Raw genomic sequence first — 120083 nt, 5'->3', positions numbered from 1 at the left:
GCACAGAGCACAGCAGTCAGTGTAACACTTTACAATGCCAGCAACTTGAGTTCAATTGCTGGCACTGTCTGTATGGAATTTGTACGTTCTCTCCATGATCGCGTGGACTTCCTCAGGGTGCTTGGGTTTCCTCCCACAGTCCAGAGACATGCAGATTAGTAGGTTAATTGGTCACGTGCATGTAATTGGGCAGCGGAGGCCGGTTGGATAATGGAGTTGCACTCCAAAGCCCCGAGCTGTAATAGTGTCACACTAGCTGGTGCACTGCCGTGCGGTATCTCTGCATTAAATAATGTAAAATTGTCTAAAGCCGTAGAGTATAGGTACACGGTCAGTAGAAATAGAGAATCTGAGCAAATTACAACCCAGAGGGTGGTGAAGACAGACACCTTCATGATGCTTAATGGTGAACAGTTGAATCCCGCGCTGGTCACTGGGATAGTATAGATAGGTCACCTAGTTGTGATGGGCTGAAGGGCCATTTCTATGCTGGACTGGTATATTGGTTTGTTGTTGTATGTACTGGGGTGCAGTGAGAAGCTTTGATTTGCACGCCATCCATACAGATAATTCCATCACATCAGCGTAGCCGAGTGGTTAGATTAACACTTTACCACACTAGGACTGCAGTCTGTAAGGAGTTTTGCGTTCTCCCCGTGTAATGGACGGTTCCTCTGGGTGCTGCGGTTTTCTCTCACAGTCCGAGGACGTGCGGTATGTAGGGTAATTGGGCACATGGCAGCGCGGGCTACCGTGATGTATCTCTAAATAAGAGTTGTGAGAGTGGGGACCATAGCCTTTGGAGTCCTCAACATTGACTCTAGACCCATGATGGTTCACAGGAACATGGTAAATGTGGGCAAGGAAAGCTCCTGCTCTCCCTCAATTGGTGGGTCTGTGCCTCTCCTGAACTAGCAGACAGTGGCACACATCAAAGTTGCTGGTGAACGCAACAGGCCAGGCAGCATCTCTAGGAAGAGGTACAGTCGACGTTTCAGGCCGAGATCCGTGGGAATAAACGGGACCTTTTCAGAATGGCAGGCAGTGACTAAAGTGGGGTACCGCAAGGCTCAGTGCTGGGACCCCAGTTGTTTACAATATATATTAATGACTTGGATGAGGGAATTAAATGCAGCATTTCCAAGTTTGCGGATGACACGAAGCTGGGTGGCAGTGTTAGCAGTGAGGAGGATGCTAAGAGGATGCAGGGTGACTTGGATAGGTTGGGTGAGTGGGCAAATTCATGGCAGATGCAATTTAATGTGGATAAATGTGAAGTTATCCACTTTGGTGGCAAAAATAGGAAAACAGATTATTATCTGAATGGTGGCCGATTAGGAAAAGGGGAGGTGCAACGAGACCCGGGTGTCATTATACACCAGTCATTGAAAGTGGGCATGCAGGTACAGCAGGCGGTGAAAAAGGCGAACGGTATGCTGGCATTTATAGCGAGAGGATTCGATTACAGGAGCAGGGAGGTACTACTGCAGTTGTACAAGGCCTTGGTGAGACCACACCTGGAGTATTGTGTGCAGTTTTGGTCCCCTAATCTGAGGAAAGACATCCTTGCCATAGAGGGAGTACAAAGAAGGTTCACCAGATTGATTCCTGGGATGGCAGGACTTTCATATGAAGAAAGACTGGATGAACTGGGCTTGTACTCGTTGGAATTTAGAAGATTGAGGGGGGATCTGATTGAAATGTATAAGATCCTAAAGGGATTGGACAGGCTAGATGCAGGAAGATTGTTCCCGATGTTGGGGAAGTCCAGAACGAGGGGCCACAGTTTGAGGATAGAGGGGAAGCCTTTTAGGACCGAGATTAGGAAAAACTTCTTCACACAGAGAGTGGTGAATCTGTGGAATTCTCTGCCACAGAAAACAGTTGAGGCCAGTTCATTGGCTATTTTTAAGAGGGAGTTAGATATGGCCCTTGTGGCTACGGGGATCAGGGGGTATGGAGGGAAGGCTGGTGCAGGGTTCTGAGTTGGATGATCAGCCATGATCATAATAAATGGCGGTGCAGGCTCGAAGGGCCGAATGGCCTACTCCTGCACCTATTTTCTACGTTTTCTATGTTTCTATGTTCACCAGCAACTTTGGTGTGTGTTGCTTGAATTTCCAGCATCTGCAGAATTCCTGTTGTTAGCAGAGAGGAGCAATGATACCGGCTGTACTGTGGGACCTCCAGCGTCCATGAAGATCAGTGAACGCCTGAATTGGCTGAGCACGGAATGACAGAGTGCGGGCTGGAGGAGGAGGGGTTAGGGATGGGAGAGAAAGTAATGAGGAGGGTGCGAGGTGGGAAGGGGGGGTTAAAAGAATGGGGGAGTCACTGAACTGGCCATTGTACCGTGATGAAGGAGATGCGGAAAGTTTTCCCAGGGGTTCCCTCTGAATCGCAAGGAGCCGGGAATCTGCGATAAGAGCGCATGCGCAGTTACTGAGATTCCAAGCACACGTTCAGGCGCCTGCGCAGAGGCTGACCAAGTAGCCCAGTTCCGAATCTCGACGCAGGCGTACTGGGGCCGCCATCCAGAGAGCGAGCGTGAGGCCTCGGGCCTGAGGGAGAGGGTCCGAACGGAGAGGACAGGGCCGGGCCGGGCCGGCAGGTTAGTGCGGGGCGGGGTGAGGGGGAGAGGGGCCGGGAGGTTAATGCGGGGTGGGGGGGAGAGGGGCCGGGAGGTTAATGCGGGGTGAGGGGGAGAGGGGCCGGGAGGTTAATGCGGGGTGAGGGGGAGAGGGGCCGGGAGGTTAATGCGGGGTGAGGGGGGGAGGGGCCGGGAGGTTAATGCGGGGCGGGGTGAGGGGGGAGAGGGGCCGGGAGGTTAATGCTGGGTGAGGGGGGAGAGGGGCCGGGAGGTTAATGCGGGGTGAGGGGGAGAGGGGCCGGGAGGTTAATGCGGGGTGAGGGGGGAGAGGGGCCGGGAGGTTAATGCGGGGTGAGGGGAAGAGGGGCCGGGAGGTTAATGCGGGGTGAGGGGGAGAGGGGCCGGGAGGTTAATGCGGGGTGAGGGGGAGAGGGGCCGGGAGGTTAATGTGGGGTGAGGGGGGAGAGGGGCCGGGAGGTTAATGCGGGGTGAGGGGGAGAGGGGCCGGGAGGTTAATGCGGGGTGAGGGGGGAGAGGGGCCGGGAGGTTAATGCGGGGTGAGGGGGAGAGGGGCCGGGAGGTTAATGTGGGGTGAGGGGGGAGAGGGGCCGGGAGGTTAATGCGCGGTGAGGGGGAGAGGGGCCGGGAGGTTAATGCGGGGTGAGGGGGGAGAGGGGCCGGGAGGTTAATGCGGGGTGAGGGGGAGAGGGGCCGGGAGGTTAATGCGGGGTGCGGGGGAGAGGGGCCGGGAGGTTAATGCGGGGTGCGGGGGAGAGGGGCCGGGAGGTTAATGCGGGGTGAGGGGGAGAGGGGCCGGGAGGTTAATGCGGGGTGAGGGGGAGAGGGGCCGGGAGATTAATGCGGGGTGAGGGGGAGAGGGGCCGGGAGGTTAATGCGGGGTGAGGGGGAGAGGGGCCGGGAGGTTAATGCGGGGTGAGGGGGGGAGGGGCCGGGAGGTTAATGCGCGGTGAGGGGGAGAGGGGCCGGGAGGTTAATGCGGGGTGAGGGGGAGAGGGGCCGGGGTGAGGGGGGAGGGGGGAGGTTAATGCGGGGTGAGGGGGAGAGGGGCCGGGAGGTTAATGCGGGGCGGGGTGAGGGGGGAGAGGGGCCGGGAGGTTAATGCGGGTGAGGGGAGAGGGGCCGGGAGGTTAATGCGGGGTGAGGGGAGAGGGGCCGGGAGGTTAATGCGGGGTGAGGGGGAGAGGGGCCGGGAGGTTAATGCTGGGTGAGGGGGAGAGGGGCCGGGAGGTTAATGCGGGGTGAGGGGGAGAGGGGCCGGGAGGTTAATGCGGGGTGAGGGGGAGAGGGGCCGGGAGGTTAATGCGGGGTGAGGGGGAGAGGGGCCGGGAGGTTAATGCGGGGTGAGGGGGAGAGGGGCCGGGAGGTTAATGCGGGGTGAGGGGGGAGAGGGGCCGGGAGGTTAATGCGGGGTGAGGGGGAGAGGGGCCGGGAGGTTAATGCGGGGTGAGGGGGGAGAGGGGCCGGGAGGTTAATGCGGGGTGAGGGGGAGAGGGGCCGGGAGGTTAATGCGGGGTGAGGGGGAGAGGGGCGGAGGTTAATGCGGGGTGAGGGGGGAGGGGCCGGGAGGTTAATGCGGGGCGGGGTGAGGGGGAGAGGGGCCGGGAGGTTAATGCGGGGTGAGGGGAGAGGGGCCGGGAGGTTAATGCGGGGTGAGGGGGAGAGGGGCCGGGAGGTTAATGCGGGGTGAGGGGGAGAGGGGCCGGGAGATTAATGCGGGGTGAGGGGGAGAGGGGCCGGGAGGTTAATGCGGGGTGAGGGGGGAGAGGGGCCGGGAGGTTAATGCGGGGTGAGGGGGAGAGGGGCCGGGAGGTTAATGCGGGGTGAGGGGGAGAGGGGCCGGGAGGTTAATGCGGGGTGAGGGGGAGAGGGGCCGGGAGATTAATGCGGGGTGAGGGGGAGAGGGGCCGGGAGGTTAATGCGGGGTGAGGGGGGAGGGGCCGGGAGGTTAATGCGCGGTGAGGGGGAGAGGGGCCGGGAGGTTAATGCGGGGTGAGGGGGAGAGGGGCCGGGAGGTTAATGCGGGGTGAGGGGGGGAGGGGCCGCGAGGTTAATGCGGGGCGGGGTGAGGGGGGAGAGGGGCCGGGAGGTTAATGCTGGGTGAGGGGAAGAGGGGCCGGGAGGTTAATGCGGGGTGAGGGGGGAGAGGGGCCGGGAGGTTAATGCGGGGTGAGGGGGAGAGGGGCCGGGAGGTTAATGCTGGGTGAGGGGAAGAGGGGCCGGGAGGTTAATGCGGGGTGAGGGGGGAGAGGGGCCGGGAGGTTAATGCGGGGTGAGTGGGAGAGGGGCCGGGAGGTTAATGCGGGGTGAGGGGGAGAGGGGCCGGGAGGTTAATGCGGGGTGAGGGGGAGAGGGGCCGGGAGGTTAATGCGGGGTGAGGGGGAGAGGGGCCGGGAGATTAATGCGGGGTGAGGGGGAGAGGGGCCGGGAGGGTAATGCGGGGTGAGGGGGCGAGGGGCCGGGAGGTTAATGCGCGGTGAGGGGGAGAGGGGCCGGGAGGTTAATGCGGGGTGAGGGGGAGAGGGGCCGGGAGGTTAATGCGGGGTGAGGGGGGGAGGGGCCGCGAGGTTAATGCGGGGCGGGGTGAGGGGGGAGAGGGGCTGGGAGGTTAATGCTGGGTGAGGGGAAGAGGGGCCGGGAGGTTAATGCGGGGTGAGGGGGGAGAGGGGCCGGGAGGTTAATGCGGGGTGAGGGGAAGAGGGGCCGGGAGGTTAATGCGGGGTGAGGGGGAGAGGGGCCGGGAGGTTAATGCGGGGTGAGGGGGGAGAGGGGCCGGGAGGTTAATGCGGGGTGAGGGGGAGAGGGGCCGGGAGGTTAATGCGGGGTGAGGGGGGGAGGGGCCGGGAGATTAATGCGTGGTAAGGGGGAGAGGGGCCGGGAGGTTAATGCGGGGTGGGGGGGAGAGGGGCCGGGAGGTTAATGCGGGGTGAGGGGGAGAGGGGCAGGGAGGTTAATGTGGGGTGAGGGGGGAGAGGGGCCGGGAGGTTAATGCGGGGTGAGGGGGAGAGGGGCCGGGAGGTTAATGCGGGGTGAGGGGGAGAGGGGCCGGGAGGTTAATGCGAGGTGCGGGGGAGAGGGGCCGGGAGGTTAATGCGGGGTGAGGGGGGAGAGGGGCCGGGAGGTTAATGCGGGGTGAGGGGGGAGAGGGGCCGGGAGGTTAATGCGGGGTGAGGGGGGAGAGGGGCCGGGAGGTTAATGCGGGGTGAGGGGGAGAGGGGCCGGGAGGTTAATGCGGGGTGAGGGGGGAGAGGGGCCGGGAGGTTAATGCGGGGTGAGGGGGAGAGGGGCCGGGAGGTTAATGCGGGGTGCGGGGGAGAGGGGCCGGGAGGTTAATGCGGGGTGCGGGGGAGAGGGGCCGGGAGGTTAATGCGGGGTGAGGGGGAGAGGGGCCGGGAGGTTAATGCGGGGTGAGGGGGAGAGGGGCCGGGAGATTAATGCGGGGTGAGGGGGAGAGGGGCCGGGAGGTTAATGCGGGGTGAGGGGGGAGAGGGGCCGGGAGGTTAATGCGGGGTGAGGGGAAGAGGGGCCGGGAGATTAATGCGGGGTGAGGGGGAGAGGGGCCGGGAGGTTAATGCGGGGTGAGGGGGGAGAGGGGCCGGGAGGTTAATGCGGGGTGAGGGGAAGAGGGGCCGGGAGGTTAATGCGGGGTGAGGGGGAGAGGGGCCGGGAGGTTAATGCGGGGTGAGGGGGAGAGGGGCCGGGAGATTAATGCGGGGTGAGGGGGAGAGGGGCCGGGAGGTTAATGCGGGGTGAGGGGGAGAGGGGCCGGGAGATTAATGCGGGGTGAGGGGGAGAGGGGCCGGGAGGTTAATGCGGGGTGAGGGGGGGAGGGGCCGGGAGGTTAATGCGCGGTGAGGGGGAGAGGGGCTGGGAGGTTAATGCGGGGTGAGGGGGAGAGGGGCCGGGAGGTTAATGCGGGGTGAGGGGGGGAGGGGCCGCGAGGTTAATGCGGGGCGGGTGAGGGGGAGAGGGGCCGGGAGGTTAATGCTGGGTGAGGGGGAGAGGGGCCGGGAGGTTAATGCGGGGTGAGGGGGAGAGGGGCCGGGAGGTTAATGCGGGGTGAGGGGGAGAGGGGCCGGGAGGTTAATGCGGGGTGAGGGGGAGAGGGGCCGGGAGGTTAATGCTGGGTGAGGGGAAGAGGGGCCGGGAGGTTAATACGGGGCGGGGTGAGGGGAGAGGGGCCGGGAGGTTAATGCGGGGTGAGGGGGAGAGGGGCCGGGAGGTTAATGCGGGGTGAGGGGGAGAGGGGCTGGGACGTTAATGCGGGGTGAGGGGGAGAGGGGCCGGGAGGTTAATGCGGGGTGAGGGGGGGAGGGGCCGGGAGGTTAGTGAGGGGGGGAGGGGCCGGGAGGTTAATGCAGGGCGGGGAGAGGGGCTGGGAGGTTAATGCGGGATGAGGAGGAGAGAGACCAGGAAGTTATTGTGGGGTGCGGTGAGGGAGGAGAGGGTAAAGGGAGAGATGTTGCTGGGGTGGGGGGGTGAAGGTGTAGGGTTAGGGGGTGGAGAGAGTAGAGGCGGGGATCGGGCTGGGGAGATGGAATGGAGAGGGTCAAAGGGGGCGGAGGGAGTGGTAGGGTAGGGAACTAATCGTTCCTATCAACTCTCCTCTGCCCCTGCCAGCCGCAACAGTGATTTGCACAGGGAAATAGCAAAAGCAGTTCTGCCCCTCAGCCTGTCCCACCTTTCAATGACTGATCTATGGTGCCTTCAACCCTCCTCTGCCAGTTCCTGCTGATCCTCTGGCCCTTGATCCTTCAAACATTCCTCTATCCCCACCTGAATGCTGTTTTGATTTACCATGGAGAACATGCTGACTGGTTGCATCATAGTCTGGTGGCACTGCACAGGATCAGAAAAAGCTCCAGAAAGTCGTAAGCTTAGCCAGTTCCATCATGGGCACTTGCCTTGCAAGTACTGGGGATGTCTTCAAAAGGTGATGCCTCAGAAAGCTGGCATCTATCATTCGGGACCCCCATCACCCAGGACATGCCCTCTTCTCATTGCTGCCATCAGACAGGAGGTACAGGAGCCTGAAGACACACACTCAATGATTCAGGAACATCTTCCCCTCTGCCATCTGATTTCTGAATGGACAATGAACCCATGAACACTACCCCACTATTTTTTCCCTTGTTTTTGCACTGCTTATTTTTTTTACAAGTATTTATTGTAATTTATGGTTTTTATTATGTATCGCAATGTACTGCTGCCACAAAACAACGAATTTCATGACATATGCCAGTGATAGTAAACCTGATTCAGATTCTGAAATTTTATCCAGTGATCTAAAACAAAATTTATATAAAAGGTCTAGGGTGCCTAAGACTTTTGCATAGTGCTATGTTTATTACCTGACTACTTGGGCTGCACACTACATGCATTTTGAATTTTATTATTAACTTGTGGCAATATTTATGGTTTGTAGGTGCATTGGGGTCCGGAGGGATGTTTTATTTGGTTGTAGATATGTACAGTCAGATAACAATAAACTTGAACTTTATTTAGTTTTTTAATTATTGTTATTTATTCTTTTTGTGCCACATCAGATCCAGAGTAACACATATTTAATTTTCCTTTATACTTGTGACATTAAGCAGTCTTGAATCTATTTCCACTTTAAGATATATCTGGTGATCCAGTCTCTACCACCCTCTGTTAAAAGGTCAGGGATGGCTCTGGCTCCTGTTCCGATTTCCATGTTTGTCCGTGTGCCGATTGTCCGTACGGTTCTGGAGTGATTCAGGTACCTGTTCTGAATGATCCACTGGCTCTGTCTGCCTCCCCCTCCCCCACCTGCAGGATGACTTCCTTTGGTTGGAAGAGGAAGGTTGGCGAGAAGGTGTCGAAGGCGGCCTCCCAGGTCTTTGAGGAGGCCGCGGAGGATGGTGGATTGGTGGACGCCGACGTGGATTGGTTGCACGCTGCAAAGCGTCGGCGGGAGACGCTGTTGGAGGACTGTGCTGTGAAGAGCAAGAGACTGAAGGATGAGGGGGTCTTTCTGTCGGAGAACGGCAGGTGAGCTGGGCACTGCTTTGCGATCTGGGTTTGGGCGGGATGCTGTCCGAGAGTATGGAGGAGTCCTGATTGGTGAGGGTGTCCTGACTGGATGGCTTACATAGAGCGGATGTGGAGAGGATGTTTTCTGTAGTGGGGGACTTTAAGACCAGAGGGTGCAGCCTCAGATTAGAAGGATGTCCCTCTTAGAAAGTCAAAAGTTCAAAGCAAATTTTATTATCAGAGTACATGTATGTCACCATGTACAGCTCTGAGATTCATTTTGCTGCGGGCATACTCAGCAAATGTATAGAATAGTAACTGTAACAGGGTCAATGAAAGATCAACAAGAGTGGAGAAGACGATGAACTGTGCAAATGTAAATAGTTAAAAAAAAACGAGGTCATAAAATATCAAGAGTCCTTAAAGTGAGATCATTGGTCATGAGAGCATCTCAATGGATGGGCAAGTGAGTGTAGTTAACCCCTTTGTTCAAGAGCGGAGCTGGGGAGGAATTTCTTTCACCAGAGGCTGGTAAATCCATAGAGGTCAAGTCATTGGGTGTATTTAAAGTGGAGGTTGATAGACTCTTGATTAGTCGATGGCAAAGGCAGGATGAGAGTGGGGTTGAGAGGGGTAATAAGTAAGGCGTGGTGGGGAAGACTTAATGGGCTGAATGGCCTAATTCCGTTCCTTTGTCTTGTGGTCTTATTGAAGAGGTCATGGTCCATAGGGCACGGAAACAGGTGCAAGTGGTCTGTACTGATCAAGATATACCATCCAAACTAGTCTCCTTCTGTTGGCCTGGTAGCAGAGTGGTTAGCATAACACCAGCATCCCAGGTTCAGTCCCTGTGGCTATCTGTAAGGAATTTCCACATTGTCCCTGTGAGTTTCCTGTGAGCACCGTTTATGGTTAGTGGGTCGTGGACATGCTGTGCTGGTGATGGAAGCATGGTAACACTTAAGGGCTACCCCGAGCACATCCTCAGACTACGTTGGTCATTGCCACTCATCCTCAGGGGCTTTGCTTTCCTTCCCAGGCGTATGGGTTAATTGGCCACATGAATGGAATTAGGCTGTGCGGCTCATTGGGCCAGAGGGGCTGTATCTCTAACCGTTTAGCGCGGACCATGATCTTCTGCCCAACGAGCCACACCACTCAGCAACTCGCCTATCACAGAACAATTTACAATGACCAATTGTCCTACCAATCAGTACGTCTTTGGACTGTGGTAGGAACCTGGAGGAAACCGACATGCTCACGGGAAAGTGTGCAAACGTTTGAATTGAGCTGTAATAGCATAACACTAGCCGCTGCACTACCGTGTGGTATCTCTATATAAAATAATGTAAAATTGTCTAAAGCCATAGGGTAAAGGTACACGGTCAGGAGAAATGGAGGATCTGAGCAACATTACCACCCAGAGGGTGGTGGGGACAGACACCTTCATGATGAATGGTGGATAGTTGAATCCCGTGCTGGTCACTGGGATAGTATAGATGGGTCACATAGTTGTGATGGGCTGAAGGGCTATTTCTGTGCTGGATTGGTACATTGGTTTGTTGTATGTACTGAGGTACAGTGAGAAGTTTTGATTTGCACGCCATCCATACAGATAATTTCATCACATCAGCATAGCTGAGTGGTGAAATTAACACTTTACTGCAGGGGTTCCCAACCTTTTTTGCACTGCATACTGGCTGACCGGGGGTGGGGGGGGGGGAGTAGGGTTGCCAACGGACACGAGTAGCAGTCAAGTATGTGGTGTTTACCCCGAGGAAAGACTACCATGACCATGAAGCCTTGTGCAGGCACCAGTGCGCATGTGTAACTTGCGCTTGCATATATGTGCCGATATTTTTCTACAAATCGTTTTTGGCGATTCTGTTGGGGGAGGGGGGGGTTGTTAATTACGACCGGAACATCGGTGATAAGTGGATAATACACTCAATTTCCTTTCTAAAAGGGTTTATCTAAAGAATTTAATATTAAAACACACAGCGCATATTTTCCTCGCATGAATATAGCGATAAGCCAATTATCAGGGGAGGACAGGGGAGCTTGAAGCAAGTGTGGAACGAACTTCCAGTAGAAGTGGTAGAGGCAGGTTCGATATTATCATTTAAAGAAAAATTGGATAGGTATATGGACAGGAAAGGAATGGAGGGTTATGGGCTGAGTGCAGGTCGGTGGGACGAGGTGAGAGTAGCGTTCGGCACGGACCAGAAGGGCAGAGATGGCCTGTTTCCGTACTGTAATTGTTATATGGTTATATAGGTCACTTATAAGTCAATAGCATCACAACATTTTAAGTAACGTTTGGATATTAAACACAGCACATATTTTCCCCGTATGAACATATAAAACCATTGCAACACACCAATATCGCTGAATCAGTGGGAGCCCTGGGCTTGTTTCCCTGCAACGAGACGGTCCCATTGAGGGGAGATGGGAGACAGCGATACTCGAAGGGGTTCCTTATGTCCAGTTTATTCCGCAGTTTAGTTTTCGTTGCATTCATTGCAGAGATATGTTGGAAATGGAAGCAACGTTTTCAGTGCTTTCATGGCTATCTCAGGATATTCAACCTTGACATGGATCCAGAATGCCGGCAGAGTTGTTATGTCAAACATACTTTCCCGCCGTCATTTGCAAGCTCGAGGAGTTGATCTTCTTCCCGCGCTGACATGGATGACGCGTGCGTAATGACCTCGCGTGCATTCAAGCTCAACAGTGGGTGTGACAGGGAATGAGGAAAGGTGCAGCTGACTCATATCGCCAAATCATATCGTTTCCTCGCGGCCCGGTAGCACATGCTTTGCGGCCTGGTGGTTGGGGGTAGGACTGGGGTTCAATTCGCATCACGGTGTATAAGGAGTTTATCAGTTCCCTCTGTGGAACATGTGGGTTTCCTCCTACATTGCAAAGGTTAATTGGTGTAATTGGGTGGGAAAGGGCTGTTACTGTGCTGTATCTGTAAATTAAAATTAAATCAGTGCACTGAGGTAGTACAAGGGGAATCCATAACAGAATGCAGAATAAAGTGTTATAGTTACAAAGAAAGTGCAGTGCAGGTGGACAATAAAGCATAATGGTATGTGAGGTGAGAAGTCTATTTTATTAGGGGACTGTTCAATAGACATAACACGGGATTGAAGCTGTCTTTGGACCTGGTGGTCCGTGTTTTCAGGCTTTTGATAGGAGAAGGGAGAAGAGAGAATGTCCGGGGTGGGTGTGTTCTTTGATTATGCTGGCTGCTTTACCAAGGCAGTGACAAGTGTAGACAGCATGAAGGGGAGGCTGGTTTCTGTGATATGCTGAGCTGTGTCCACAACTCTGTAGTTTCTTGTGGAGGAGCTACCATACCAAGCAGTGAACATGTCAGTAGTGGGCATGCTGTGTTGGGGCCGGAAGCATGGCAGCAGCTGCAGGCTGTTCCACAGCACGTCGTTGGACTGTGTTGGTTGTTGATGCCTATGGTGCATTTCACTGTGTTTCGATTTACATGTGGCAAATAGACTTCTAACCAAAACCAGGATGAGGTAGGCTATCACTCCCATCCTAGCTGTTCTGCACTGGCTTCCTATAAGCTTTTAGAATTGATTTTAAAGTTCTCTTACTTGTTTTTAAAGCTTTTAATGGTCTGGAACCAGAATACATCACAGAATCACTTTTGTTTTATAATCCTGCTCGAGCTCTCGGGTCTTTTGAGGGAGATGGTTTCAATTTAAGAGACCGACGGAAGAAGACTTTTGAGGTCAAGCAGGATCGTAAAAGAGATTGGCAGGTCAGCAGGTCAATACCTAAAATCATTAGGGCTGCAGACTCAGCTGACACTTTGAAATTCTAGCTCAGAACCTATTTAACTGTACTTTTAACTAACATCTTTTTATTTATTATTTTATTTATTGCTATATTTATACTCTATTCTTGGTTGGTGCAACTGTAACGAAACCCAATTTCCCTCGGGATCAATAAAGTATGTCTATCTATCTACCTATCTACCTATTTTTGTCTTTTCAAAATCACTTTATTGCCAGTCTGTGAAACATACTAGAATTGATTGTGGTTCAGCGCTAAGCATAAAACACAAGACAATACCATAACAGACAACACAAAAGCAACCAACAATTTACAGAACGATAGAGCAATCAATATCTAGCAGAACAGCCACAACTGCAAATGTCAATAATCAAATTTAAACTAATTGTGAACATATGAACAGACTCAGTAATTATCAAGAGGACAAGGAGAGCAGGAAAGGCCATGTAACGGATGTTCTGCAGGGACAGTTAAGGTATTACACCTGAGTGACTTTTGTTTTAGTTGTCTGGGTAGCTACAGGAAAAGCTTCGGAGTCCTTCGGATGTGTAGTCCTGATGCTGATGAACTTGTAGCATCTCCCTGATACCAATTTGGTGAACAGGTGACTGCTAGGGTTGGGGGAGTCGGCAGTAATTTTTTTCAGCTCTTTCTTTACTCTGGCGGTGAACAGGTCTTTTAATGTCAGTCACTGACAGCCAATGGTCTTCTCCGCTGAGTGGACCACTCAATGCAACCTGGACTTGGAGAGGGAGGAGGCAACGGGAAACCATACGGTGATAGAGGTGGTCACAACACTCAATGATGGCTGAGTAAAAATTCATCAGGATATGCCCTGAGATGTGAAGTTTCCTCAGCTGGCATAGGAAGAATAATCTCTGCTGGGCTTCCCTAGTGATGAGCGTAACGTGCTTGTCTCACTTATTTACATTGGTAGTGGTAGACTGACTCAACCACAGACACAGTCTGACCAGTAATTTCTAATGGCCTGGCAGATAGAGGCTTGTTGGCAGAAGTCAATCCTCATTTCTACTTTCCTGATGGTATTAAGCTGCAAGTTGTTACAGGCACACCATGCTGCAAGGCGGTCTACCTCTCTTTGAAGGCGTGTCTCATTATTATTAGAGAGGAGACCAACTGCAGTTGATCATCTGTGAACTTTAGGATTTTAATGGATTTGTCTGTGGGTACAGTCATTTGCATAAAGTGAGAACAGGAGGGGTGAAAGAACACAGCCCTGGGGAGAGCCAGTACTTATAGACATTAGACTGGACAAGTAGGAGCCCAGCCTTACATTCTGCTTCCTTCCTGTCAGAAAGTTCGTAATCCACTGAAAGATACTGCAGGGTAGAGCTAGCTGGGTTACCTTGCTGTGGAGCAACTCTGGAACAGTAATATTGAAGGTGGAGCTAAAATCCACAAACAAAATCCTTACGTAAGTGTTGGGGGAGTCCAAATGTTGGAAAAAATGTACTGTAGACACATCCTCAACTGAGCAATTTGCTCTACAAGCAGACTAGTGGGTCAAGAAGAGGATCAGTAATGGACTTGAGGTAGGCCAACATCAGATGTTCAAAGATTTTCATAACTACTGAAGTCAAGAGTGACAGCCTATAATCATTGGCCAGTGAACTTGTCTTTCTTGGGAGCCGGAACGATGGTAGCAATTTTAAAGCAGATCAGAATCCTACAGAATTAGAGGGTGGTGTTAAATATCTCAGTGAAAACAGCTGCCTAGGAGTACAGGTGAGACACCATCAGGACCTGCAGCTTCGGGTGGGATGGAAGGGGGTGGGGGGGGAGGCTGAAGAAGGTGCATGGGCTGGAGTGAAGGGGGGGAATGGTGACATTGGAGTGGTTGTGAAAGAGAGGTTTGTTTGTGGGGCTCAGCACATCAGGATCCAAGGAATTGAGAAGCAGTAGATTTTGATTGCCCTCATCAGACTGGCAATAAAACTGATTGAGCTGATTGGCCAAGGTAGAGGAAGAGGAGATTTGCGAGCACTTCTGTTTGAAGTTGAATTCCAGACAGCACTGCTATTGTCTCTCTCTAGCCAATCCTCGTAAGTGGCTTTTTTCGACTTTCAGAACTTAAATAAACTGGCGTGTTGCAGAGCTATATTCCACTCTGCTTCCAGACCTGTAGCGAAGACCGTTTATAGATCTGAGAGTCGTCAACTCCTTGGTGAACCGTGGCTTGTCATTGTTGTACCTCAGTGATCTTTTCAGGAAGACACACTTTTATTTATTTCCTCCATTATTGATGCTGCTCTCAGCTGCATATCCTCCATTTCCCATATATCCATGCTCAGCCCATTTTCCTGTTGCCTAAACAATGACGGAGTTCCTTTTGTCCTTGTCTACTACCCTATCAGCCTCCGATCAAACACGTTACCCTGCTCAACTTCTGCCATCTTCAAAGGGATGCTACCACTAAGCATATCCTTTATCTCCCTCTTACCACCCCCACCTGTTTTCCGCAGGGATTTCTCTCTCCGCGATTCCCTTGTCCATTCGTCCCTCCCCACTAATCTCCCTCTTGGCACTTAATCTTGCAAGCAGCCTAAGTGCTACATCTGCCCATGACCACCTCCCTCACCTCCATTTAGGGCCCCAACCTGTCCTTCCAGTTGAGGCAACACTTCATCGGCAAATCTGCTGGGGTCGCCTGTTGTGTCCTATGCTTCTGATGTGGCCTGGTCTCATTGGTGAGACTCATTGCCTCTGCACCATCCGTCAAAAGCAGAACTTCCCAGGGGCCAAATGTACTAATTCTGATTCCCGTTCCTGTTCCAACGTGTCAGTCCATGGACTCATCTTGGCACAAGAAGAGGCCACCCTCAGGGTAGAGGAGTCTAAGTTACCTTAGTCTGGGTAACTTCCAACCTGATGGCATGAATATCGATTCCTCCTTCTGGCAGATATTGTATCAAAAGTGCGCTATAAGTAAGTTATTATTCTCATTGTCTCTGCTGCTCTGTGCAATGCATTCTGTCATATAGGGGTGTTCCAGCAGAGGGAGTGTGTGCTCCATGAAGCAGAAAGCACCCAGAGGAAGGGCAGTGAATGAAGAGTGCTCCACATGTCTCTCTGTGGATATCCTTCCCTTCAGCTCAAGTTTGTCCCAGCTGTCTGTGCAGCAACAAATACTTGAAATTTTGCCATATGCTTTGGAACATGGAACATAGAACAGTACAGCACAGGGACAGGCCCTTCAATGTTGTGCTGAACCAATTACATCTTAATCAAATAGCCAACTAAACTCTTCTGCCTACACAATTTCCATATCCTTCTATTTTCCACATCTAAACATCTCTTAGAAGTCTCTAATGTGTCTGCCTCTACCACCATTCCAGGCACTCACCACTCCTGTGTAAAAACAAAAGAAGACATTTCCCCCTTTGCATATCCACAGGACTGTAAGATACAGGAGACCATTCAACCCATTGAGTCTGTTTGTCATTCCATCATGGCTGATTTATTATCTCTCTTAACCTCATTCATCTGCATTTTCCTCGTCACCTTTGATGTCCTGACCAATCAAGAACGTATCAACCTCTACTTTAAATATATTCAGTGACTTGGCCTCCACAGCCATCTGTGCAATGAATTCCGCAGATTCACCTCCCTCTGACTGAAGAAATTCCTCCTCATCTGCAAGGGTTCCCTACCTGGCGTCCACAGAACCCCCTTGGTCCATGGCATAAGGACCAAGGGGTCCATAAGGGTCCATGGCATAAGGAAGGTTTGGAGCCCCTGCTCTAGAGGACTCGCACAATACAGATAAGATCCTTGCCACACACTATCTAGGCCTTTTAATATTCAATAGGTTTTAATGAGGTTCTCATCCCCCGCCCCCCACCCATCATTCTTCTAAACTCCAGGAAATACAGTCCAGAGCCAACAAATGCTCATTGTCTGTTAACCCTCAGCATCACATCCCTGCTCTTGTATCCTAGCCCTCTTAAAATGAATGCTAACATTGCATCAGCTTCCTTACCACCGACTCAACCTGCAGGTTAACCTTTAGGGAATCCTACACAAGGACACACAAGTCTCTTTGCACCTCAGGTTTTTGAATTTTCTCCTCAAATAATCTACACTTTTATTCCTTCTCCTGAAGCACATGACCATACACTTCCCTACAGTATATTTTATCTGCCACTTCTTTGCTCATTCTCCCATCCAAGTCGTTTTGCAGACTTCCTGCTTCCTCAACATTATCGGCCCCTCCACCTAAATTTGTATTGTCTGCAAGCTGGGACACAAAGCCATCAGTTCCATTATCCAGATCATTGACATGCAATGTAAATAGAAGCGGTCCCAATAGCGACCCTTGCAGAACACCACTAGTTACCGGAAGCCAAGAAACGGCTCCATTCATTCCCACTCTTTGCTTCCTGCCAGTCAGCCAATATTCTATCCAAGCTAGAAGATCTTTGAACTTCTGCCCTCTGGTAATGCTGCTGGGGTGATGGTGGGTGCAGATACGATAGAGGTCTTTAAAAGGCTCAAGAATGGAGTGATACGGACGTTGTGAAGGCAGAAGAAATTCGTTCAGTTACACGTTTAATTTCTAGTTTCATTCGCCACTGCATCAGAATCAGGTTTATTATCACTGACCTGTATTGTGAAATCTGTCGATTTGTGGCAGTGTAGTGTAATACCTAAATATTATCATAATTGACAAAAATATACAAATAATAGAGAGGTGGAGCAGAGAGGGAGCATTCATGGCAGAAGGCAAGAAGCTCTTCCTAAAATGTTGAATGTGTGTCTGTAGGCTTCTGTGCCAGCACCATGATGGTAGCAATGAGAAGAGTGGGTGGCATTGCCTTTTTTTATGATTTGAATTTTTATTGTTATTTATTCTTATTTTACAAAGCAGGACAGCATATCATAGAGCAGATACAGTACAGCATATTTACACAGCCATCCTATGACAGGAAAACAAAACTTAGAAACAGAAAGAAGTTCTAATTTAAGTTTAAATTAACATACAACCAAAATTGATCCCACATGTCTTGCACTTTTCTCTCACTGTTAATTCTTCCCAACATGTGTTCATATGATGAAATCTTAATCATTTCCTCAGTCCATTCCTTCACAGTGGGACATATGGATTTTTTCCAGTTTTGCAATATAATTCTTGCAACTGTGATGAGACCAACCTTTAAAATAGTAAATTTGTCATTGTTTACATTAGGTATCATTGTCCTATCACCCAAGAGACAAGCTTCGCCTTTTGAAGATGTCAGTGGTGGGGAAGGTTTTACCCATGATGGAGCTGACTGAGTTTACACTCCTATGCAGCTTTTTGCAATCCTGTACATTAGCTCCACCCTACCAGACGGTGATGCAACCAGGCAGTATGCTCTACACGGTACATCTGTAGTAATTTGTGAGAGTCTTTGGTGACCTGCCAAATCTCAAAATGCAAATGAAGTGGACCCACTGGTGTGCCTTTTTCATGACTGTATCAGTCTGTGGGCCCAGGATAGATCTATAGAGATACAATTGTTCAGGAATTTGGAACTGCTCACCCTTTCCACTGCTGATCCCTTGATGTGGTTTGGTGTGTGTTCCCTGAACTTACCCTTCCTAAAGTTCACAATCAATTCCTTGCTCTTAGTCATAGTCATACTTTATTGATCCCGGGGGAAATTTGGTTTTTGTTACAGTTGCACCATAAATAATAAATAGTAATAGAATCATAAATAGTTAAATAGTAATATGTAAATTATGCCAGTAATTTATGAAATAAGTCTAGGACCAGCCTATTGGCTCAGGGTGTCTGACCCTCCAAGGGAGGAGTTGTAAAGTTTGATGGCCACAGGCAGGAATGACTTCCTATGACGCTCTGTGTTGCATCTCGGTGGAATGAGTCTCTGGCTGAATGTACTCCTGTGCCCACCCAGTACATTATGTAGTGGATGGGAGACATTGTCCAAGATGGCATGCAACTTAGACAGCATCCTCTTTTCAGACACCACCGTGAGAGAGTCCAGTTCCATCCCCACAACATCACTGGCCTTACGAATGAGTTTGTTGATTCTGTTGGTGTCTGCTACCCTCAGCCTGCTGCCCCAGCACACAACAGCAAACATGATAGCACTGGCCACCACAGACTCGTAGAACATCCTCAGCATCGTCCGGCAGATGTTAAAGGACCTCACTCTCCTCAGGAAATAGAGACGGCTCTGACCCTTCTTGTAGACAGCCTCAGTGTTCTTTGACCAGTCCAGTTTATTGTCAATTTGTATCCCTAGGTATTTGTAATCCTCCACCATGTCCACACTGACCCCCTGGATGGAAACGGGGGTCACCGGTACCTTAGCTCTCCTCAGGTCTACCACCAGCTCCTTAGTCTTTTTCACATTATTGACATTGAGTGCAAGGTTGTTGTTGTGCCACCACTCAGCTGATCCTGTACACCTGGTCACCATCTGAGATTCTGTCACAAAAATGGTGTCATTGATGAACTTATAGATCCAGGTTCCAGGTACATTTATCATCAAGGTATGTCTGCATTTTACAACTCCTGAGATTCATCTTCTCCAGGCAGCCATGAAACAAAGAAAACCATGGAAGCCATTCAAAGAAAACATCAACCCCATTCCATGCACAAAAAAAACCAAATCACACAAATCTCAATAACAATATCAACCCCCCCCCCAACAAAAAAAAACAGTTGAAACATCCTGGTTTCCTGGGCTGCACAAGTCTCTGGATGACAACCTCCGGTCCTGCCAACCTTGTGAAATTGAGGTGCGCTCCCACCCCAAACCCCAGTTTGTGTGGATGCTGTATAGATTTGCTACCCTGTTACAAATTAGTGCCATGAAATAACAGACAGTATACTGCATACGATTAAAAGATTACCTTTACAATTCTTAATTTGACTAAAGGGTTAGTAAAGAAAAGAACAAAAAAGAGAAAAGAGCACATTTTAACGAAACAGTCTAATGTTCACAAGTCGGAGGCTCACGGTTTCTCCAAGTCACCGATCCTCAATTGATCTCACCGAGGGCTTTGTTGAATGACGGTCCTGCTCCAGGGCGAATCCTACGTCCACTTTTCTCCGACATTCTCCCTCTTCATTTCCCCTTGAACAAAAGCCCCAAGTCCAACCATAGAGAAACTTCCCCTAAATTTGGCCATCCTAATTGGATGCCACACATTTCTCCTCCTCTCTTATCTTAAACAATAACCCAAACATAAGCTGAAAACAAGCTGCTGTTACAGAGCTGCCAAAATGAGATGCAGTAAAAATATGAACCAGGGCATTACACAATAGATCGTGCAAACAACAAAACGAACACCAATCCCACCGCCCCCGCACAAAAAAAACAAATCGCACAAATGCCAATAAGAATGTCAACCCCCCCATGCAAAAAAAAACAAATTGCACAAATGTCAACCAAAAAAATGGACGATAACATAGAATATAAAAACAAAACTGAAAGAGTTCAATTTGAACTACAGTCTGATTATTAGTTGCAGAACTTTGGTAACATCTTTCAGCATTGAGGGAGAGAGACCATTTGAATGCAGAGGCCTCCTCTCGCAGCAGTGAGTGGGAGATTGTTACATAGAAACACCACCTCCACAGTAGCGAGCGAGGGGTTGGTATTTGGAGCTGAACTCGCCTGCCCTCCACATTTGCCTAGATGTTTCACTCTTCCTCGACACTCTAATCAGTGAGAAATGGAGGGGGACCAAGGGCTCATGCCCTGCCTCTGAGCTTCTTCGCCTCATGGCCGTTTGCCTTCTGAAAACAAATAAATCAAAGATAGCATGGAACAGAGATTATAGAAAGAACAGGCAGGAGATGAGGCTTAATCAAAGCCAGTGGCGTGAGTTACTGGGCAATAGAGGCGTGGTGCAGATAAAGCAGAAAGCAACAAATACTGGACTGAAAGTCTTATATTTGAATACATGCAGCATAAGAAATAAAATGGACGATCTTGAAATTCAGCTACAGATTGGCAAGTATGATGTTGTGGCCATCTCTGAAACTTGGCTGAAGGATGGTTGCCATTGGGAGCTGAACATCCAAGGATATATGGTGTATCGGAAAGATAGGTTAGTAGGCAGAGGGGATGGTGTGGCGCTGTGTATAAGAAATAATATTAAATCATTGAAAAGAGATGACATAGGATTGGAAGGTATAGAATCTCTATGGGTTGAGTTAAGAAATGGCAAGGCTAAAAGAACCCTAATGGCAGTTGTATATAAGCCTCCAAATAGTGGCTGGAATGTGGAGTACAAATTACAGCAGGAGATAGAAAAGGCATGTCAGAAAGGCAATGTCATGATAATCGTTGGGGATTTTAACATGAAAGTGGTTTGGGAAAGCTAGGTCAGTACTGGACCTTGAGAGAGAATTTGTAGAATGTCTAAGGGATGGCTTTTTAGAACAGCTTGTTGTTGAGCCCACTAGGGGATTGGGTGCTGTGCAATTATCCAGAGGTGATGAGCGAGCTTGAGGTTAAGGAACCCTTAGGGAACAGTGATCACAATATGATTGTTTAAAACCCAATGTGTCGGTGTTTCAGTGGAATAAAGGAAATTACAATGGCATGAGAGGGGAACTGGCCAAAGTTGACTGGAAAGGGACATTTGTAGGAAGGACAGCGGAGCAGCAATGGCTGGAGTTTCTGTGGAAAATGAGGGAAGTGCAAGACAGATATATTCCAAATAAGAAGAAATTTTCAAAAGGAAGAAGGACACTTCTGTGGCTGACAAATGAAGTCAGAGCCAAAGTAAAAGCAAAAGAGAGGGTATACAAGGAAGCCAGAGCTAGTGGGAAGATAGAGGACTGGGAGCTTTTAAAAGCACTAAAAAAACTAAGAAGGTCATTCGGAAGGAAAAGATGAATTATCGGAAGCTGGCAACTAATATCACAGAAGATACTAAAAGCTTTTTAAGTATATAAAGGGTAAAAGAGAGTCGAGGGTAGATATAGGACCAATACAAAATGATGCTGGAGATATTGTAATGAGAGACGCAGAGGTGACAGAGGAACTGAATGCGTATTTTGCATCATTCTTCACAGTGGAAAACGTCTGCAGTATACCGGGCATTCAGGAGTATCAGGGAAGTGAAGTTTGTGTAGTGAAAATTAGGACTGAGAAGGTGTTCAGGAAGCTTAATGGTCTGAGGGTGGATAAATCTCCTGTACCTGATGGAATGCACCCTCGGGTTCTGAAGGAAGTAACTGGAGAGATTGTGGAGGCATTAATGATCTTTGAAGAATCGATAGATTATGACATTGTACCAGATGACAGGAAAATTGCAAATGTTACTCCACTATTTAAGAAGGGTGGGAGGCAGCAGAAAGGAAACTATAGACCTGTTAGCCTGACATCAGTGGTTGGGAAGTTGTTGGAATCGATTGTTAGGGATGAGGTTATGGAGTACTTGGAGGCACATGACAAGATAGGGCAAAGCCAGCTTGGTTTCCTGATAGGAAAATCGTGCCTGACTAACCTACTGCAACCCTTTGAGGAAATTACAAGCAGGGTAGACAAAGGAGATGCAGTAGACGCAGTGCACTTGGATTTTCAGAAGATGCCGCTGCTTAGCAAGATAAAAGCCCATGGAATTACAGGGAAGTTACTAGCATGGGTAGAGAATTAGCTGATCAGCAGAAAACAGAGACAGGAATTCTGCAGATGCTGGAAATTCAAGCAACACACATCAAAGTTGCTGGTGAACGCTTTGATGTGTGTTGAGTGGGAATAAAAGGATCCTATTCTGGCTGGCTGCCGGTTACCAGTGGAGTTCCACAGGGGTCAGTGTTGGGACCGCTGCTTTTTACGATGTATGTCAATGATTTGGACTATGGCATTAATGGTTTTGTGGCTAAATTTGCTGATGATACAAAGGTAGGTGAAGGAACTGGTAGTGTTGAGGAAACAGAGAGCCTGCAGAGAGACTTGGATAATTTAGGGGAATGGGCAAAGAAGTGGCAAAGAAATACAATGTTGGGAAGTGTACGGTCATGCACTTTGGTGGAAGAAATAAACAGGCAGACAATTATTTAGACAGGGAGAGAATTCAAAGTTCTGAGATGCAAAGGGACTTGGGTAGTCCTTGTGCAAGGTTAACCTCCAGTTTGTCGGTTGTGAAGAAGGCGAATGCAATGTTGGCATTCATTTCCAGAGATATAGAATATAAGAGCAAGGATGTGATGTTGAGGCTCTATAAGGCACTCTTGAGACCACACTTGATGTATTGTGTGTAGTTTTGGGCTCCTTATTTTAGAAAGGATATGCTGACATTGGAGAGGGTTCAGAGAAGATTCACGAGAATGATTCCAGGAATGAAAGGGTTACCGTATGAGGAACGTCTGGCAGCTCTTGGGCTGTATTCCCTGGAGTTCAGGAGAATGAGGGGGGATATCATAGAAACATTCCGAATGTTAAAAGGCCTGAAGAGATTAGATATGGCAAAGTTATTTCCCATGGTAGGGATTTCTAGGATGAGAGGGCACGACTTCAGGATTGAAGGACGTCTTTTTAGAATACGATGTGGAGAAATTACTTTAGCCAGAGGGTGGTAAATCTGTGGAATTTGTTGCCGTGAGCAACTGCGGAGGCCAAGTCATTGGGTATATTGAAGGCAACGATAGATAGGTTCTTGATTAGCCAGGGCATCAAAGGGTACAGGGAGAAGGCAGGGGAGTGGGGATGACTGGAAGAATTGGATCTGCCCATGATTGAATGGCGGGCTGAATGGCCTAACTTCTACTCCTATTTCTTATGGTCTTATGGAATCTTCTTTGGAGACAGCTAAGCGCCAGATCACTCAATCGATCTTCAAACGGTAGATCACAGTACCAGAAACACACTTAAAATAAAAAGATGGAGCAGAAGTGAAATAAATAGTCTTGAGGATTATCTGAAAGATATCCTCCGGGGTAGTGTTTGCTGGCACCACCTTGACCAGAAGATGGTGTTTGAACTGTGCCTAGCCACACAGTCGTGAGTTTGTTTTATGAATTGTGATGCTAGGAGATCGAAGGGCCAAGGTGGGCACTTCCTGTGGGAGTAGGTTAATAAGTAGTATTGGTGTTCGTTTACTATGATGAATATTCTTGTAATGGATGTATAATATTAGTATTAGAGAAGGCCGTGGATAATCACAGTCATGTGTCCTGCTGCGTAATCTCTGCCCCCTCCTGTTGTAATGGCTCACAATGTGGAATAATTAAAAATTCAAAAGTGTAAACTAAAGTTTATTACCAAAGTACATCTATCTTGGAGGTGTTTGCAGGGAAATAAAGATGTGCAAGAGAATTTATGAAAAACTATACATGAGCAAAAACACAAAACAAGACACGTGCTATTGAAAAATAATACTGAGTTGTAAAGAGACCTTGAAAGTGAGTCTGCAGGCTGTAGAATCAGTTCAGAGTAGTGGTGAGTGAAGTTACCCACATCAGTTCAAGAGCCTGATGGTTGAGGGATAATAGCTTCTCCTGAACCTGAGGCTCCTGTATCTCTCTTCTGATGGCAGCAATGGGAGGGCTGCATGTCCTGGGTGGTGAGGGTCTTTGATGACAGATGCTGTTCTCTTGTGGCAGCGCTCCTTGTAGATGCACTCAATGATGGGGAGGGCTTTGCCCGTGCTGGACTAGAATATACCCATCACTTTCTGTAGGCTTTTCTATTCCTGGGGCAATGGCCATTAGCAGCAGCTCACCAGAGTCCTCTTTCCTGGGTCGAAGGTTGATTGGCCCTGTAGTTTCCACTCACACTGCACAACTTCATACGTCTTTTAAGCCAAGATCCTCCCTCTCCCAGGCATGAAGTCTTTGGAGCTTGTGTGGTCATTTCTGAAACTGGGTGTTTTACATGATGGGGTGACTAGCCCAACGCCCAACTTGCCTTGTTTTCGCAGCTGGGCTCGAGGCCATCCGCGGCGCAGTTAGCTGGTGCAGATTAGGGAGCATCAGAGTGAAGCAGTATCATTTGTCATCAGAATTCCTTGTGTTTTATAATATTTATGTTAAGTATCTTTATAGAACATTCAGCAAAACGACTAAACTTGTTACTCAGACCCCTGACCCGGGAACTGCTCAAAGTGTAAACTGTCCACATTCTCCGCGTTGTTTACTGGAGGAACTGTGAAAGCTCTGGCCGCAGCTAGTTTAGTGGATTATCTGAAAGGCTGCGTACTATAAATTAAAGCCTGATGACTCATCTTATCTTGCTATCATCTCTGCATCCAGTTCCTTGAGGTTGTCATGACTGAGGGGTGGGGGGGGGGATAATCTCCCACTACCTATTAAATGCTCCCAGTGGCATGCGTCTCAAATAGCTTCTAACAAGTCCAACTCCTGATCTTCTTGCGTGGCTTGGCTACTAATCCATGCTGAACCATATCTACTGGCAGGAGAAGGGGCAAAGGTGGGCTAATGGCACCTTAAAATTGTTGCTTTGGGTAGTTGGGGCTGATCAGCCATGATAGGCAGCTCACCTAGAAGAAGGAAAACTCTGATCTCAAACCTCTGCTGCCTTGTGGCTATATCACTAATGGGGAAAGTTTTGGGAGTAAACCCTGCAAGAGAGAGAGAATGAAAGAATTGTATTTAGCTTAGTCACGGTCAGATATTAATTGCCAGTTTTAGTTTCAGGCAATTAAATTCTTCCTCTGTCAACAAGACAAAGAAGATGGTTATCAACTTCAGGAGAAACCTCTGTTTACATTGCTGGCACTGTGGTGGGAACTGCGAACACTTTCTAACTCCTGGGAGAGGGCATCTGGCACGATCTCTAATGGTCCCAGAGCCTATTCTACACAATCAGGAGAGCTCACCAATACCTCTACTTTCTGAAGAGGCTGGAGGGAGCTGGACTGTGCACATCTATAGGTGCGTCATTCTACAGATGCGCAGTAGAGAGCATCTTAACAAGGTGCATCACTGCTTGGTATGGAAACTGCACTGTAGTGGACAGGTAGGCTCTACGAACAGTAGTCAAAACTGCCCATCGTATCACTGGCACCAGCCTACCTGCCAGCAGGGATATATCCCAGCCATCCTGTTCATAGAGCGTTTGTCCCATTCCCATCAAAGAGGAGGCTATGTAGCATCCATGCTGGGCCGCCAGACTGGAAAGTAGTTACTTTCCCCAAGCGGTAAGGCTGATCAGCACTTCCACTCACTAACTCCACCACTACCTTATCATTACTTGTCAGTCACCTTGTGTACAGACATTCCTGTGCCTAGCATCACTTTATGGACACACAATTAATCTATTTACATAAGCTATCTCATGTATTTATAGTGTGTTTTTTATTATTTGCTCTATAGCTTAATGTGGTTTTTTTTGCTGCATTAGATCTGGAGTAACAATTATTTCGTCCCGTTTACACTCTTGTTTTGACCACGTGTACATGGAAATACACAGTGCAATGTGTTGTTTTTGCACCAACAACCAACACAATTTGAGGATGTTCTGAGGACAGCCCACAGGAGTCGCCATGCTTCCAGCGCCATCATAGCAGCTTACTAGCCCCAACCTGTATGTCTTTGGAATGTGGAAGGAAACGAACACCCAGAGGAAGCTTACTTGGATATGGGGAGAACATACCAACTCCTTACAGGCAGTGCCGGGAGATGAATCGAGGTCACTGCCCCTCTGTGCTACTGTGCTGCCCAGAAGAACTCTGCAGTCTGGCATGGGACCCCTGCCCTAGACTGGATGCTGAGGAGAGTGAAATCCATGTGGATTTCAGTTGTACAAAACCTCTGTGAGATTCCAAAGTGGATCAGTTGGATGGGGCTGGATCTACAGGACTGGACGTCAATCCTGAACAAGCTCTGGCCTTGCCCTGGTCCCTGACCAGACTACATTAGGTAATGGGATGACTAGAGACTCTGATGGAGGGAACATTGAGTCCCTTTTTTTGGGAAAGGGAAAGGTTTCCCACATTCATACGATTGACTAATAGCAACATCTGTTTTAGGATTGTGTGGTTTGGCCCAATAATGAATATTGTGTTTAGAAATAATAGACTGGTTCTAATAGGTTTAAGTTTATTGTATTATTTAATTTGATCTTTGACATCTGTAAACAAGACCAACATGGAATCATCTCACCAGAGCTACAAGATAAGAGTCAGTCTATTTGACATAGGAGCAGAATTTGGCCACTTGGTCCATTGAGTCTGCTGCACCATTCCATCGTGACTGATTTATTATCTCCCTCAACCCCATTCTCCTACCTTCTCCCCATAAACTTTGATGCCCTAGTTAATCAAGAACTTAACAACATCCCCTTTAAATGTACCTGATGACTTGGCCTCCAAAGCCATTCATGGCAATGAATTTCACAGATTCACCACCCTTTTGCTAAAGAAATTCTTTCTCATCTCCATTTTAATTTTGTGCATTGTGTACAGTTTTGGTCTCCGAATTATAGGAAAGATGTCAACAAAATAGAGTACAGAGAAGATTTACTAGAATATTACCTGGGTTTCATCACCTAAGTTACAGAGAAAGGTTGAACAAGTTGAGTCTTTATTCTTTGGAACGTAGAAGGTTGATAGAGGTATTTAAAATTATGAGGGGGATAGATAGAGTTGAGGTGGATAGGCTTTTTCCATTGAGAGTGGGGGAGATTCAAACAAGAGGACATGAGTTGAGAATTAAAGGGCAAAAGTTTAGGGGTAACATGAGGGGGAACTTCTTTACTCAGAGAGTGGTAGCTGTGTGGAATGAGCTTCCAGCAGAAGTGGTTGAGGCAGGTTCTATGTTGTAGTTTAAAGTTAAATTGGATAGCCATATGGACAGGAAAGGAATGGAGGTAAACACAAAATAATCTGCAGATGCTGGCAACACACTGGAGGAACTCAGCAGGTCGGGCAGCATCTGTGGAAAAGATTGGTTGACGTCTCGGGCCGGAACCCTTCGTCAGGACTGTAGAGGGCAGGAGCAGAGGCCCTATAAAGAAGGTGGGGGGAGGGTGGGAAGGAGAAGGCTGGTAGGTTCCAAGTGAAAAACCAGTAAGGGGAAAGATAAAGGGGTAGGTAGGAAGCAGGGAGGTGATAGGCAGGAAAGGTGAAGAAGGATAGGGGAAAACACAATGGGTAGTAGGAGGAGGCGGAACCATGAGGGAGGTGATAGGCAGCTGGGGGAGGGGGCAGAGTGACATAGGGATAGGGGAAGAGAGGGGGAGGGAATTACCGGAAGTTGGAGAATTCTGTGTTCGTACCAAGGGGCTGGAGACTACCTAGACGGTATATGAGGTGTTGCTCCTCCGACCTGAGTTTAGCCTCATCATGGCAGTAGAGGAGGCCATGTATGGACATATCTGAATGGGAGTGGGAAGCAGAGTTGAAGTGGGTGGCTAAAGTGATTAGCCACTCCTAGAGTGGCTGCCCAATCTAGGAGACATCTTCTCTACGTCCACTCTATCTAGGGCTCTCCCATCATTCTTCTAAACTGCAGTGAATACTGGCCCAGGGTCATCTGTAATCTTTAAGAGGTGCTCTGTGATGGCTTCTTGCCCTTTGTGGGTACAGGATTGGGTGTGGTGGCCAAGGATGTTTTCAGTTCCCTTGTCCGGTTTACAGACTGTTGTGTCCCTCTGGTCCTCTGGGAGCTTGCCATGCCCTCAGTGACAGGTCATTCGGATGTGGTCCGCCTGGCCCTGCAGCCTTTGGCTCAAGTAACACACTCAAAGTGCTGGGGGCTCTTGGCAGGTCAGGCAGCATCTGTGATGAGGAATAAACAGGTGACATTTCAGGCCATAACCCTTCATCAGGACCGGAAATGAAGGGGGAAGAAGCCAGAATAAGAAGGGAAGGTGTACTACAGGGCAGTGACATGTTTGTCCAAAGTTCAAAGTAAGCTTATTATCAAAGTACATGAAGGACACTATATACAAAATCAAAATTCCTTTTCTGTGGGCATACTCAATAAATTCAAAATAGAATAACAACCATAATAGAATCATCAAAAGACCACACCAACTTGGGCGTTTGACCAGTGTGCAAAACAAGCAAACCCGAAAAAAAGGAATAATAATAAATAAGCAATAGACATTGGGAACATGAGATGAAGAGTCCTTGAAACTGAGTCCATAGGTTGTGGGAACATTTCAGTGATGGGGAAAGTGAATCTGAGTGATCAAGAGCCTAATAGTTGAGGGTAATTGCATTTGACAAGGCTCCACACGGTAGGCTTATTCAGAAAGTCAGAAGGCATGGGATCCAGGGAAGTTTGGCCAGGTGGATTCAGAATTGGCTTGCCTGCAGAAGGCAGAATGTCGTGGTGGAGGGAGTACATTCAGATTGGAGGGTTGTGACTAGTGGTGTCCCACAAGGATCTGTTCTGGGACCTCTACTTTTCGTGATTTCTGTTAACGACCTGGATGTAGGGGTAGAAGGATGGGTTGGCAAGTTTGCAGATGACACAAAGGTTGGTGGTGTTGCAGATAGTGTAGAGGATTGTCAAAGATTGCAGAGAGACATTGATAGGATGCAGAAATGGGCTGAGAAGTGGCAGATGGAGTTCAACCTGGAGAAGTGTGAGGTGGTACACTTTGGAAGGACAAACTCCAAGGCAGAGTACAAAGTAAATGGCAGGATACTTGGTAGTGTGGAGGAGCAGAGGGATCTCGGGGTACATGTCCACAGATCCCTGAAAGTTGCCTCACAGGTGGATAGGGTAGTTAAGAAAGCTTATGGGGTGTTAGCTTTCATAAGTTGAGGGATAGAGTTTAAGAGTCGCGATGTAATGATGCAGCTCTATAAAACTCTGGTTAGGCCACATTTGGAGTATTGTGTCCAGTTCTGGTCACCTCACTATAGGAAGGATGTGGAAGCATTGGAAAGGGTACAGAGGAGAGTTACCAGGATGCTGCCTGGTTTAGAGAGTATGCATTAGGATCAGAGATTAAGGGAGCTAGGTCTTTACTCTTTGGAGAGAAGGAGGATGAGAAGAGACATGATAGAGGTATACAAGAGAGGAATAGATAGAGTGGACAGCCAGCGCCTCTTTCCCAGGGCACCACTGCTCAATACAAGAGAACGTGGCTTTAAGGTAAGGGGTGGGAAGTTCAAGGGGGATATTAGAGGAAGGTTTTTTACTCAGAGAGTGGTTGGTGCGTGGAATGCACTGCCTGAGTCCGTGGTGAAGGCAGATACACTCGTGAAGTTTAAGAGACTACTAGACAGGTATATGGAGGAATTTAAGGTGGGGGCTTATATGGGAGGCAGGGTTTGAGGGTCAGCACAACATTGTGAGCCGAAGGGCCTGTACTGTGCTGTACTATTCTATGTTCTATGTATGTAATAAGTTCCTGAACCTGGTGGCGTGGGCCCTGAGACTCCTGTGCCTTCTTCCTGATGGCAGCAGCAGAGAGAAGAGAGCATGTCTGGGTTGTGGGGTCTTTGATGATGGATGCTGCTTTTCTGTGACAGCATGTTTGTGTTTAGTGTGCTCATTATCTCTTCTGCTTTTTATACCTCTCCACGGATGCTACCTGACCTGCTGAGTTCCTCCATCATTTTGAGTCTGTTGTTCTGGAATTCCAGCATCAGCAGAATCCCTTGTGTTTGTGATTTAGCCCTTGGCTCAAGATAGTGGCGTGGAGCGAATCTGTTACAGTTGCTGTTCCTGCGTGCAGTTAAGCAGACTCTGTGCTGAAGTGAGAGTGGGTACTGGTGGGAACCTTGGACGTCTCAAAGCAATATACTGGTAACTAGTACTTCAGATACTCCTGTGGTGTCTACCCAGTGGCCACTTTATTAGATACCCCCTGCACCTAATAAACTGACCACTGAGTGTATGTTCATGGTCTTCTGCTGCTGTAGCCCATCCACTTCAAGGTTCATGTGCATTCAGAGAAGCTCTTCTGCATACCACTTGGTTATCTGAGTTACTGTTGCCTTTTACCAGTCTAGCCATTCTCCTCTGAGCTCCCCCATTACCGCTCACTGGATGGTTTTGTTGGGTTTTTTTTGCACGGTTCTCTGTAAACCACCTCGTTTCGCACAAATAATCATTCCAAAGTCACTTAGATCACATTTCTTCCCCCTTTTATGTTCGGTCTCATCAAGAACTGAACCTCCTGACCTTATCTGCCTGGTCTTACGCACTGAGTTGCTGCCACGTGATTGGCTGAATAGATATTTGCAGAGTCAGGTAAAAGATGATGCAAAATTACTACAAATTATAAAGAATAAACAGTGCAAAGCGACAAAGAAGCCATTAAGCTGGAGATGCCAGGACTCAAACAACTGAGTTACAGAGAGTGGTTGTGCAGATTGGGACTTACTTTGGAAAGTAAACCAAAGAAGGGTGGCCTCAGAGAGTTCTATAAAAGTAATGAGAGGCACAGATAGAATGAATGAACACAGACTTGTTCCCAGGGTTGGGAATCAAGAACTAGAGGGCACAGGTTTAGGGTGAGAGGGGAGAGATTGAATAGGAACGTTATTACGCGGATGATAGTGAATATTTTTGTAATTGGTTTATTATTGTCACATGTACCAAGGTACAGTGAAAAGCTTGACTTGCATATTGTTCATACAGAATTTACTACACCATGTATTCAGCAGGCCTCCAAGAAGACCTCAACCTTGTAGTGGGGTTTGGAGGCTCACGTGCCACAATGACCCAGAGAGCTATGTTGGCTGGAGTTGGGATCTTGTGCGTTGGCTCTTGGTAGGGTCACCCATGCCAAACAGTCAAAAGGTAAAGGTTAGACTAAGAGTGATCCACTAGTCCTCCAGGTTTGTGGGTTCAGCTCAGGGCCAACAACCCTGACGGGTCAAAAAACAATTGTTATAGAAACAGTAATGAAGAATCCTTCTATACAGACAGAGATGGAGGGCCTTCATGGCTGCCCTAAATGCAGTGGTGTAACGGGTAGTGAGTATTCAGCTAAAACAGATGAAACAATAACAATTCAGAATAAAGTGTAAAAGCTACCAAAAAATGCAGTGCAGGTAAATGGTAATGTAAAAGATTGTAATGAGGTAGATTGTGAAGCCAAGTTCATCTTACCATACAAAATGTCTGTTCAACATCACCACAGCAGTGGAAACTGCGGGCAGTCTCAGACTCCTTCGATTGCACATCTCGCTCAATATCTTGTGCTGTCAGAACATCAGGACAGCTCACCAACGCCTCTACTTTCTGAGGAAGCTTGGGAGAGCTGCACTATGCACATCTGTACTCGCGCCATTCTACAGATGTGCATCAGAGAGCATCCTTACAATTTGCATTACTGCATGGTATGAAAACTGCACTGCAGCGGACAAGTGCCCAACATATCACCGGCACCATCAAGGACATGTATACAGAAAGGTGCTGGAAAATGCCCTTGGCATCATGAAGGATCCCACCCTTTCTGCTCATGGACTGTTTTATCCCACTCCCATCAAGGTGAAGGCTACACAGCATCAGCACCAGGACCACCAGGCTCAAACAGTTACTTTCTCCAAGCAGTACGGCTGACCCACCATTACTTCATCACTTCCCGTCAGTCATTGTATGTACAGACATTCCTGTGCCTAGTGTCACTCTATGGACATACTATCAGTTTGTGTAGATAAATTTAGAGATACAGCCCTTCGAGCAGTGCCACTAGTAACCCCCAATTTAACCCTAGCTTAAGCACAGGACAGTTTACGATGACTGGTCTGGTACATCTTTGGACTGTCGGAGGAAACCCATGCATTCCATGTATAAACTGCTTATAGAGGATGCTGGGGTTGAACTCTGTACTGAGTAGAAATAATGTTGTGCTAACTGCTACGCCAGCATGGTGCCCCAAATGTACAGTATTTATATTTATTGTGTTAGAGTCATAAAAAATTACAACACAGAAATAGTCCCTTTGACCCATCGAGACTGTGCCCAACCAGATGTTCTCCATCTTACTTTTTGTGTGCTGCATTGCGTCTGAAGTAACAATTATTTAATTCTCCTTTACCCCGTGTACTGGAAATGACATCAAACAATCTTAAATGTTGTTAACAGTCAGATAACTGTCCTTGAGCCTGGCGGTATGCGCTTTCAAGCTATTGTTTGTTCTGCCTGATGGGAGAGGGGAAGAGAGTGAATGTGTGGAGTGGGTGAGAGTCTTCTCACTGCCTTGGCAAAGCAGCCACCATAACTGTAGACAGAGTCTAGGGGGTTGGGGGCTGGTTTCTGTGATGTGCTCAGCTTTGCAGTTTCTTGTGGTCATGAACCCAGAGCATTCAAACAGGATCCAAGCAACACACAAGGCCGTAGAGCTCGTTGACTTTATTAACTTTGCCTCCAACTTTCACCCTGCCCTCAAGTTTACCTGGTCCATTTCCGACACCTCACTGGAACAAGTGCTACACATGCCCTTACACTTCCTCCGTTACCACCATTCAGGGCCCCAGACGATCCTTCCAGGTGAGGCGACACTTCACCTGTGAGTCGGCTGGGGTGATATACTGTGTCCGGTGCTCCCGATGTGGCCTTCAATATATTGGCGAGACCGACGCAGACTGGGACACAGCTTTGCTGAACACCTACACTCTCTCCGCCAGAGAAAGCAGGATCTCCCAGTGGCCACACATTTTAATTCCACATCCCATTCCCATTCTGACATGTCTATCCACAGCCTCCTCTACTGTAAAGATGAAGCCACACTCAGGTTGGAGGAACAACACCTTCTATTCCGTCTGGGTAGCCTCCAACCTGATGGCATGAACATTGACTTCTCTAACTTCCGTTAATGCCCCACCTCCCCCTCGTACCCCAACCGTTATTTATTTTTATACACACATTCTTTCTCTCACTCTCCTTTTTCTCCCTCTGTCCCTCTGACTATACCCCTTTTGCCCATCCTCTGGGTTTCACCTCCCCCCTTGTCTTTCTCCCCGGACCTACTGTCCCATGATCCTCTCATATCCCCTTTGCCAATCACCTGTCCAGCTCTTGGCTCCATCCCTCCCCCTCCTGTCTTCTCCTATCATTTTGGATCTCCCCCTCCCCCTCCCACTTTCAAATCTCTTACTAACTCTTCCTTCAGTTAGTCCTGACGAAGGGTCTCGGCCTGAAACGTCGACTGTACCTCTTCCTAGAGATGCTGCCTGGCCTGCTGCGTTCACCAGCAACTTTGATGTGTGTTGTGTTTCAATGACTAGCTCTTCTGTTTCGTTGTCATGGCAACATGTCACTAAGCTCTCTATCTCCTTCCTGTACTCAAGCCATTATTAGTTGAGATACAACCTAAATCTGCAGACCTGTAGCTGGAGTTGGAGTGGAATCTGACCACGCAGTCACGAGTGTACAGGGAGCAGAGTAGGGGGCTGAACACGTAACCTTGTGGAGCACCAGGGTTTAGAATAATTGTGGCCGAGGTGTCGCTGCCCCTTCTTACTGATTATTGTCTGTTAGTCAGAAAGTCAAGAATCCCGTTTCAGAGGGAGGTGTTAACTCGCAGGATCCAGAGTTTGGTGATAAATTTGCATGGAATACTGAAGGCAGAGATGTGACACCGATGACTTGTGTGGAATGAGCTGCCAGAGGCAGGTACATTAACAACAAGTACATGGATAGGAAAGGCTGGGAGGGATATGGGGCAAACATGGGCAAATGGGAGTAGTTCAGGGAGGCACCTTGGTTGGCATAGGCTGCAGGGTCTGTTGCCTTGCCAATGACCGACAGATTTGTGGTTTCTGCCACTGGAGAAGTGCAAGAGCCCGGGCTGCTGTCAGTGTTTCACAACAGCTTTGGGCACTCTGGTTTCAGCTGATGCCAGTGTGATATCGTAATGTCTCCAGCTTGTGGAAGTGAAGGATATAGTCATCTGCAATGAATTAGTGCAAAGATCAATGCTGTGTGGGGGAATGAGCTGCTGCAGAGATTCCTGTAACATGTATATTGAAACATCGAAACGTAAAGTGGAATATGTCATTCAATCAAAGAGCAACATGGAACAAGGATGTGCTGGGGGCAGCCTGCAAGTGTCACCATGCTTCTGATGCCAACATCGCATGCCCACAACTTACCAGGACATCTTTGGGATGTGTGGGGAAAACCGGAGAACCCGGACGAAACCTATGTGGTCATGGGGAGAACGTACAATCTCCTTACAGACGGTGGTGGGAATTGTACCTGGTCATTGGTGCCATCCTCAGCAACATTTTGCTAATTAATAGTAATTATATATCTTTTCTACTGCAAAGCAACAGATTTCACCACACACAAAATGTTGGAGGGATTCAGCAGGTCAGGTCAGGTAAGGCCTACAGGAGGAATGGAGACAGGCTGACCCCTACTGACATCAATGGATCTGGGGTTGAGAGGGTGAACAGCGTCAAGTTCCTCAGCATAAACATCACCGAGGATCTCACGTGGTCTCTACATACCTTTGTGTGCTGAAAAAGGCACAACAGCTCCTCTTTCACCTCAGACATTTGAAGACCCCCCAGATCCTAAGAACTTTCTACAGGGGCACAATTGAGAGCATCCTGACTGGCTGCATCACTGCCTGGTATGGGAACTGTACTTCCATCAATCGCAGGACCCTACAGAGAGTGGTGTGGACAGCCCAGCGCATCTGTAGATGTGAATGCCCCACTATTCAGGACATTTACAAAGACAGGTGTGTAAAAAGGGCCCGAAGGATTATTGGGGACCCGAATCACCCCAACTATAAACTGTTCCAGCTGATACCATCTGGGAAACGGTACCGCAACGTAAAAGCCAGGACCAACAGGCTCCGGGACAGCTTCTTCCACCAGGCCTCAGACTGATGAACTCACGCTGACACAACTGTATTTCTATGTTACATTGGCTAGCCTGTTGTACACACTATTTATTATAAATTACTACACATTGCACATTTAGATGGAGACATAACGTAAAGCTTTTTACTTCTCATGTATATGAAGGTTGTAAGGAATAAAGTCAATTCAAAGGGATGGAGGAGAAAGAATCTGACAGGAGAAAGTGGAAGGGGAGGTGCATCAAGGGAAGGTGATAGGCAGGTGAAGAGAAGGAAGTAGGGAGAGGCAGAGTGGGAAACTGAAGAAGAAGAATTTCACAACATATACTCTAATTCATAGATAATCTGTTTCTGCAGAGTTTGTCCTGGACTGACTTGGTGTAAATTTCTCTCATCCCTGCACCATGCCCAATAAAGGTGAGATTTTCTATTTGCTGCAGGTACTGGGAGGCGATTGGTCGGTGGGATGAAGCTATTCAGCTGACACCGGACTGTGCTGCCCTCTACGAGATGAAGGCACAGGTACTGCATGACATTGGACTCCTGGTTTGAATTGGAAACTGGGAATGTCTGTAATTAGAGAAGGCCTTGAACTACGAATCTCTCTCCTTTGATTACTACCCACTATGTCTCTGGAAAGTCAGCACATTACAGTGTGATCTGCCCTCAGTACCACCCCTCCCACAGTGTGACTCAATCTCAGTATTACCCCTCCCACAGTGTGACCCTCCCTCAGTACCACCCCTCCCACAGTGTGACCCTCCCTCAGTATCACCCCTCCCACAGTGTGACCCTCCCTCAGTACCACCCCTCCCACAGTGTGACCCTCCCTCAGTATCACCCCTCCCACAGTGTGACCCTCCCTCAGTACCACCCCTCCCACAGTGTGACCCTCCCTCAGTGCCGTCCCTCCCACAGTGTGACCCTCCCTCAGTACCACCCCTCCCACAATGTGACCCTCCCTCGGTACCACCCTTCCCACAGTATGACCCTCCCTCGGTATCACCCCTCCCAGTCTGACCCTCCCTCAGTATCACTTCTCCCACAGTGTGACCCTCCCTCAGTACCACCCCTCCCACAGTGTGACCCTCCCTCAGTACCACCCGTCCCAGTCTGACCCTCCCTCAGTATCACCTCTCCCACAGTGTGACCCTCCCTCAGTACCACCCCTCCCACAGTGTGACCCTCCCTCAGTACCACCCCTCCCAGTCTGACTCTCCCTCAGTATCACCTCTCCCACAGTGTGACCCTCCCTCAGTACCACCCCTCCCAGTCTGACCCTCCCTCAGTATCACCCCTCCCACAGTGTGACCCTCCCTCAGTAATGGGGTGACGTGTCACCTTCGATTTATCGCTGAAGTTGGTTTGGATTCCTGCCTGACGATCTGAGCCAACGTAACATTGAGGCTAATTCTAGAAAAATTTTGATTGTGATTTATAACTTTTGGCCAAATTTGTGCAAGTAATAAGGCCGAAGTAATCAGTGGTTACTGGAAACGTCTTGTTTTCTTTTTGTGGATGGCTGCAGTCTCAGTGTTGTGAGAAATTTAATTGACTTTATATCCAGCTTTTAACCATAAGCTAATTACTATTTCCTCTGCTCCACGAAGCTGGCAGTGTGGGCCAGAGTACAGTGAAAAACTTTGTCTTGCGCACCATCCCTACAGACGATTTCATTGTCATAGCGAATTGAGGGAAAAAAGTAGTGTAGCAGTTAGCGTAATGTTTCACAGACCTGGCGATCCTGGTTCAATTCTCACTGCTGTCTGTAAGGAGTTTGTATATTCTCCCTATCACTGCGTGGGTTTCCTCCCACATTCCAAAGGGGTACGGGTTGGGGTTAGTGAGTAGTGCATATGCTTGGTTGGCAGTCGAAGCATGGCGACACGTGTGGGATGCCCAGAACACATGCTTGGTCCTTGACATTGATATTGGTTTATTAATTGTCACACATACAGTGAACACCTTGTTTTACTACATACTGTTCCTACACAATGCACTGAGGTAGAACAAGGTAAAACAACAACAATGCAGAACAAAGTGTCCAAGCATGATAAGCACAATAAAGTGTAAGATCATAACGGGGTAGGTTGTGAGGTCAGGATTCTGTCTTACTGTATTAGTGAATTGTTCAGGAGTCTGAAGCAGGATAGAAGCTGTCATTGAGCCTCGTGGTGGATGCTTTCTGATGGGAGAGGGGATAAGAGAGAATGTCCGAGGTGGGTGGGGTTCTGATTATGTTCTCCGCTTTACCGAGGCAGTGACAAGTCCATGGAGGGGAGGTAGGTTTCTGTGAAGTTCCTCTGCAGTTTCTGGCCGTCACAGGCAGAGCAGCTGCTGTACCAAGCTGTGTTGATGAGGCTCGATGTGTTTGACGTGATCATTTTGCACCTGTGGGCTTCAACCGTTCGGACCCCATGACCGACCGTTGCTGAAACGGCAAAGGAGAAGGGTGCAGAGACCTCTGCTTCCAGACCAGGTGATGGAAGGATGCCGCAGATGAGGCAGAGGACATTTCTTTAAAACAGAGATGAGGAATCTCTTCAGCCAGATGGAATTAATTTCCACAGATGGCTGTGAAGGCCAAGACAGTGGGTGTATTTAAAGTGGAGGCTGATAAGTTCTTGATTTGTCAAGGTGTCAAAAGTTACAGGGAGAAGGCAGGAGAGTGAGATGAGAGGGATAATAAATCAGCCATGATGGAATGATGGAGCAGACTCGATGGGCTGAATGGCTTCATTCTGCTGCTGTATTTCTGTTCTGGTTCATGTTCTTTAACTCTGGTGAGATGGTTTCATACTGGTCAGGCACCCAGAGTGATGGTTACAACCTGCACCAGATACCAGTGGCTTCCTTCACGAGTAAGTTGAGCTGAGGGGCCTGTTTCCCTGCTCTGTAATTCATCTTCCAAGAAAAACAACGCTGTGAATATTGAGTGGGTCAGGAAGCATCTGGTAATTGTTTCATTGTTGCACCAAGATACAGTTAATAGCTTTTGTTGGCGTGCCATTCAGACAGATGATTCCACACACAAATGCATTAATGAGGTACAAGGGAGAAACAATACCAAAATGACCGTCGCGGTAGCGTGTTACAGCTCGGGGCATCAAGATTTCGGATTTCATTCCCAGTGTTATCTGTAAGGAGTCTGTATGTCCTCCCTGCGGAATGCCTGGGTTCTGGTTTCCTCCCAGAGTCCAAAGAAATACTGGATAGGATAATTGGTCATTGTAAATAGTTGTGTGATTAAGTGAGGGTAGTTGGGTGCCATTAGGCATCAGGGTCAGAGGGCCTATTCCTCACTGAATCTGTAAATAAATCCAAGTTGTGTACTTGGATTTTCAGAAAGCATTTGACAAAAACATAGAATAGTACAGCACAGTACAGGCCCTTTGGCCCACAATGTTGTGCCGACCCTCAAACCCTGCCTCCCATATAACCCCCCACCTTAAATTCCTCCATATACCTGTCTAGTAGTCTCTTAAACTTCATGAGTGTATCTGCCTCCACCACTGACTCAGGCAGTGCATTCCACACACCAACCACTCTCTGAGTAAAAAACCTTCCTCTAATATCCCCCTTGGACTTCCCACCCCTTACCTTAAAGCCATGTCCTCTTGTATTGAGCAGTGGTGCCCTGGGAAAGAGGCGCTGGCTATCCACTCTATCTATTCCTCTTATTATCTTGTACACCTCTATCATGTCTCCCCTCATCCTCCTTCTCTCCAAAGAGTAAAGCCCTAGCTCCCTTAATCTCTGATCCTAATGCATACTTTCTAAACCCGGCAGCATCCTGGTAAATCTCCTCTGTACCCTTTCCAATGCTTCCACATTCTTCCTATAGTGAGGCGACCAGAACTGGACACAGTACTCCAAGTGTGGCCTAACCAGAGTTTTATAGAGCTGCATCATTACATCGTGACTCTTAAACTCTATCCCTCGACTTATGAAAGCTAACACCCCATAAGTTTTCTTAACTACCCTATCCACCTGTGAGGCAACTTTCAGGGATCTGTGGACATGTACCCCCAGATCCCTCTGCTCCTCCACACTACCAAGTATCCTGCCATTTACTTTGTACTCTGCCTTGGAGTTTGTCCTTCCAAAGTGTACCACCTCACACTTCTCTGGGTTGAACTCCATCTGCCACTTCTCAGCCCACTTCTGCATCCTATCAATGTCTCTCTGCAATCTTTGACAATCCTCTACACTAGATTGCAGAGATAAATTGCAAGGTGCCACACATGAAGCTTAACACAAGCTACAAACCCTTGGTATTACAGGAAAGATGGTAGCATGGATAGACCAGTGGCTGATTGACAGGAGGCAAAGAGTGGGAATAAAGAGACCCTTTTCTGATTCACTGCCAGTGATTAGTGGTGGTCCACAAGGGTTGATGTGGTGCCATTTCTTTTTATGTTCTATGTCAATGATTTGGATGATGGAATTGTTGGCTTTGTGGCCAAGTTTGCGAACAATATGAAGATAGGTGGATGGGGAAGGTAGTGGTGAGGAAGCAGGAAGGCTGCAGAAGAACTTAACCTGGGGTTTCCAACCTTTTTTTATATATCATGGGCCAATACCATTAAGCAAGGGGTCCATGAACCCCAGGTTAGAAACTCACATTAGGAGAATGGACAAAGAAGAGGCAGATGGAATGCGGTGTCAGGAAGTGTATGGTCATGAATTTTGGTAGGAAGAATAAAAGCATAGACTATTTTCTAAATGGGGATAAAACTCAAAAATCTGTGGTGCAAGAGAACTCGGGAGTCCTTGTACAGGATTCCCTAAAGGTTAATTTGCAGGTTGAGTCTGCGGTGAGGAAGGCAAATGCAATGTTAGCATTCATTTCAAGAAGACTAGAATACAAAAGCAAGCATGTAATGCTGAGACTTTATAAGGCACTGGTGAGGCCTCACTTGGAGCATTGTGAGCAGCTTTGGGTCTCTTATCAAAGAAGGGATGTGCTGACATGATTGATGGTTCAAAGGAGGTTCATGAAAGTGATTCCGGAAATGAAAGGCTTATCATATGAAGAGTGTTTGGCTCTGCGCCTGTAGTCACTCGAATTCAAAAGAATTGGGGGGGGGGGCGGAGTGGGATCTTATTGAAATCTATTTGAGTGTTGAAAGGCCTAGATAGAGTGGACATGGAGAAGATGTTTCCCATAGTAGGGGAGTCTAAGACCAGAGGACGCAGCCTCAGAATAAAGAGATGTCCATTTAGAACAGAAATAAGGAGGAATTTCTTTAGCCAGAGAGCGGTGAAGCTAGAATTCAGTGCACAGACGGCTGTGAAGACCAGGTCATTGGATGTATTCAAGATGAAGGTTGAGGCAGCATGAAAGGTTACAGGGAGAAGGCAGGAGATTGGGCTGAGAGGGAAATGGTGAAATGCTGGAATGGCGGAGCGAACTCAATGGGTTGAATGGCCTAATTCTGCTCCTATGTCTGAAGATCTTAAGGGCTTACGATGAGGTAGATTGAGAGATCAAGAGTTGTGATAGCAATAGGTGGGGGCTTGGGGTTCTAATGTTTAACTGTCCTTCATTCTTTGGGCACTCCTCTGTTTTCGTGGATGTTTGCAAAGAAAAAGAAGTTCAGGATGTATATTGTATACATTTCTCTAACATTAAATGTACCTACTGAAATGGTGACCTTGAACCTGGTTCTCATATTTTTGTACCTTCTGCGCAAAGAAGCGAACGAACATGGTGGGAGGGGTGTTGGAATATGTTAGCTGCTATCCTAGTGTATTGGGAGGTATAGACAGGGTCCATGGGGGGGAGGCTGGTTCGTGTGAGGACTGGGCTGTGTCCTCAACTCGCTGTAATTTGGTGTGGTCGTGGGCAGAGCATTTGCCATACCATCTCCACACTGTATCTGTAGAGGGCAGGGGCAGAAAATGGGGCTTTGACCTGGACTGTGGTGGAAGGGAGGGATATTTCTGCACATTGGGTTTGGGTGTGATGGTGTCAGCAAGCAGCTGTGATACTCGGGGAACAGAGGGAGTATGTGAGCCAGCCTAGGAATTGTCTAAATCCACAGTCAATTTGGGAATGTCTTCCTCAGGGTTGAAGACAGGAATCCAGTTGTGATAATCTACAGTTGTCCCCAGTTATGAAGAATTGTTTTAACTCTCAGACTCCCCTGAGCATTGATTGGCTGTCACTATATTAGGGCAGGTGTTTAGAGCCTTTATTATAGATGAGGTCATTAACTGAGGGTCTGTGCACCCCATGTTGGGAATCCCTGTATTAGGGTTTAGTTTTATATCTTAACTGATTTCAAATTAACCACAACATCCCTAGTTGTGCGCATTGTGACAGTGTGGGATGTGTTGGAGAGTGAGAGTGCTCGAGGGAGAGCTGCTGGTACAGAAGTACTGTTGCTGGGCTAACCCTGAGTGCACTGGAGCTGTGGAATAAAACAGCCATCCAAATAGAACAGTCTGTTGTGAGGAGAGGCACTGGAGACCAGGATGGAGGGCTAATAATCTCCACCTACTCAGGGATCCTCAGACAGTTCAGCTACCTACTGTTGGAAGTGTAGTCAAATATATAATATGCGAACAGAGCAGCCAATTGAGGCAAAATGCACTCGTGCAATTTGATCAGATTCAGCTTTATCATCATGGTCTTTTATGCAGTGAAGTTTGTTAGTTTGAGACAACAGTTCAGTGCAAAGGCAGTGTTTCCCAGACGTTCCCCACCCAACCCCTCACCACCCCATGGTATTGGATTCTGATGTTTTTGATCCAAGGTTCTTTCAAAGTCATGAGGTGTAAAACCTGTTGCTTCATGATCGTTTTGTGAAACACTAATGGAACAGAGAGATCGGAAAGGAAAAGTAGCAATGGTCAAGAACAAAAAAGAGAGAAGAATAAAGCGAGAAAAATATTCTCTGCTCTTCTTGTACCCCAGATAAACAAAACTTCCATTCAAATTTGAAGATGAGAGTTCATTCATTATGTGCCATGTCGTATGACGTGGGCTTTCCATGACAATGATTGTTCTTGGCAAATTTTTCTACAAAAGTGGTTTGCAATTGCCGCCTTCTGAGCAGTATCTTTAGAAGACAGGTGACCCCAGCCATTAGCAATGCATTTCAGAGATTGGCTGCCTGGCATCAGTGGTCGCATAACCAGGACTTGTGATATAGTCATAGTCATACTTTATTGATCCCGGGGAAATTGGTTTTCCTTACAGTTGCACCATAAATAATAAATAGTAATAGAACCATAAATAGTTAAATAGTAATATGTAAGTTATGCCAGTAAATTATGAAATAAGTCCAGGACCAGCCTATCAGCTCAGGGTGTCTGACCCTCCAAGGGAGGAGTTGTAAAGTTTGATGGCCACAGGCAGGAATGACTTCCTATGACACTCTGTGCTGCATCTCGGTGGAATGAGTCTCTGGCTGAATGTACTTCTGTGCCCAACCAGTACACTATGTAGTGGATGGGAGACATTGTCCAAGATGGCATGCAACTTGGACAGCATCCTCTTTTTAGACACCACCGTCAGAGAGTCCAGTTCCATCCCCACAACATCATTGGCCTTACGAATGAGTTTGTTGATTCTGTTGGTGTCTGCCACCCTCAGCCTGCTGCCCCAGCACACAACAGCAAACATGATAGCACTGGCCACCACAGACTCGTAGAAGATCCTCAGCATCGTCCGGCAGATGTTAAAGGACCTCAGTCCGGCTGCTCATACGACCATCCACCACCTGCTCCCATGGCTTCATGTGACCCTGATCCGGGGGTGGGGGGGGGGAGGAGGTGTGGGGGGGTAGCAGGGGAGAGGGGGTGACCTGCAGGCTAGTGGAGGGAAAGATCATCTTGCACCTCCTTTGGTAGAGTTGTATCTCTACCCCATCACTCAAGATAAAAGTTAACTAATCAGAATGCCCCTACTCAAATAATACCAGAGAAGCTTCCACGATGATACTAGAATCAGAATCAGGTTTAATATCAGTGGCACATGTAGTGAAATTGGTTGTTTTGTGGCAGCAGTACTTTTACAATACATAATAAAAACTATAAATTCCAATAAGAAGTAGAGATAAAAAAGAAGAATTAAATAAGTGTTGCAAAAAGGAAAAAAACCTGAGGTAGTGTTCATAGATTCATAATCCATTCAGAAATCTGATGGCGGAGGGGAAGAAGATGTTCCTAAAATGTTGAGCGTGTGTCTTCAGGCTCCTGTACCTCCTCCCTGATGGTAGTAATGAAAAGCGGGCATGTCATAGATTGTGCGGGTCTTTAATATAATGGATGCTGTTGCCTTGAGGCACCGCCTTTTGAAGGTGTCCTTGATGCTGGGGAGTCCAGTGCCCGTGATGGAGCTGGCCGAGTTTGCAACTTTCTGCAGCTGTTTTCAATTCTGCCGATACCAGGCAGTGATGCAAACAGTCAGAGTGCTTGCCATGTATTCTCTGGGTTAGGGTGTGTACAGCTTCATTGGCTGAGGAGATAATCAGAGTAGTACAAAAAGAGAATGAAATAATAAAAAAAATTGAGGTAGTGTACACGAGTTCATTGTTCATTCAGAAACTAGAGGGGAAGAAGCTGTTCCTGAAAACGTTGAGTGTGTGTCTTCAGGCTCCTGTACCTCCTCCCTGAGGGTAGTAATGAAAAGAGGACATGTCCTGGATGATGAGGACCTTTAATGATGGATGCTGCCTTCTGGAGGCACTGCCTCTTGAAGATCTCCTCGATGGTGGGGGGGAGGCGCGGGGTTTGCTATCTGAGTCTTGTGCATTTGGTGTTCCATACGAAGTGGTGATGCAACCAGTTAGAACGTTTTCCACTGTACTTCTACAGAAAGTTGTAAGATTCTTTAGTGACATACCAGATCTTCTCAAACTCCTACCAAAGCAAAGATGCTGATGTGCTTTTTCTGTGATTGCATGGAAGTGTTGGGCAGAGGGAAGATTTCTGTAGATGTTGAGGCTCAGAAGCTTGAAGTGCTCCCCCTTTCCAATGCCTAACCATCAATGAGCACTGGTGTGAGTTCTTCTAACTTCCCTTTCTTGAAGTCCACAATCCATTGCGTGGTCTTACTGATGTTGACTGCAAGATGGTTGTTGTGATGCCACCTGACCAGCTGATCTATCTCACTCATTGCCATCTCATAATGACCAAAGATTGTCTGATTTCAGAATTGTTGGATAGGAGATAAATATTGTCATAGTCATAGAGCAATACAGCACAGAAACAGGCCTTTCTACCCGTCTAGTCTGTGGTGGCCCATGTTTCTTCCTAGTCCTATCAACCTGCAGCTGGACCAGAGCAGTCCATACTGTTTCGAGGAGCAGTGGGGAGAGGATTGACTGATCCTGAGGAACAGTGGACCTGAAGTCTGGAACAGCGCAGTGCTACACAGATTGCATACATGATTGATTACAGGTGTCGATGGAAGTTGCTGCTCTTGGTGCCTGGTTTCTTAATGAGATCTTCATGAGAAAACAGATGGTACAAATTATGGACTAATTTCCTGTCTTGTTACTATGTTATTCTTGTGTTACCACCAAAAGAAGGGCAAGCGTTTCCAAGAGACATTTCACAAAACTGCAAAATATTTGTAGCTCCTGTTTCAAAAATACATCAGCAACGTTCTGTACAACAGCCTTCCATAGTGTGACTCTCCCTCAGTACCGCACCCACTCAGTGTGACTGTCCCTCAGTACCACAACCCCTCCCATGTGTGACCCTACCTCAGTACCACCCCCCCACAGTGTGACCCTCCCTCAGTACCACCCCTCCCACAGTGTGACCCCCCCACAGTGTGACCCTCAGTACCACCCCTCCCACAGTGTGACCCTCCCTCAGTACCACCCCCCCACAGTGTGACCCTCCCTCAGTACCACCCCTCCCACAGTGTGACCCCCCCACAGTGTGACCCTCAGTACCACCCCTCCCACAGTGTGACCCTCCCTCAGTACCACCCCCCCACAGTGTGACCCTCCCTCAGTACCACCCCTCCCACAGTGTGACCCTCCCTCAGTACCACCCCCCCCCACAGTGTGACCCTCCCTCAGTACCACCCCCCCACAGTGTGACCCTCCCTCAGTACCACCCCTCCCACAGTGTGACCCTCCCTCAGTAGCACCCCCCCACAGTGTGACCCTCCCTCAGTACCACCCCCCCACAGTGTGACCCTCCCTCAGTACCACCCCTCCCACAGTGTGACCCTCCCTCAGTACCACCCCTCCCACAGTGTGACCCTCCCTCAGTACCACCCCTCCCACAGTGTGACCTTCCCACAGTACCACCCCCCCCACAGTGTGACCCTCCCTCAGTACCACCCCCCCACAGTGTGACCCTCCCTCAGTACCACCCCCCCACAGTGTGACCCTCCCTCAGTACCACCCCCCCACAGTGTGACCCTCCCTCAGTACCACCCCCCCCACAGTGTGACCCTCCCTCAGTACCACCCCCCTCACAGTGTGACCCTCCCTCAGTACCATCCCTCCCACAGTGTGACCCTCCCTCAGTACCACCCCTCCCACAGTGTGACCCTCCCTCAGTACCACCCCCCCCACAGTGTGACCCTCCCTCAGTACCACCCCCCCCACAGTGTGACCCTCCCTCAGTACCACCCCTCCCACAGTGTGACCCTCCCTCAGTACCACCCCCCCCACAGTGTGACCCTCCCTCAGTACCACCCCCCCCACAGTGTGACCCTCCCTCAGTACCAACCCCCCCCACAGTGTGACCCTCCCTCAGTACCACCCCCCCCCCCACAGTGTGACCTTCCCACAGTACCACCCCCCCCACAGTGTGACCCTCCCTCAGTACCACCCCCCCACAGTGTGACCCTCCCTCAGTACCACCCCCCCACAGTGTGACCCTCCCTCAGTACCACCCCCCCCACAGTGTGACCCTCCCTCTGTACCACCCCCCCCACCGTGTGACCCTCCCTCAGTACCACCCCCCTCACAGTGTGACCCTCCCTCAGTACCATCCCTCCCACAGTGTGACCCTCCCTCAGTACCACCCCTCCCACAGTGTGACCCTCCCTCAGTACCACCCCCCCCACAGTGTGACCCTCCCTCAGTACCACCCCCCCACAGTGTGACCCTCCCTCAGTACCACCCCTCCCACAGTGTGACCCTCCCTCAGTACCACCCCCCCCACAGTGTGACCCTCCCTCAGTACCACCCCCCCCACAGTGTGACCCTCCCTCAGTACCACCCCTCCCACAGTGTGACCCCCCCACAGTGTGACCCTCCCTCAGTACCACCCCCCCCCACAGTGTGACCCTCCTTCAGTACCACCCCCCCCACAGTGTGACCCTCCCTCAGTACCACCCCCCCACAGTGTGACCCTCCCTCAGTACCACCCCCCCCCACAGTGTGACCCTCCCTCAGTACCACCCCCCCCACAGTGTGACCCTCCCTCAGTACCACCCCCCCACAGTGTTACCCTCCCTCAGTACCACCCCCCCCACAGTGTGACCCTCCCTCAGTACCACCCCCCCACAGTGTGACCCTCCCTCAGTACCACCCCCCCCACAGTGTGACCCTCCCTCAGTACCACCCCTCCCACAGTGTGACCCTCCTTCAGTACCACCCCCCCCACAGTGTGACCCTCCCTCAGTACCACCCCCCCCACAGTGTGACCCTCCCTCAGTACCACCCCTCCCACAGTGTGACCCCCCCACAGTGTGACCCTCCCGCAGTACCACCCCCCCCACAGTGTGACCCTCCCTCAGTACCACCCCCCCCACAGTGTGACCCTCCCTCAGTACCACCCCTCCCACAGTGTGACCCCCCCACAGTGTGACCCTCCCTCAGTACCACCCCCCCCACAGTGTGACCCTCCTTCAGTACCACCCCCCCCACAGTGTGACCCTCCCTCAGTACCACCCCCCCCACAGTGTGTCCCTCCCTCAGTACCACCCCCCCCCACAGTGTGACCCTCCCTCAGTACCACCCCCCCCACAGTGTGACCCTCCCTCAGTACCACCCCCCCACAGTGTTACCCTCCCTCAGTACCACCCCCCCCACAGTGTGACCCTCCCTCAGTACCACCCCCCCACAGTGTGACCCTCCCTCAGTACCACCCCCCCCACAGTGTGACCCTCCCTCAGTACCACCCCTCCCACAGTGTGACCCTCCTTCAGTACCACCCCCCCCACAGTGTGACCCTCCCTCAGTACCACCCCCCCACAGTGTGACCCTCCCTCAGTACCACCCCTCCCACAGTGTGACCCCCCCACAGTGTGACCCTCCCGCAGTACCACCCCCCCCACAGTGTGACCCTCCCTCAGTACCACCCCCCCACAGTGTGACCCTCCCTCAGTACCACCCCTCCCACAGTGTGACCCTCCTTCAGTACCACCCCCCCCACAGTGTGACCCTCCCTCAGTACCACCCCCCCCACAGTGTGACCCTCCCTCAGTACCACCCCCCCCACAGTGTGACCCCCCCACAGTGTGACCCTCCCTCAGTACCACCCCTCCCACAGTGTGACCCTCCCTCAGTACCACCCCTCCCACAGTGTGACCCTCCCTCAGTACCACTCCCCCACAGTGTGACCCTCCCTCAGTACCACTCCCCCACAGTGTGACCCTCCTCAGTACCACCCCCCCCACAGTGTGACCCTCCCTCGGTACCACCCCTCCCACAGTGTGACCCTCCCTCGGTACCACCCCTCCCACAGTGTGACCCTCCCTCGGTACCGCCCCTCCCACAGTGTGACCCTCCCTCGGTACCGCCCCTCCCACAGTGTGACCCTCCCTCGGTACCGCCCCTCCCACAGTGTGACCCTCCCTCGGTACCGCCCCCCCCCCACAGTGTGACCCTCCCTCGGTACCGCCCCCCCCACAGTGTGACCCTCCCTCGGTACCGCCCCTCCCACAGTGTGACCCTCCCTCGGTACCACCCCCCCCACAGTGTGACCCTCCCTCGGTACCACCCCCCCCCCACAGTGTGACCCTCCCTCGGTACCACCCCCCCCCACAGTGTGACCCTCCCTCGGTACCACCCCTCCCACAGTGTGACCCTCCCTCAGTACCACCCCCCCACAGTGTGACCCTCCCTCAGTACCACCCCTCCCACAGTGTGACCCTCCTTCAGTACCACCCCCCCCACAGTGTGACCCTCCCTCAGTACCACCCCCCCCACAGTGTGACCCTCCCTCAGTACCACCCCTCCCACAGTGTGACCCCCCCACAGTGTGACCCTCCCTCAGTACCACCCCCCCACAGTGTGACCCTCCCTCAGTACCACCCCCCCACAGTGTGACCCTCCCTCAGTACCACCCCTCCCACAGTGTGACCCTCCTTCAGTACCACCCCCCCCACAGTGTGACCCTCCCTCAGTACCACCCCTCCCACAGTGTGACCCTCCCTCAGTACCACCCCTCCCACAGTGTGACCCTCCCTCAGTACCACCCCTCCCACGGTGTGACCCTCTCTCAGTACCACCCCTCCCACAGTGTGACCCTCCCTCGGTACCACCCCCCCCACACTGTGACCCTCCCGCCGTACCACCCCTCCCGCAGTGTGACCCTCCCTCAGTACCAGCCCTCCCACAGTGTGACCCTCCCTCGGTACCACCCCCCCCCACACTGTGACCCTCCCTCAGTACCACCCCTCCCACAGTAATGGTGGGATGTTTTAGAGTGCCACAGGGTTTTGCTTTTTGTTGAATAAATCCTGTAATTTGGTGATTGCGGCTGTGGCTGGTATTCACGACCAAGTTGCCCATGGCTGAACAGAGTGCATGGGTTATGGTGCCGAACCTGGTTGTGGTAACTGCTGCCACAGGCTGTATTGTGTCCATACCCCTCTGCTATGTAATGTCTCTCACCTTTTCAGCTGTGAAGCCACTAATTTGACATTTTAAGGGAGAAGGCAGGAGAAGATGTTGAGAGGGATAATAAATCAGTCATGATGGCATGTGGCGCAGGCTCGCTGGGCTGACTGGCCTAATTCTGCTCCTATGTCTAATGGAAATAGGCCATTTGGCCCAACTGGTCTGTGCCAGCCAATATTCCCATCTAAGGTTGCCTGTGCTTGGTCAATGTTCAAACCTGTTGGAAAATCATTTAGGTCACCAGGGTGGCACCAGATGACAGGGCTGTTGTGGAAACATCAATCCTCAACCCTTCAGATCAAATAAAATGAATGTTGGTTATTGAATGTTGGTTGTCCGTTGTGTCTGACAGTGACAGGAGATCTGTGTGGGAGAGTTTTTAAAGTGGAAATGCCATTGCATTGGGGAAGCTCTTCCCCCTCTACGTTGCAGTGCACGACTATGATCACTATGTGCCTTATCATGCCCTTTGCTCCTTGGTGTGTAACGGAACCACTTTCTCTGTCCGCCAGAGAAAGCAGGATCTCCCAGTGGCCACACATTTTAATTCCACTTCCCATTCCCATTCTGACATGTCTATCCACGGCCTCCTCTACTGTCAAGATGAAGCCACACTCAGGTTGGAGGAACAACACCTTATATTCCGTCTGGGTAGCCTCCAACCTGATGGCATGAACATTGACTTCTCTAACTTCCGCTAATGCCCCACCTCCCCCTCATACCCCATCTGTTATTTATTTTAATATACACATTCTTTCTCTCACTCTCCTTTTTCTCCCTCTGTCCCTCTGACTATACCCCTTGCCCATCCTCTGGGTTCCCCCCCCCCACCCCTTGTCTTTCTTCCCGGACCTCCTGTCCCATGATCCTCTCGTATCCCCTTTGCCAATCACCTGTCCAGCTCTTGGCTCCATCCCTCCCCCTCCTGTCTTCTCCTATCATTTTGGATCTCCCCCTCCCCCTCCAACTTTCAAATCTCTTACTAACTCTTCCTTCAGTTAGTCCTGACGAAGGGTCTCGGCCTGAAACGTCGACTGTACCTCTTCCTAGAGATGCTGCCTGGCCTGCTGCGTTCACCAGCAACTTTAAGGTGTGTCATTTTCCTGGCTGTTGGATCTCACTGTAGATCTTCTCTGTCCAGTCCACCAGAGCTGGCTTCGCATGCCAGGACAGCCATGTTCCGATGTTACTGGGGTATGAGGCCCGCTGGCTACTCTCGCCTGGCTTCGACTGCCTCTCTAAGTGGTGGACTGAGGTGTGGCCACTATCGCGTGCAGACAGCTACTTGGTGAGAGTTGAGTGTCTGGTGGGGATCAAAGATCTGTGAGCTATCCTAGAATGGGCAATGGAAACCCTTTTACCAGAGGTGACACCCCATACATTCTGGCCTTAAAGGCAACTGTGAATGAACTGGGAATTGCAGGGAAGATGCTGTGTGGTTGGCATGGACTGTTTGGGCCTAAAGGCTGATGAGCCAGCTGCGTAACCCTCGCGTGACATTCCTCCACAGCCTGCTCGTAGCACTGACCTGCCCATCACAGACTACGAACTAACCCTGCTTCTTCTGTCCACCCACCAGGTGCTGATGATCCTGAATGAGGTCTTCCAGGCAGTGCAGGCAGCAGAGACGGCTGTCCGCCTGAACCCTCAGTGGTGGGAAGCTTGGCAGACCCTGGGCCGGGCCCAACTCAGCCTCGGTGAGCTGGCTTTGGTAAGGACTGTGTACCAGAGATTCTGGGTGTGTAGCTGACAGTGCGGGGAGCTCAGGGTGACGGAGTCGGTGATTCGGGTTTCAGATTTATTTATCACATGTACATTGGAATGTGTCGCTTACATTATCAACCAACACAGTAGCGTAGAGTTTAGCACAACACTATTACAGCTCATGCTGTCAAAGTTCGGAGTTCATTTCCAGTGTCCTCCATCAGAAAGTTTGTACATTCTTCCCCTTGTCCACGTGGTTTCAATAGACGATAGACAATGGGTGCAGGAGTAGGCCATTCGGCCCTTTGAGCCAGCACCACCATATACTGTGATCATGGCTGATCATCCACAGTCAGTACCCCGTTCCTGCCTTCTCCCCATATCCCTTGACTCCACTATCTTTAAGAGCTCTATCTAACTCTTTCTTGAAAGAATCCAGAAAATTGGCCTCCACTGCCTTCTGAGGCAGAGCATTCCACAGAACCACAACCCTCTGTGTGAAAAGTCTTTCCTCAACTCCGTTCTAAATTGTCTACCCCTTATGCTTAAACTATGGCCTCTGGTTCTGGACTCCCCCAACATCGGGAACATGTTTCCTGCCTCTAACGTGTCCAATCCCTTAATAATCTTATATGTTTCAATCAGATCCCCTCTCATTGTTCTAAATTCCAGAATATACAAGCCCAGTTGCTCCAATCTTTCAACATATGACAGTCCCGCCATCCCGGGAATTAACCTCGTGAACCTACGCTGCACTCCCTCAATAGCAAGAATGTCCTTCCTCAAATTTGGGGACCAAAACTGCACACAGTACTCCAGGTGTGGTCTCACCAGGGCCTTGCGCAACTGCAGAAGGACCTCTTTGCTCCTGTACTCAACTCCCCTTGTTATGAAGGCCAACATGCCATTAGCTTTGGTTTCCACTCACAGTCCAAAGACATATCAGTTAGGGAGATGATTGTCATTACAAATTGTCCTGTGATTAGGCGAAAGTTCAATCATGGGGTTGCTGGACGGCGGGGCTTGCTGAGCCAGAAGGGCCTGTTCTGTGCTGTATCTCTAAATAAATATATAAAATAAAAAAGCTATGTGTTGTGGGGGCCCACAAGTGTCACACATTCACACAGAGCAACACAGGCAGTAACAGAAACAGAGTAAAACAAGAGGCATCAAAACAAACCCCTGTCCCACACTCACACACACAGACAGGCCTCCTCTGGGCCCCCAGTCCTTGGGCTTGAACTATCAGACTCACAGTCATGGGGCTCCCAACATCCAGTCCCTGACCCAGATTGGCAGTCTTGACCACCAGACTCGCCAACATTGGTCTTCGGCCATTGGGCCTTCTCACTCCGGATTTGCAAATACACCAAGGTGCAATGAAATATTTTACTTGCTCAGTTCACAGAATAGTGTCTTCTTAAGCCCATCACCCCCACTGGGGCATAGGCCACAGACAGCAGCTCACCAGAGCCCTCTGTCCTGGGCCAGTCTTTCAAGTTGTCCCCAGGGTAGCCCATCTTTGAAGATCCTTCCTCTCCTAAGGGTGAGGTCTTTGGAGCTTCTGTTGAGGTTTCTGTAGCTCTGGGATTTTACAGGATGGGTTTGCTAGTCCCTCCTTTTTCAGCCAAGCTTGGGATCATCCATGACTAAGTTATACAGTGTACCTCGTAGTAATAAAATACAGCGACAAGCAGCAAAGGTCGTCAGGCATTCTGAAGTAGTGTTGAGAATAACTGAAGGAGGTAGTAAAGTGGAAGTGTGGGTATGGAACAGCACAGTGGTTAATGTAACATTGTGCAGGTCCAATGAGCAGACCAGGGTTCAATTCCCACCACTGTCTGTACATTCTCCCCGTGACTGCTTGGGTTTCCTCCGGATTCCTGCCACATTCTAAGGACATGGGTTAGGGTTAGGGTCAGTGGGTTATGGACATGCTATATTGACTGCACTTTGTGGGGTGCCCCAGCACTATGCTCAGACTGCAACAGTTGTTGATGCAAATGATGCATTTTGTTGCATGTTTCAATGTACATGTGATAAATTAGGCTAATCTTTTTAAAAAAGAGATTTAAGAGTCCGACCATTGACCTCAGTGACAGCAGGCAGTCTCAGATCTGTGGAAGAGGACTTTCCGTGCATGGATGATCCAGCTCATCACTATGAACACAACTCGGACTCTGCTGCAGAGGGGACAGAGGTCGCTAGGCAAATGTGCTCAAGACTCTTTGTGCCTTCAGCTGCAGTGCATTGGTTTATTATTGTCACATGGACCATGATACAGTCAAAAATCTTTGTGTACCATCCAGACATCAGGACATTGAGGTCGTACAAAAAACGCTGGCTAGGGGATTTAGCGTTACTCTTACAGAGAAGGTACAGTGAAGGCAGATGATAAGTTGCATGGGCCTCGAGGTATATTAGGAGATGAAGAGTTCACCTTTTAGTGTATGAGTGGTTTGTTCAATTGTCTGATAACAGTGGGATAGAAGCTGTCCCTGAACCTAGTGTATGTGCTTTCAGGCTTTCCTATCTTCTGCCTGAAGAAAGATTGTCTGGAATAGGAGGGGTCTTTGATTATGCCAGTTGCTTTCCTGAGGGGCAAGGTGAAGGTAGTACACAAGAGGGAAGGATGGTTTGTGTGAGGGCTGGGCTGTGTCCACAACTCTCTGCAAGTTTGAACACGAGATTCTGCAGGTGCTGGAACTCCTGTGCAACACACACAAAATGCTGGAGAAGCACAGCAGGTCAGCTAGAAACGATGGAGAGGAATAAATGGTCAGCGTTTCATACCAAGACCTTTAATCAGGACTGGGAAGGAAGGGGGAAGATGCCTGAATAAGAAGGTGGGGTGAGGTGAAGGAACACAAGGTAGAAGGTGATAGACTACACTTATGACTGTGCGGCTAAGGTTCAGGTTTGCTGTTGACATCACTGTCATAAACCAAATCAAAGATGGTGATGAATCAGCATGTAGGAGAGAGATTGAAATCTGGCTGAGTGGTGTCATAACCACCTGTCACTCAATGTCAGCAAGAACAAGGAACTGGTTATTGAGTTCAGGAGAAGGAAACAAGGTCCATGTGCCAATCCTCATTGGAGGATCGGGAGTGGAGAGGGTTAGCAGCTTCAGTGTTATTATTTCAAAGGAGCCTGCCTGGGTCCCACATGTAAGTGGAATTACAAAGAAAGCACGGCAGTGCCTCTACTTCCTTAAGAGTTTGTGGAGATTCTACACGACATCCAAAACTTTAACAAACTTCTATAGATATGTGGTGGAGAGTTTATTGACTGGCAGCATCACAACCTGGTATGGAAACACCAATGTCCTTCAATGGAAAATTCTACAAATAGTAGTGGATACAGCCCAGTCCATCACAGGTAAAGCCCTCCCAAAAATTGAACACATTTATATGAAATGCTATTGCAGGAAACCAGCATCCATCATCAGGGTCTCCCACAACCCAGGCCATGCTCTCTTCTCATTACTGCCATCAGGAAGAAGGTACAAGAGTTTCAGGACTCTGCCCATCAACCGTCAGCTCTCGCCCCATCATTGAAATGTTCTCCTTTCAAGGATTCATCTCATGTTCTCAATATTTAATGTTTATTGTTTCTTCTTTTTGCACTTGCACAGTTTGTTGTCAATGCAGTCTGGTTGAAAGCCCTGGTTTGATAGTCGTTCATTGATTCTGTTGTAGTCACTATTCTCTGGATTTATTGAGTATGCTTGCAAGAAAATGAACGTTAGGGTTGTATATCGTGACGTATATGTACGTTGATAAAATTTATTTTGTCAGGTTTGGGGAGGGGGGATGATGTCGGAAGCTGTGGAAATGTCAAAGGGCTGAAAATCTCATGGGAGAGGAGAGTGGACCATGGGAGAAAGGGAAGCAGGAGGGGCACCAGGGAGAGGTGATGCGGAGGTGAGGAGAAGTAGTAAAAATCCAGTGTGGGAATTGAAGACTAGGAAAGGGAGAAAGGGAGAAAATATTACGGGAAGTTTGAGAAATCAGTATTGATGTAGTCAGGTTGGAGGTTACCCAGACAGAATATAAGCTGTTGCTTCTCCAACCTGAGGATGGCTTCCTCATGGCAGAAGAGGCAGCCGTGGACTGACATGTCAGAATAGGAAAGGGCATAGGAATTAAAATGGTGGTCCACCAGGAAATCCCACGTTTTGTGGATGGAGTGGAGGTGCTCGGAAAAGCGGTCCCCCAATCTACATCAGTCTCACCAGTTTGGAGGAGCTGCATCAGGAGCACTGGATACAGCAGACGGTTCCAGACAATTCACAGGTGAAGTGTTGCCTCATGTGGAAGGACTGTGTCTGGGACCCTGAATGGAGGTGAATGGGCAGATGTGGCATTTCTGCCACCTGCAAGGTTAAGTGCAAGGAGAGAGTTTAGTGGGCAAGGACGAATGGACAAGGGAATCACAGAGGGAGTGATCCCTGTGGAAAGCAGAGAATGGGGGAACGTGAAGATATGTTTGGTGGTAGGCTTCTCTTGAAGCTGAAAGAAGTTGGAATGATGTATTGGGTGCAGGTGATAGGTGAAGACAAGAGGAACTGTATCCCTGTTAGGAGAAGATGGGTGCAGCATGGGTGTCGGGAATTTTGTGCGGACATGGCCAGAGCAGTTGCCATACCATTTGTGGACAGAGAAAGAGTGTAGAACATTCATGTTATGTTGTTCTGTACTGGCCAGACTCGGTCTGTAATCAGCTTGCTGAGGATCTATGTCGGTGAGTTAGGCTGGGTGGAGAACGGGGTTTTGACCTGGCCGTGGTGGAGGGGAGGGGTGTTTCTGGGCATTAGATTTGGGTATGATGGTGTCAGCAGGTAACTGTGATACTCAGAATGGTCTGAATGTACAGTCAATTTGGGATTGTCTTCCCTCAGGATTGAAGACGTGAATCCAGTTGTGATAATCTGCTGTTGTCCCCAGTTACAGGGAAGGGTGTTAACTCTTAGGCTCTTTGGGCTTTGATTGGCTGTGATTAAAGTTCACAGTAAATTTATTATCAAAGTACATTTATGTCACCATATACAGCCCTGACGAAACACCTTGGGAAGACGACATCTGGCCCCACCAAACTCGTGAGACTGAGGCGCGCTTGATCCCACCCCAAGCCCTGGTTGGTGTGGATGCTGTGTCATTTGCCACCCTGTCACAAGTTAATGCCACGAACTAACAGATGGTACACGATTAAAGGAATTATATTTATGAATCTTAACTAAAGGGTTAGTAAAAAAACAAAAAGACAAGGGCCCATTCTAATTAAACAATCAAATGTGCACAAGTTGGAGCTCATCTTGAACTTCCCTGTCACTCGTGTGCACTGTGCCCTCAGTCAACGTATAAGCACGCACCACATTCCGAATGTTGCTCGCAATCCATCTCAAACAGACGGGTCTCCCAGTGGATGATATGCTACGACTGGTTCTCCCTGGCGTCTTCTCTCTTTATCTCCTCTCGAACAAAAGCCCAAGCCCAACCTTAGTGTCCCTCACCAGAGAAACCTCCCCTTAATCCGACTATTCTAATTGGATGGCACACATTCTTCTCTCTCTTATCTTCGGCAGTAACCAAACAAACATGAAAACAGAACAGCTGGCTCTTACAGAACTGCCAAAATGAAATACCTACAGCATAGCAGTAAAAATATGAACTAGGGCATTACACTGATACTCATTTTCTTGCAGGCATTCACAAAGAAACACAATAGAATCACAAACCTCTCACAAGACGGACGAACAACTACTGTGCAAAACATGACAAACTGCAAATAAAAATATATAGTAAATAAATAAGCAATAAGTATCGAGAACATGAGATGAAGAGTTCTTGAAAGTGAGTGAATAGGTTGTGGAAAAAGTTAAATGATGGGGCAATTGAAGTTATCTCCTCTGCTTCAAGAGCCTGATAGTTGAGGGGTGATAACTGTTCCAGAACTTGGAGGTGTGGGTCCTCAGGCTTCTATACCTACTTCCTGATGGCAGCAATGAGAAGAAGCGATATGTGCTGCTTTCCTGCAATAGCACTCCATGTAGATGATTATACTTGCATTTACATTGATATCTGTGCTGATGTCTAATTGCAAAGAGAGAATCTGGCCCCCTTTCCCGAGTCCACCTGTCACCCACTGTCTGTCTCATCAAAGATCCTCACCTCCCAGGCCATGCTCTTTTCTCACTGCTGCCATCAGGTAGAAGGTACAAGTGCCCCAGGACTCTCACCACCAGGTTCAAGAATAATTACTAACTTTCAAGCGTCAGGCTGTTGAACAAAAGGCAATATCTACACTCATTCTATTTCTCGTGTTCCCATAACTGATGGTCTCAAAATTCACAAATTTCAAAGTAAAATTTATCATTAGGTCATACATGTCACACATATACACCCTGAGATATTCTGCAGGCATACTTATCAGATCTATAGAATAGTAACTGTAAACAGTATCAACGGACGACAAACTGTGCAAATGGAGATATAAATAAATGAGTCTGAAATAAACAGATAAGAGTCCTTAAATGAGTGTAGTTGTCCCCTTTTGTTCAAGAGGCTGATGGCTGAGAGGTAGTAACTGTTCTTGAACCTGGTGGTGTGAGTCCTGAGGCTCCAGTACCTTCTACTTGATGGCAGCAGCAAGAAGAGAGCATGAGTCAAATGGTTCTCACTTTAAGGATCCTTTATCTTGTTGGAAGAAAGGGAAAGAGGTGGGAGTGCCAGAGGGACATGATGAGCAAGTGAGGAGAAGAGAAAGAGGTAAGAGCTGAGCCAGAATGGGGAATTGAACAAGAGGGAATGGGGAGGTGAGGAAATTACCAAAAGTTGGAGAAAGCTACGTTCACGGCATCAAGTTAGAGACTACCCAGATGGAAAATGACGTCTTACACCACCACCCTGAGTGTGGCTTCATTGTGCCAGTAGAGGCGGCCATGGACGGCCATGGACAGACACACCAGAATGGGAATGAGAACCTCCGTTGAATTTACCTATTGAAGTAGAGCTGCTGCTGTTGGGGATACATCAGCTGATGTCTGCGGATCAAGAGCACACAGTCAGTTGAGTAGATTATTGCATCCAGCTGGGAAGGGCATTCAGGTCTTTGGAAAGTTGGGATTGTGTTTCAGGAAGATCAGTACTAGTCTTGATGCTGTTTGACCTATCTGCATGTTAAACAAGCAACTTTGTTTTTGTAAAAGACTTCCCCTACCTAATGGTAATGGTGTAGAGACAGTTCCTCTCTGTCTCTGACTCTGAGAGTGTGTGATGGGACAGTGTGGAGGGAGCTTCACTCTGTGTCTGACCCTGGGAGTGTGTGATGGGACAGTGTAGAGGGAGCTTCACTCTGTGACTGAGCCCGGGAATGTGTGATGGGATGGTGTGGAGGGAGCTTCACTCTATGTCTGACCCTGGGAGTGTGTGATGGGATGGTGTGGAGGGAGCTTCACTCTGTGTCTGACCCCGGGAGTGTGTGATGGGATGGTGTGGAGGGAGCTTCACTCTGTGTCTGACCCCGGGAGTGTGTGATGGGACAGTGTAGAGGGAGCTTCACTCTGTGTCTGACCCCGGGAGTGTGTGATGGGATGATGTAGAGCACTTTACCCCTGGGACCTCTGGAAGTTTCATGCCTCCCTTCCCTCTGGAGTGTTGGGAGTTGGAGCTCTCTGCCTGAAAGGGTTGGGGAGATGATGTAGACAAATGGTGTGCCCAGGGCTAGAGGCCCCAGATCAGGGAGGTAAGGCTGGTTTCAGAATCAGAATCAGAATTTGTAAAGGATGTTCGAGCTGTATTTTGCAGCGTAGTCATGGGTATAGAGAAAGTAGAGCAGTGGGCCAAGCACACATACCTGAGGTCATATTACAGGCCCTTCAGCCCAAAATGTTGTGCTGACCATGTAACCTACTCTAGGGACTGCCTAGAATTTCCCTACCGCATAGCCCTCTATTTTTCCAAGTTCCATGTACCCATCTAAGAGGCTCTTAAAAGACCCTATTGTATCCGCTTCTGCCACCAGCAGTCAATTCCACGCACCCATCACACTCTGTGTGAAAAACTTACCCCTAACATCCGCTCAGTACCTATTTCCAAGCACCTTAAAACTGTGCCCCCTCGTCTTAGCCACTTCAGCCCTGGGAAAAAGCCTCTGACTATCCACATGATCAATGCCCCTCATTATCTTATACACCTCTATCAGGTCACCTCTCATTCTCCGTCGCTCCAAGGAGAAAAGGCCAAGTATACTCAATCTATTCTCATAAGGTACGCCCTCCAATTCAGGCAACATCCTGGTAAATCTCTGCACTCTCTCTATGGTAGCCATATCCTTCCTGTAGTGAGGTGACCAGAACTGAACAGAGTACTCCAAGTGGGGTCTGACCAAGGTCTTGTATAGCTGCAATATTATCTCATGCTCTTGAACTCAATCCCACGGTTGATGAATGCCAACATACCATACGCTTTCTTAACACTGTCAACTTGCGCAGCAGCTTTGAGTGTCTTATGGACACAGACCCCAAGATATCTCAGATCCTCCACACTGTCAAGAGTCTTACCATTAACATTATATTCTGTCTTCAAATTGGACGTACCAAAGTGAACCACTTCACACTTATCTGGGTTGAAGTCCTGTTGTAATCTCTGATATAGTTATCACATATATATTCAAACGTAGTGAAATGTGTTGTTTGGTAATAACGAGGGATGTAGTGGGCCAGCCTGCAAGTGACCCCACACTTTCAATGCTAACATAGCATGTCTGCTATGTCCAACAGAACAACACACAATCAACATACAACAAAATGGACACTTCAATAACAGTAAAACCAAATCCTTTCTTACCCTCCAACCCCAGGATAGGCTGCCTTTGGACACCAAGAGCTTCAGACCCTAGCGCTTGACTTGCTGACCTCGGACCTCAGTGCGTGTTGTCAGACCACTTTTTTATCGTGTGTGTGTGGAGTTGTGCCCTCAGACACATATGTACGAGAATTTATCTGCTAGGTTGTGTCAGTGTGTGGAGACAGGGATTGCTCTCTCACACAAACCCTTTGGGGGAAGAATCGATATCCTCTTGGCTGGATTCAGTCTCAAGGGTCACCACTAATGTGTTTAAAAGGGACAGGACATTCACTGAAGCATGTGTCCTTCATTACAATAACAACATTGAACCTTGCAGCACAGTACAGGCCTTCTGGCCACAATGTTGTGCTGACCTTTTAATCTAAACTGATCAATCTAATGCTTCCTTCCCATATAGTTCTCCATTTATCTGTATCATCTTTGTGACGATGCAAGAGTTTCTTATATGTTTCTAATGTATCTGCCTTTACCACCACCCCTGGCAGGGTGTTCACACACCCACTAATCTGTTTTTTAAAAAAACCTACCTCTAACATCCCTCAATACTTCTCTGCAATCACTTTAAAATTCTCCTCCCTCATATTAGCCATTTCCGCCCTGGGAAAAAGTCTCTGGCTGTCCACTTGAACTCTTATCATCTTGTACACCTCTATCAAGTTGCCTCTCATCTTTCTTCACTCCAAAGAGAAAAGCCTTAGCTCATTCACCCTATTTTTGTAAGGCATGTCCTTGAACCCAGACAGCATCCTGGTGAGCCTCCTCTGCACTCTCTCTAAAGATTCCATTATCTTTCCTATCAGGCGACTTAAATCATTCAGATTGTTGAACAATGTTGCTGGAAAAGCTGGGAGAAAGGTACATAGTCTGGATAATCCCCAGATCACTAGGTTTGCCTCTGCAACACAGGTGTGTTTAAACTAAGTAGTGGGCAGGGAGGGGACGAACTGGAAACATAAGGATGGAGATAAAGGGAAAGTGAGAATAAGAAAAGTTAAGAAAGACAGAAAGCTTAAGAAGAGATTGTACAGTATGGCCAAGTGAAATAGGAATTGATATCCGAGGTGAGGGGAGTAATGAATTAGAAGTATTGTATATGAATGCACGGAGTATAAGAAATAAAGTGGATGTGCTTGAGGCTCAGTTGGAAATTGGTAAGTATGATGTTGTGGGAATAACAGAGACATGGCTTCAAGTGGACGGGCCTGGGAAATGAATATTCAAGGGTATACGTCCTATCGAAAGGACAGACTGATGGGCAGAGGGGATGGGGTGGCTCTGTTGGTGAGGAATGATGTTCAGTCCCTTGCGAGGGGGGACATAGAATCAGGAGATTTTGAGTCAGTATGGATAGAACTGACAAATTCTAAGGGTAGAAAGACCCTAATGGGAGTTACCTACAGGCCCCCAAATAGTAGTCTGGATGTAGGGTGTAAGTTGAATCAAGAGTTAAAATTGGCACGTCGCAAAGGTAATGCTACAGTTGTTATGGGGGACTTCAACATGCAGGTAGACTGGAGGAATCAGGTTGGTGCTGGACCCCAAGAAAGGGAGTTTGTGGAGTCCCTCCAAGATGGATTCTTAGAACAGCTTGTACTGGAGCCTACCGGAGAGAACGCAATTCTAGATTTAGTGTTGTGCAATGAACCAGATTTGATCAGGGACCTCAAGGTAAAGGAGCCATTAGGATGTAGTGACCATAATATGATAAGTTTTAACTTACAATTTGAGAGGAAGAAGGGAAACTCGGAAGTGTCAGTATTACAGTTGAACAAAGGGAACTATGGTGCTATGAGGGAGGAGCTGGCCAAAGTTCAATGGGACAATACCCTAGCAGGGATGACAGTGGAACAGCAATGGCAAGTGTTTCTGGGAATAATGCGGAAGGTGCAGGATCAGTTCGCCCCAAAGAGGAAGAAAGATCCTAGGGGGAGTAAAGGGAGGCCGTGGCTGACAAGGGAAGTAATGGACAGTATAAAAATAAAAGAGAAGAAGTATAACATAGCAAAGTTGAGTGGGAAGCCGGAGGATTGGGAGACTTTTAAAGAGCAACAGAAAGTAACTAAAAAGGCAATACGCAGAGAAAAAATGAGGTACGAAGGTAAACTAGCCAAGAATATAAAGGAGGATAGTAAAAGCTTCTTTAGGTATGTGAAAGGGAAAAAAAATAGTTAAGACCAAAACTGGGCCCTTGAAGACAAGTGGGTGAATTTATTATGGGGAACAAGGAAATGTCAGACGAGTTGAACAGGTACTTTGGATCTGTCTTCACTAGGGAAGACACAAACAATCTCCCAGATGTAATAGTGGCCAAAGGACCTAGGGTATTGGATGAATTGAAGGAAATTTATATTAGGCAGGAAATGGTGTTGGATAGGCTGTTGGGTCTGAAGGCTGATAAGTCCCCGGGACCTGATGGTCTGCATCCCAGGGTACTTAAGGAGGTGGCTTTAGAAATCATGGACACATTGGTAATCATTTTCCAATGTTCTATAGATTCAGGATCAGTTCCTGTGGATTGGAGGGTGGCTAATGTTGTCCCTCTCTTCAAGAAGGGAGGAAGAGAGAAAACAGGGAATTATAGACCAGTTAGCCTGACGTCGGTGGTGGGAAAGATGCTGGAGTCAATTATAAAAGATGAAATTACGACACATCTGGATAGTAGTAACAGGATTGGTCCGAGTCAGCATGGATTTACGAAGGGGAAATCGTGCTTGACTAATCTTCTGGAATTTTTTGAGGATGTAACTATGAAAATGGACAGGGGAGAGCCAGTGGATGTAGTGTTCCTGGACTTTCAGGAAGCCTTTGATAAAGTCCCACATAGGAGATTAGTGGGCAAAATTAGGGCACATGGTATTGGGGGCAGAGTACTGACAAAGACTGAAAATTGGCTGGCTGACAGAAAACAAAGAGTAGCGATTAATGGGTCCCTTTCGGAATGGCAGGCGGTGACCAGTGGGGTACCGCAGGGTTCAGTGCTGGGACTGCAGCTGTTTACAATATATATTAATGATTTAGATGAGGGAATTAAAACCAACATTAGCAAATTTGCCGATGACACAAAGCTGGGTGGCAGTGTGAAATGTGAGGAGGATGTTATGAGAATGCAGGGTGACTTGGACAGGCTGGGTGAGTGGGCAGATGCATGGCAGGTGCAGTTTAGTGTGGATAAATGTGAGGTTATCCACTTTGGTGGTAAGAGCAGGAAGGCAGATTATTATCTAAATGGAGTCAAGTTAGGAAAAGGGGAAGCACAACGATGTCCAGGTGTTCTTGTACATCAGTCACTGAAAGCAAGCATGCAGGTACAGAAGGCAGTGAAGAAAGCTAATGGCATGCTGGCCTTCATAACAAGGGGAATTGAGTATAAGAGCAAAGAGGTCCTTCTGCAGCTGTACAGGGTCCTGGTGAGACCACACCTGGAGTACTGTGTGCAGTTTTGGTCTCCAAATTTGAGGAAGGACATTCTTGCTATTGAGGGAGTGCAGTGTAGGTTCACAAGGTTAATTCCCGGGACAGCAGGACTGTCATACGTCGAAAGATTGGAGCGACTGGGCTTGTATACTCTGGAATTTAGAAGGGTGAGAGGGGATCTTATTGAAACATATAAGATTATTAAGGGATCGGACATGCTGCAGGCAGGAAGCATGTTCCTGCTGATGGGTGAGTCCAGAACCAGAGGCCGCAGTTTAAGAATAAGGGGTAGGCCATTTAGAACGGAGTTGAGGAAAAACTTTTTCACCCAGAGAGTGGTGGATATATCGAATGCTCTGCCCCAGAAGGCTGTGGAGGCCAAGTCTCTGGATGCTTTCAAAAAAGAGATGGATAGAGCTCTTAAAGATAGCGGAATCAAAGGTTATGGGGATAAGGCAGGAACTGGATACTGATTGTGGATGATCAGCCATGATCACAGTGAATGGCGGTGCTGGCTCGAAGGGCTGAATGGCCCAGTCCTGCACCTATTGTCTATTGTCTAAACACCAATAATAAACATTAAAAACAAATAAGCAGTGCAAAAAAGAACACAATAGTGGGGTAGTGTTCATTGGGTAATTTTCCACTCAGAGATCTGATGTTGGAAAGGTAGAAGCTCTTCCTAAATTATTGAGTGTGCATCTTCAGGCTCCTGTACTGTCCTCTCTGGTGGTATTAATGAGAAGTGGGCGCTGGTTGGTGATGTTCCTTAATGACAGATGAAACCTTCTTGATGTACCTTCTGAAGATGTCCTCGATGGTGGGGAGGCTAGTGCCCCTGATGCAGTTGACTGAGTTTACAACCTCTGCAGCTTTTTCTGATCTCCATACCAGACCAGTGATGCAACCTGACAGAGAGGGATGGAGAATGTGTGAAGCCCAGCCTGGTCCTATCAGAGGAGTCCCACAAACAGTGGGTCAACCTGTCATAGTGGGGTGGAAAATTAGTGAGGCTCAGCCTGGTCCTGTATGGATCAAACATATCCTTGGTATGCAAGGCACCTCAGTATGACCACTGAATTGGGAGTAATGCAACAGAGAAGAAACTGGAGGAACTTGGTGGGCTGGGCAGCATCTGTGGGTGGAAAATGGGCAGGCAACATTTTGGATTGGGACTCCTCATCAGGACTGGATTCAATCTGAAATTTTGTCTATTTTCCTCCCTCTGTAGATGCTGCCTAAACTGCTGAGTTTCACCACCATTTTGTCTGTTTCTCCAGACTGTAGCATCTGCAGTCAAAGTCGGGTTTATTGTCATCTGCACAGGTACAATGAAAAACTCACTTGCAGCAGTGTCACAGGCACAGAGCATCAGATAGACAGCATTCACAGGAAAAACATCAATTAAACATCAATTATGCACAATTTTTACATGAAAGAGCAAAACAAAGTCCATTTTAGTGTAAAGTGCCACAGTGTTGCTAAACTGTAGAGATGAGGGTTTTGTAAGTTGGTTCAAGAATTGAATGTTGAAGGAAAGCAGCTGTTTCTGAATCTGGTTGTATGGGCCTTCAGGCTCTGTGCCTCCTGCCTGGTGGGAACTGATAGAAGATGGCCTGGCACAGATGGTAGCGATCGTTGATGATGAATGTTGCCATCGTGTGGCAGTGCCGCCTGTAGGTACGACCGATGGTGGGGAGCGATGTGTCTGTGATGTATTGGTCTGAGTCCACTGCTCTCTGCACCTTCTCGTGTTTCACTTGGGAAGTGTCTTTGAAGCAGGAAGCCACAGTGTGGTTTGTGGGTGTATCAGGATTCGGTCCTAACCTGAACACCCTGCTTCAGTTCAGCTGGCTCTGAGCTGCGATCCAACTCCTGCTTTCAAAGATTCAAAGTACACTTGTCATGAAAGTATGTGATAAGTCCTGTTATACAATGCTGAGATTCATCTTCCTGTAGACAGCCGTGATACGAAGCCATGGAACCATTTTAAAGAAAAACATCAAACTCCCAATGAGCAAGAAAAGAACAAATTGCGCAAATGGTAAGAAATAAAAAACAAGTGACAGTCATAGAATACAAAATACAAATCACAAAGACATTGAAAGCGTCTTTCTGTCCAATCCAGCACCGTGACTTGCAGCAATGGCCTCCACTCTCTTTGACGTTAATGACTGCAGTTCCTCCAAGAGTGTTTCAGCAGAGTGTTTAACTGATGAAGTTGAAAAAATGTGTGTTTAATTATCTGCCATTTATTTAATGTCTGAAGCCAGTAGGGTCATACTCTGGCAATGTAGTACAGTGGCAAGCAGAAACACAGCTGTAACACATAAACACAGGGCAAGTCCTGCAACATTGACCTTCCATTCTCATAGTTTAGAGTGTCAACAGATTTATTGACTCAGCCATACTGCACAGTAACAGGCCCCCTAGTACTATTGCATAACCCACACTCTCTCTCCTACATGGTGGAGTGTGTGCATGTAGTGCAATGGTGTTGTACAGTGCGTCTGCTGTGTAGCAGTGTCGCTGCACAATGTTTTTCAAAGTCAATTTATTATCAAAATGCATGTATGTCATCATGTACAAGCCTGAGATTAATTTCCTCGCAGGCAATCTCAGTAAATCTGTAATAGGTAACTATAACAGATTCAATGAAGGACTGCACCGACTTGATCGCTCAGCCAGGTCAGAAGAGTTTATTAGATGTGTGTCACACTGCGCACGTGTGTGTGGAGTGGAATCACTGTGTACATGTGGAGTTCATTACACTGTACATGTGTGTGTACGTGTAGAGGGCGTCATACTGTGTATGGAGTTCTTTACACTGTGTGTACATGTGGAGTTTGTTACACTGTGTGTGCACGTGTGGATATGGAGTGGAGTGCTAGGTAGGCATGGTATTGGCAAGGTGAATGCAAATGGCATGAGGCTACTTACTCTTTGCTCTGAGCATAACCAACACCATGTTCCAGCAGAAGGCAAAATATAAGACCTCGTGGATGCGCCCTCACTCTGAACATTGGCTCATGATCGGCTTCATCATTGTGAGACGTAGTGACATCAAGGATGTTCTCATCACCCGTGCCATGAGAGGTGCAGAGTGCTGGACTGACCACCGTATGATTGTGGCCAAGCTCCATATGAAAGTGTGTCCCCCCTTGCGGCTGCATAAACACAATAAAAAGCCACTGAATTGCAACCACCTGAGAAACACAGAAGCAAGAAGTGAGTTTCGACGCATCCTAGCTGAGAAACTAAGCGAGCTGGAACCTTGTCTGAGCTCAGAAAATACCATGGAACAGCAGTGGACCTATATCAGCTCTGCGCTCTATGAGGCAGCAGCCCAATCCATTGGCCATAACAGCAGGAACCACCAAGACTGGTTTGATGATAACTCAGACACCATCCACAACTTGCTTAAGGACATGCAAAGCACACCGGGCAACTTTAGACAACCCGTCATCCACCAGCATCAGGTAGCATCGGCAGGCAGCTCGGAGGAAAGTGCAAAAGGCAATACGGGCCATACAAAATGAGTGGTGGATTGAAAAGGCACATGAAATCCAGTCCTTTGCCGATAATAATGACATGCATAATTTTTACAATGCTGTCAAAACCATCTACAGCCCAATAAGTCGATGCATTACTCCCCTGAAAACAGCAGATGGTCTAACACTTCTGAAGAATCAGAATACCATTCTGCTGAGGTGGGCTGAGCATTTTAACACCCTGCTTAATCAGGACTCTGACGCAGACCCACCATCCTGGATGAACTGCCTGAACTTCCTGCTATCCACAACCTCAGTCTACTACCAACCTTCCAGGAGGTTCTATCAGCTGTCCATTCCCTTAAGAGCAACAAGTCCCCTGACACTGACAATATCCCTGCTGAGTTACTGAAGAACAGAGAGTACATGTGTATGCGCACCCTCTACCAGTACATCACCAAGGCCTGGGCTGATGAGAACATCCCACAGCAATGGAGAAATGCAAACGTTGTTGTCATTTATAAGAACAAGGGTGACAAGGCCATCTGCGGCAATAGTAGGGGCATATCACTGCTTTCTGTTGCTGGAAAGGTCCTGGCTAAGGTGATGCTTCAGAGACTGATTAGCAACATCACCGAGTCAATGCTGCCTGAATCACAGTGTGGATTTAGGAAGAACAGGAGCACGATCGATATGATCTTTACAGCCCGGCAGCTTCAGGAAAAGTGCCGGGAGCAACATCAGGACCTGTGTATAGCCTTTGTCAACCTCTCCAAAGCATTCGACACTGTGCAAAGAGAGCTCTTATGAGATGTCCTCCTTAGGTTTGGCTGTCCCAATAAATTTGTTAACATCCTCTGCCAGTTCCACGATGGGATGACTGCTCGGGTGACCATAGGAGAACAAGAGTCCGAGCCCTTCCTTGTACGCACAGGGGTGAGGCAGGGGTGTGTACTAGCGCCAGTGCTCCTTAACATCTTCCTCTTGTGTGTTACCAAGCTTCTCCACAACGAGATTGAAGACAGCAGCAGGGTGGCAGTGGACATCAGATTAGATGGCAACCTCTTTGACATCAGGAGGCTCCACACAACCACCAAACTCCGTAGAGAGCGGGTCCTGGAGCTGCAGTATGCAGACAACTGTGCTCTTGTGGCCCATACTCCGGAGGATCTTCAGACTGTCCTTGCTGTGGCTGTGAGTGCGTACAGCAGGATGGGGCTGACTGTCAATACCACCAAGACAGAAGTGGTTTGCCAATGGAGTGCCAGTGGCCCACCCACTCTACCTGCCTTCACTGTTGGTGATGAAAAGCTGTCAGTAGTGCCATCTTTCAAATATCTGGGGAGCATTCTCTCTGAGGATAGCGGCATTGACAACGATATCCAGAGCCGCATTAAACAGGCCTCAGCTGCCTTTGGGAGACTTCGGCGTAGAGTCTTTCAGAACAGGAGCCTTCGTCCCTCCACAAAGGTCGCCATATACCAAGTGGTCTGTGTCACCACCCTCCTTTATAGCTGTGAAGCTTGGGTAACCTACAGCCGTCACATCAAGTCCTTGGAGCGCTTCCACATAAGCTGCCTCCAGCACATCCTGGGAATTACCTGGCGTGAGCGGGTGCCTCACACTGAAATACTTGTAAAGACCAACTGCAGGAGTATTGAGGCCATGATCACCCAGCGTCAGCTGCAGTGGCTGGGGCACGTGATCAGGATGCCCCCATGTCGGCTACCCCACAGAGTGTTACACGGCCAGCTACATCATGGTCGACACTCAGCTGGAGGGCCGGAGAAGCGCCATAAGGATCAGATGAAGAATGCTTTAAGGAAATGCAAGATCAGACCCGAGGACCTGGAGGATGTTGCTGCTGACCGTACCACTTGGCGACAGCTGTGTAGAGACGGGGTTTGTGTTCTGGAGATGGAAAGAACAACCAGAAGACAGCAGAAGAGAGCCAGGAGAAATGCAGCCATGGGTGCCACCACTACCACATATACATGTCCCACCTGCAATAGAGCTTGTGGGTTCAGGATAGGACTGTGTAGTCATCAAAGATCTCACCGTTAAAGGAGTGGAGGTCCTCATCGGCTTTCGATGGACAACCAAAGAAGAAGCAGGAGCATACGTGGAGTTTGTTACACTGTGTGTGCGTGTGTGTGTGTGTGTGTGTGTGTGTGTGTGTATATATACGTGTAAGAGTGGAATTTGTTACACTGTGTATGTACACATGCAGAGTTTGTTACACTGTGTACGTGTGGAGTTCGTTACACTGTGTGTGTACGTGTGGAGTTTGTTACACTGTGCGTGTGTACACTTGCGCAGTTTGTTACACTGTGTGTGTACGAGTGGGGTTTGTTACACTGTGTGTGTACGAGTGGGGTTTGTTACACTGTGTGTGTGTACGTGCAGAGTTTGTTACACTGTGTGCGTGTGGAGGGCATCGCACTCTTGTATTTACACCCTTCCTGGAAGATGTAAGTTAATTGACCGTTTGTTAATGGACTTTTTGGCAGAGACAGTTTCTGACGTAACCTTGCAGCTCTTCAATACATTGGTCAGTCCACACTTGGAGTACTGTGTACAGTTCTTATCTCCACACTACAGGAAAGATGTGATAGCATTACAAAGACTGCAGAAGAGATCCACCTTAATGTTGCCTGGAACGGGGAGCTACAGAAAGTGGCGGGTCCATCACAGACCCATCACAGCCAAAGGCCCTCTCCCCCGCACCACTGAGCTCTTCTACACAGTGTATATCGACTGGCTGCATCACAGCCTGATATGGAAACACCAATGCCTTTGAATGGAAACTCCCACAAAAGACCATGGATTCGGCCCTGTATATCACGGGTAAAGCCCTCCCAGCCATTGAGCACATCTACATGAAACGCTGTCACAGGAAAGCAGCATCCATCATCAGAGATCCCTGCACCCAGGCCATGCTCTCTTGTCACTGCTGCCATCAGGAAGAAAGTACAGGAGCCTCAGGACTGACACCGCCTGGTTCAGGAACAGTTAATAACCTTCAACCATTAGGCTCCTGAATCAGCGTGACATCTTCACTTACCACAGCTCTAAACTAAACCTATGTACAGCTGGCCCTCCTTATCCGCGAGTTCCGCATGCGCGAGTTCAACCAACCGCGAATCGAGAAAACCCGGAAGTGCTCTTCCAGCACTTGCTGTTCGAGCATGTACAGACCTTTTTTTTCTTGTCATTATTCCCTAAACAATGCAGTATAACAATTATTTTAAATAGCATTTACATTGTATTTGGTATTATATGTAATCTAGAGATGATTTAAAGTATATGGGAGGATGTGCGTAGGTTATCGTGGATCAGGATCGGAAAAAAAACTGGGAGTTCTCTTACTAAGTAAGTTGGAACAGGTACATCTGGTATTATTTAGCGTCAGTGAGTCAAACGTTTGTCTGAGTATATAGTATCTATTTTACCTCTCTATGCATATAAAACACTTAAGAAACATATGTTTTAGCACCGGGCTCGGGAACAGAAGTTCCTGAGTTCGATCCAGCGTGCTCTCCATCCCTGCTGGGTTGATGTGGAGGATCAAAAACCCAAAACCCAATAATTAAACCACTGCATTGCTTAGTAATAATTGTAGCTTTAATTGGGCAGGGCCTTTCTCATTTTATCCTTTAAAATTGTTCCGATCGTTGACCGACTGTACCCTAACGCTCTTCCAATGACCAATGGCGTTTCACCTCTTCCTGATCGCTTTATTATTTCCACTTTATTTTAAATCGCGATCGTGATTATTTTCGTGAACAGAGACACTGCGGATTCAGAGGTCCGCCGCCAGGTCCTAATGTCCACCGCACAGAGACAGGTTTAATAAGGTCCGGGGTTCCGCTGGGTCCTAAGATCCACCACATTGGGACAGGTTGAATAAGGGACTTGAGCATCTGCGTTTTTTGGTATCTGCGAGGGGTCCCGGAACCAATCCCTCACGGATAAGGAGGGCCGACTGTTCTCACTTTCAAAGACCCTTTGCAATGAGTGTTCTCAGTATTGTTTATATTTGCACAGTTTGTCTCTTTCGCACATTGGTCGTTTGTCAGTCGTATGTTTATGTATTTTTTTCTTGTAAAATTCTGCTAGAAAATGAATCTCAAAATTGTATATGGTAATAAATTTATTTTCAACTAAAACTTTAACATTTTCAGAGCTGTACTGAGAAGGAGAGAATTTATAGGCTGGTCTTTTCTCACTGGGACTGTTAAGAAACAATATTCTCTCGGCACGGACCAACCATTGCTCTGATCAGGAAATGTTACAGAGCACTTTAAATGTTTATTTGTAATATGCATATTTAGAGTGAAAATTGAAAACTCGCATACTTTTGATTTTAGAGTCATACAAAAAATACAGCACGGAAACAGGCCCTTCAGCCCATCTAAATGCTGGACCATTTAAACCTACTCCCTTTGACCTGCACCGGGGCCATAGCCCTCCACAGCCCTGACTTCCATGTACCTGTCCAAACTTCTCTTACACATTGAAATTGTGCTGGTATGCACCACTTGCGCTGGCAGTTTGTTCCACACTCTCACAAGCCTCAGTGAAGAAGTTTTCCCTAATCTTTCACCCTTTACCCATGACCTCTGGTTGTAGTCCCACCCATCCTCAGTGGAAAAACCTGCTTGCATTTACCCGATCTATACCCCTCATAATTTTGTATATCAAATCTCCCCTCAATCTTCTATGTTTCAAAGAAATAAAATTCTAACTTTTTCAATCTTTCCTTATAGCTCAGGTCCTCCAGTGTCAGCAACACTCTTGTAAATTTTCTTTGTGCTCTTTCAACCTTCTTTACATCTTTCCTATAAGCAGGGGACCAAAACTGCATACAAAACTCCAAATTAGGTCTTACCACCATCTTATACAACTTAAACAGAACTTCCCATTTCCTGTACTCAATACTTTGATTTATGGCCAGTGTGCCAAAAGCTTTCTTTACGACCCTATCTACCTGTGACACCACTTTCAATGAATTAAAGACCTGTATTCCCAAATTTCTTTGTTCTACTGCGTCCTCAACGCCAGACCACTCACCTTATAAGTCCTAAGCAACACACATCAAAGTTGCTGGTGAACGCAGCAGGCCAGGCAGCATCTCTAGGAAGAGGTACAGTCGACGTTTCAGGCCGAGACCCTTCGTCAGGACTAACTGAAGGAAGAGTTAGTAAGAGATTTGAAAGGGGGAGGGGGAGGGGGAGATCCAAAATGATAGGAGAAGACAGGAGGGGGAGGGATGGAGCCAAGAGCTGGACAGGTGATTGGCAAAAGGGGATACGAGAGGATCATGGGACAGGAGGTCCGGGAAGAAAGACGGCGGGGGGGGGTGACCCAGAGGATGGGCAAGAGGTATATTCAGAGGGACAGAGGGAGAAAAAGGAGAGTGAGAGAAAGAATGTGTGCATAAAAATGAGTAACAGATGGGGTACGAGGGGGAGGTGGGGCATTAACGGAAGTTAGAGAAGTCATTGTTCATGCCATCAGGTTGGAGGCTACCCAGACGGAACCTCTTCCTAGAGATGCTGCCTGGCCTGCTGCGTTCACCAGCAACTTTGATGTGTGTTGCTTGAATTTCCAGCATCAGCAGAATTCCTGTTATAAGTCCTAACCTGGTTTGTCCTCCCAAAGTGCAACACCTCACACTTGTCTGCATTAAATTGCACCTGCCATTTTTTAGCTGGCCCAGATCTCGCAGCAAGCTTGGATAGTCTTTCTCAATGTCCTCTACATCCCCATCTTGCTGTCATCCACAAATTTGCAGATCTTCTAAACCACATTATCATCCAGATCATTGATATAGGTGACAAACAACAATGGACCTGGCACCGATCCCTGTGGCACTCCACTAGTCACAGGCCTCCAGTCAGAGAGGCAACCGTCTACTACCACTTCTGCCTTCTCTCTCAAAGCCAATGTTTAATCTAATTTACTACCTCATAGAAACATAGAAAACCTACAGGACAATACAGGCCCTCTGGCCCACAAAGCTGTGCCGAACATGTCCCTACCTTAGAAATTACCTAGGGTTATCCATGGCCCTCTATTTTTCTCAGCTCCATGTACCTATCCAAGAGTCTCTTAAAAGACCCTATTGTATCTGTCTCCACCACCGTCGCTGGCAATACATACCATGTACTCACCACTCTCTGTATGGAAAAACCTACCCCTGACATCCCTCTTATACCTACTTCCAAGCACCCTAAAACTATGCCTACTTGTGCTAGCCAGTTCAGCCCTGGGAAAAAGCCTCTGGCTATCCACATGATAAATGCCCCTCATCATCTTATACACCCCTATCATCTTCTGTCGCTCCAAGGCGAAAAGGCCATTTTCAAACTATTTTCATAAAGTAAGCTCTCCAGTCCAGGCAACATCCTTGTAAATCTCCTCTGCACACTCTCTCTAGTATCTGCCATTCAATCATGGCTGATCCTTTTTTCCCCTCCTCAGGCCCACTCCCCAGCCTTCTCCCCGTAACCTTTGATGCCATCTGTAATCAAGAATCAGGAAACTATCAACTTCCGCCTCAAATATACCCAAGGACTTGGCCTCCACCACAGATTTACTACTCACTGGCTAAAAAAATTTCCTGTTTACCTCTGTTCTAAAAGGTCGCCTCTCAATTTTGAGACTGTGCCCTCTCGTTCTGGATACCCCCACCTGAGGAAACATCCTCTCCACATCCACCCTATCTAGTGCTTTCAACTTATGAGAGGTTTCAATGAGATCCCCCACATTCTTCTAAATTCCAGTGAGTACAGGCCCAAAGCTGCCAAACGCTCCTCATGTTAACCCTCTTATTCCCAGAATCAGAGGCTGTGTCCCCTAGTTCTCATCTCACCTACCAGTGGAAACAACTTTCCTGCCTCTATCTTAATCTATCCCTTTCATAATTTTATATGCTTTTATAAGATCTCCTCTCATTCTTCAATTCCAGTGAGTACAGTCCCAGGCGACTCAATCTCTCCTCATCTCTGGAGTCAATCTGGAAAACCTCCTCTGCATTGACTCCAAAGCCTCCAGTATATCCTTCTTCAAGTAAGGAGACCAGAACTGCATGCAGTACTCCAGGTGCAGCCTCACCAGTACCCTGTATAGTTGCAGCATAACCTCCCTACTCTTAAATTCAATCCCCCTAGCAATGAAGGCCTTCTTGATAGCCTGCTGCACCTGCAAACCAACCTTTTGTGATTCATGCACAAGCACTCCCAAGTCCTTCAGCACAACAGCATGCTGCAATTTTTTTTTACCATTTAAATAATAATCTGCTCTTTCATTTTTCCTTCCAAAGCATTTACCAACATTTACCAACAACTCCATCTGCCAGACCCTTGCCCGCTCACTTAACCGATCTATATCTCTCTGCAGACTCTCTGTATCTCCTGCACAATTTGCTTTTCCACTCAATTTAGTGTCATCAGTTACACTCATCCAGATCATTAATATGTATCGTGAACAGTTGTGGGCCCAGCACCGACCCCTGCAGCACATCACTCACCACTCACCACTGATTTCCAACCAGAGAAACACCCATGTATCCCAACTCTCTGCTTTATATTGTTAACCAATCCTCTATCCATGCTAATAAATCACCCCCAACTCTATGCGTCCTTACCTTATGGACAAGTCATATGGATATGGCACTTTATCGAATGCCTTCTGGAAATCCAAGTAAATTATTTCCATCTGTTCCCCTCTATCCATTGTGCTCGTTATATCCTTAAAGAACACCAGTAAGTTTGTCAAACAGGGCCTGCCGTTGCTGAATCCATGCTGTGTCTGCCTGATGGATCCATTTCTTTCCAGATGCCTTGCTATTTCTTCTTTAATGATAGCTTCAAGCATTTCCTAACTACGGATGTTAAACGAGCTGGCCTATAGTTCCCTGCCTTTTGCCTACACCCATGTTTGAACAGTGGCGTGACGGTCACCATCTTTTAATCCTCCGGAACCTGCCCAGAATCCAGAAAATGTTGGTAAATCATCACCAAAACCTCTACAACAACCCCTGCCATTTCTTTCAGTTCCCTGGGATGCACTCCATCAGGACCGGGGGCTTATCTACTTTCAGGCCCACAAGTTTGATCAGCACTACCTCTTTAGTGATAGCGCCCCCCCCCCCCCCAGTCGCATGCATAATATCTCTCTTTGGCATGTTAGATGTGTCCTCCACCGTGAGCACCAACACAAAATAGTCATTCAAAGCCTCGGCCATTTCCTCATTACCGATTAGCAATTCCTCCTCCTTGTCCTCCAAGGGACCTACATTCACTTTAGCCACTCTTTTCCGCTTTATATAATGATAAAAACTTTTACTCCATTTTTGTATTTTGTGTTAGTTTATTTTCATAATCTAGCTTCCCTTTCTTTATTGCTTGCTTAGTGGTACTTTGTTGTTTTTTAAAGTTTTCCCAATCTTCCAGTTTACCACTTCTCTTGGCGACTCTGTATGCATGAGCTTTTAGTTTAATACCTTCTTCTTATTTCCTTAGTTATCCGAGGCTGGCTCTCCCCACCCTCACTGTCTTTGCTTTTAACTGGAATATACTTTTGTTGAGCACCATGAAAAATCTCTTGAAAGTCTTCCACTGTTCGTCAACCATCCTACCATATAACCTGTGTTCCTAGTCTACACTAGTAAATTCCTCCTTCATCCCATTGTAGTCTCCATTGTTTAGGCATAATACACTGGTTTTAGATTGAACTATTGCACCCTCCATTTGTATGAGAAATTCAATCATACTATTACCTCAAGTAAACTCGAACACTTTCCCAACTACTGAGGTTAGGCTAACTGATTTATAATTTCTTTTACCTTCCTCCCTTCTTTAAGAGTGGACACTTGTAATTTTCCAGTCCTCTGGGACCACACCAGAATCAAGTGATTCCTGAAAGATCGTGACCAATGCATCCATTATTCCTTCAGCAACCTCTCTCAGGACTCTGGGATGTCGTCCATCTGGCCCAGGTGACTTATCCACCTTAAGACTACTCAGTTTGCCTTGCACATTTTCCTTTGTAATAGCAATGGCATTCACTCATACTCCCTGACACTTACGGACCTCTGGCACACTGCTAGTGTAATCTACAGTGAAGACTGATGTAAAGTACCCATTACGTTCATCTGCCATTTCTTTCTCCCCCATTACTATCTCACCAGCATCATTTTCCAGTCGTCTAATATCAACCCTCACCTCCCTTTTACTCTTTATATAACTGAAAAAAAATTTGCTATCCTGCTTTATATTATTGTCTAGTCTGCCCTCGTATTTCATCTTTTCCCTTCTTATAGCTTTTTAAATTGGCTTTTGTTGGATTTTAAAAGCTTCCCAATCATCCAACTTCCTACTCACTTTTGCTACGTTATCTGCCGTTTACTTGGATTTTATGCAGTCCTTAACTTTCTTTGTTTATTTGAGAACATTTTCCTCTGTAGGATATATCTATCCTGCACCTTGTGAACTATTCCCAAAAACTTCAGCCATTTCTCCTCTGCTGTCATCCCCACCAGAATCCTCCTGCAATTCACCTGGGCAAGCTCCTCTCCCATGCCTCTGTAATTCCCTTTAATCCATTGTGATACAGATATGTGTGTGTCATGCTTCTCCCTCTCAAATTGCAGTATGAATTCAATCATATTATGATCACTGCCTCCTAAGGGTTCCTTTAACTTAAGCTCCCTAAGAAGATCTGGGTTATTACACAACACCAAATCTAAGATAACCTTTCACCAAATAGATTCAAGCACAAGCTGCTCTAAAAAGCCATCTCATAGGCATCCAGCAAATTCCTTCTTGCAATTCGACACCAACCTGATTTTCCCAATCTCCTTGCATATTGAAGTCCCCATTACAATTGTGTCATTACCCTTATTACATGCCTTTTCCACCTCCCTTTGCAATCTCAAGCCCACATCATGGTTACTATTTGTAGGCCTATGTATGATTCCCATACATACAAAATGCTGGTGAACGCAGCAGGCCAGGCAGCATCTATTGGAAGAGGTACAGTCGGGCTGAGACCCTTCGTCAGGAGGAACGGTCTCAGCCCGAAACGTCAACTACCTCTTCCGATAGATGCTGCCTGGCCTGCTGCGTTCCACCAGCATTTTGTGTGTGTTGCTTGAATTTCCAGCATCTGCAGATTTCCTCGTATATATAATTCCCATAATGGTTTTTTGACCCTAGCAATTTCTTAACTCCACTCACAAAGATTCAACATTCTCTGACCCTACGTCACCTCTTTCCAAAAATGTAATTCTATCTCTTACCAGCAGAGCCACACCAACCCCTCTGCCTTCCTGCCCTTTTGATATAAAGTATATCCTTGGATATTAAGTTCCCAGTTGTGGCTTTCTTTCAGCCATGACTCAGTGATGCCCACAGTGTCATACTGACCAATTTGTAATTGCACCATGAGTTCATCCACCTCATTCTGAATGCTATGTGCATTTAAACACAACACCTTCAGTCCTGCATTCTTTGCCATTTTGAATTTTGCCTCTGTGGTACAATCTAACTCTTTGCTCTGTCTGTATTTGTACTCAATTATTGACTTGTCCTTCCTTACATTCATGTTACACCCATCATCTACTTGTAAACCTGCTGGCTCATCCTCAGCTCTATCATCCTGGTTCCCATCCGCCTGCCATTTAGTTTAAACCACTCCCAATAGCACTAGTAAATCTGCCCGCAAGAATATGGTCCCCCTTGGATTCAAGTGCAACCCGTCCCTTTTGTACAGGTCCCACTTGCCTCAGAAGAGGTCCCAGTTATCGAGAAATCTGAATCCCTCCCCCCACTCCAATTCTTCAGCCACGCATTTATCTGCTACCTCATTCTATTCCTATCCTTGCTGTCGCATGGCATAGGCAGCAGTCCCGAGATTACTACCCTTGAGGTCCTGCTTCTCAGCTTCTTTCCTAACTCCCTGTATTCTTTTTTCAGGACCACCTCCCTTTTTTGATCTATGTACCGTGACTTGTGGCTGCTCACCCTCCCTTTTCAGATTATTGTGGACGTGTTCAGAAACATTGCAGACTCTGGCATCTGGGAGGCAAACTGCCATCCGTGTTTACTTTTTACGTCCACCGAATCGCCTATCTGTCCCCCTAACTATAAAGTCCTCTTCAGTTCCCCAGCCTTCTGAGCCACAGGGCCAGATTCTGTGTCAGAGGCACGGCCATTGTTGCTTTCCCCAGGTAGGTTGTTTCCTCTCCTCCTCAATAGCACTCAAAATGGAGTACTTATTGTTGAGGAGGATGGCCACAGAGGTGATCTCCTTCCCTCTTTATCTGTCTCCTGTAGGGTTGGGGTGACTACCTCTCTGTAGCTCCCATCACCACTTCATGTTCCATGACAAGCTGAAGGCCACTGAGCTGCAGCTTCGGTTGCCTAACATGGTCTCTCAATGCACCTGGCACAGATGTGGCTGGGAGTCTCCTGGAAATCCCACATCTGACACTCAGAACAGAGCACAGGCTCTGTAGACATACTCCTTGTCTCTCAAGAGTTAAATAAGAAATGGACTTACCTACTTATCTTACCTCTGAAGCCTTGTTGAGCCAAATTCTTACTGCTCTGACTCAGACTTCTCTGATGACGACTGCTCCCACGATGACTGCTCCACTAGGTGGTACCTCTCTTTTATAGAGACTGGGTTTTTAAAACTCTTTGCTGGATCTGCGCAGGAACTCTTCTATTTCGTCTGCACGGTACTCCAATCAACGACTCCTGCTGAAAAACTTCCTGCTTTTTAAAGCTGTTTGCTGGACCTGCACAGGAACACTTCTGTTGTGTCTGTGCAGTACTCCAGTGAACGACTTCCATCGAAAATCTCTCTCATTCCTGAATAACAGATCAAGTATCACTCACTCTGTCATTGGGATTTCTGTGTATTGATTGAAGAGACTTTCCTGAACACATTTGACAAACACTATTCCATCTGGTCCTTTTACAGGATGTGAGTCCCAGTCCATATGTGGAAAGTTAAAATTACCTACAACCTTATGTTTCTTGCAATAGTCAAAGTTCAAAGTAAATCGAAGTACATGTATGTCACCTCGAGTTTCATTTTCTTGTGCACATACTCAACAAATCTGTAGAGTAATAATTATAACAGAAACAATGAAAGACCGCCAACCGGGATGTTCAACCAGCGTGCAGAAGACAACAAACTGTGCAAATTCAAAAAGAAGAAACAATAATAATAGATAAATAATAAAAATATTGATACCATGCCATGACAAATCCTTGAAAGTGAGTCCATAGGTTGTGACATTTCAATGATGTGGTGAGTGAAGTTATACCCTTTGGTTCGACAGCCTGATGGTTGATGGGTAGTAACTGTTCCTGAACCAGGTGGTGTGGGTCCTGAGGCTCTTGAACCTTCTTCCTGATGGCAACAGTGGGAAGAGAGCCTGTCCTGGTTAGTGGAGGTCCCTGACAACAGTATTTCATGTAGATGTGCTCAGTGGTGGGGAAGGCTTTACCCATAATGTACTGGGCTGAATTCACTACATTTTGTGGGATTTTCTGTTCAAGGGCAGTTGTGTTTCCATACCAGGCTGCGATATAGCCAGTTGTACATGCTGTCCAATGCAATGGGAACTGCACAGATCTGTATATCTGAGATAAAACAACCACTTCACAAACGGATGGCCCAACACAGGAGGGCTAACATCTCAGGTCAAGACTTGGCTGTATATCTACACCTAAAGGACAAGGGAAACTCCTTTGATGATAACAACGTGCACATTTTGGATAGGGAGGTTTGAAAGAGGGGTTGAGGAAGCCATCTTTGTCAAACTGGAAACCCATCCCTGAACAGAGTGGGTGGGGTATGACACCACCTATCAGCTTGTCATACGAAGAGTGTCTGATGGCTCTGGGCCTGTATTCACTAGAATTCAGAAGAATGAGGGGTGACCTCATTGAAACCTATCGGATGGTGAAAGGCCTTGACAGAGTGAATGCGGAGAGGATATTTCCTGTGGTGGGAGAGTCTAGGACAAGAGGAACAGCCTCAGAATAGAGGAGTGTCTTTTTGGAATGGAGAAGAGGAGGAATTTCTTTAGCCAGAGAGTGGTGAATCTGTGGAATTCTTTGCTACAGGCAGCTGTGGAGGCCAAGTATATTTAAGGCAGAGGTTGAAAGTTTCTTGATTGGTCAGGGCATGAAGAAATATGGAGAGAAGACAGGAGATTGGGGCTGAGAGGGAAAATGGATCAGCCATGATGAAATGGCAGAGCAGACTGGATGGGCCAAATGTACTAATTCTGCTCCTATATCTTATGGTCTCTCCATCTCTGACCCTTGGATGATTACTGGTTCATGGACCTCTGGCTTCACTCTTCTGAAGACTATAATCACTTCCTTGGTCTTATTGACATGGTTGTTATTACACCACTCAGCCAAACTCTCAATCTGTATGCTGGCTTATCAGAACCTTTGATATGGCCTGCAACAGTGGTGTCATCAGCAAATTTGAGTATGGTGTTGGAACTGTGCTTGGCCACACAGACATAGGTATAAAGTAAGTCGAGCAGGGGGCTCAGCACACAACCCTGTGGTGCTCCTGTGTTGACAGAGATTGTGAAGGAGAGGTTTTTGCCAATCTGAACTGACTGGGCCCACAAATGAGGAAACCCAGGTTCCAATTGCACAAGGGGATATTGAGGCCCAGGTCTTGGAGTTTATTGATTAGTTTTGAGGGGATAATGGTATTGAATACTGCGCTGTAATTGATAAAGAGCATCCTGATTAATGCATCTTTGCAGTCCAGAAATTCGGGGGAGGCTAGTGCCCATGATGAAGTACTGTGTAGTGATTTGATCTGTTCCAGCAATGTGCAGGACAGGCTTTTCACTGCATCTTGGTATACGTGACAGTAGTAAACCAAAACCAAAATGAAGGCTTATCCAGGAGCCCCGTGAACATCTCTATCATACCTGCCTCCACCACTACTCCTGGAAGCGCATGCCAGGCAGTGTGTAAATTTTGCCCTTCACATCTCATTTGAATTTGCCCCCCCTCACCTCTTGTATTAGATATTTCAACTCTGGGAAAAAGATCCTGTCTGTCTACTCTGTCAACGCATTTCATGATCAAATAAACCTTTATCAGATCTCTCCTCAGCTTCCGCCACTCCAGAGAAAACAACTTTTGTTAAAGCACGTAGTCCGCTAGTCCAGGCAACATCCTTGTTAACCTTGTCTGCACCCTCTCCAAAGTCTCAGCATCCTTTCTGTAATGGGGCATCTCGCACTGGAGATGTTACTCCACATGTGACCTAACTGGTGTTTTAAAAATTTGGAATAACTTTCCAACACTTGAACTCAAACCCTTGGCTAATAAAGATGAGCATGTCATATGCCTTCTTTACCACTAATCAACTTTGAAGCCACTTTCTGGGAGCTATGGTGCTTGGACCCCAACATCCCTCTGCACATCAACACTGTTAACACTGTTAAAGGTCTTGGCATTAGCAGTGTACTTTCTCACAAAGTGCAACACTTCACATTCGGCCAGGTAAAACTCCATTTGCAACTGAATTTATTGACTTTTGAAAGATCATTACGAATGCCTCCGCAATCTCCACAGCTACTTCCTTCAGAACACGAGGGTGCATTCCATCTGGTCCAGGAATGCTTCTTTACCTGTTTCCTCCAGCATCTTCACAAGGTCCTATGCTGTTGTTCTGGGATTGATTTGCACTTTTCGTGCCAAAGTATGTTCATCTCCAGGGGACAGAATATGTCTCCTTCCTGAGCAGTATGACGGCTGCGTGGTCCCATGGTGTTTATACTTGCGTACTATTGTTCCTACAGGTGAACGTGGTACCCTCAGGCATTTGGAAATTGCTCCCAAGGATGAACCAAACTTGACATCATTTTCTGACCTCAATCTGATAGAAAATTTGTGGGCAGAACTGAAAAAGCATGTGAGAGCAAGGAGGCCTACAAACCTGACTCAGTTACACCAGTTCTGTCTGGAGGAATGGAACGAAATTCCAGCAATGTACTGTGAGAAGCTTGTGGAAGGCTACCCAAAACGTTTGACCCAAGTTAAACAATTTAAAGGCAATGCTACCAAATACAGCAAAGTGTATGTAAACTTCTGACCCAGTGGGAAAGTGATGAAAGAAATAAAAGCTGAAATAAATCATTCTCTCTACTATTATTCTGACATTTCACGTTCTTAAAATAAAGTAGTGATTCCAACTGACCTAAGATGGAATGTTTTGTAGGATTAAATGTCAGGAATTGTGAAAAACTGAGCTTAAATGTATCTGGCTAAGGTGTATGTAAACTTCTGACTTCAACTGTAGATAGGGTAAATACAAGTAGGCATTTTCTGCTGAGGTTGCGTGGGACTAGAGGTCATGGGTTAAGGGTGAAAGGTGAAAAGTTTAAGGGGAACATGACTCAGACGGTTATGAGTGTGTGGAATGAGCTGCCAGCGCAAGCTGGGGGTATGGAGGACTATGGTCCCGGTTCAGGGTGATAAGAGTAGGCAGTTTTAATGGTTTGGCATGGACTAGATGGGCCATATAGCCTGTTACTGTGCTGTACTTTTCTATGACTCTATAACATAAGGGGGAACTATGTCACTCAGAGGGTGGTGAGAATATCCAATTTCCCCCGGGATCAATAAAGTATGACTATGACTATGAATGTGGAATGAGCTGCCAGCGACAGAGGTGGGTGCAAATTCGATTTCAACATTTAAGAGAAATTTGGATAGGTGCATGGATGGGAGGGGTATGGAGGGTGTAGGTCAATAGAACTAGGCAGATTAATAGTTTGGCACAGACTAGATGGGTCTTAAGGCAGGTTTCTGTGCTGTAGTGTTCAGTGACTATGGCTGACCGAATTGTGCTTACTGTTCATCAAGAATTCATCCACAGAAACTTCCACTATTTGCTCATGTTCAGTCCTGATATGAGAGATGGGAATCACTGCAAGCTGCTTTAACAAATATTTCTGGGTGCATTCCACCCAGTGTAGGTCTCGTATTGGGCTTCATACAATTAAATAGGAATGTGGTGGGTCTGCCCCTGACATTTGATCTCCCTAGCTAAGCTATGTGGACACAAGACAGACGGCAGATACTGGAGTTTGGAGCAACAGGCAAACTGCTGGAGGAACTCAGCGGGTTGAGCTGTCTCTAGAGGGGGAATGGACAGGCAGTGTCTTATAAGATGTACTTGTGACAGAGGGAGTATGGCAGAGATTAATCAGATTGGTTTCAGGAACAGAATAGTGCGAATCTACATCTGGAGGTCAAAAGAATAAGAGATCTCACAGACACCTGCCAAATCCGCACAGGGCTTGACAGGTTGGATGCAGAGTGTTTCTCCTGTGAAGGCATAAGTAAGACATTTCTACATCCAGCAGAAGTGAATCTTTAGGATTCATGGCACAGTCATGTAGCGGTTAGCATAATGCTTTATAGTGCCACTGTTGTGTGTCCTCCCTGTGATCGTGTGGGTTTACTTCAGGTATTCTGGTTTCTTCCCACATTTCAAAGACATACCAATTAGAGTTAGTAAGTTGTGGGCACACTGTTTTGTAACCAGAAGCATTACCACACTTGCAGGCTGCCCTCAGCACATCTCATAGACACAGATGATGCATTTCTCTGTATAATTCAATGTACATGTGACAAATAAGACCAGTCTTAACCCCAGAGGGAGTGGAGATAGTCACAACTGCATTTAGAATAGAGATACTTCTGGATATTAGAGGACTTGAAGGATATGCAGGACCCTTAACAGGATGTACAAACATCTCAAGGTGCAAGTCACAGCTCCAGAAAGTGGCTACACAAGTCAGTAGGGTGTTAAAGAGGTGGACGGCGTGTTTAAACACAAAGTGTTCTGCATATGCTGGAGGAATTCAGCAGGTCCATCAGATCAATGGAGAGGAATTTGGAGTTGATGTTTGAGCCAGGAACCTTCATCACGAGATCCAGAATTTTGTACGTTGTATGCCATTCTTGCCTTCAGTGGTTGGACGTAAGGTGGAAGTCCTGTTGCATCTTATAAAGCTTGGAGAGGGTACAGAAGAGGTTTACCAGGATGCTGCCTGGGTTAGAGGGCTTGTGCTATAAAGAATGGTTGGACAAACTTGGGTTGTTTCCACTGGAGCAGCAGAGGCTCGCGGGAGATCTGACACAGGTTTATAAATTATTATAATCTTAGATATGGCAGGCAGTCAGAATCTTTATCCCAGGGTAGAAATGTTGAACATCAGAAAACATTCATTAAGCTGAGGGGAGGACATTTAATGGAGCTGTGTCGGCAAAGTCCTGTTGGCACTTAATTCCTGGAATGCAGTGCCTGGGATGATCATGTTTGGGACAGATACTGTCGAGATGAGATGGTGGTAGAGGGAGACACCATGGAGATGGGATGGTGGTGTTTGGGAAGATACCGAAGTGGTGGGGTGGTGGTAGAGGGAGACACCATGGAGATGGGATGGTGGTGTTTGGGAAGATACCGAAGTGGTGGGGTGGTGGTAGAGGGAGACACCATGGAGATGGGATGGCGGTGGAGACGGATACCATGGAGGTATTCAGTGGGCCGTTGGACACCTGAATATTCAGGGTATGGCAGGATATACTGTAGATCAAGTGCAGGCAGAATGGATTTAGCTTAATTTGGTATTGTGTTGAGCTTGGACTTTGTGGGCCAAGTGGACAGTTCTTGTGCTGTACCGGTACATTTTTAGCATTCCATGGGTATCAGGAACCTCTCGGGAGTCCACTCATCTTTAGTAGATCTGTTGCTCTTACATAGGTTTGTGAGGTAGTGATCCCAGATCCCCCACCTCTCAGTACTCAGTCTCACTTCAGCCTTTTCCTCCCTCCTCTTGTGTCTGCAGGCGCTGAGGAGCTTCCAGCAGGCAGTGCACACCTTCCCGGCAGAGAGCTCACTGTGGGAGGACGATCTAGGCTGGGCCGTGGAGCTACGGAGGAGGCAGCGAGAGCTGAGCCAGGCTGCCCAGCAGAGGCAGGCCCCTGCCGCTGACCTGCCTGACTACGACTTCGAGAGCGAGGAGCTGGTGGAGGCATGCGCAGCTATTGCCGAGCGAGACAGGCAGCCCTGCCCGGCCGGCAGCCCCGTGTATGTGGCAGCGCCAGGGAATGGGGCGGGTCTCGGCCTGCAAGCTCGAGGCTTTGTCCAGGCCCGGTAGTGGCAGCTGTGGGGAGCAGGAACAGGACATCCCTCTCCGTGGGCAGCTTGCTGGACCCTGCTCCCTCGGGGCCCTGCCCCTAAAGGACTAGTTCCACTCCTCGTTGCTTCGATGTTGGGGCTCTGTGTTGGCCTATTCTCAACATGCACCTGGTTCCACGGGTCATCACCAGGCCAGCCCGGGAATTCCTGTCAAAGTCAGGTGGAGAGTGAAAGCCCGCAGCTTGTGGACGTTCTCTCAGGGTGGGAGGTGGGGTGCTGCTGCTTCCCGAGGCTTCATGTGTCCCCCCTGGGAACCCGGGGCTGGTCGAGTGGCACACTGGTGTCTGCAGCTCATGCGTACAATAAAGCTTTGCCTGTCTGTGGACCTGGTGTGTGTCAGTCCTTTCCAGCTTGCCAAGCCTTTGATGACCATGAGATATAGGAGCAGAATTAGGCCATTTGGCCCATCGAGTCTGCTCTGCCATTCCACCTTTGACACCCTGACTAATCAAGAACCTATCAACCTCTTCTTTAAATATACCCAATGACTTAGTCGCCACTGACTTCTGTGGCAATGAATTCCACAGATTCACCACCCTCTGGCTAAATAAATTCTTCTTCATCTCTGTTCTAAAGGGATGTCCTTGTATTCTGAGGCTGTGCTCTCAGGTCCTAGAGTTCCCCACTTTAGGAACATCCTCTCCATATCCACTCAATCTAGGCCCTTCAATATTTGGTACGTTTCAATGAGAGCCCCCGCCATTATTCTGAACTCCAGAGAGTACAGGCTCAAAGCCATCAGACGCTCTCATGGAATATTGCTGTCGTCCCTGGGATCATTGTCATAAACCAAGCTCTAGGACAACAGCAAGAAATGGCAGCCATGCAAGCTATCTGGCCCCTCCAGTTCTGGATTCTTCGATCAGAATGGGTTTTTTTTACTTACTGCAAATTGCAATTGTACAACCACAGAGACAGTAAGTGACTAACACAGACTAAATTTAAATAGGATGACTTTGCCTAAAGATTCCGGAACATCTCCATGGTGCCAGTGGACACCACTTGTTCCTTCTGCTGGGACACCCAGGTACGGACCTACCCCAGAACATGGCTGGGCAGTCAGCTCGCTGAACCCTCCGCTGCCTGTTTCCAGGACCCATGGTTAACTATCTCGACCAGCAAGCTTACTGGGACATCCTCTTGGCTGACCCTTTGTTACACTAATCTCATGTTCTCCAAGTAAGATTTTTCACTGTCTGCCCTGAATATTGTCCAACAACAACCTTCTGTCGTATGGGATTCCAAGCATCACCATCCATACCCAAACGTGGATGTGCCCAGGTCCAGAGGTGGTTTACGAGTTGATCCCAGGAATAAAAGGGTTAATGTATATGAAGCATTTGATGGATCTGGGCCTGTACTTGCTGGAGTTTAGAAGAATGGGGTGGTGGGGGGTGGTCTCATTGAAACCTATCAAACATTGAAGAGCCTAGATAGAGTGGATGTGACGAGGATGTGGGGAGTCTAGGACTGGAGGACATAGTCTCAGAATAGAGGATGTCCATTTAGAACGGAGATCCACGTGGTCAGTAATCCACATCTGATCATCACCAACTCTTCATCCTTCAGCCTGTAGGGGTGACCAGCTGCCTGCGATGTTATTGCTCTATCCCAATTCCCACTCTGACCCCTTCCTCAGTCGTAGGAGCTGCATCTCACCTTTTGACTGGGCAAGGTTACAGCCCTTGAGACTAGACATGGAGTTTTGTGCTTTCATCGAACATTTAACAGTACCGGCCCTTCTGCCCATGATATAAACTCCTTCAATATCAATCTAATGCTTTCTTCTGGCAAGGTGGCAGCATATACAAATGCTGCGGCCTCTTGGGGGCTATCCAAAGGTGCTTTGTTCTTTATAAAATGTGGATTTTATGATCCAAAGACAATCCTGCTCTGAGAACATGGGGTACTGCAGGGCTGCATCAGTGAGCTGCTTGTTGATTGTTGATCAGAGTAGCTGGACTGGTGTTGTCAGCAGAGCCAGCCAGGGTGTTGAAGGGGCTGACCGAGGAGGACCCAGAGGAACTGACCTGGCCGCAGTCCGTGTTGCAGCTACTCAGAAACATCGGAGTTGGTGCAGTAAAACTGTGGGAAATTGCCTCAGACATTTCACTTGATATCGCAGGACCCCGTTGGACAGTGATAATGTAAGTTGCCACAGACCTGTTACCTTTGTCTGGTGGTGGGACAGGCAACATGGGAGCTGTGTAGTCTGAGCTGTAGCGAGAACTAGGCCTCAAGGCTTGGGCTAGCCTGCTGCTGCGGACCAGGTGAGAGATGTGGTGTCTGCACTGGGCTGTGGGCCCGGCCTCACCTGACAGTGCTGCCCCGTGTTTGAGTGGTGGAATGACAGGCTGGGATGCGTACGTCTGTCCATTGCCGGGAGACTCCACCATCGATCGCTGGACATTGTCTCTCAGGGTCTTGGACTATTTATGTTTTTTTAGAGTGAACTTGCATCTTTGCTCGATATTTTGAATTATGCTATCCGCTATTTTTGAATGTTTTCATGCTATTTTGAATGTTTTGCACTTTGGCCCCAGTTGTCTCTTGTATGATTTGAATGATAATTAAACTTGATTTGATTTTAATTTCATTCCTTCCCATATAGCCTTCCATTTATTTTTCATCTATGTGCCTAACTAAGTCTCTTAAATATGCCCAATGTGTTTGCCTCTACCACCTACTCACCACCCCGGCAAAGCACTCATTACTTTCGATGTAAAAAAAACTTTCCTCCAGGCACCTTAAAATTATGTTCCCTCATATTAGCCACTTACACCCTGGGAACAATATTATAGCTGAGTACTATGTCTTTGCCCCTATCTCATCTACCTCTATAAGTCACCTGTCATCCTCCTTCACTGCAAAGAGAAAAGTTCCAGCGCACTCAATCTATCCTCATAAGACGTGCTCACTAATCCAGGCAGCATCCCGGTAAATCTCCTCTGCACCTTCTCCAAAGCTTCCATATCCTTCCTAATAAGACAACCAGATTCGAGTAAATACTCCAGGTGTGGTCTAACCAAGGTTTTATAGATATGTCACAGCGATGGAATTCAGTCTCACGACTGATGAAGGCCAATACACCATACACCTATCAACGTGTGCGACAGCTTTGACATGGACCCCCGATCCCTCTGTTTATCCGCACTGCTGGGAATCCTGTCATTAACCCTGTATTCTGCCTTCAAGTTTGACTTTCCAAAGTGAATCACCGCAATTTTGGATTGAACTCCATCTGCACTTGTCAGCCCAGCTCTGCGTCCTGTCAATGTCCTGCTGTAACCTTTGACAACTTTACGCACTATCGGCAGCACCACCTACCTTCATGTCATTTCTGTTTATGCCTGGTATTCCCAAGTGCTGGAAACAATTCGAGAGTCTGTCCAACCTCGTGCCTTTACTCCGTCATGAACGGACACTGTTCCTTCCCCAACTCCATCCCCCTTTCTGTGCAACCTATCTGTCTCAAACCATTCCCAGCCCTGGTGTAAGACCATTGGCATGCTGACTGACCTGCTGGGAGTTTCCAGCACCTCTGTGAAGGGGGTGACCACACTAAAGCCCTGGGTGCTACAGTAGTGTAACATGTAGCAATGTGGTACTACGGCTCAGGGCGTCGGAGTTCGGAGTTCAATTCTGACACCATCTTTTAGGAGTTTGTACATCTTCCCCAGGCACTCGGGGTTTCCTCCCATAGTCCAAAGATGTACCCGTTGGCAGGTTAATTGGTCGTTGTAAATTGTCCCGTGGTTAGGCTAGGGTTAAATCGGGAGTTGCTGGGCGGCATGGGCCATAGGGCCATAGGGCTTGTTCCTCACTGTTTCTGTAAATGAATAAATGTAAGTCTGATATATGAGTGTTGGGGTATACTCAGTCCATTGTGAGTGCAGTTGCTGTGGTCAAAGGCCTTACACAGCAGGTTTTTTTGTGTTTTTGTTAGACCAGAGTAACAGGCCTTCTGGCCCAGCGCCACCCAATGATACCCATGAGACCAATTACCCTAAATCGGTACGTCTTTGAAATGTGGGAGGGCACCAGAGTACACTACTATGTCGACTCAGGCCTAGGGGGCCGGCGTCAGGCACCAGAGTACTCAGAGGAAACACGCGGTCACGGTGAGAAGGTACCAACTCCTTACAGACAGTGGCAAGCGTTGGCTGGGAATTGCCTGTGAATTTTGGGACATCCCATTTAGGAGACCAGCCTCCCTGGACTCAGTTTCTGACCGGTCATTCCCATCAAACTGGTGGGGGCTCCAAGGTTCTCGTGAAGGTACGGCCTGGCTCCCCGAGGGAGATGAGGGTAGGTCAGAGATACAGTCTTCGAGGAAAGGTCTGTGGTCCAATCTTCGCTGCTCCTTAGTGAACGGGGTGCCATGTTAGTGTGGCACCATGCTACTCCAGCTCAGGGTGTCAGTGTTTGGAGTTTGATCTCAGTAAGGAGTTTGTATGTTCTCTCGACCCCCCCCCCCCCAGTGGAATGTGTGGGTGCCCTCCCACAGCCCAGAGATGTGCCAGTTGGTTGTCCTGTGATTAGGCCGGGGTTGATCTGGGGGTTGCTGGTGGCACAGCTCGAAGGGCCTGTTCCGCGCTGTATCTAAATATGTGAATAAAAGACAGCGTACACTGACGGATGGATTAGTGATCCACACCCCCTCCCACACAACATACACCGATGTGATCCCATCGCTCTCCTTCCTCCCCACCCTGCACACTGGGAGGTTCAGTGATTCCACTCCCCCCCCCCCAGAGAATACGCACACTGGGTGGGGGCGCGGTTCAACCTATGGTCATCTTTAATGATTCAAAGAACCAACGTGACAGTTTCGAGCGGCGTTAACACAAGTGACCGTCGCAAATCCATCCTTCTCACAGAGAAGATCCTTCTCACCCCCACCCCCAGGGCATCAAAGGTACACTCCCCACCGTGGGGCTGGGCAGGGGTGCATAAACCCCTCACCATCCTCCATCCCACTGTTCCAGACAACTCCCGCCAGACCCTCTCACAACCAGGAGAGCATTTACCATGGGCTGCCTGCCCCGCCGGGGATGAGTGGGGAGAGGCAAGGGAAATGAGGAAGGAAGTTAGGGTGGGCAAAGGGAGAAGATGGGAGGGGGCAGAAAACCCCCAACAATGCCTGCTCCCTGCTCCTCTCTTTGCCTCTTCCCCAGGAGGCATAATTTCTGCTATTGTCCATGGGCACATTTCTGCCCTCTCCTTTATCACTCAGACCCCCGGGCGTGGACACTCTCCCTCCAGTCTGTGCTAGATGCACCTCTCCGCCAGCTGTCCTGCTTGCTGAGCAGTGAAAATCACCCTCAGAGGGCCAACTCCCCCCAGGGGTTCCTTCTCCGGATGGTGAACCAGGGCAAGTTGGGTCCTGGGCGGGGGTTGCCCCTTCCCAGCTCCACCCACTATCTCCGTCAGTGGCAGCAGAGTGTGCGAGGTGTGGCCATTGCCCGGTTCGTTAAAGTCCTGGTTGGGCGCCCGGCGAGAGGTGAAGTGGTGGAAGTGGCCCCTCCCAGGGGAATTCTGCCCCCCCAACCAGCAGAACAGGCATTTGAGCCTCTGTGCCAGCTTATTGAGCATGGCCTTGCGCAGGAGGATGTAGATCCAGGGGTCCAGGATTGGGTTGATGGCGGCGATGCGGATGGCCCGAAGGTCCGGGTTCAGTGCTGGGTCCTTCACCACCGGCGGCCGGTACAGCTGGTTGACAAACACCCGCACCTAGGAGAGAGAGGAGCAGATGGTCAGGGAGTCCGCAATCTGCAGAGAAGGGGGTGACTCTGTGGTTAAGAGGGCATACGGTGCATTGGCCTTCGTCAGTCCTGGGACTGAGTTTAGGAGCTGAGAGCTAATGTTGCAGCTATATAGGACCTGGTCAGACCCCACTTGGAGTACTGTGCTCAGGTCTGGTCACCTCACTACAGGAAGGATGTGGAAGCCATAGAAAGGGTGCAGAGGAGATTTACAAGGATGTTGCCTGGATTGGGGAGCATGCCTTATGAAAACAGGTTGAGTGAACTTGGCCTTTTTTCCTTGGAGCGACTGAGGATGAGAGGTGACCTGATAGAGGTGTATAAGATGATGAGAGGCATTGATCATGTGGATAGTCAGAGGCTTTTTCCCAGGGCTGAAACGGCTAACATGAGAGGGCACAGTTTTAAGGTGCTTGGAAGTAGGTACAGAGGAGATGTCAGGGGTACGTTTACTTACGCAGAGTGGTGTGTGTGTGGAATGGGCTGCTGGCGACGGTGGTGGAGGTGGATTTGATAGGGTCTTTTAAGAGATTCCTGGACAGGTACATGGAGCTCAGAAAAATAGAGGGCTATGGGTAACCCTGGGTAGTTTCTAAGGTAAGGACATGTTCAGCACAGCTTTGTGGGCCAAAGGGCCTGTATTGTGCTGTAGGTTTTCTATGTTTCCATGGAGTGGCTGGGGATAAATGTTCCCCGGGCAGGTCCCATATACCCACCACAAAGTGAACTCACATGATAACTCACTCTACGACTCACTCTGAGTACTGCGTTGCTGGGCCTGGGGTGGGTATAGGTCTTGGGACTCTATATTAGGCTGGGCACTGTGTGCTTAGGCGGATGTTAAATGCTTGGGCTGCACATTGGATATTGGATGTTGGATGTTTGGAACTGGGTGTTTGGGTTGGGCGTTTTGGGCTGGACGTTGGATGTTTGACGTTGAGGCTGGGAATTGGGTGCTGGGTGTTTGGTGTTGAATGTAAAGTGTTTGGATTGCGGGGTTGAGTGCTGTGAGTTGGGGTTGGGCACTGGATGTTGGATGTTGGGGTTGGGTGCTGTATGTTTAGTGCTGGGTACTTGGCGTTGGATGTAGGATGTTGGGCTGAGGGTTGAGTTTTGTGAGTTGGGGTTGGGCATTGCGTGCTGGGTGTTTTGTCTGGGCCATTGCCCCCAGACTGGTTGGTACTGGGTGGTCTATCACACAGGCTGAGTTTTGGTCTCATGATCCATCCCTGATGTTGGGGGCATTGAGGACAAAGGGAGCAGTGGCAGGGGCCAGCAGCAAAGGGTAGGACAGGCCACAGGGGCAGAACAACCTCTGACCCACAGACCCGCAGGTAAGCCCAACAGGCTCCCCGGGGTCCGTGGGGAAAGTGTCCTGGGTCCAGCGATCCAGTGTGGAAAAGGCCCTTCCGGCCAGAGGTGCCCAACCCAGCAACGCAACTATTTAACCCTAGCCTAACCACAGGACAATTAACAATGACTAGTTAACCTACTAAACCTTTCAAAAGGCTTTTGACAAGGTCCCACACAGGAGATTAGTGTGCAAACTTAAAGCACACGTTATTGGGGGTAAGGTATTGGTGTGGGTGGAGAATTGGTTAGCAGACAGGAAGCAAAGAGTGGGAATAAACGGGACCTTTTCAGAATGGCAGGCAGTGACTAGTGGGGTACCGCAAGGCTCAGTGCTGGGACCCCAGTTGTTTACAATATATATTAATGACTTGGATGAGGGAATTAAATGTAGCATCTCCAAGTTTGCGGATGACACGAAGCTGGGCGGCAGTGTTAGCTGTGAGGAGGATGCTAAGAGGATGCAGGGTGACTTGGATAGGTTGGGTGAGTGGGCAAATTCATGGCAGATGCAATTTAATGTGGATAAATGTGAAGTTATCCACTTTGGTGGCAAAAATAGGAAAACAGATTATTATCTGAATGGTGGCCGATTAGGAAAAGGGGAGGTGCAACGAGACCCGGGTGTCATTATACACCAGTCATTGAAAGTGGGCATGCAGGTACAGCAGGCGGTGAAAAAGGCGAATGGTATGCTGGCATTTATAGCAAGAGGATTCGAGTACAGGAGCAGGAGGTACTACTGCAGTTGTACAAGGCCTTGGTGAGACCACACCTGGAGTATTGTGTGCAGTTTTGGTCCCCTAATCTGAGGAAAGTCATCCTTGCCATAGAGGGAGTACAAAGAAGGTTTACCAGATTGATTCCTGGGATGGCAGGACTTTCATATGAAGAAAGACTGGATGAACTGGGCTTGTACTCGTTGGAATTTAGAAGATTGAGGGGGGATCTGATTGAAACGTATAAGATCCTAAAGGGATTGGACAGGCTAGATGCAGGAAGATTGTTCCCGATGTTGGGGAAGTCCAGAACGAGGGGTCACAGTTTGAGGATAGAGGGGAAGCCTTTTAGGACCGAGATTAGGAAAAACTTCTTCACACAGAGAGTGGTGAATCTGTGGAATTCTCTGCCACAGGAAACAGTTGAGGCCAGTTCATTGGCTATATTTAAGAGGGAGTTAGATATGGTCTTTGTGGCTACGGGGGTCAGGGGGTATGGAGGGAAGGCTGGGGCGGGGTTCTGAGTTGGATGATCAGCCATGATCATAATAAATGGCGGTGTAGGCTCGAAGGGCCGAATGGCCTACTCCTGCACCTATTTTCTATGTTTCTATGTTTCTATGTATGTCTTTAGACAGTGGGGGGGAGCTGGACAAAAGCCACAGTGTTCACAGGGAGGAGTATACAGAGAGCCTCAGAACTGAACTCCGAAACGTGACCCCAGAGACGTGAAAGTGCTGTGCCAACTGCTTGGCTACCAGTCAGTGACCTTCCTTTGGCAAAGTGTGAGACGGGGTGGGTGAGGAGTGAAGGTGGACAACCCGTTTGAGACTGAAGTTGTCGGGAAGCGTGGAGCAACCCTGACAGCTCCATTGATTCCAGATCAGAGCTCAGTTTTGACTATTTCAAGCTGACTTTTAGAAAACTCGACACACTCCAGCGAGGAGTGGGAGTAAAAGCACATCAAACAGAAGTTTGCAAGCAGAATTTGGAATGGATGCAGTCCGTGGAAAGGGTGGGGGGATTACAGTGCTCAGGAAGGTCAGGTACTGGACAACATGCATTTAAGATGAGGTCGGAGGGCTGTAAATGAGATGTGCAGGGCCAGTAATTTTTGTTACAGAGATTGGGGATGCCCAAAACAGGCTGCCAGGGAGGGTGGTGTCATAGAGTCAGAGAAATACAGGACAGGATAGTAACAGGCTTTATGGCTCAACAAGTCCATTCTGACCTCTGCAGCCTCCTTGCCCACAACTCACCACTGCCCTCTTCTCCATGTACACATCCAAACACAAGTCCAAGTTCAAACTTACTGTCATTCAACCGTATACACCAAAGGAAACAACATTCCTCTGGACCACGGTGAACAACCTGGGAAAAAGACTATATGACTATATGCATTCACCCTGTCTATACCCTTTGCAATTTTAAGGGTCACTTCTTCCTCCTAAGCTCCAATGAACAAAGTCCCAACCTGCTCCACCTCTCTCTGTAAGTCAGTTCCTTAAGTCCTGGCAAGAGCTTTTTTCTCTCCTCAGATTCAGATTCATTTATTTATCAGACGTACAACACACAGTGAAATGTGTTGTTTGCATTAACAACCAACACTACCCAAAGACATGCTGGGGACAGCCTGCAAGTCTCACCACACTTCTAATGTCAACACAGCATTCTCACATTGTCCAGCAAAACAACACAAGCAGCAATAACAAGCCCCTCCCCTCCCTCCCACCAGTTTCACACAGAGACCGAACTCTAACTTGAAAACAGACACCAATCACAGACAGAGCTCCAATCCAGGACAGACCCCACCCACACACAGACAGAACTCCAATCCACTCAGACCCCACCCTCCCATTACACACACAGAGACAGAACTCTAACCCCAGGACAGACCCCACCCACCCACTGACAGAACTCGAGACCCCACCCACCCACCCATCCACACACAGACAGAACTCCAACCTGGGACAGACCCCAACCACCCACTACACACACAGAGACAGTCCAAAAACTCCAGGACAGACCACTGAAGCTTGTCTGCTTAACAGCATTTTTAAATTGAAACTGACCATAGTATTCCAAATCTGTCCTTACATCTGCACCATCCCAGTCTGTATACTCAGTGTCTGACTGATGCACATGGAAAACCTCTATTTGTGCTCGCAGTTCTACAACACTCCCCAAGGCCCGACCGTTCACTGTGAAAGTCCCACTATCATTTCTCATTCCAAAATGCAATGGCTCACACATATCCAAATTATGCTCATTTGCCATTCCTCGGATCATCATATGGGAGGTTTATCAAAGGCTTTACTGAAGTCTACATAGATCAAATCTACCACCCTGCCACCATCTTTAAAAAAACTCAGTCAAGTTTGCCAGACATGCTGTCCCAGGCACAAAGCCGTGCTGACTGTCCCTAACTTATAGGTCATTCCAAACCAACCCTTGAATTCTCTCCACCACATTACTGGTCCATAGTTCTTCAGCCCTTCTGAGCTAAAGGCACAACATTCACCACCCTTTAGCTGACCGGCACCTCAGCTTTTGCAGAAGTTTATATTAACGGTCAGTTTAATTCGGCACAAGCATTGTGGATGAAGAGCCTGCACCTGTGCTGTCCTGTCGTAGAGTAAGGTGGGAGGCGGGAGGCGGGAGGGGCAAGGGGTGGGACCAGTACTCTGACAGGATACAGGGCAGACAGGGAGCAAGGATGCAGGGTAGCTGCCATGCGGGAATTGGAAGGCAGCAACAGTGTGTGTGAATGTTTTTAGAACGTAGAACGTTGCACACGGTTTAGTGCCTTCGCCCACAATTTCATGGACTGCGTCAATCTGACCCCTCCTACACAGCCTTCCATTTTTCTATCATCCATCTAAGAGTTTCTCTAATGTACCTGGCTCTAGCACCACCCTGGCAGGGCATTCCACACACCCACCACTCTCTGTGTAAAAAATCTTACCTCTGACACCCCCCCCTCTATACTTTCCAACAATCACTTTAAAACTATACACCTTCGTATTAGCTATTTCCACCCTGGGAAAAAGCCTCTGTCTGTTCACTCAATCTGTCAGCCTTATCATCTCATACACCTCTAGCAAATCACCTCTCATCCTTCACTTCAAAGAGAAGAGCCCGAGCTCGCTCAAACAATCCTTATAAGACTTGCCCTCTAATCCAGGCAGCATCCTGGTGAAATTCCTCTGTACCCTCCCTAAAACTTCCTATACTGAGGCAACCAGAACCGAACACAATATTCCAAGTGTGGTTGAACCGAGGTTTTAGAGAACTGCAACATTACCTGACTCCTGAAGCGGTGAGAGGCTGGCTAAGGGGCTTTTCTCTTCAGAGTGAAGGAGAGTGAGAGGTGACATGATAGGGCTGTACATAAGACCATAAGACAAAAGAGCAGAAGTCGGACGTTCGGCCCATCGAGTCTGCTGGGCCATTTTATCATGAGCTGATCCATTCTCCTATTTAGTCCCACTCCCCTGCCTTCTCACCATAACCTTTGATGCCCTGGCTACTCAGATACCTATTAATCTCTGCCTTAAATACACCCAATGACTTGGCCCCCACTGCTGCCCGTGGCAACAAATTCCATAGATTCACCACCCTCTGGCTAAAAAAATTTCTTCGCATCTCTGTTCTGAATGGGTGCCCTTCAATCCTTAAGTCACGCCCTCTCGTACTAGACTCCCCCATCATGGGAAACAACTTTGCCACATCCACTCTGTCCATGCCTTTCAACATTCAAAATGTTTCTATGAGGTTACATCATGATAATAAGACTTGGGTGTCACAGAGACATAAAGCTCCACTGCACAAAGATGCTTGTGCCATGAGAAACAGTGATCGCCTGTTCTAGAGTCACCACAGGAGGGCTGATTCTAACGCCCACCCACCACTGATTGACAACCCTTCGGTCCAACGATTCCAAACATTCCTCTGTCCATTTAGCTGTCCCAGTGCCCTTTAAACTGTCCTGTGATTAGGCTGGGATTAAATAGGCGGTTTGCTGTTGGGCCGGAGGGGACAGTATCACACTCTATCTAAAGCAGGGGTTCTCAACCTGGTGCCAGCAGACCCTTTGGTTAATGATAGCGGTCCGTGGCATGAAAAGGTTGAGACTCCAGCTCTTAAAGAAAGAAAGGTAGGTCACCCCTCAGTCTCCATAATGTCCCATCCTGCCCAACCTCTCCTAGCAACTCAGCTCCTTAAGTCTTGGCAACATCCCAGTAAATCCATGAGGATTTCCCTCTCTTCGATGACGTCCGATTCTCTTCCCAGCCTCTCCCTGAAGCTCGCAGAGAAGGTGCAGCGGTGAGCCCAGAGGGGTGTGAAGGTGCTGGAAGTGCTGTTGGTGGGTGTGATTGTACCTACTGTGGGCACAGATACTGGGACACTATCGGTAGTTATGACCATGGCCAGAGCAGGTGACGCAGAGAATGCTGTCAATGGTGTGACTGTACCCACAGTGGGTGACACACTGGGATACTGTCGGTGTGTGTGACTGTACCCACAGTGGGTGACACACTGGGACGTTGTCGATGGTGTGACTGTACCCACAGTGGGTGATGCTTTCAGTGGGTGTGACTACCCACACTGAGTGACACACTGGGACACTATCGGTAGTTGTGACCATGCCTACAGTGGGTGACGCACTGGCAGCTGTCAGTGGGTGTGACTGTGCCCACAGTGGGTGACACTGTCAGTGGGTGTGACTGTGCCCACAGTGGGTGACACTGTCAGTGGGTGTGACTGTGCCCACAGTGGGTGACACACTGGGATGCTGTCAGTAGGTATGACCATGCCCATGATATTTACAGTCACTAGATCACCTCGGCACCAGTCCTACCAGCTTCATATCAGAATCACTCCTGGTGGCCAGCTCCAGTGAATACTCTCTGTTCCTGCAACACATCTCATTACAAGTCACAAACAAGAGCTTCTGCCAGTGCTGAAAATCCAGAGCAGCACACACAACATGCTAGAGGAACTCAGTAGGTCAGACAGCATCTATGGAGAGGAGTATACTACAGTCAACGCTCTTGGCCGAGACCCCTCGTGTAAGGACTGGAACTACAAATCTCTCACCTATGCCGGGAACTAACACTCAATGTGTCTCCTCTGGTTTTCACTTCTCGAAGGTTTTGCACAGCCTTTCCTGCTTCGCTGTCTTGTACAGTGCCAGTGAACCGGGGTCAGTTTCCCAGCTGTCTGTAAGGAATTTCTACGCTCTCCCTGTGTCCATGTTTCCTCATGAATTTCAACAATGTGTTAATTGGTCACATGTGTAATTGGGTATCACAGGCTCATTGGGTCAGGAGGGTCTGCTACTGCTACCGTGATGTATGAGACCATAAATCCATTAGACATAGGAGCAGAATTAGGCCATTCAGCCCATTGAGTCTGCTCCACCATTCCACCATGCTGGTTTATTTTTCCTCTCAACCCCATCTTCCCATAACCTCTGTCACCCCAACTAATCAAGAACTTATCAACCTCTCTCTAAACAATTCACATTGCACATGTTATCTGTACCCAATGTTCTGCGACAATGCTGCATTTTTTACTGTTTCTGTATCTCACCATACCTGTACCCTGACTGTAATCTCGTCTGTACCTCACCATACCTGTACCAATGACTACAGTCTCATCTGTACCTCACCATACCTGTACCCTGACAACAATCTCATCTGTACCTCACCATACCTGTACCCTGACTACAGTCTCGTCTGTTCCTCATCATACCTGTACCCATGAATACAGTCTCATCTGTACCTCACCATACCTGAACCCTGACTACAGTCTCATCTGTTCCTCACCATACCTGTACCCTGACTACAGTCTCATCTGTTCCTCACCATACCTGTACCCTGACTACAGTCTCATCTGTTCCTCACCATACCTGTACCCTGACTACAGTCTCATCTGTTCCTCACCATACCTGTACCCTGACTACAGTCTCATCTGTTCCTCACCATACCTGTACCCTGACTACAGTCTCATCTGTTCCTCACCATACCTGTACCCTGACTGTCTTGACAAGGGATGAGTGGCTACCTGAAGGACACAGGACAGGGAATGGCCCCGGCCAGCTGCTGTGAGTAGGTGGAGAGATGGAGGCCAAACTTTCAGGAGGAGATGGCCCAGGCCCAGGGCAGAGTAGCTCTGAGACTGATGAAGTGGTGTGGGGAAACCAAATGTTGACTTGTGACTTGATAGAGAGGTACTAAATGGTAAGACACATAGATCGAGTGGACACCCAGTGACTTTTACACAGGACAGAAAGGACTAATATGAGGGGGCATAATTTTAAGGTGATTGGAGCGAAGTACAGTAGGGGGTGTCAGAGTTCAGTCTTTTTACACAGACAGCCTCATTATAGGAAGGATGTGGAAGCTTTACAGAGGGTTCAGAGGAGATTTACCAGGATGCCGCCTGGATTAGAGAGCATGTTTTAAGACAGTAGGTTAAGTGAGCTTAGGCTTTTCTGCTTGGAGAGAAGGAGGATGAGAGGTGACTTGACAGAGGTGTACAAGATAATAAGAGGTATCAACAGAGTGGACAGTCAGAGACTTTTTCTGGCTGATACAAGGAGTTTACTTTTAAGGTAGAAACATAGAAAACATAGAAAATAGGTGCAGGAGTAGGCCATTCGGCCCTTCGAGCCTGCACCGCCATTTATTATGATCATGGCTGATCATCCAACTCAGAACCCTGCCCCAGCCTTCGCTCCATACCCCCTGACCCCTGTAGCCACAAGGGCCATATCTAACTCCCTCTTAAACATAGCCAATGAACTGGCCTCAACTGTTTGCTGTGGCAGAGAATTCCACAGATTCACCACTCTCTGTGTGAAGAAGTTTTTCCTAATCTCGGTCCTAAAGGGCTTCCCCTTTATCCTTAAAATGTGACCCCTTGTTCTGGACTTCCCCAACATCGGGAACAATCTTCCTGCATCTAGCCTGTCCAATCCCTTTAGGATTTTATACGTTTCAATCAGATCCCCCCTCAATCTTCTAAATTCCAACGAGTACAAGCCCAGTTCATCCAGTCTTTCTTCATATGAAAGTCCTGCCATCCCAGGAATCAATCTGGTGAACCTTCTTTGTACTCCCTCTATGGCAAGGATGTCTTTCCTCAGATTAGGGGACCAAAACTGCACACGATACTCCAGGTGTGGTCTCACCAAGGCCTTGTACAACTGCAGTAGTACCTCCCTGCTCCTGTACTCAAATCCTCTCGCTATAAATGCCAGCATACCATTCGCCTTTTTCACCGCCTGCTGTACCTGCATGCCCACTTTCAATGACTGGTGTATAATGACACCCAGGTCTCGTTGCATCTCCCCTTTTCCTAATCGGCCACCATTCAGATAATAATCTATTTTCCTATTTTTGCCACCAAAGTGGATAACTTCACATTTATCCACATTAAATTGCATCTGCCATGAATTTGCCCACTCACCCAACCTATCCAAGTCACCCTGCATCCTCTTAGCATCCTCCTCACAGCTAACACTGCCACCCAGCTTCGTGTCATCCGCAAACTTGGAGATGCTGCATTTAATTCCCTCATCCAAGTCATTAATATATATTGTAAACAACTTGGGTCCCAGCACTGAGCCTTGCGGTACCCCACTAGTCACCGCCTGCCATTCTGAAAAGGTCCCGTTTATTCCCACTCTTTGCTTCCTGTCTGCCAACCAATTCTCTATCCACATCAATACCTTACCCCCAATACCGTGTGCTTTAAGTTTGCACACTAATCTCCTGTGTGGGACCTTGTCAAAAGCCTTTTGAAAATCCAAATATACCACATCCACTGGTTCTCCCCTATCCACTCTACTAGTTACATCCTCAAAAAATTCTATGAGATTCGTCAGACATGATTTTCCTTTCACAAATCCATGCTGACTTTGTCTGATGATTTCACCACTTTCCAAATGTGCTGTTATCACATCTTTGATAACTGACTCTAGCATTTTCCCCACCACCGACGTTAGGCTAACCGGTCTATAATTCCCCGGTTTCTCTCTCCCTCCTTTTTTAAAAAGTGGGGTTACATTAGCCACCCTCCAATCATCAGGAACTAGTCCAGAATCTAACGAGTTTTGAAAAATTATCACTCATGCATCCACTATTTCTTGGGCTACTTCCTTAAGCACTCTAGGATGCAGACCATCTGGCCCGGGGGATTTATCTGCCTTTAATCCCTTCAATTTACCCAACACCACTTCCCTACTAACATGTATTTCGCTCAGTTCCTCCATCTCACTGGACCCTCTGTCCCCTACTATTTCTGGAAGATTATTTATGTCCTCCTTAGTGAAGACAGAACCAAAGTAATTATTCAATTGGTCTGCCATGTCCTTGCTCCCCATAATCAATTCACCTGTTTCTGTCTGCAGGGGACCTACATTTGTCTTTACCAGTCTTTTCCTTTTCACATATCTATAAAAGCTTTTACAGTCAGTTTTTATGTTCCCTGCCAGTTTTCTCTCATAATCCTTTTTCCCCTTCCTAATTAAGCCCTTTGTCCTCCTCTGCTGAACTCTGAATTTCTCCCAGTCCTCAGGTGAGCCACTTTCTCTGGCTAATTTGTATGCTTCTTCTTTGGAATTGATACTATCCCTAATTTCTCTTGTCAGCCACGGGTGCACTACCTTCCTTGATTTATTCTTTTGCCAAACTGAGATGAACAATTGTTGTAGTTCATCCATGCAATCCTTAAATGCTTGCCATTGCATATCCACCGTCAATCCTTTAAGTGTCATTTGCCAGTCTATCTTAGCTAATTCATGTCTCATACCTTCAAAGTTACCCCTCTTTAAGTTCAGAACCTTTGTTTCTGAATTAACTATGTCACTCTCCATCTTAATGAAGAATTCTACCATATTATGGTCACTCTTACCCAAGGGGCCTCTCACGACAAGATTGCTCATTAACCCTTCCTCATTGCTCAAAACCCAGTCCAGAATAGCCTGCTCTCTAGTTGGTTCCTCGACATGTTGGTTCAAAAAACCATCCCGCATACATTCCAAGAAATCCTCTTCCTCAGCACCTTTACCAATTTGGTTCACCCAATCTACATGTAGATTCAAGTCACCCATTATAACTGCTGTTCCTTTATTGCACACATTTCTAATTTCCTGTTTAATACCATCTCCGACCTCACTACTACTGTTAGGTGGCCTGTACACAACTCCCACCAGCGTTTTCTGCCCCTTAGTGTTATGCAGCTCTACCCATATCGATTCCACATCTTCCCGGCTTATGTCCTTCCTTTCTATTGCGTTAATCTCATCTTTAACCAGCATCGCCACCCCACCTCCTTTTGGGGGGTGGTTATGGGGGGAGGGAATGACAGAGGTAGTGTGTTTTTACACAGAGTGGTGACTGCCTCGAGCATCTTGCCAGGAGTGGTGGTAGACAGATATAGTAAGGACATTTAAGAAACTCTGGATATCAGATAAATAGAGGGTTATGGAGAGGGGAGCAGTGGACTGAATTTAAGAATAGGTTAAAGGGTCGGCAGAATGTTGTGGGCCGAAGGGCCTGTACATTCTCTGCTCAGTTCCTGCAGAGTGGACAGAGCATGCCAGGAACCTCATCCCATGGACCATGGAGGAGCTGCTGACTCATCACCAGAAACTAAAGCAGGAGTGAGTTATCCGAGTGACATAGTGTTATTATCCTAGTGACAGGCAGTACTGCTATTTCCCAGCACCAGAGACCCGGGTTCGATCCCCACCCTCGGCGCTGTCTGTGTGAAGTTTGCACATTTTCCCTGTGACAGTGTGGATGTTCTGATTCCCTCCCACGCCCCAAAGATGTGTGGTGTCAGTGGATTACTCCACTATTTAAGAAGGGTGGGAGGTAGCAGAAAGGAAACTACCCGTATAGACCTGTTAGCCTGACATCAGTGGTTGGGAAGTTGCTGGAATCGATTGTTAGGGACAACATTACTGTGTACCTGGAGGCACATGACAAGATAGGCCAAAGCCAGCATGGTTTCCTGAAAGGAAAATCCTGCCTGACTAACCTACTGCAATTCCTTGAGGAAATTACAAGCAGGGTAGACAAAGGAGATGCAGTATATGTTGGATTTTCAGAAGGCCTTTGACAAGGTGCCGCACATGAGGCTGCTTAGCAAGATAAGAGCCCATGGAATTGCAGGGAAGTTACAAGCATGGGTGGAGCATTGGCTGATTGGCAGAAAACGGAGAGTGAGAATAAAGGGATCCTATTCTGGCTGGCTGCCGGTTACCAGTGGAGTTCCACAGGGGTCGCTGTTGGGACCGCTGCTTTTTACGATATATGTCAATGATGTGGACTATGGGATTGATGGATTTGTGGCTAAATTTGCTGGTGATACAAAGATAGGTGGAGGAGCGGGTAGTGTTGAGGAAACAGAGAGCCTACAGAAAGACTTGGATAGTTTAGAGAAATGGGCAAAGAAATGGCAAATGAAATACAATGTTGGAAAGTGTATGGTTATGCACTTTGGCAGAAGAAATAAACGGGCAGACTATTATTTAAATGGGGAGAGAATTCAAAGTTCTGGGATGCAATGGGACTTGGGAGTCCTTGTGCAGGATACACTAAAGGTTAACCTCCAGGTTAGAAACATAGAAACATAGAAAATAGGTGCAGGAGTAGGCCATTCGGCCCTTCGAGCCTGCACCACCATTCAATATGATCATGGCTGATCATCCAACTCAGAACCCTGTACCTGCCTTCTCTCCATACCCCCGATCCCTTTAGCCACAAAGGCCATATCTAACTCCCACTTAAATATAGCCAATGAACTGGCCTCAACTGTTTCCTGTGGCAGAGAATTCCACAGATTCACCACTTTCTGTGTGAAGAAGTTTTTCCTCATCTCGGTCCTAAAAGGCTTCCCCTTTATCCTTAAACTGTGACCCCTTGTTCTGGACTTCCCCAACATCGGGAACAATCTTCCTGCATCTAGCCTGTCCAATCCCTTTAGGATTTTATACGTTTCAATCAGATCCTCCCTCAATCTTCTAAATTCCAACGAGTACAAGCTCAGTTCATCCAGTCTTTCTTCATATGAAAGTCCTGCCATCCCAGGAATCAATCTGGTGAACCTTCTTTGTACTCCCTCTATGGCAAGAATGTCTTTCTTCAGATTAGGGGACCAAAACTGCACACAATACTCCAGGTGTGGTCTCACCAAGGCCTTGTACAACTGCAGTAGTACCTCCCTGCTCCTGTACTCGAATCCTCTCGCTATGAATGCCAGCATACCATTCGCCTTTGAGTTGGTTGTGAAGAAGGCGAATGCAATGCTGGCATTTATTTCTAGAGGTATAGAATATAAGAGCAGGGTTGTGATGTTGAGGCTCTATAAGGCACTCGTGAGACCACACTTGGAGTATTGTGTGCAGTTTTGGGCTCCTTATTTTAGAAAGGATATACTGACATTGGAGAGGTTGTCAGAGAAGACTGACAAGAATGATTCCAGGAATGAAAGGGTTACCATATGGGGAACATCTGGCAGCTCTTGGGCTGTATTCCCTGGTGTTCAGGAGAATGAGGGGGGATCTCATAGAAACATTCCAAATGTTGAAAGGCCTGAACAGATTAGATATGGTAAAGTTATTTCCCATGGCAGGGGAGTCTAGGACAAGAGGGTATGACTTCAGGATTGAAGAATGTCCATTTAGAACAGAGATGCGGAGAAATTACTTAGGCAGAGAGTGGTAAATCTGTGGAATTTGTTGCCACGAGAGGCTGTGGAGACCAAGTCATTGGGTATATTTAAGGCAGAGATAGATAGGTTCTTGATTAGCCAGTGCATCAAAGGGTATGGGGAGAAGGCAGAGGAGTGGGGATGACTGGAATTGGATCAGCCCATGATTGAATAATGCAGTAGACTCAATGGGCTGAATGGCCTTCTGCTCCTCTATCTTATGGTCATATTACAGGCCACTGTAACTTGACCCTGAAGCGTAGATGCGTGGCAAAGAAGGGATAGAGTGGGGGGAGAGAGAAGCCTCTGTGTGTCTTCCTGAGAGGGAGTAAGGAGGAGGATTGCTGACTTGGAATTGAACACCTAGAACCACAGGACCACAGAACACTACAGCACAGAAAACAGCCCATTCAGCCCTTCTAGTCTGTGCCAAAACATTATTCCGCTTGTCTGTCCACTTTTTAACAAGACCTCAGCACCATCTTCCTGGATGGAACTCCAGACCCCCTCAGCCTACAGATTTCCACCCAGTGGCCACTTAGTTAGATGCACCTGCTCGTTAATGCAATCATCTAATCAGCCAATCATGTGGCAGCAACCCAAAGAATAAAAGCATGCAGACATGGTCAAGAGGTTCAGTTGTTGTTCAGACCAAACATCAGAATGAAGAAGAAATGTGATCAAAGTGACTTTGACCATGGAATGATTGTTGGTGCCAGATGGGATGATCTGAGTATCTGAGAAACTGCTAATCTGCACACAACAGTCTCTAGAGTTTACAGAGAATGGTGCAAAAAACAAAAAAACATCCAGTGAGTGGCAGTTCTGTGGGTGAAAACAGTGTGTTAATGAGAGAGGTCAGAGGAGAATGGCCAGACTGGTTGAAGCTGACAGGAAAGTGACAGTAACTCATAACCACACGTTACAACAGTGGTGTGCAGAAGAGTGTCTCTGAATGAACAACACATCGACGCTTGTAGTGAAGGGGCTACAGCAGCACACCCAGTCAGGCTCCATTCCTGTACCTAATAAAGTGGCCACTGAGAATACCTGAAGAGGTAACTCCTCAAGTTCCGGCTGCACTTCATCCCTGCGCTCCTAATCTATGGTCATCCCCAACAGGGGTGGGGGCTGCTCGCGGACCTCCTGGCCGTTCCTGGTCCTGGCTGAACTGGCTGTTTTTGCACTGAGAGCGGTAAGCGTAAAGGAGTTGGGGGCTTGCTGTTCTGGTAAATAACAGATGGTGCAACCCTGGTCATATTACGATCAAGGAACGAGTCTGTAGCCCGGATATTGAACTTTTTGCTGTTGGACTCCAGCCACATTATTTACCAAGGGAAATCTCGCATGCAATTGTGGTTGTTGTGTACATCCCTCCCTCTGCCAACCCGACGTCGGCGTGTAACATCATTTACACCGTTGGGCACAGGAGTACGTTCAGCCAGAGACTCATTCCACCGAGATGCAACACTGAGCGTCACAGGAAGTCATTCCTGCCTGTGGCTATCAAACTTTACAACTCCTCCCTTGGAGGGTCAGACACCCTGAGCCAATAGGCTGGTCCTGGACTTATTTCCCTCTGACATGGTTTACATATTATTATTTGATTGTTTGTGGTTTTGTATTGCTATGTTTGCACTCTGTTCTCGGCTGGCGCTGCTGTAATGAAACCCAATTTCCCTCGGGATCAATAAAGTATGTCTATCTATCTATCATTCACAGGGCGATGCAGTCGCCAGTTGGAGGCTGTCTCCAAGCCTGCATGTCCCTGGGGTAGAAGCACACAGTCCAAGGGTACGATGGGGTAGGGGGGGCACAGTGTTCCGGGTCCTCTGGAGGCCACAGGGGCAGCAGTGCATTATCGGGTAGTGATTACTGCAATGTAAGTCGTGTACTGTAATATTGCAATAATGTGGTCTTGGTCCTATAAACACTGACTAAACCTGCTGAGGCCTGATGGCAAATCTCAGCCCAAAATGTCGACCTGTTACTCCACATGATAGACCTGGTCTGGAGGGGCCACTGCACAGGATCGGAAAAAGCAGCAGAAAGTTGTAAACTCAGCCATCTCCATCACGGGCACCAGCCTCCCCAGCATCAGAGTAGGTGGCATCTATCGTTAAGGACCCCCCGTTACCCAGGGCATGCCCCCTTCCCAATGCTACAATCAGGAAGGAGGTACAGGAGCTGGATATTCAATGTTTCAGGAACAGCTTCTTCCCTTTTGCTGTCAGATTTCCAAATAGACAATGAACCCATAAACTCTTACTGTTTTTTCTCTCTTTTTGCATTACTTACTTAATTTTCTTTTTTATCTATATTTCCTATTGTAATTTATAGTTTGTTTTTTATTATGTATTGCCGTGTACTGCCGCCACAAATCAACACACTTCACAACATGTGCTGGTGATACTAAATCTGATTCTGATGCTGCCTGACCTGCTGAGTTCCTCCAGCAACACACATCAAAGTTGCTGGTGAATGCAGGCCGAGACCCTTCGTCAGGACTAACTGAAGGAAGAGCTAGTCTCGGCCCGAAACGTCGATTGTACCTCTTCCTAGAGATGCTGCCTGGCCTGCTGCGTTCACCAGCAACTTTGATGTGTGTTGCTTGAATTTCCAGCATCTGCAGAATCCCCCGTGTTTACGAATTCCTCCAGTGTTGTCTTTTGTCTATGGCTGTGGATTTCCAGCATTTGCAGAATCTCTTGTGTTTATTAATAAACCTCGTTTATAAAAGTTAGCCAAAAAGTGCTGTCTGTTCTGAACGGAAACTGATAACCAGGTCTCACCCTCTGGGGCAAGATTCCAAAGTTCACTCCCCTCTGAGTGAAGAAAGCCTACTCTTTCCCATCCTGAGCAGTTGAACCCTGTTTTTGACACTGTACCCCATCCCTTCCTTCCTCAGATGGGTAGGTGTGCCCCCTGCCCCGCTCCCTGCCTCTCCAGACTTCTGAGTATTTTGAAACATGTGATGAGATCAATTCTCTTTGAAGTTTGGTCCCATCTAACCAACTGTTCCCGGACCAAGTCTGCTGACTCTGAGTCACTGTGAAACTGGCCCCATTCTGACCTTGAGTGTACTAGTTCATTTCACTCTCCCTACATCCCCTCCCACTCCCCCCAGGTTCTACCCCTCACCCACACACCAACCTTTCACTGTTCTTGGAAGGTGGGAGGAAACCTGAGCACTCGGGGGAAAACCGCACAGCCAGGGGGAGAACGTACAGCGAGTGGCAGAGGTTGGGGATCGATTCTGAGTCTCTGGAGCGGGGATTGATGTCTCTGCTGCTACCTCCCTCCCTCGGTAAGGAGACTCCTCCGGGCAAAGGTTGGATGGGTCGCACAGTGCGGACTGGAGACCGACAGTGTGGGTCACAACATGGACACGGTTGGAGACTGACCACCAGGGGTTGGGTTACATGGGGTGCAGGGAGATCACACTGGATGGGGATTACAACTGAGGAGGGGTGGAAATAGCTCAGTCTGTGTGGGACAGACACCTCTGGGGGTGGGGAAGGTCACATGGGTGACTCTGTGGGATGGGCCCTACCCGGGCAGGGCAGGATGGGTCAAATCGCTCAGGACAGACACGGGCTACCAAGGTCATAGCAGAGGGAAGAAGGTTTATACAGGAGAAGGGTGGGAATGGCTCAGACCGAGCAGGAGAGACACTTACCACGAGGCGCAGGCGTCACATTGGGGAGGGCCGGGAACTTAGGAGGATTAATGGCGCCTAAGGGCAACTCCTTTGCGTGCATCTTCAGAAACAGCTCTACTTCCATCTTTAACATCTTTATTTTTCCCTTTCACGGTTCTTTTGAAGACCCTGACCTGGAGTTACACGCTGACTACGGTTCTTTGCGGGAATGGGACCTGCTCTCGGGGTTTCACAACTGGCCGTTATTTGGCACACCAAGGGCTCGGCCTAAGAGCTTCTCTCGCCTTCAAAGGCCCAGGATTTCGTGGCTCTGGAGACCGGGGGATTTCGTGGCTCTGGAGACTGGGGGATCAGAGGTCGGTGCCTCTGCAGGTGATCGGTGTGTCGTTGGAGACGGAAGATCTCTGGCTGTGCGCCCAGAGCCCCGAGATCTTTGGGTACAGAACTCGGAAAAAGCGACGCAACGGACTTTTAACATCGTAAACCAGCGAGTTGTTTGTTATGTCTCCCCTCTCACTGTGAAATGGAGACATCTCTTTTGCCATATTAGGGGGAGAGAGAGAGCCTGAGGAAGAGCATTTCTTGGAATGTATGCGGGATGGTTTTTTGAACCAACATGTCGAGGAACCAACTGGAGAGCAGGCTATTCTGGACTGGGTTTTGAGCAATGAGGAAGGGTTAATTAGCAATCTTGTTGTGAGAGGCCCCTTGGGTAAGAGTGACCATAATATGGTGGAATTCTTCATTAAGATGGAGAGTGACATAGTTAATTCAGAAACAAAGGTTCTGAACTTAAAGAGCGGTAACTTTGAAGGTATGAGACATGAATTAGCTAAGATAGACTGGCAAATGACACTTAAAGGATTGACGGTGGATATGCAATGGCAAGCATTTAAGGATTGCATGGATGAACTACAACAATTGTTCATCCCAGTTTGGCAAAAGAATAAATCAAGGAAGGTAGTGCACCCGTGGCTGACAAGAGAAATTAGGGATAGTATCAATTCCAAAGAAGAAGCATACAAATTAGCCAGAGAAAGTGGCTCACCTGAGGACTGGGAGAAATTCAGAGTTCAGCAGAGGAGGACAAAGGGCTTAATTAGGAAGGGGAAAAAAGATTATGAGAGAAAACTGGCAGGGAACATAAAAACAGACTGTAAAAGCTTTTATAGATATGTGAAAAGGAAAAGACTGGTAAAGACAAATGTAGGTCCCCTACAGACAGAAACAGGTGAATTGATTATGGGGAGCAAGGACATGGCAGACCAATTGAATAATTACTTTGGTTCTGTCTTCACTAAGGAGGACATAAATAATCTTCCAGAAATAGTAGGGGACAGAGGGTCCAGTGAGATGCAGGAACTGAGCGAAATACATGTTAGTAGGGAAGTGGTGTTAGGTAAATTGAAGGGATTGAAGGCAGATAAATCCCCCGGGCCAGATGGTCTGCATCCTAGAGTGCTTAAGGAAGTAGCCCAAGAAATAATGGATGCATTAGTGATAATTTTTTAGTGATAATTTTTCAAGCTGGGTGGCAGTGTTAGCTGTGAGAAGGATGCTAAGAGGATGCAGGGTGACTTGGATAGGTTGGGTGAGTGGGCAAATTCATGGCAGATGCAATTTAATGTGGATAAATGTGAAGTTATCCACTTTGGTGGCAAAAATAGGAAAATAGATTATTATCTGAATGGTGGCCGATTAGAAAAAGGGGAGGTGCAACGAGACCTGGGTGTCATTATACACCAGTCATTGAAAGTGGGCATGCAGGTACAGCAGGCGGTGAAAAAGGTGAATGGTATGCTGGCATTTATAGCAAGAGGATTCGAGTACAGGAGCAGGGAGGTACTACTGCAGTTGTACAAGGCCTTGGTGAGACCACACCTGGAGTATTGTGTGCAGTTTTGGTCCCCTAATCTGAGGAAAGTCATCCTTGCCATAGAGGGAGTACAAAGAAGGTTTACCAGATTGATTCCTGGGATGGCAGGACTTTCATATGAAGAAAGACTGGATGAACTGGGCTTGTACTTGTTGGAATTTAGAAGATTGAGGGGGGATCTGATTGAAACGTATTAGATCCTAAAGGGATTGGACAGGCTAGATGCAGGAAGATTGTTCCCGATGTTGGGGAAGTCCAGAACGAGGGGCCACAGTTTGAGGATAAAGGGGAAGCCTTTTAGGACTGAGATTAGGAAAAACTTCTTCACACAGAGAGTGGTGAATCTGTGGAATTCTCTGCCACAGGAAATAGTTGAGGCCAGTTCATTGGCTATATTTAAGAGGGAGTTAGATATGGCCCTTGTGGCTACCGGGGCCAGGGGGTATGGAGGGAAGGCTGGGGCGGGGTTCTGAGTTGGATGATCAGCCATGATCATAATAAATGGTGGTGCAGGCTCGAAGGGCCGAATGGCCTACTCCTGCACCTATTTTCTATGTTTCTATGTCGAATACCGGGTGAACGAGTAGTCTTTGGGGTAACTGCAAGTCTGAGTCTTTGCTGTTGCTTTGCTCACGACTGAGTGCTCGATGGAGGTGTGGGAACTGCTCAGACAATGCGGGACAGACACCCTCTGAGAGGGACAGTCACACGGGGCAGGAGTGGGAACAGCTCAGACCGTGCGGGAGAGACACCCTGGGGAGGGGTGGGAACTCCTCAGACAGTGCGGGACAAACACTCTCGGAGAGGGCAGTCACACCGGGGAGGGTGGGAACAGCTCAGACCGTGCGGGAGAGACACTCAACACCGGGAGAGGGACAGTCACACTGGGGAAAGTGGGAATGGCTGAGACCGTGCGGGAGACACTCACGACTGGCAGAGGGACAGTCACGGCTCCGGGTGGAGTGTGGGTCACTCTGTGGAATGGGTTTCACTAGAGTGGGTGAGACTGTGTGGACCAGACACTGGTCACCGGGGAGAGGGCTACACCTTGCGTTGGGTCGCTCCGCGGGATAAGTTACACGACTCGGCGGGACAGACACTCACCACCAGCGGGCTGGAGCAGATGAGTACCACGGCGGAGGTAGCGATCAGCAAGATGACCATCTGGACTTCAGCGCCGGCCAGACGCTTGAAGCTGCCCTGCCGCCGGGCGAGGGCGGGCCGCGGGCTGGCTCCCAGCGAGGTGCGGCGCACGAACTGCCGGTGCATCCGGATGAGCGCGCCGCACACCAGTACGTTACAGAGGACCGTGACCACGATGAGGAAGGAGTTGAAGCCGGCGTACATGTAGGAGTACACGGCGTGCCGGCTGTGGTTGGTGCGCCAGTCGATAAAGCACCAGGTTTCTGGGAACTGGTGCACGGTGTGCCCGAGACCGCAGGACGGCAGCGCGCAGAAGAGCGTGTTGGCCGCGTAGATGGTGCAGAGGGTGAGGGCGGCCAGCCGCTTGTCCATGTGCTGGCTGTACAGGTAAGCGTGGTTGATAGCGAAGTAACGCTCCAACGACATGGCGCAGATGATGCTGAGGCCGGCCGTGCTGAAGAAGAGCAGTACGAAGGAGGCGTATTCACACAGAGCGCTGTCCCCCGGCCATTCCCCGCGCAGGTAGGTGGCGATGGTGATGGGGCTGGCCAGGCAGGTGCCCAGCAGGTCGGTGACGGCCAGCCCGCACACCAGCGTGTAGAAGGTGGTTCCCCGCTGTTCGCGGCGGCTCCTCGAGAGCACGGCGATTGCTACCAGGTTACCCACTACGCCAGAGACGAACATGAGGGTGGGAATGAGCGGGAAGGCGCCCTTCGCCGACGAGTCCGCCTGCCAACTGCTGTTGCCTCTGCTGTCGTTTTGGAGGGGGCTCATGCCGGAAAGGTGCGGGGCGGCGGAGCATCGAGGGGCCGCCCGGGCTGGGAGAGAGAGGGGACGGGAGCGGGGTCCCGGTAGAGACGGGAGGTTCCCGGAGGGGAGAGGGGTCTCCTGGAGTAAGGGGAGAGTGGGAGGAGGTCCTGGGGAGTAGTCCCGGAGTGCCGGAGTGGGGGGAGCTCCCGAGTGGGAGAGGAGAGTCCCAAAGTGGGAGGGGAGGGAGAGTCCGGGGTTTGGGAAACGACGGGAGGGAATATGGGGTGGGAGCGAAGGTCTAGTCCTGGGGTGGGAGAGGGGAAGGCTCCCTCTTCAAGCCTGCCACTCCTTCCTCCGCCGGTCGATCAGCATGTCGCGACCTCCCTCGAAACCAACTCTCGGAGTCTACCTTCAGCAGCTCTCCTCCTCCGGGACTAGGATCCTCCTGTGCCCGGACCGTGATGTCTCCCCGTCTTTGGCGCTGGGAGCTCCCTGTACTGAGTATGAGATCTTCCTCTGTTCCGGCGTACACGATCTCACTTGTAACTGGTTGTGGGATCACCCTGTGTCTCTGAGCGTTCCGAGTCTGGGATCGCCCTGTACCACGCTGCTTCCGTTCTGCTCGCCGGGCCGCGGGGACTGAACCTCCGCAAAGACTTCAAGACCGACCGCATACTGGAGTCCCGCCCCACTCACTCTGGGGCTCCCCTAGACCCCACCCTCATGGCCGAGGACCCGCCCACTCAACCAGACCCCGCCCACATGCCGTCGGCCTCGCCTGCTTTCCCAAACTCCGCTCCCATGTTCCGGACCCTGGAGCCCCTGGCCGTTCACGCAGACCCTGTTCCCGCTGTCCGAGGCCCCGACCTTGTCCCAGTCCCGTATCTGTCAGCTCACAACTACATGATAAACACTAGGATAAACTGTAGGGCAGATCAAATACAGATCAGCAACAGAGTGAAGCTCCCTCCACACCGTCCCATCACACACTCCCGGGGTCAGACACAGAGTGAAACTCCCTCTACACTGTCCCATCACACACGCTCAGGGTCAAACACAGAGTGAAACTCCCTCTACACTGTCCCATCACACACTCCCGGGGTCAGACACAGAGTGAAACTCCCTCTACACTGTCCCATCACACACTCCCGGGGTCAGACACAGAGTGAAACTCCCTCTACACTGTCCCATCACACACGCTCAGGGTCAAACACAGAGTGAAAGTCCCTCTACACTGTCCCATCACACACTCCCGGGGTCAGACACAGAGTGAAACTCCCTCTACACTGTCCCATCACACACTCCCGGGGTCAGACACAGAGTGAAACTCCCTCTACACTGTCCCATCACACACTCCCGGGGTCAGACACAGAGTGAAACTCCCTCTACACTGTCCCATCACACACTCCCGGGGTCAGACACAGAGTGAAACTCCCTCCACACCGTCCCATCACACACTCCCGGGGTCAGACAGAGTGAAGCTCCCTCCACACTGTCCCATCACACACTCCCGGGGTCAGACAGAGTGAAGCTCCCTCCACACTGTCCCATCACACACTCCCGGGGTCAGACACAGAGTGAAACTCCCTCTACACTGTCCCATCACACACTCCCGGGGTCAGACACAGAGTGAAACTCCCTCCACACCGTCCCATCACACACTCCCGGGGTCAGACAGAGTGAAGCTCCCTCCACACTGTCCCACTCACTTGAGGATACTGTATAGCTGAAGGTGTGGCCATATTGCACTCTCACGCCCCCTTCCCTCCCACATCCTACTCTCAGTCACTTCTGGAATGCTTCCCTGCGGCGTTTGCACACAGCAACCACAATCTCACTCTCCTCGCTGTTCATCTTGACTCATCCCAGAGAGAGAGTCAGAGGAAGAGGGAGAGGAGACTGAGGGGGAGGGAGGGAGAGAGGGAGAGAGAGAGATTGGGGGAAGGAGGGAGAGGGAGCAGGTTTAATGTCATTAAATGTGATGTTTTGCAGTAGCAGTAAATTGCAATACATAATTTTAAAAAACTATAAATTACAGAAGTCCCTTTATTATAAAATTATACAACTCTGAAATTCTTCTCCAGATAGCCACGAAACCAAGAAAGGAAAGAATGAATCCCCCAAATCCCTCCTCCCTGAACAAAAACGGGAACAGGCACATCAATGTCCAAATCCCCTTCCCTGCACAAACAAAAATGAGAAAGATTGGCGAAAAACAGAACATGAGGAACTATCTGAAGAAAAGTCCAAGTCCATATCCAAAATGCTAAAAACCTGGGTAACATTTTCTGGGCCGAGCAGCAGGCCTACACTCCTCATAGCAGAGTGATCCCTCAGCCATCAAAAGACAGTATCCCCTCTCCGTAGCAGAGCGATCCCACTGGTGATCAAAAGACAGGCAGGCCAGTGCCCACCTTCCGCATCGCCTCACTGCTTTCATTGTTCAACAATGAAAACTTTAATTGATGAAATGGAGTTGAATGTTGGCTCACAACCATCTCATCATGAGGTTTGCACAGGCTCCCTCTGCCTCCTGGAATCCTCTTGGAGACTGCAAAACACTGGAAAACTTAAACGATCTTCAAACTGAAAATCACAGGCTCTAACAGTTCCAGAATCACAATCAAGATGAAAACAAATGTAAAAGACAAGAAGAAATGCAAAAAGTCATTGTGGACTTCAGGCATGCTAGGAGCCACACTCATGTCCCCATCTACATCAACGGAGCTGTCGTGGAGCGTGTATCAAGCTTCAAATTCCTTAGTGTCCACATTTCCGAGGATCTCACCTGGTCCCTGAACTCCTCCATCCTGGTCAAAAAGGTGCAACAGCGCCTTTATTTCCTGCGGAGCATGAAGAAAGCTCACCTCTGTCCCAGGATACTGACGGACTTTTACCGCTGTACCATTGAGAGCATACTCACCAACTGCATCTCAGTGTGGTATGGCAATTGTCCTGTATCGGACCGCAAAGCACTCCAGTGTGCGCTGAAAACTGCCCAACGGATTATCGGCACCCAATTGCCCGCCATTGAGAACATCTACCATAAACGCTGCCTGGGCAGGGCGAAAAGCATTATCAGGGATGCATCTCACCCTAACCATGGACTTTTTACTCTCCTTCCATCCGGTAGGCTCTACAGGAGCCTCCGCTCCTGCGCCAGCAGGCACAGGAAGAGCTTCTTCCCTGAGGCTGTGACACTGCTGAACCTCTCATCACGGCGCTAAGCAATATTGCATCCGTATTGTACATAGAAACATAGAAACATAGAAAATAGGTGCAGGAGTAGGCCATTCGGCCCTTTGAGCCTGCACCGCCATTTATTATGATCATGGCTGATCATCCAACTCAGAACCCTGTACCAGCCTTCCCTCCATACCCCCTGATCCCCGTAGCCACAAGGGCCATATCTAACTCCCTCTTAAATATAGCCAATGAACTGGCCTCAACTGTTTCCTGTGGCAGAGAATTCCACAGATTCACCACTCTCTGTGTGAAGAAGTTTTTCCTAATCTCTGTCCTAAAAGGCTTCCCCCTTATCCTCAAACTGTGACCCCTTGTTCTGGAAAAGTACTGTCTCAGTACTTTTATAATCGTGTGCTGTAGCACTTACTTTTTATTCGCAGTTATTTTGTAAATAACACTATTCTTTGCATCATTCACAACACGCTGGAGGAACTCAGCAGGTCGGGCAGCATCCGTGGAAAAGATCAGTTGATGTTTCGGGCCGGGACCCTTCGTCAGGACTGTAGAGGGAGGGGGCAGAGGCCCTGTAAAGAAGGTGGGGGGAGGGTGGGAAGGAGAAGGCTGGGAGGTTCCAAGTGAAAAACCAGTAAGGGGAAAGATAAAGGGGTGGGGGAGGGGAAGCAGGGAGGTGACAGGCAGGAAAGGTGAAGGAGGAATAGGGGAAAGCACAATGGGTAGTAGAAGGAGGTGGAACCATGAGGGAGGTGATAGGCAGCTGGGGAGGGGGCAGAGTGACATAGGGATAGGGGAAGGGAGGGGGGAGGGAATTAATGGAAGTTGAAGAATTCTATGTTCATACCAAATTCTTTGCATTTCTGGTTAGATGCTAACTGCATTTCATTGGCTTTGTATCTGTACTTGGCACAATGACAATAAAGTTAAATCTAATCTAATCTAATCTGATATATGGCTTCATGATCTATCCTGAAGATATTGACCAAAGAGGTGTTGTACGCAGATGCCATCTTGACCGGAAGTTTACAATAAAAATATATATTAAATTGAATAAGTAATGCAAACAGAAAGAGAAAAAAGGTAGTGTCTATTGATTCATTGTCTATTCAGAAATCTGGTGGTGGATGGGAAGAAACTGTTCCTGAAACACTGAGTGTGTCGTCGGGCTCCTGTAACTCCACCCTGATGGTAGCACTGTGAAGAGGACATGTTCTGGGTGATGAGGGCCCTTAATGATGGATAGCACCTTCTTGAGCCATTGCCTTTTGAAGATGTACTGGATTCAGGGGAGGCTAGTACCCGTGATAGAGCTGGCTAAGTCTGCAACCCTCTGCAGCTTTGTCCTATCCTGTGCAGTGCTTCCTCAATACCAGATGGTGTTGGAACCAGTCAGAATGCTCTCCATGGTGATGGGATCTCCCCCTACTGACTGTGAGATCTTCCCCTATCCCCCTACTGAGTGTGAAATCTTCCCCCATCCCCCTACTGAGTGTGAGATCTTCCCCTATCCCCCTACTGAGTGTGAGATCTTCCCCATCCCCCTACTGAGTGTGAAATCTTCCCCCATCCCCCTACTGAGTGTGAGATCTTCCCCCATCCCCCTACTGTGTGAAATCTTCCTCCATCCCCCTACTGAGTGTGAGATCTTCCCCTATCCCCTGACTGAGTGTGAGATCTTCCCCATCCCCCTACTGAGTGTGAGATCTTCCCCCATCCCCCTACTGTGTGAAATCTTCCTCCATCCCCCTACTGAGTGTGAGATCTTCCCCTATCCCCTTACTGAGTGTGAGATCTTCCCCATCCCCCTACTGAGTGTGAGATCTTCCCCTATCCCCCTACTGAGTGTGAGATCTTCCCCATCCCCCTACTGTGTGAGATCTTCCCCCATCCCCCTACTGTGTGAAATCTTCCTCCATCCCCCTACTGAGTGTGAGATCTTCCCCTATCCCCTGACTGAGTGTGAGATCTTCCCCATCCCCCTACTGACTGTGAGATCTTCCCCTATCCCCCTACTGAGTGTGAGATCTTCCCCCATCCCCCTACTGAGTGTGAGATCTTCCCCTATCCCCCTACTGAGTGTGAGATCTTCCCCATCCCCCTACTGAGTGTGAAATCTTCCCCCATCCCCCTACTGAGTGTGAGATCTTCCCCCATCCCCCTACTGTGTGAAATCTTCCCCATCCCCCTACTGAGTGTGAGATCTTCCCCTATCCCCTGACTGAGTGTGAGATCTTCCCCCCCTACTGAGTGTGAGATCTTCCCCCATCCCCCTACTGTGTGAAATCCCTCCATCCCCCCTACTGAGTGTGAGATCTTCCCCATCCCCCTACTGAGTGTGAGATCTTCCCCTATCCCCCTACTGAGTGTGAGATCTTCCCCATCCCCCTACTGTGTGAAATCTTCCTCCATCCCCCTACTGAGTGTGAGATCTTCCCCTATCCCCTGACTGAGTGTGAGATCTTCCCCATCCCCCTACTGAGTGTGAGATCTTCCCCTATCCCCCTACTGAGTGTGAGATCTTCCCCTATCCCCCTACTGAGTGTGAGATCTTCCCCCATCCCCCTACTGAGTGTGAGATCTTCCCCTATCCCCCTACTGAGTGTGAGATCTTCCCCATCCCCCTACTGAGTGTGAAATCTTCCCCCATCCCCCTACTGAGTGTGAGATCTTCCCCCATCCCCCTACTGTGTGAAATCTTCCTCCATCCCCCTACTGAGTGTGAGATCTTCCCCTATCCCCTGACTGAGTGTGAGATCTTCCCCATCCCCCTACTGAGTGTGAGATCTTCCCCCATCCCCCTACTGTGTGAAATCTTCCTCCATCCTCCTACTGAGTGTGAGATCTTCCCCTATCCCCCTACTGAGTGTGAGATCTTCCCCCATCCCCCTACTGAGTGTGAGATCTTCCCCTATCCCCCTACTGAGTGTGAGATCTTCCCCATCCCCCTACTGAGTGTGAAATCTTCCCCCATCCCCCTACTGAGTGTGAGATCTTCCCCCATCCCCCTACTGTGTGAAATCTTCCTCCATCCCCCTACTGAGTGTGAGATCTTCCCCTATCCCCTGACTGAGTGTGAGATCTTCCCCATCCCCCTACTGAGTGTGAGATCTTCCCCCATCCCCCTACTGTGTGAAATCTTCCTCCATCCCCCTACTGAGTGTGAGATCTTCCCCTATCCCCTGACTGAGTGTGAGATCTTCCCCATCCCCCTACTGAGTGTGAGATCTTCCCCTATCCCCCTACTGAGTGTGAGATCTTCCCCATCCCCCTACTGTGTGAAATCTTCCTCCATCCCCCTACTGAGTGTGAGATCTTCCCCTATCCCCTGACTGAGTGTGAGATCTTCCCCATCCCCCTACTGAGTGTGAGATCTTCCCCTATCCCCCTACTGAGTGTGAGATCTTCCCCTATCCCCTGACTGAGTGTGAGATCTTCCCCTATCCCCCTACTGAGTGTGAGATCTTCCCCTATCCCCTGACTGAGTGTGAGATCTTCCCCTATCCCCTGACTGAGTGTGAGATCTTCCCCATCCCCCTACTGAGTGTGAGATCTTCCCCCATCCCCCTACTGTGTGAAATCTTCCTCCATCCCCCTACTGAGTGTGAGATCTTCCCCTATCCCCTGACTGAGTGTGAGATCTTCCCCATCCCCCTACTGAGTGTGAGATCTTCCCCTATCCCCCTACTGAGTGTGAGATCTTCCCCATCCCCCTACTGTGTGAAATCTTCCTCCATCCCCCTACTGAGTGTGAGATCTTCCCCTATCCCCTGACTGAGTGTGAGATCTTCCCCATCCCCCTACTGAGTGTGAGATCTTCCCCTATCCCCCTACTGAGTGTGAGATCTTCCCCTATCCCCTGACTGAGTGTGAGATCTTCCCCTATCCCCTTACTGAGTGTGAGATCTTCCCCTATCTCCCTACTGAGTGTGAGATCTTCCCCTATCCCCCTACTGTCTGAGATCTTCCCCTATTCCCGTACTGAGTGTGAGATCTTCCCTTATCTCCCTACTGAGTGTGAGATCTTCCCCTATCCCCCTACTGAGTGTGTGATCTTCCCCTATACCCCTACTGAGTGTGAGATCTTCCCCTATCCCCCTACTGAGTGTGAGATCTTCCCCATCCCCCTACTGTGTGAAATCTTCCTCCATCCCCCTACTGAGTGTGAGATCTTCCCCTATCCCCTGACTGAGTGTGAGATCTTCCCCATCCCCCTACTGAGTGTGAGATCTTCCCCTATCCCCCTACTGAGTGTGAGATCTTCCCCTATCCCCTGACTGAGTGTGAGATCTTCCCCTATCCCCTTACTGAGTGTGAGATCTTCCCCTATCTCCCTACTGAGTGTGAGATCTTCCCCTATCCTCCTACTGAGTGTGAGATCTTCCCCATCCCCCTACTGAGTGTAAGATCTTCCCCTATCTCCCTACTGAGTGTGAGATCTTCCCCTATCTCCCTACTGAGTGTGAGATCTTCCCTTATTCCCCCACTGAGTGTGAGATCTGCCCCATCCCCCAACTGAGCATGAGATCTGCCCCATCCCCCGACTGAGCATGAGATCTTCCCCTATCCTGCTACTGAGTGTCAAATCTTCCTGCATCCCAGCATGATAGAGAGGAGGGTTGATCGGTGACTGGTGTATCCAGGAGATGGGTTTGGGGGGATAGCAAGCTGGGGTGGAGGGATGTGGGAGTGGGTGTTGGACTGAGAGTTATGGGGTTTGCATTGGTGAGGGGGTGAGCAAGTGAACGGTGGCAGAGGGGTATTGGAGAGTTATACTGCCGAGAAATAGCCCCCTCACGTTGCTATTAAATCCCTCACCTCAGTGCTTAAACAGCTGCCCTCTTGTTCTTGATTCCCCAACCCTGGGGAAAAGAGTGTGCACACTAAGTTTGTCCATGATTTTATACACCTCTGTAAGATCTCCCCTCAATCTGCTACTCTCTGATGCATAAAGAGACCATGTTAGGGATCTGGAGCAGCATCTGGATGACCTTCGGCTTGTGCGGGAGAGAGAGGATATAATTGATCAGAGTTACAGGGAAGTCGTCATCCCGAAGTTGCAGGAGGCGAGTAGCTGGGTGACCGTCAGGAGAAATGGAAATAGGCAGTTAGCACAGAGCACCCCTGTGGCCATTCCCCCCAATAATAAGTACACCGTT

At 48.5% G+C, this 120083-nt stretch overlaps 2 protein-coding genes across 4 annotated transcripts; one reads left to right on the top strand and one right to left on the bottom strand.

Moving 5' to 3' along the window:
• The first annotated feature begins 2470 nt into the window (after positions 1 to 2470).
• On the top strand, positions 2471 to 108558 carry ttc33 (tetratricopeptide repeat domain 33). 3 transcript variants are annotated; one of them, XM_063049631.1, is made up of 5 exons: positions 2471 to 2611; positions 8408 to 8623; positions 35598 to 35679; positions 50563 to 50680; positions 108123 to 108558. In XM_063049631.1, the coding sequence occupies exons 2-5, from the start codon at positions 8409 to 8411 to the stop codon at positions 108524 to 108526; spliced, it is 819 nt and encodes a 272-aa protein (XP_062905701.1). In that variant the 5' UTR covers positions 2471 to 2611; position 8408; the 3' UTR covers positions 108527 to 108558. The 3 variants fall into 3 exon arrangements, with proteins under 3 accessions (XP_062905701.1, XP_062905702.1, XP_062905703.1); XM_063049632.1 differs by lacking the exon at positions 108123 to 108558 and adding an exon at positions 84383 to 87304 and having other exon boundaries at positions 50563 to 50694; XM_063049633.1 differs by lacking the exon at positions 108123 to 108558 and adding an exon at positions 81326 to 81735.
• On the bottom strand, positions 89490 to 112378 carry LOC134347259 (prostaglandin E2 receptor EP4 subtype-like). Its single transcript, XM_063049630.1, has 2 exons — positions 110938 to 112378; positions 89490 to 90468 (listed from the first exon to the last, which is right to left on the bottom strand). The coding sequence occupies exons 1-2, from the start codon at positions 111748 to 111750 to the stop codon at positions 90007 to 90009; spliced, it is 1275 nt and encodes a 424-aa protein (XP_062905700.1). The 5' UTR covers positions 111751 to 112378; the 3' UTR covers positions 89490 to 90006.
• Between the last annotated feature and the right edge of the window lie 7705 nt (positions 112379 to 120083).

This window comes from Mobula hypostoma, chromosome 5, assembly GCF_963921235.1.
Source record: "Mobula hypostoma chromosome 5, sMobHyp1.1, whole genome shotgun sequence".
Taxonomy (NCBI): Eukaryota; Metazoa; Chordata; class Chondrichthyes; order Myliobatiformes; family Myliobatidae; genus Mobula; species Mobula hypostoma.
Note: the sequence above shows the minus strand (reverse complement) of the source record. Positions and strands in the feature narration are given on the sequence as shown.

What these genes read in the sequence shown, in the direction of transcription:
- LOC134347259 (XM_063049630.1), bottom strand. Translation starts at nt 111,750, where the DNA reads ATGAGCCCCCTCCAAAACGACAGCAGAGGCAACAGCAGTTGGCAGGCG. An exon ending in TCTGCTCCAGCCCGCTGGTG is followed by an intron (nt 90,469 to 110,937) that starts GTGAGTGTCTGT and finishes TCTCTCTCCTAG; the next exon opens with GTGCGGGTGTTTGTCAACCA.
- ttc33 (XM_063049631.1), top strand. Translation starts at nt 8,409, where the DNA reads ATGACTTCCTTTGGTTGGAAGAGGAAGGTTGGCGAGAAGGTGTCGAAG. An exon ending in TCTACGAGATGAAGGCACAG is followed by an intron (nt 35,680 to 50,562) that starts GTACTGCATGAC and finishes TCCACCCACCAG; the next exon opens with GTGCTGATGATCCTGAATGA. An exon ending in CCGGGCCCAACTCAGCCTCG is followed by an intron (nt 50,681 to 108,122) that starts GTGAGCTGGCTT and finishes GTTCTTTTGAAG; the next exon opens with ACCCTGACCTGGAGTTACAC.